This window comes from Eubalaena glacialis, chromosome X (assembly GCF_028564815.1).
Source record: "Eubalaena glacialis isolate mEubGla1 chromosome X, mEubGla1.1.hap2.+ XY, whole genome shotgun sequence".
NCBI classification, from domain to species: domain Eukaryota; kingdom Metazoa; phylum Chordata; class Mammalia; order Artiodactyla; family Balaenidae; genus Eubalaena; species Eubalaena glacialis.
In genome coordinates, this window is record NC_083736.1 from 138,518,726 (window position 1) to 138,662,904 (window position 144,179).

General features: G+C 39.4%; 1 protein-coding gene across 3 annotated transcripts; it reads left to right on the plus strand.

The window, feature by feature from the left end:
• The first annotated feature begins 25,092 nt into the window (after positions 1 to 25,092).
• Positions 25,093 to 90,189, plus strand: VAMP7 (vesicle associated membrane protein 7). Of its 3 annotated transcripts, none has more exons than XM_061178311.1 (8): positions 25,093 to 25,214; positions 40,375 to 40,529; positions 46,009 to 46,066; positions 48,057 to 48,194; positions 57,743 to 57,833; positions 78,280 to 78,347; positions 85,947 to 86,039; positions 89,961 to 90,189. In XM_061178311.1, exons 2-8 carry the CDS (start codon positions 40,384 to 40,386, stop codon positions 90,027 to 90,029), a joined length of 663 nt encoding a protein of 220 aa, XP_061034294.1. In that variant the 5' UTR covers positions 25,093 to 25,214; positions 40,375 to 40,383; the 3' UTR covers positions 90,030 to 90,189. The 3 variants fall into 3 exon arrangements, with proteins under 3 accessions (XP_061034294.1, XP_061034295.1, XP_061034293.1); XM_061178310.1 differs by lacking the exon at positions 89,961 to 90,189 and adding an exon at positions 88,320 to 88,397 and having other exon boundaries at positions 25,131 to 25,214; XM_061178312.1 differs by lacking the exons at positions 40,375 to 40,529; positions 46,009 to 46,066.
• The last annotated feature ends 53,990 nt before the right edge of the window (positions 90,190 to 144,179 follow it).

Consider the following 144,179-nt stretch of genomic DNA (forward strand, 5'->3'; position numbering starts at 1 on the left):
CAAAAATTAAATATAAAGAAAACATATTAAAAGCAGCAAGGGAAAAACAACAAATAACACACAAGGGCATCCCCATAAGGTTAACAGCTGATCTTTCAGCAGAAACTCTGCAAGCCAGAAGGGAGTGGCAGGATATACTTAAAGTGATGAAGGAGAAAAACCTACAACCAAGATTACTCTACCCAGCAAGGATCTCATTCAGATTTGATGGAGAAATTAAAACCTTTACAGACAAGCAAAAGCTGAGAGAGTTCAGCACCACCAAACCAGCTTTACAACAAATGCTAAAGGAACTTCTCTAGGCAAGAAACACAAGAGAAGGAAAACACCTACAATAACAAACCCAAAACATTTAAGAAAATGGGAATAGGAACATACATATCGATAATTACCTTAAATGTAAATGGATTAAATGCTCCCACCAAAAGACACAGACTGGCTGAATGGATACAAAAACAAGACCCATATATATGCTGTCTACAAGAGACCCACTTCAGACCTAGGGACACATACAGACTGAAAGTGAGGGGATGGAAAAAGATATTCCATGCAAATGGAAATCAAAAGAAAGCTGGAGTAGCAATTCTCATATCAGACAAAATAGACTTTAAAATAAAGACTATTACAAGAGACAAAGAAGGACACTATATAATGATCAAGGGATCGATCCAAGAGGAAGGTATAACAATTGTAAATATTTATGCAGCCAACATAGGAGCACCACAATACATAAGGCAAATGCTAACAGCCATAAAAGGGGAAATCGACAGCAACACAATCATAGTAGGGGACTTTAACACCCCACTTTCACCAATGGACAGATCATCCAAAATGAAAATAAATAAGGAAACACAAGCCTTAAATGATACGTTAAACAAGATGGACTTAATTGATATTTATAGGACATTCCACCCAAAAACAACAGAATACACATTTTTCTCAAGTGCTCATGGAACATTCTCCAGGATAGATCATATCTTGGGTCACAAATCAAGCCTTGGTAAATTTAAGAAAATTGAAATCGTATCAAGTATCTTTTCCGACCACAACGCTATGAGACTAGATATCAATTACAGGAAAAGATCTGTAAAAAATACAAACACATGGAGGCTACACAATACACTACTTAATAACAAAGTGATCACTGAAGAAATCAAAGGGGAAATCAAAAAATACCTAGAAACAAATGACAACGGAGACACGACGATCCAAAACCTATGGGACGCAGCAAAAGCAGTGCTAAGAGGGAAGTTTATAGCAATACAAGCCTACATCAAGAAACAGGAAACATCTCGAATAAACAACCTAACCTTGCACCTAAAGCAATTAGAGAAAGAAGAACAAAAACCCCCAAAGCTAGCAGAAGGAAAGAAATCATAAAGATCAGATCAGAAATAAATGAAAAAGAAATGAAGGAAACAATAGCAAAAATCAATGAAACTAAAAGCTGGTTCTTTGAGAAGATAAACAAAATTGATAAACCATTAGCCAGACTCATCAAAAGAAAAAGGGAGAAGACTCAAATTAATAGAATTAGAAATGAAAAAGGAGAAGTAACGACTGACACTGCAGAAATACAAACGATCATGAGAGATTACTACAAGCAACTCTATGCCAATAAAATGGACAACCTGGAAGAAATGGACAGATTCTTAGAAATGCACAACCTGCCAAGACTGAACCAGGAAGAAATAGAAAATATGAACAGACCAATCACAAGCACTGAAATTGAAACTGTGATTAAAAATCTTCCAACAAACAAAAGCCCAGGACCAGATGGCTTCACAGGCGAATTCTATCAAACATTTAGAGAAGAGCTAACACCTATCCTTCTCAAACTCTTCCAAAATATTACAGAGGGAGGAACACTCCCAAACTCATTCTACGAGGCCACCATCACCCTGATACCAAAACCAGACAAAGATGTCACAAAGAAAGAAAACTACAGGCCAATATCACTGATGAACATAGATGCAAAAATCCTCAACAAAATACTAGCAAACAGAATCCAACAGCACATTAAAAGGACTATACACCATGATCAAGTGGGGTTTATCCCAGGAATGCAAGGATTCTTCAATATACGCAAATCAATCAACGTGATATATCATATTAACAAATTGAAGGAGAAAAACCATATGATCATCTCAATAGATGCAGAGAAAGCTTTCGACAAAATTCAACACCCATTTATGATAAAAGTCCTGCAGAAAGTAGGCATAGAGGGAACTTTCCTCAACATAATAAAGGCCGTATATGACAAACCCACAGCCAACATTGTCCTCAATGGTGAAAAACTGAAACCATTTCCACTAAGATCAGGAACAAGACAAGGTTGCCCACTCTCACCACTATTATTCAACATAGTTTTGGAAGTGTTAGCCACAGCAATCAGAGAAGAAAAAGAAATTAAAGGAATCCAAATCGGAAAAGAAGAAGTAAAGCTGTCACTGTTTGCAGATGACATGATACTATACATAGAGAATCCAAAAGATGCTACCAGAAAACTACTAGAGCTAATCAATTAATTTGGTAAAGTAGCAGGATACAAAATTAATGCACAGAAATCTCTTGCATTCCTGTATACTAATGATGAAAAATCTGAAAGTGAAATTAAGAAAACACTCCCGTTTACCATTGCAACAAAAAGAATAAAATATCTAGGAATAAACCTACCTAAGGAGACAAAAGACCTGTATGCAGAAAATTATAGGACACTGATGAAAGAAATTAAAGATGATACAAATAGATGGACAGATATACCATGTTCTTGGATTGGAAGAATCAACATTGTGAAAATGACTCTGCTACCCAAAGCAATCTACAGATTCAATGCAATCCCTATCAAACTACCACTGGCATTTTTCACAGAACTAGAACAAAAAATTTCACAATTTGTATGGAAACACAAAAGACCCCGAATAGCCAAAGCAATCTTGAGAATGAAAAATGGAGCTGGAGGAATCAGGCTCCCTGACTTCAGACTATATTACAAAGCTACAGTAATCAAAACGGTTTGGTACTGGCACAAAAACAGAAATATAGATCAATGGAACAGGATAGAAAGCCCAGAGATAAGCCCACGCACATATGGTCACCTTATCTTTGATAAAGGAGGCAAGCATATACAGTGGAGAAAAGACAGCCTCTTCAATAAGTGGTGCTGGGAAAATTGGACAGGTACATGTAAAAGTATGAAATTAGAACACTCCCTGACACCATACACAAAAATAAACTCCAAATGGATTAAAGACCTAAGTGTAAGGCCAGACACTATCAAACTCTTAGAGGAAAACATAGGCAGAACACTCTATGACATAAATCACAGCAAGATCCTTTTTGACCCAGGTCCTAGAGAAATGGAAATAAAAACACAAATAAACAAATGGGACCTAATGAAACTTAAAAGCTTTTGCACAGCAAAGGAAACCATAAACAAGACCAAAAGACAACCCTCAGAATGGGAGAAAATATTTGCAAATGAAGCAACTGACAAAGGATTAATCTCCAAGATTTACAAGCAGCTCATGCAGCTCAATAACAAAAAAACGAACAACCCAATCCAAAAATGGGCAGAAGACCTAAATAGACATTTCTCCAAAGAAGATATACAGATTGCCAACAGACACATGAAAGAATGCTCAACATCATTAATCATTAGAGAAATGCAAATCAAAACTACAATTAGGTATCATCTCACACTGGTCAGAATGGCCATCATCAAAAAATCTAGAAACAATAAATGCTGGAGAGGGTGTGGAGAAAAGGGAACACTCTTGCACTGTTGGTGGGAATGTAAATTGATACAGCCACTATGGAGAACAGTATGGAGGTTCCTTAAAAAACTAAAAATAGAACTACCATACGACCCAGCAATCCCACTACTGGGCATATACCCTGAGAAAACCATAATTCAGAAAGAGTCATGTACCAAAATATTCATTGCAGCTCTGTTTACAATAGCCAGGACATGGAAGCAACCTAGGTGTCCATCATCGGATGAATGGATAAAGAAGATGTGGCACATATATACAATGGAATATTACTCAGCCATAAAAAGAAATGAAATGGAGGTATTTGTAATGAGGTGGATGGAGTTAGAGTCTGTCATACAGAGTGAAGTAAGTCAGAAAGAGAAAAAGAAATACAGTATGCTAACACATATATATGGAATCTAAGGGGAAAAAAAATTTTTTAAAAAGGTCATGAAGAACCTAGTGGCAAGATGGGAATAAAGACACAGACCTACTAGAGAATGGACTTGAGGATATGGGGAGGGGGAGGGGTGAGATGTGACAGGGTGAGAGAGTGGCATGGACATATATACACTACCAAATGTGAAATAGATAGCTAGTGGGAAGCAGCCGCATAGCACAGGGAGATCAGCTCGGTGCTTTGTGACCACCTAGAGGGGTGGGATAGGGAGGGTGGGAGGGAGGGAGATGCAAGAGGGATGAGATATGGGAACATATGTATATGTATAACTGATTCACTTTGTTATAAAGCAGAAGCTAACACACCATTGTAAAGCAATTATACTTCAATAAAGATGTTTAAAAAAAAAAATGTCCATACTTCCCAAAGCCATCTATAGATTAAATGCAATCCCTATCAAGATTCCAATGGAAAAATACCAGAAGTCAAAAACACAATCCTAAAATTTGTTTGGAACCACAAAAGACCCCAAATAGCCAAAGAAATCCTGAGAAAGAAGAACAAAGCTGGAGGAAGCATTGCACTTCTTGATTTCAAACAATATTATAAAGCTATTATAATAAAAAAACCTTGATTTATGTTTAAAACATAAATAAAAACAGACACATAGAAACAGATACATAGACCAATGGAACAGAACCAAGAGCCCAGAAATAAACCCATGCATATATGGCCAACTAATATTTGACAAGGGAACCAAGAATACTCAGTGGAGAAAATTCAGTCTTTTCAATAAATGGTGCTAGGAAAATCGGATATTCACATGCAAAAGAATGAAACTAGACTCCCATCTGACAACACTCACAAAACGTAATTCAAAATGGATTAAAGACAAATGCAAGACCTGAAAACATACAACTCTTCCAAGAAAACAAATGGAAAAAACTTTCTGACATTGGTCTTGGCAATGAGTTTTTAGATATAACACCTAAACCACAAGCAACAAAATTAAAAATAAGCAAGTAGGACTGCATCAAACTAAACAGCTTCTGCATAGCAAAAGGAATGATGAACAAAATGAAAAGGAAACCTACAGAATGGGGAAAATTATTTGCAAACCACATATCTGATAAGAGGTTAATATCCAAAATATATGAGGAACCCATTCAATTCAGTGTCAGAAAAACCCACAAATAATCCAAGTAAAAAATGGGCAAATTACCTGAATAGACATTTTCCCAAAGATTTTCAAATGGACATTCACATGAAAAGGTTCTCAACATCACTAATCATCAGAGAAAATGCAAATCAAAACCACAGTGGGGGTGGACCTTCAAGATGGTGGAGGAGTAAGACGTGGAGATCACCTTCCTCCCCACAAATACATCAAAAATACAACTACATGTGGAACAACTCCTACAGAACACCTACTGAACACTGGCAGAAGATTTCAGATTTCCCAAAAGGCAAGAAACTCCCCCACGTACCTGGGTAGGGCAAAAGAAAAAGGAAAAAACAGAGACAAAAGAATAAGGATGGGACCTGCACCACTGGGAGGGAGCTGTGAAGGAGGAAAAGTTTCCACACACTAGGAAGCCCCTTCACTGGTGGGAACACGCGTGGGGTGGGGGGAAGCTTCAGAGCTACAGAGGAAAGCGCAGCACCAGGGGTGCAGAGGGCAAAGCGGAGAGATTCCCACACAGAGGATCAGTGCCGACCGGCACTCACCAGCCTGAGATGCTTGTCTGCTCACCCGCTGGGGCAGGTGGGGGCTGAGAGCTGAGGCTCGGGCTTCAGAGGTCAGACCCCAGGGAGAGGACTGGGGTTGGCTGCATGAACACAGCCTGAAGGGGGCTAGTGTGAGCCACAGCTAGCTGGGAGGGAGTCCAGGAAAAACTCTGGACCTGCCGGAGAGGAAGGAGACCATTGTTTTGGGGTGCATGAGGAGAGGGGCTTCCTGCTCCATGTGCCCACAGATGGCAGAGCACCACCTGAGCTTCAGAGACAGGTGTGAGCCACAGCTATCATCTAGGACCCCAGAGGCAGGCATGGACCACTAATGCTGCTGCCACTGCCACCAAGAATCCTGTGTGCAAGTGCAGTTCACTACCCACCTCCCCCCAGGAGCCTGTACAGCCAGCCACTGCCAGAGTCCCATGATCCAGGGACAACTTCCCTGGGAGAACACACAGCACGCCTCAGGCTGTTGTAATGTCATGCCAGCCTCTGCTGCCACAGGCTCACCCCACATTCCAATTATGACTACCGTATCCCTCCCTTTCCCTGGCCTGAGTGAGCAAGAGAGCCCTAATCAGCCGCTGCTTTAACCCCCTCCTGTCTGGGTGGGGAACAGATGCCTGAGGGTGGCCTACATGCAGAGGTGGGGCCAAATCCAAAGCTGAACCCCAAGAGCTGTGCGAACAAAGAAGAGAAAGGGAAATCTCTCCCAGCAGCCTCAGGAGCAGCAGATTAAATCTCCACAGTCAACTTGATGTACCCTGCATCTGTGGAATACCTGAGTAGACAATGAATGTTCCCAAAATTGAAGTGGTGGACTTTGGGAACAACTGTAGACTTAGGGTTTGCTTTCTGCATCTGATTTGTTTTTGGTTTTATGTTTATCTTAGCTTAGTTTTTAGTGCTTGTTATCATTGGTGGATTTTTTTATTGCTTTGGTTGCTCTCTTCCTTTTTTTTCCCTCTCTTTTTGAGAGTGTATGTGTGTATGTTTCCTTGGGTGATTTTGTCTGTTTAGGTTTGCTTTTACCATTTGTCCTAGGGTTCTGTCTGTTCAGTTTTTTTGTTTGCTTCGTTTTGTTTTTTTTGTGGTTTTTTGTGGGGTTTTTTGTTTTTTATTTTTATGACTGTGTGTGTGTATAATTCTTCGTGTGATTTTGTCGGTTTAGTTTTGCTTTTACCATTTGTTTTGCGGTTCTATCTGTTCGGTTTCTCTTTCTTTCTTTACTTCTGAGCCATGTGTCTAGCAGGGTCTTGGTGCTCCAGCCAGGTGTTGGGTCTGAGCCTCCATGATGGGAGAGCCGAGTCGAGGAGATTGGACCACCAGAGACCTCCTGGCCCCATTTAATATCAATCAGCGAGAGCTCTCCCAGAGAACTCCCTCTCAACATTAAGACCCAGTTCCACCCAATGGCCAGCAAGCTCCAGTGATGAATGCCCTATGCCAAACAACTAGCAAGACAGGAACATAATCCCACCCATTAGCAGAGAGGCAGCCTAAAGTCATAATAAGTTCACAGACACCCCAAAACACACCACTGGATGTGGCCCTGCCCACCAGAAGGACAAGATCCACCCCACCACCAGAACACAGGCACCAGTCCCCCCCACCAGGAAGCTTACACAAGTCACTGAACAATCCTCACCCACTGGGGGCAGACACCAAAAACAATGGGAACTACAAACCTGCAACCTGCAAAAAGGAGGCTTACCCCAAACACAGTAAGTTAAGCAAAATGAGAAGACAGAGAAATATGCAGCAGATGAAGGAGCAAGGTAAAAACCCACCAGAGCAAACAAATGAAGAGGAAATAGGCAGTCTACCTCAAAAAGAATTCAGAGTAATTATAGTAAAGATGATCCAAAATCTCAGAAATAAAATGGAGACATTTCAAGAAACGTTTAACAAAGACTTAGAAAAACTAAAGACCAAACAAACAATGCTGAACAACACAATAAATGAAATTTAAAATACTCTAGAAGGAATCAATAGCAGAATAACGGAGGCAGAAGAACAGATAAGTGACCTGGAAGATAGAATGGTGGAAATAACTGCCTCAGAGCAGAAAAAAGAAAAAAGAAGGAAAAGAATTGAGGACAGTCTCAGAGACCTCTGGGACAACATTAAACGTACCAACACTTGAATTATAGAGGTCCCAGAAGAAGAAGAGAAAAAGAAAGGGTCTGAGAAAATATTTGAAGATATTATAGTTGAAAACTTCCCTAACATGGGAAAGGAAATAGTGAGTCAAGTTCAGAAAGCACAGAGAGTCCCATACAGGATAAATCCAAGGAGAAACACGCCAAGACACATATTAATCAAACTATCAAAAATTAAATACAAAGAAAAAATATTAAAAGCAGCAAGGCAAAAGCAACAAATAACATACAAAGGAATCCATGAGGTTAACAGCTGATTGTTCAGCAGAAACTCTGCAAGCCAGAAGGGAGTGGCAAGACATACTTAAAGTGATGAAAGGGAAGAACCTACAACCAAGATTACTCTACCCAGCAAGGATCTTATTCAGATTCAATGGAGAAATCAAAAGCTTTACAGACAAGCAAAAGTTAAGAGAATTCAGCACCACCAAACCAGCTTTACAACAAATGCTAAAGGAACTTCTCTAGGGAGGAAACACAAGAGAAGGAAAAGACCTACGAAAACAAACCCAAAACAATTAAGAAAATGGTAATAGGAATACACATATCGATAATTACCTTAAATATAAATGGATTAAATGCTCCAACCAAAAGACATAGACTGGCTGAATGGATACAAAAACAAGACCCCTATATATGCTGTCTATAAGAGACCCACTTCAGACCTAGGGACACATACAGACTGAAAGTGAGGGGATGGAAAAAGATATTCCATGCAAATGGAAATCAAAAGAAAGCTGGAGTAGCAATTCTCATATCAGACAAAATAGACTTTAAAATAAAGACTATTACAAGAGGCAAAGAAGGACACTACCGATCCTTGATAATGATCAAGGGATCGATCCAAGAAGATATAACAATTGTAAATATTTATGTACCCAACATAGGAGCACCTCAACACATAAGGCAAATGCAAACAGCCATAAAAGGGGAAATCGACAGTAACACAATAATAGTAGGGGACTTTAACACCCCACTTTCACCATTGGACAGATCATCCAAAATGAAAATAAATAAAGAAACACAAGCTTTAAATGACACATTAGACCAGATGAACTTAATTGATATGTATAGGACATTCCATCCCAAAACAACGGAATACACTTTTTTCTCAAGTGCTCATGGAACATTCTTCAGGATAGATCATATCTTGGGTCACAAATCAAGCCTTGGTAAATTTAAGAAAATTGAAATCGTATCAAGTATCTTTTCTGACCACAATGCTATGATACTGGATATCAATTACAGGAAAAAAACTGTAAAAAATACAAACACATGGAGGCTAAACAATACACTACTAAATAACCAAGAGATCACTGAAGAAATCAAAGAGGAAATAAAAAAATACCTAGAAACAAATGACAATGAAAACACGACGATCCAAAACCTATGGGATGCAGCAAAAGCAGCTCTAAGAGGGAAGTTTACAGCAATACAATCCTACTTCAATAAACTAGAAAAATCTCAAATAAACAGCCTAACTTTACACCTAAAGCAGCTAGAGAAAGAAGAACAAAAAAACCCCAAAGTTAGCAGAAGGAAAGAAATCATAAAGATTAGATCAGAAATAAATGAAAAAGAAATGAAGGAAACAATAGAAAAGATCAATAAAAATAAAAGCTGGTTCCTTGAGAAGATAAACAAAATTGAAAACATTTTGAAAATTGAAAGCAAAAACCATTAGCCAGACTCATCAAGAGAAAAAGGGAGAAGACACAAATGAACAGAATTAGAAATGAAAAAAGAGAAGAAACAACTGACCTTGCAGAAATACAAATGATCATGAGAGACTACTACGAGCAACTATATGCCAATAAAATGGACAACCTGGAAGAAATGGACAAATTCTTTAAAAAGTATGACCTTCCAAGACTGAACCAGTAAGAAATAGAAAATATGCACAGACCAGTCACAAGCACTGAAATTGAAACTGTGATTAAAAATCTTCCAACAAACAAAAGCCCAGGACCAGATGGCTTCACAGGCGAATTGTATCAAACATTTAGAGAAGAGCTAACACCTATCCTTCTCAAACTCTGCAAAAAATGCAGAGGGAGGAACATTCCCAAATCATTCTACGAGGCCACCATCACCCTGATACCAAAACCACACACAGATGTCACAAAAAAAGAAAACTACAGGCCAATATCACTGATGAACATAGATGCAAAAATTCTCAACAATATACTACCAAACAGAATCCAACAGCACATTGAAAGGATCATACACCACGATCAAGTGGGGCTTACTCCAGGAATGCAAGGATACTTCAATATACGCAAATCAATCAATGTGATACACCATATTAACAAACTGAAGGATAAAACCATATGATAATCTCAATAGATGCAGAAAAAGCTTTCAACAAAATTCAACACCCATTTATGATAAAAACTCTCCAGAAAGTGGGCATAGAGGGAACCTACATCAACATAATAAAGGCCATATATGACAAGCCCACAGCCATCATCGTTCTCAATGGTGAAAAACTGAAACCATTTCCTGTAAGATCAGGAACATGACAAGGGTGCCCACTCTCACCACTATTATTCAACATAGTTTTGGAATGACAAGGGTGCCCACTCTCACCACTATTATTCAACATAGTTTTGGAAGTTTTATCCACGACAATCAGAGAAGAAAAAGAAATAAATGGAATTCAAATTGGAAAAGAAAAGTAAAACTGTCACTGTTTGCAGATGACATGATACTATACATAGAGAATCCTAAAGATGCCACCAGAAAACTACTAGAGCTAATCAATGAATTTGGTAAAGTAGCAGGATACAAAATTAATGCACAGAAATCTCTTGCATTCCTATATACTAACGATGAAAAATCTGAAAGGGAAATTAAAGAAACACTCCCATTTACCACTGCAACAAAAAGAATAAAATATCTAGGAATAAACCTACCTAAGGAGACAAAAGTCCTGTATGCAGAAAAGTATAAGACACTGATGAAAGAAATTAAAGATGATACGAACAGGTGGAGAGATATACCATGTTCTTGGATTGGAAGAATCAACATTGTGAAAATGACTATACTATGCAAAGCAATCTACAAATTCAATGCAATCCCTATCAAACTACCAGTGGCATTTTCACAGAATTTGAACAAAAAATTAAAAAATCTGTATGGAAACACAAAAGACCCCGAATAGCCAAAGCAACCTTGAGAAAGAAAAACAGAGCTGGAGGAATCAGGCTCCCTGACTTCAGACTATACTACATAGCTACAGTAATCAAGACAGTATGGTAATGGCAGAAAAACAGAAATATAGATCAATGGAATAGGATAGAAAGCCCAGACATAAACCCATGCACATATGGTCACGTTATCTTTGATAAAAGAGGCAAGAATATATAGTGGAGAAAAGACAGCCTCTTCAATAAGTGGTGCTGGGAAAACTGGACAGCTACATGTAAAAGACTGAAATTAGAACACTTCCTAACACCATACACAAAATAAACTCAAAATGGATTAAAGACCTAAATGTAAGGCCAGACACTATCAAACTCTTAGAGGAAAACATAGGCAGAACACTCTATGACATAAATCACAGCAAGATCCTTTTTGACCCACCTCCTAGAGAAATGGAAATAAAAACAAATAAAAAACAAATGGGACCTAATGAAACTCAAAAGCTTTTGCACAGCAAAGGAAACCATAAACAAGACAAAAAGACAACCCTCAGAATGGGAGAAAATAGTTGCAAATGAAGCAACTGACAAAGGATTAATCTCCAAACTATACAAGCAGCTCATGCAGCTCAATATCAAAAAAAACAAACAACCCAATCCAAAAATGGGCAGAAGACCTAAATAGACATTTCTCCAAAGAAGATATACAGATTGCCAACAAACACATGAACGGATGCTCAACGTCACTAATCATTAGAGAAATGCAAATCAAAACCACAATGAGGTATCACCTCACACTGGTCAGCATGGCCATCATCAAAAAATCTACAAACAATAAATGCTGGAGAGGGTGTGGAGAAAATGGAACCCTCTTGCACTGTTGGTGGGAATGTAAATTGATACAGCCACTATGGAGAACAGTATGGAAGTTCCTTAAAAAACTAAAAATAGAACTACCATATGCCCTAGCAATCCCACTGCTGGGCATATACCCTGAGAAAACCATAATTCAAAAAGAGACATGTACCACAATGTTCATTGCAGCACTATTTACAATAGCCAGGACATGGAAGCAACCTAAATGTCCATCGACAGATGAAGGGATAAAGAAGATGTGGCACATATATACAACGGAATATTACTAAGCCATAAAAAGAAGCAAAATTGAGTTTTGTAGTGAAGTGGTTGGACCTAGAGTCTGTCATACAGAGTGAAGTAAGTCAGAAAGAGAGAAACAAATACCGTATGCTAACACATTTATATAGACTCTATAAAAAAATGGTTCTGGTGAACCTAGTGGCAGGAGAGGAATAAAGGTGCAGACGTAGAGAATGGACTTGAGGATACAGGACGGGGGGAAGGGTAAGCTGGGACAAAGTGGGAGAGTGGCATGGACATATATACACTACCAAATGTAAAATAGATAGCTAGTGAGAAGCAGCCGCATAGCACAGGGAGATCAGCTCGGTGCTTTTTTTGTTTGTTTGTTTTGTTTTGTTTTTCAAAGTATCTTTTTTTTAAAATTAATTAATTAATTAATTTATGGCTGCGTTGGGTCTTCGTTTCTGTGCAAGGGCTTTCTCCAGTTGTGGCAAGCGGGGGCCACTCTTCATCGCGGTGTGTGGGCCTCTCACTATCGCGGCCTCTCTTGTTGCCGAGCACAGGCTCCAGACGCGCAGGCTCAGTAATTGTGGCTCACGGGCCCAGCTGCTCCGCGGCATGTGGGATCTTCCCAGACCAGGGCTCGAACCCGTGTCCCCTGCATTGGCAGGCGGATTCTTAACCACTGCGCCACCAGGGAAGCCCTCGGTGCTTTTTGACCACTTAGATGGGTGGGATAGGGAGGGTGGGAGGGAGACACAAGAGGGAGGGGATATGGGGATATATGTATACATATAGCTGATTCACTTTGTGATACAGTAGAAACTAACACAACATTGTAAAGCAATTGTACTCTCATAAAATGTAAAAAAAAGTACATGAAAGAAAAAAAACCACAATGAGATTTCACCTCACACCTGTTAGAATGGCTATTTTCAAAAGACAAGAAATAACAAGTGTTGGCAAGGATGAGGAGAAAAGGAAACTCTTGTGAACTCTTGGTGGGAATGTAAATTGGTGCAGCCACTGTGGAAAACAACATGGAGGTTCCTCAAAAAATAAAAGTAGAACTACCATATGATCTAGCAATTCCTTTTCCAGGTATTTATCCAAAGGAAACAAAATCACTAACTCAAAAAGATATATCCACCCCCATGTTCATTGCCGTATTATTTACAATAGCCAAGACATGGAAGCAAGCTGTTTCTATCAATGGGTGAATGGAAAAGAAAATGTTTTACACACACACACACACACACACACACACACACACACAAAACGGGATAGTATTCATTCATAAAAAGGAAGAAAATCTTACCATGTGCAATAACATGGATAGACCTTGAGGGCTTTATTCTAAATGAAATGAGTCAGACAGAGAAAGACAAATACTGTATGATCTCATATGTGGAATCTTGGAAAAAAAACTGAATTCAAAAATACAGAGAATAGAATGGTGGTTGCCAGAGGTGGGGGATTCGGGAGGGTGGGCAAAATAGGTGAAGGTGGTCAAAAAGTATAAACTTCCAGCTATAAAACAAATAAATCCTGGGGATATAATATACAACCCAGTGGCTATAGTTAATAATGCTGCATTATATAATTGAAAGTTGCTAAGAGACTAGATCTTCAAAGTTCTCATCACAAGAAAAAAAGGTGTAACTATGTGTGGTGATGGATGTTAACTAGACTTATTGTGGTAATCATTTCACAATATATACAAATATTGGACCATTAGGTTCCACCTAAAACTAGTATAATGTTATATGTCAATTATATCTCAATTAAGATAAAAACAAGAACAATGTCATGCACACACATAGAAAGTCCTCATTATCCAAGGACAACTGCTACTTAAAATGCTACCTGAAGGGAATCAACCTAAAAGGAGAAAAAAATTTCATCACAAATGATGGATAAAAGGTTTGTTTGGGACTTCATCTGGAAAAATAAAACCTAAGATTATGAAAATAAGCTTGCTTAATCTCATATTTAAAAGAATTTAGGTTTTAAATTGCAGCTATGCACTAATTTTTAGATTGGACAAAGAATGAAATAAGAATTGTTTGGGGGATTTGGGGCATTTTTCCAATAAAAGTATCGCATGATACAGTGTCCTTCACCCCATTTATTGTTCTCCTAGCATAAAATGGTGATTTTTGCCCAAACATTTGAACAATTCATTGTTTCTTCTAAAGACTCCTCATTAATTTGGTATCAAAATATCTATCAATCATCCTCCATGTAGATTTTCTTCACTTCAGTTGTTAACTGATCTAATTCATGTGTCAGTGGCTTTGGTGTATTGAAGCAATTATCCAACACCACTTTCAACTTTATGAAATCCTGTACCTTTTGCATGATTTATAATTTTACCTTGCGATTAATTTGTAATATTTTTTTTTTTTTGGCCATGCCACGCAGCATGCGGGATCTTAGTTCCCCAACCAGGGATTGAACCTGCACCCCCTGCAGTGGAAGAGCAGAGTCTTGACCACTGGACCGCCAGGGAATTCCCATTAATTTGTAATTTTTGCATTGTTAGCATTCAGTAGTCAACAAAGGACTGATGATATGATGAAGAGTATAGATGCTATTGTTTAGGTTTTTGAGGCGGACTAATTTTATGTGATCAATTTATCGGTGACCTTTTCCATGGTATAATGAATTTTGCTTTCCTATACAATGTCATAAATCATACACACTCAGAAAAAAATTAAAGTAATTTTTTACACACACATACACACGTCTATATGTACATGTAAAGTCTCGTGAGATATATACCCTAAATGGTAGGATTAAGGTTGATTTTTATATTTTCCTTATTACCTACTTGCATTTTCAGATTTTTCTATTACTGATCATGCATTACTTGTGTAACTTAAAAAACTTTTATGACTTATCAAATGAAAGTAGGTTTTGAATAAGGTTGGAAAATAATGAGGCTTATAGTCTGTCTAGTGACAGATTTCGTTTGCATTTGTTTTACAAAGTGGCAACTGAAATTAGGCCTCGGTAGCAGTGTATCCTAGAGGCTATGGACAGTAAATGGACTTGAAACTACAGAATGATAGATTTTGGTTATATCTACTAAACGACATTCTGTTTGTGTTGTTAACTCTGGTAGGCACTACTGCAAATTGAAAAATCTGATCCCAGTTTAGGATTAAATCTGATCCTATTTTGGAATTGGGGAATTAAATAGGTTTCCATAGTCTCTGCTTTTGCAGTATTTTCTAAGCTTATCAGCATCACTTGTGTTCCTTGCTACAAATACAGATACTCATCTTACACCCTCAAAAATGTGACTTTGTAGGCCAGGAATCTATGTTAACAGCTAACACCCCGGGTGATTCTTGTGTAGCCTAGCCATACACTGGTGTTAAAGGATCAATGTTTTAGTCCAATGGCTCTAGGAAGAAACCACCAAACTCTTGGTGAATGGACATTTACACTCACTTCTTCATGGTCATATAATGAGAGTTTCTTAGGGTCCTCCTTGGGCAATAAAAATGTGATACAACTTCTATATGCATCAACTGCCAGCACCTGCCAACCAAGATAAAGTGAAAGATTATTATGTTATTCCTCAGTATCAAGTACCAGACCATAGAATGCAGCAAAATTTGAAAGAGAAAAGTAACCACTTAAAGAAAACTTTTTGCCAGATTCTAATACAGCTAGATTATAAAAATTTTTCTTAATGACCAGCTAATACAACCTCATAATTTATAGAGGAGAGTCAGAAAGATGAAGTCATATGAATTGTATTGAAATCAGAATTGTAACAAAATCCAGGACAAAAATGTCTCAATTGCATATATTATTTAAGTTTTTTCAGAGCATGTATCTCTAGTACTTAGCATACTTCTTGGCACATGATGCCTCAGTAAAGTTTGTTGAACTGAACTGCTCTGTTTAATTGCAGGTAGTCAAAGTCATGGCGATAACTTCTAAAAAAATTTCCTAGAATGTTGGCCTTCCTAATTTGGCAGGCTAAAATTGTATGAATAACTCAGTAAGTCTGGATAACTAAATCATGTTACCTTAATGACTGAAGAAAAGAAGTTCTTTCTGTGGGATTTATTACATAAGCAGTAACCTTTGTCTCTATTATGCTCCTGTCCCACTCATCCTTTAAGATGCAGTTTGACTGTGAAGTCAGATTGGGCTTGGCCCCACAGGAAGCTGCATTGTATAAAGGTATATGGGGACCGTGGAGTAAAAATAGACATTGGATTTGAATTTCTGCTTTGCTATTAACCTTTAACAAGATTTAAACCCAAGATTTCTCACCATTTTCACCATGTTCTTTTATATATCTACATAAGGAGATGTCTATGGATTGTTTGTAAAATTCTAGTTGTTACTGAAATTTTAAGATATGGACCTCAAGAAGACACTACCCAGGGTTGTTGGAATATTAACTGAGACCACATATATCTAAAAAAATGAATGTAAGAACGTGCCTGACACTTAGTAGGAACTCAACAACTGCAGTCTCCAAGAGAGCAGGAACTGTGTTTTGTGTACTGTTGCATTAGTATCTTGGACATAGCAGGGACTCATTAAATATATGTTCAATAAATAAAATGTTAATGTTTCCTTTCCTCTGCCTACTTTGTTCATAAAATCTCTCTCATATCAATTATTGTTCTACCCAGATTGTGAACGTATGGTTTTATCCTTGTTTGTAGTCTCCCAGTTCTTGGTCTTCAGCAGGCTCCAATAAATGTTTGCTAAATAGAAGCCATTGGCCTGTATGTTGATTCAGTCCTCTTAAATTTCTATATGACTTTCCATTATACTTAGAAACTTACTGTCTTCTTACAAAAAGTATTTCCATCTCTCAACAAAGCTAATTATCTGCACAGCTGTGTGAAGATACAATGCAGAGTTGAGCAAGAGTGTATCCTAGAGATCTTGTGAGCCACAGGATATGTGAATGAATTCCAGCCACTTTTTTTTTTACAGAGCTTCCAAAACACTCTGCAATTACTTCCCAGAAGGAAGTAAGATACACAAATTAAAAACATATATCCCTTGATTTCCATTGTGTTACATATGGACTCACAGCTTTCAGATACTCTTAAAACATAGCGTGAAAACCATTACCTTTACATGTAAGCTATCTGAAGCCTTTTAAAATTTCTTTTCCTTACAGGGAACTACCGCGGCCGCAGATTTGAAATAAAGTTGAAGGCTGTAGTGGGAAAGAAAAAAAAAAAGGCTTGTGATGCCTTGGGGAGACCAAAGGTGTGGGTGGCATAGTCCCAGCTCCACTGTCTCTAACCCTGGGATGATGTAGAGCAACCCCTGTGAGCCTTACTGTTTTAGACTCTAGGAGTGGACTCTATCAGTGGTCCCTACCCCGACCCCCACCCTGTCAGAGAAGTGCTCCAGGTAAACCCCGAGACGAGTGGGGAGGGAGATGAGATCCTGCTCACTGTGTTTTTGAGAAGCAGTAAAAGAGACAAAAGAAAACCAAAGCTAACCTGCTCTTCATGACTGTTCTGTTCCCTTGCCCCTTGAAGAAGGTCACAGGTTCGGTCGGTTTCCCGCTGCTTTCCCGAACCGGGGTCATGAGCTCGCATTCAGCGGCCATGTTCAGTATGGAAGGGTAGCGGCCCTCCTACCCTTCCACTCCTCACTGGGGCGCTGCACCCTTAGCAGAGAAGCTGCCACAGGCAGTGACACAACACCGGGCCTGCCTGGTCCCTGTCCCCTGACCTTGTTCCCGGCTCTGTTTCAAGCTCTGGGCCCCTTGGGCCCTTTCTGCCAAGGTCCCTGTGCTGTGTACTCTGAAATACTTCGCCCTTCAGTAGCACTTACGGACTGCCTTCCAACCATTTTGCTGAGAAATGTGAGATTTCTGCTCCCTCCCCCATCTCTGCGGCTTCTGTGTTGTAATCGTCCCTTTTCAAGGTGACAGGAAGGCCCAGGACACAGGAACAGAAATGGACGGGACAACCGGAAGCAAACAGGTGGATCTGGGACTGTTGGATTTAGTCAACCAACACTGATTGCCTATCCTTCCTTGCATTCCCTCTTAAGGAACTTCTGAAACTTACGAAAGAGGGGGTGGGTTAGGAAGCCAAGACCTCAGGAGGCAAACCTTGGCCCCTTCAGTTTCTGTGCAACTTGGAGCCACGGTTTTCTTATCTGGAAAACAAGGGTGATGACAATAATAATGACTTCCTACCATTACACCGATGATTAAATGCAGTAATATATATTTATCTTAGAATACTATTTGATACCAGAGAAAGACATGTGCACAGATATGGAGGTTCAGCATTCAGTGCTGAGTAAACAGCTGATGCAAAAACTCAAAGGTAGGAACATACCAGATCTGTTCCAAGGTAGAAATCATGGACTTGCAATATGATCACGCCTTAGAGATGTATTTCTAACCCTGTGCATGTGGGGATAACTTATATGGACATCTTCATCCCTACCAAGGAAGAGTTGGAGAATGGGGAAGATATTGCTATGTGTCCTGGATGTTCTCTCATTATGAAAGTGATTGATGACAAAGATCAGTTTATGTGTGGAGAAACAATCCCAGTCCCTTCCACCAGAAAATAATTGGTTAAAGGCTGAAGGCTTGAAGAGTCAAAAATTCTAAACAATTGGAAATGAGGCAAAGTGGAAAAAACAAATGTCAAGTTACAGGCCTCTCCCATAGGGACACCAGTTTTGTGGTTTGCTATTGCATTAGATTGTGGATTCTTTACATCAGATTAGAAGTAAGCCAACATATGGATTTTATGCTTAGAGCTTTGAACTCGAAGTGTTCTCAATTTTTCATCAGAATTGTAAAGGAGGATAATTTCAAGTCAGTACTTTCTTTCCCTCTGTTTCATCCTTTTGATGTCTTAAACCTAATTACTTGCTGTCTGATTGCGGCAGTATCTACCCCAAAGTCATTAGTGTTCCTTATTTTTGACTTGGTTATAAAAATAATTCAAAGTAGCCCATTTTACAGTTTGACATCACCTTTGCTTTGGAAACGTTGGAACTTAAGACACTTAGTTGCCTTGTCAGTGCTGCACTTTCATCTCCTGCACCAAGCCTCAGGCTTGCCCTTGATCTTGCCCTTTTGAGAACGTTCATGTTCTATGAAGCAGGCCTTTTCTGTTACGCTCCATGCGGTGTCTGTCATGCCATTAAAGTGAAAATATAGTGAGCTCCCAATTTCTCCAGGACTAAATGTTCGTGGATAAAAAAGAAAAGTCAAAAAGTTAAATGGTCACAAAATTTGGAATTTCCTCATGAATATTCTGTATTTTTTTTTGAAAACTGGAAAAAGTCAAGGAGCTGAGGGAGGTAAAATTCATAACAGAATGAGAGGAGCAAAATATGCCAACTTAGTAAGTGGAACACTTGAATAATTTTGCCAGACCAGGGCAGATATTTCTATATCTGGATGCTCACTTGTTTTTAGAAAAGGCTAATGAAATTGCTCTTCAGATGGGAGTTGATGTCAAGTCTTTATGACTGGCAACAATGCTTTCAGCATTATCACAGTATCATTTTACTTAACCTGAACAGTGAAGCACCTACAATAACTCTGTTTGCTGATGATTGTCTTGAAAATGAGTAGCCAAATCTGAATAGATGTGTCCTTGGGGGCATATCTAATGTGCCTCTATAATCTGTGACCAAACCAGAGGAACACTCTGACAGAAGAATGTTGTCCTGGAGAAAAATAAATATATAAAGAAAGCTGGGTCATCAGCTTTCCTCCATTAGAATGCTGAGAGGAGCAAGAAATTAGAATCAATATGGAAATTTGAAAACTCCCCTTTTATACACAACTTTCCTGTGTGTATATAAACTTAACAAAAATGCACTGACGTCTGGCAGGTTGTTTGGGAAATGGCTCCTGCAATTAGAAAATAAAATGGCTTACCAGAATGTGAACATTCTATTACTGTTAGCTGCACATGGACACCAGAGGTTTAAATTAAAACGTTTGTAGTCTTTTATTTTTGCCTGCCAGCATGGCTACGTGTAGCCATTTGACTGAGAAATAATAAATCATCAAAAGTTGGATGATGGAAATGCTTGGTATGTTATGAGAAGCACTGTTCTATTGCAGGTGTAAAGAAACGGCATGTCCTTCGTATGATGAGAAATGTCATTGCTATGTGGCATAGAAACCTCAGAAGTAATCCACAACTGCTTTGCCAAAGCTGGTGTTGGAACCATTGATGGCTCAGACCAACAGAGCAGGAAGTATGATGACACTAACTGGAATGAGCTACAAAGAGAAACAAACTGTCCCATACTCAAATGTCAATGATTTTGTAGATATTGATAATGTGTTAGCTCCCTCTACTGATTGTGAATTTCAAAGGAGAACAGGCATTCTCAAGGTAGGTCTATTTTGAGCACAGACGAACAGGAAGAAAATTTGCCCAAGTCCAAATATCCAGGAGAAAAGAAGCATAAATAGCACTGGTGATCAGTGATAAATTGCAATAATGTGAATGATGTTGATGCCAAAACAACAGTCACTAGATTTGTTTGTGAACTACACAATAACACATCACGATCCAATCCTGTTAAGCAGAATGTAAAACCAGGATCTCTCAGATATGACTAGAGTTCTGTATGATATATGTATCTTATTTTAGCGCAACAGACAGTTCTGGAGCATCTACTATAAGAAAGCTAGTTTGTAATCCAGGCTCCATCTCTTCTTAGCTTTGTAATCTTTGTCATGTGTACAATTGGGAGACTGGGTAAGGTTATCTAAACCATCAGTTCTATAATTCCAGGTTTGGTAGCTGCAGGAACTGAAATGGAAATTGAAACCTTTACTCCATAAGCTCAAATTATCTAAAATCATGTATTATAAAAAAGAGAATCAATTTTTCAGTAACCTGATGAAATGGTAACAGAACTTCTAAATTTGAAAATTATCAAATTATAAAGCCACCTATTTAAACGGTTCTGCATGAACTGTAGTATACACATCCAGAAGCACTCCTCTTGGAAACTACCCAACATATTTTGAAAACTGTACATATTAATTTATTACCAGGGTAGACAGTATATTGGTATGCTAAATAAAGCCAGATAATTTTTTTTAATGGTGAATTTTACTGTATGTAACTTATATATCCATAAACCTGACTTTTTTTTTTTTTAATTGAAACACCTGATCCTTGGGTCATTTGCATTCTTAATTAATTTATTTATTTATTTTTGGCTGTGCTGGGTCTTCGTTTCTGTGCGAGGGCTTTCTCTAGTTGCGGCAAGCGGGGGCCACTCTTCATCGCGGTGCACGGGCCTCTCACTATCGCGGCCTCTCTTGTTGCCGAGCACAGGCTCCAGACGCGCAGGCTCAGTAGTTGTGGCTCACGGGCCTAGTTGCTCCGCGGCATGTGGGATTTTCCCAGACCAGGGCTCGAACCCGTGTCCCCTGCATTGGCAGGCGAATTCTCAACCACTGCGCCACCAGGGAAGCCCAAGCCGGATAATTTTTTTAAACCCATACATCAGATCACTCCTTTGCTTGAACCTCTCTACTTCCCGCTACACTTAGAATAAAGTCCAAACTCCTTCTTCTAGCTTACGCAGCCTTGCAAGACCCTCTGGCCACAAAAAGATAAGAGGGAACAAAACTCCAAGCAGAGAGAGCTGGTGCAAAGATATAAAGTGAGGAGGAGCTTGACATATTTGAGGAGCAGAAAGGCCTGTGTGATCTCCTCTCCTACTACTCTTCCCTCACTTCCACTACCCTACAGTCACTATGGCTTTATTTCTGTTCCCTCTGATCTTCTTATGGCTGATTCCTTCTTGACATTTATATTTCAGCTTAAATATTACCCCCTCAGAGAGAACTTTCCCTGATTTCCCAGTATAAATGCTTGTGCTAGAGATACAAATTTTGAAGCACAGATGAGATTACTTTAGGAGAGAATATAGAGTAACAAGAGGGGCTTTGATAGAGCTCTAAAACCTCTAAATTGAGGCAACATTTAGAGTTCATACAGCTATTAACTCAGGACTGTCTGGCTCCAAAACTCCTTCTCTTTCTAAGATACTATGCTGTCTCTCAAATAATAGGTATTGAATAAAATTGAATTAATATTAAGATGAAAAGTAAACCTTTGCAGAGGATGAAAAAGCTTAAAAAAGCATATACTTTGCTGGAAAATTAAGAGGTGATATTTAAGATATGTCTTGAAGGGTAAATAAGATTTAGATAAGGGAGGCAGCCTGTGCAAAGTCACTGAGGCATGAAAGAGCATGGTATTGAAGTGTTAACTCCAGTTGGCAAGGACACTGTCTGTCTTGTTCACTGCTATATCACCAGAATCCAGAATAGGCCTGGCTCATAGTAGGCACTTAGTACATATTTGTTGGAGGAATAGATAGATGGATGAATTAGTGAATGACACCATACAAGAGTTGGCTTGAACACAGGATGTGTTGGTGAGAGAAGCAGAATATGAAGCAGGGAAGGTAGAGAGAGGTCAGGTCATGGAGGGCCTTGAATTCTCCGTTTAGAATCTTAGACTTTATCCTCTACATAATGGGGAGTGAATTAAGATTTTAAGTAGAATTTGGAAATGATCAGATTTTGTTTTAGACAGAACAATTTCAAGTGATGAGGAGTGGGTGGGAGGGAGATGGTGAAGGAGATACTGTAGGTACAGAGATATTACTTCTGGTTTCTAGTGCTCAGATCATTTGTCATGATTTTTTTAATGTCTATAGCACAGCCAGAGCTGATAACAATAAATAAGGTATGGTATATGCTGCACACATTAGAGTAGAACAGTTTGTATAGTGCCTCGTGACTACCGCTATATTTTTGTCATGATTGGAAAGATACTGAGGAATGGAGTGGATTGTAACTTACACAAAATATCTCACCATTTCTCATTTTCCTTTTCTTTCTCCCTAAATATAAAGTAAATGCTAGCTATCATTATGTAAGACCTAATAAAGAAGAACTAATGGCAAATATAATGCTTGTTCAATAAATGCTTATTGTCCTTGAGTGCTTACTCTTTGCCAGGCAGTATTGCTCATTTATCATTGCAGCAATCTTTGAAGACAGGTGCCGTTATTATCTTCATTTCAAAGATGAGAAAACTGAAGTTTGACAAGTGAGATATTTAGGGAATAGAATTAACATGGCTTGCTGATTATTTGGATGTGAGCTATGAGGGAGTGAAAGCATTCAAAATGATACCCAGCTTTCTGGTGTGGGCAACTGATTGCATGGTTGTGCCATTCACTGAGATGGGATTAGAGGAGAAGGAGGAGAAGCTTATGGGAGAGGGGAGAGTAGAAATGTATTAGGTCAACTAAAGACTACATTAAGTTTTAGGTGCCTGAAAGAGATGCCCAGCTTTCATTAGATATTTCAGTCTGGGTTACAGGAGTCTTGTCTGGGCTTCCTATATGTGAGAATCATCAGCATACAGATGATAATCAAAGCAGTGGGATTAGTTAAGATCACCCAAGAAAAGTTTGACAAGAAAAGAAGAGAGTGTAAGGAAGAGCCCTATGGAACATGAACATTTCAAAGGAAAATGAGGATCTGCCACAAAAGTGGGAGGGGAACCAGAAGAGTGCAGCATCTTAGAAAAAGCTAAGAGAATAGAGGGTGCTATAAAGTGAATGTTTGTGTTCTTCCCACCCCAATTTATATATTAGAGCCTGGATCCTCAATGTGATTGTATTTGGAGGTGGATCTTTGGGAGTTAATTAGATCATGAGGGTGGGGCCCTCATGAATGGGATTAGTGCCCTTATAAGAGATGTGAGAGAGATACTATCTCTCCACCACGTGAGGACACAACAAGAAGGCAGCAGTCTGAAAGCCAGGAAGCAGGTCCTCACCAGAACCCCACCATACTGTGGCACCCTGGTCTGAACCTTCCCAGCCTTCAGAACTGTGGGAAATTAATTTCTGTTTAAGCCATTCAGTCTGAGGTATTTTGTTAAAGCAGCCCAAACTAAGGGGGTTTCAAGAAGGAGGGAATAACCAATGTAAAATCCTGCAGAGTTGAGGTATGGTAATGGTTTAAAAGTGTCTATTTTAGCAACACGGTTGAGAATTTTGACTGGAAAGGAGAAGTTAAGTCTGTGTGTGGTGAGAGGTTTGGGGTGGTGTGAGGTTGAGAAAGGTGACTTTGGAATATTTTAGATGAGAGAAACTTTGACAATCTTTAAATGCTGATAATAAAGGGCAAATAAGCAGGGAGCCGTTGAGACACGAGACAGACTAGTTTATTAGTGGAGCTCGACTGAGTTAGTAAGAAGGAATAGGGATGTAAAGGGGATGAGGGAATTTACATCAAAGGAGAGTAGTTGATTTATTATTATTATTACCATTTTTATTATTGCAAAAGAATGGGAGAAAGGATTGCTGAGGGATCCAAGGAAGTTAAAAAAATTTCGTGGCGAAAGTAGAGGGAATTCCTGTCAGATGAACTCTATCTTGTCTGTGAAGTAACAGGCGACGTTGCCTGCTGAGACTAAGCAGAGAGACGGTGGGGAAAGCTCGGCTCTTCATTTATCCCGCCGGTGGACTTTTTGTGGCCGTGCATTCTCTCGCTTTCTCTAAGGAACAGCGCTTGATGTTGTTTATGACAAGAATTGTTGATGGAGCGGGTGACAGATTCGGCGATAGGCCAGCGGAAACTACCACTCCCAGAATGCAGTGCGGCTCCTGGGAAGTGCGGGGGCTGGGAACGCAGCAGGCCCCTCCCCGCCTCTCGCTCCCATTGGAGGAGCGCTCACATTCCCAGGAAGCCGCGCGCGGGCGGGGCGCTTTTGCGGAAGCCGGCGGCGTCCGGTCCAGCCTCCTCCGGGAGCAAGCAGTTGGCGACCCCGCGCTAACCCGCGCAACTCTTTCCCGATCCCCGAGTTCTCACACGGTGTCCGGACAGGTAAAAGCAGCGGGGAGCGCTGGGCCGAAGGCGGGGAGACGATGGCAGAGGGAGGGCAGAGGTGTCGACGGGAAGGTGGAATTAGGAGGCAATGCAAGGGTGACTAGGGCTTCTCTGGTGTCGACAGTTCGAATTGTCGGACAGGTCCAGTTTTGGTGAAGTGCGTTTTATGCCGCTAAAAGGGCCTCGAGTGAAAGAGTCAGAATGCGTCGCTTAAGTTGTTACAGAGGAAAAAGGAATGTTAACTTTCCCTCAGTTTGCATTCTGCAAGACCTCTTTGTAGCATTTGAATCTCTTGAGATTTCTTGAATCTTCTAAAAACTCTCTACGCCCTTGTTTCGATGACGTCACTTTCTGCTTTACCTCCTACTTCTGGGCTCCTAGCCGTCTGCGTGCCCTTCCTCCAAGGCCCAGTGTTGTAATTCTTCTTCCTCAGTTCGGATAGGAGCTCTATATCTCTGCCCCGACCTATTTCCTCAGCGTCAGACCTGTACAGTGTTGTTCTTCTTATTACTATTGGCCAATATTTAACAAACTGACCACGTACTAGACTCTTTAGTAAATGCTTTACACCTCCCTCTTCCATAATCCCCACAAACAATCAGTTATCAAGTCCTTTTCTTTCTGTCTTATTAATTGCTCTCAACTACCTGTACCGCCATTGTCCCACCCTTGATCCGGGAGTATACTGTCATGTTTTGGACATTTTTTCCCTTTGAATAGCTGTGACTGAGAGCAGAGCCACTCATATGTTTTGTTTAACAAACATTTATTGAACAGCTAATACGTGCTAGACAGTCTTCTAAGTGCAAGGGATATAGCTGGAAACAAGACATAGGAGATCGCTACTCTCAGTAGCTTACATATTTGTGAGTGTGTGTGGAAGGGGCAAACAAGAAGAATCACGGTGATGTTATATGGTGGTGGTGGTTAATGCAAAATAGAACAAATGTTTTACTTGACAGGGTAGTCTCCTATCCTGAGAAAGTTAGAAGGGTTGGGTTGGGTCTCAGAGCATCACCCCAAGAGAATATTTGTAATACCAACAAGAATAGTCTTGATCTGTGACCAGACTTCAGGATTTTCATAAACACCTCTTCTTTCTCTCTCTCATATCAATGTTTGTTCTTCATTCTTCTGTCTCCTCCAAGGTTATTACATCAGAATTGGTGGCTTTTCTGTCATTTGCTTAGTTCCTCCCTAAGAAGAGTTGAGGATTGGATTATTCTCAGCTCAACTCCTTTATCTTAGGGAGATAGTTTGGTAATCAAAATATTGTTCTTGCCAGGTCCTACTGAATATAAAGTTATCTGTCATTTATAGTATATTTAAAACCAAAACATGCTCAGTGTTTATTAATTTATTAAATATTTGAGGGAATATTATATGTCAGGCACTGTGCTGGGCATTGAGAACCTAGTAAGGATAAAACAGACACTTTGACCTCTCTTCCAAGAAGAAATAATTGTATACTGAGGAAATTCCCAATACATAGGCTGACACCTGCATTTTTTTTTCTTCATCCAAGATGAGATAATCACAAAACTTTAAGAAATCTTCTAAACAATTGTGTGCATTCTTAGATTATTCACCCTTAAAGATTATTGCATTTATTTGTTTATGTCTGTCTTCCATATTTTACTATGGTTTCCTTGAGTATAGACGTCCTTTCTTACTGGTCTTCATACCTCCAATGTTTACTATATTGGGTGCCATATAGTAAAGCCTTAGAACATGTGTTGAACTGAAATAGAAAAACTATTTGAGCAAATACAAGTTACTTAATTAATACAAGGCCTTCTTTTTACATATGGCCATTAGACTTATCCCTAAACCTTCTCATTTGCCAAATGTGGACCATTCCATCTCATCAGGCTAGTTTATTTACCTTCTCAAGCATGTTCTCACTTCTGTGCCTTCTCTTGTTCCATAGCTGTCTCCTAAAATGAGTTCCCATCTTTTTCCTGAGCACCTTCCATGCGCCCCGCATTTAATTTAATGGGACAATTTAATAGTATGCCCCATGATACAAGGGTGGAAAAAATTTAATTTCCATAATGTATTTCCTGTGAAACATTCTGCTAATGAACTGTTGCAAGGATTAAACATAATACATCTCCTTGCAGTAATACAGATAATGATACAGAATGCTTTCTTTTGATTTGGCATTGGCTATTGCCATGCACTATGTGACGAGTTAATTCTTCCATCTCTTTGTTCTGTTTGAATAGTTGCGCAACGTTTATTCATATAGCACATTGTAGTATCATTTGGGTTCTACTTGGTACAAACACCTTTGAGTATTATTTTTTGCTTAGCTTGAGATAATTTATGAGTTACTGTTATTCTTCCACATTGTCATTTTCAGAATGTCAGATAACTAAGTCTCAGTTCTTAAAAATAAAAGGCTTTTTCCATGCAGATATCTTTCAGATGTAAATCGTTACTGCAAAGTATAAATTTTGTCCTTATAACTGATTAAAAAACACAACAGGAATACAAGAGTGCTTGAGTCATGATTGTCATTATGATTTTAGGATGTGTCAACCTAGGAGCAGCCAGACATGCTTCCAATACATTAAAAATTAAGCACTGTTTTAGGGAATTTCTTGGCACCTATGCCTTCGTAATGCAAATGCAGCACTGAATTGTTTGCCATCACTCATTTATATGGTATACATGTAGATAATCCAGGTATTCGTATATATTTTTAATGTTATCAAAATAAAAATACAGAATTAAAAAATTTCTCAGAACACAAAGACTTGAGTGTGAGAAACACTGACTCGTCCTTTTACCCTTCTCAGTTCCCTGAAACCATCTTCAACTTCCATTTGAAGATGCCTCCACTGGGGAGGAACATTTATGTTGTTCCTGTGCTATTTTGTTAGCAATATTTTTTTTTAATGTATTTATTTATGGCCGTGTTGGGTCTTCGTTTCTGTGCGAGGGCTTTCTCTAGTTGTGGCAAGCGGGGGCCACTCTTCATCGTGATGCGTGGGCCTCTCACTATTGTGGCTTCTCTTGTTGTGGAGCACAGGCTCCAGACGCGCAGGCTCAGTAATTGTGGCTCACGGGCCCAGTTGCTCCACGGCATGTGGGATCTTCCCAGACCAGGGCTTGAACCCGTGTCCCCTGCATTGGCAGGCAGATTCTCAACCACTGCGCCACCAGGGAAGCCCGTTAGCAATATTTTTAATGCAGGCAATCCCTTACAAATAGATATATCCCAGAAGTTCCTTTGTAAGATTATTGTTTGAAACTCTGGGTGCATTTTTTCCTATAAATAATGCTACTTATGACATTTCGGTTGTTAAGCCAATGAATAGCATCATATATAACCTTTAATGGACTTAAAGACCTTCACCACAATTTCTAATAATTCCTCTATAAAAAACTACATTCAGAATTCTCACTCGGATTCCCCCGTAGCATATCTTTTTTTTGGAATCCCAGCAACTGAAACAAAAATGTTCTTTCCTTGGAACTTTCTGGGCAGTAGAAACTGGTCTTTCTAACTCCAAGCTGTTGAAGGTTGCTCTTCTGGCCCATCGTTCTAAGGACAGGCCTCTAATATGATTATGGAAGGATGTGAGACACAGGTTTTGGAGAAGAGAGGAAGGCAAGTTGGGGTGATATGAATATGTGGAGAGGGGAGAGTAGGAGTGATTTGGGAGGAATGGTGAGTTCCCAAGATGGGGTTTGTTGTGTCCTCAAAAAAGATGTTGAATCCTGACCCCTGCTATCTGTGAATGGGACCTTATTTGGAAATAAGGTCTTTGCAGATGTAATTAAGATGTAAGTTAAAATGAGGTCATACTGGAGTAGATGTCCTTATAAGAAGGGAAGAGACACAGAGACAACCATGTGAAGACATAGACACACGTGGAGAATGCCATGTGACTATGGAGGCACAGATTGAAGTGCTGCAGCTGCAAGCCAAGGAACGCCAAGGATTGCCAGCAAACCACCAGAAGCTAGGAAGAGATACTAGAAGAGATTCTCCCCTACAGATTTCAGAAGGAGCATGGACCTGCCAACATCTTGATTTCAAGCTTCTGGCCTCCAAAACTATGAGACAATAAATTTCTGTTATTTTAAGCCTTGCATCTTTTGGTACTTTGTCACGCAGCCACAGGAAACTCATACAGGATTCTTAGCAGGAATGTAGTAGAATTGGGATGATGGCTATGGGACCAAGCAAGGAGTGAGTAAGAGAACAGGGAGGAACAGTGTTAAGACAACTTTCCTTTATATTCCATTATCTTTTTTTTTCTTCTCTTTCTGGCTTATAGTTTAATTCTTTTTCTTCTTGAATCTGATCTTATATAGCACTTTATCATTTATTGGACATTCACATACTGCTAATAATTAGCAGAGCCATGTTTTCGGACTTCAAATGCAGTATTCTTTCGGGCACAGTTGTTTCTATTGTCCCAATATTCATTAAAACATTACAGATTCTATTGCAAGATAATATTAGTGGGCACATGTGAGACTTGATTACAGGTGTGATTTTTAGCAGTATAGGAGAGAGTAAGAAATGCTTACTTGTTTTTAACATCTTTATTGGAGTATAATTGCATTACAGTGTGTTAGTTTCTGCTGTATAACAAAGTGAATCAGCTATATGTATACATATATACCCATATCCCCTCCCTCTTGCGTCTCCCTCCCACCCTCCCTATCCCACCCCTCTAGGTAGTCACAAAGCACTGAGCTGATCTCCCCGTGCGATGTAGCTGCTTCCCACTAGCTATCTGTTTTACATTTGGGGGTGTATATATGTCAGTGCTACGCTCTCACTTCGTCCCAGCTTACCCTTCCCCCTCCCCGTGACTTCAAGTCCATTCTCTGTGTCTGTGTCTTTATTCCTGTCCTGCCTCTAGGTTCTTCAGAACCATTTTTCTTTTTTTTTTAGATTCTATATATATGTGTTAGCATACGGTATTTGTTTTTCTCTTTCTGACTTACTTCACTCTGTATGACAGACTCTAGGTCCATCCACCTCACTACAAATAACTCAATTTCGTTTCTTTTTATGGCTGAGTAATATTCCATTGTATATATGTGCCACATCTTCTTTATCCATTCATCTGTTGATGGGCACTTAGGTTGCTTCCATGTCCTGGCTATTGTAAATAGTGCTGCAGTGAACATTGTGGTACATGACTCTTTTTGAATTATGGTCTTCTCAGGGTATATGCCCAGTAGTGGGATTGCTAGGGCATATGGTAGTTCTATTTTTAGTTTTTTAAGGAACTTCCATACTGTTCTCCATAGTGGCTGTATCAATTTACATTCCCACCAACAGTGCAAGAGGGTTCCATTTTCTCCACACCCTCTCCAGCATTTATTGTTTGTAGATTTTTTGATGATGGCCATGCTGACCAGTGTGAGGTGATACCTCATTGTAGTTTTCATTTGCATTTCTCTAATGATTAGTGATGTTGATCATCCTTTCATGTGTTTGTTGGCAATCTGTATATCTTCTTTGGAGAAATGTCTATTTAGGTCTTCTGCCCATTTTTGGATTGGGTTGTTTGTTTTTTTTGATATTGAGCTGCATGAGCTGCTTGTATAGTTTGGAGATTAATCCTTTGTCAGTTGCTTCATTTGCAACTATTTTCTCCCATTCTGAGGGTTGTCTTTTTGTCTTGTTTATGGTTTCCTTTGCTGTGCAAAAGCTTTTGAGTTTCATTAGGTCCCATTTGTTTTTTATTTGTTTTTATTTCCATTTCTCTAGGAGGTGGGTCAAAGAGAATCTTGCTGTGATTTATGTCATACGGTATTCTGCCTATATTTCCCTGTAAGAGTTTTATAGTGTCTGGCCTTACGTTTAGGTTTTTAATCCATTTTGAGTTTATTTTTGTGTATGGTGTTAGGGAGTGTTCTAATTTCATTCTTTTACATGTAGCTGTCCAGTTTTCCCAGCACCACTTATTGAAGAGGCTTTCTTTTCTCCATTGTCTATTCTTGCCTCCTTTATCAAAGATAGGTGACCATATGTGCATGGGTTTATCTCTGGGCTTTCCATCCTGTTCCATTGATCTATATTTCTGTTTTTGTGCCATTACCATAGTGTCTTGATTACTGTAGCTTTGTAGTAAAGTCTGAAGTCAGGGAGCCTGATTCCTCCAGCTCTGTTTTTCTTTCTCAAGATTGCTTTGGCTATTCGGTATCTTTTGTGTTTCCATACAAATGGTGAAATTTTTTGTCCTAGTTCTGTGAAAAATGCCATTGGTAGTTTGATGGGGATTGCATTTAATCTGTAGATTGCTTTGCATAGTATAGTCATTTTCACAGTGTTGATTCTTCCAATCCAAGATCATGGTATATCTCTCCACCTGTTTGTATCATCTTTAATTTCTTTCATCAGTGGCTTATACTTTTCTGCATACAGGACTTTTGTCTCCTTAGGTAGGTTTATTCCTAGATATTTTATTCTTTTTGTTACAGTGGTAAATGGGAGTGTTTCTTTAATTTCCCTTTCAGATTTTTCATCGTTAGTATATAGGAATGCAAGAGATTTCTGTGCATTAATTTTGTATCCTGCTACTTTACCAAATTCATTGATTAGCTCTAGTAGTTTTCTGGTAGCATCTTTAGGATTCTCTATGTATAGTATCATGTCATCTGCAAACAGTGACAGTTTTACTTTTCTTTTCTGATTTGGATTCCATTTATTTCTTTTTCTTCTCTGATTGCCGTGGCTAACACTTCCAAAACTATGTTGAATAATAGTGGTGAGAGTGGGCACCCTTGTCATGTTCCTGATCTTACAGGAAATGGTTTCAGTTTTTCACCATTGAGAACGATGGTGGCTGTGGGCTTGTCATATATGGCCTTTTTATGTTGAGGGAGGTTCCCTCTATGCCCACTTTCTGGAGAGTTTTTATCATAAATGGGTGTTGAATTTTGTTGAAAGATTTTTCTACATCTATTGAGATTATCATATGGTTTTTATCCTTCAGTTTGTTAATATGGTGTATCACGTTGATTGATTTGCGTATATTGAAGAATCCTTGCATTCCTGGGATAAGCCCCACTTGATCATGGTGTATGATCCTTTTAATGTGCTGTTGCGTTCTGCTAGTATATTGTTGAGAATTTTTGTATCTATGTTCATCAGTGATATTGGCCTGTAGCTTTCTTTTTTTGTGACATCTTTGTCTGGTTTTGGTATCAGGGTAATGGTAGCCTTGTAGAATGGTTTGGGAGTGTTCCTCTCTCTGCATTTTTTGGAAGAGTTTGAGAAGGATAGGTGTTAGCTCTTCTCTAAATGTTTGATAGAATTTACCTGTGAAGCCATCTGGTCCTGGGCTTTTGTTTGTTAGTAGATTTTTAATCACAGTTTCAATTTCAGTGCTTGTGATTGGTCTGTTCATATTTTCTATTTCTTCCTGGTTCAGTCTTGGAAGGTTATACTTTTCTAAGAATTTGTCCATTTCTTTCAGGTTGTCCGTTTTATTGGCATACAGTTGCTCTTAGTTGTCTCTCATGATCATTTGTATTTCTGCAGGGTCAGTTGTTTCTTCTCTTTTTTCATTTCTAAATCTGTTGATTTGAGTCTTCTCCCTTTTTCTCTTGATGTGTCTGGTTAGTGGTTTATCAATTTTGTTTATCTTCTCAAAGAACCAGCTTTTCATTTCATTGGTCTTTGCTATTGTTTCCTTCATTTCTTTTTCATTTATTTCTGATCTGATCTTTATGATTTCTTTCCTTCTGCTAAATTTGGGGTTTTTTTGTTCTTTTTTCTCTAATGGCTTTAGGTGTAAGGTTAGGTTGTTTATTTGAGATTTTTCTTGTTTCTTGAGGTAGGATTGTATTGCTATATACTTCCCTCTTAGAGCTGCTTTTCCTGTGTTCCATAGGTTTTGGGTCATCGTATTTTCATTGTCATTTGTTTCTAGGTACTTTTTGATTTCCTCTTTGATTTCTTCAGTGATCTCTTGGTTATTTAGTAGTGTATTGTTTAGCCTCCATGTGTTTGTATCTTTTACAGTTTTTTCCTGTAATTGATATCTAGTCTCATAGAGTTGTGGTCGGAAAAGATACTTGGTATGATTTCAATTTTCTTAAATTTACTGAGGCTTGATTTGTGACCCAAGATATGATCTATCCTGGAGAATGTTCCATGAGCACTTGCGAAGAAAGTGTATTCTGTTGTTTTTGGATGGAATGTCCTATAAATATTAATTAAGTCCATCTTGTTTAATGTGTCATTTAAAGCTAGTGTTTCCTTATTTATTTTCATTTTGGATGATCTGTCCATTGGTGAGAGTGGGGTGTTAAAGTCCCCTACTAATAATAGTGTGTTACTGTCGATTTCCCCTTTTATGGCTGTTAGCATTTGCCTTATGTATTGAGGTGCTCCTATGTTGGGTGCATAAATATTTACAATTGTTATATTTTCTTCTTGGTTTGATCCTTTGATCATTATGTAGTGTCCTTTTTTTCTCCTGTATTAGTCTTTATTTTAAAGTCTATTTTGTCTGATATGAGAATTGCTACTCCAGCTTTCTTTTGATTTCCATTTGCATGGAATATCTTTTTCCATCCCCTCACTTTCAGTCTGTATGTGTCCCTAGGTCTGAAGTGGGTCTCTTGTAGACAGCATATATACGGGTCTTGTTTTTGTATGCATTCAGCCAGTGTGTGTCTTTTGGTTGAAGCATTTTATCCATTTATATTTAAGATAATTATCGATACGTATGTTCCTATTACCATTTTATGAATTGTTTTGGGTTTGTTTTTGTAGGTCTTTTCCTTCTCTTGTGTTTCCTCCCTAGAGAAGTTCCTTTAGCATGTGTTGTAAAGCTGGTTTGGTGGTACTGAATTCTCTTAACTTTTGCTTGTCTGTAAAGCTTTTGATTTCTCTGTCGAATCTGAATAAGATCCTTGCTGTGTAGAGTAATCTTGGTTGTAGGTTTTTCCCTTTCTTCACTTTAAATATGTCCTGCCACTCCCTCTGGCTTGCAGAGTTTCTTTTGAAAGATCAGCTGTTAACCTTATGGGGATTCCCTTGTGTGTTATTTGTAGCTTTTTCTTTGCAGCTTTTAATATTTTTTCTTTGTATTTAATTTTTAATAGTTTGATTAACATGTGTCTTGGTGTGTTTCTCCTCGGATTTATCCTGTATGGGACTCTCTGCGCTTCCTGGTCTTGATTGACTATTTCCTTTCCCATGTTAGGGAAGTTTTCAACTACAATCTATTCAAATATTTTCTCAGCCCCTTTCTTTTTCTCTTCTCCTTCTGGGGACCCTTATAATTTGAGTCTTGGTGTGGTTAATGTTGTCCCAGAGGTCTCTGAGACTGTCCTCAATTCTTTTCCTTCTTTTTTCTTTTTTCTGCTCTGCAATAGTTATTTCAACTATTTTATCTTCCAGGTCACTTATCCGTTCTTCTGCCTCTGTTATTCTTCTATTGATTCCTTCTAGAGAATTTTTAATTTCATTTATTGTGTTGTTCATCATTGTTTGTTTGCTGTTTAGTTCTTCTAGGCCCTTGTTAAATATCTTGTATTTTCTCCATTCTGTTTTCAAGATTTTGGATCTTTACTATCATACTCTGAATTCTTTTTCAGGTAGACTGCCTATTTCCTCTTCATTTGTTTGGGCTTGTGGGTTTTTACCTTGCTTCTTTATCTGCTGCATATTTCTCTGTCTTCTCATTTTGCTTAACGTACTGTGTTTGGGGTCTCCTTTTCGCAGGCTGCAGGTTTGTAGTTTCCGTTGTTTTTGGTGTCTGCCCCCAGTGGGTAAGGTTGGTTCAGTGGGTTGTGTAGGCTTCCTGGTAGAGGGGACAGGTGCCTGTGTTCTGGTGGGCGGGGCTGGATCTTGTCTTTCTGGTGGGCAGTACGCAACTGGTGATGTGTTTTGGGGTGTCTGTGAACTTAGTATGACTTTAGGCAGCCTCTCTGCTAATGGGTGGGGTTGTGTTCCTGTCTTGCTAGTTGTTTGGCATGGGGCATCCAGCACTGGAGCTTGTTGGCTGTTGAGTGGAGCTGGGTGTTAGAGTTGAGACGGAGATCCCTAGGAGAGCTTTCGCTGATTGATATTACATGGGGCCAGGAGGTCTCTGGTGGTCCAATGTCCTGAACTCAGCTCTCCCACCTCAGAGGCTCAGGCATGACACCAGGCCAGAGCACCAAGACCCTGTCAGCTACACGGCTCAGAAGAAAAAGGAGAAAAAAAGAAAAAAATCATAATAAAAAAAATTAAAAAATAATTAAAATAAAAAAAAATTTTAATTATTAAAATAATAAAGTAATAATGAAAAAAAGAAGAGAGCAACCAAACCAATAAACAAATCCACCAATGATAATAAGCGCTAAAAACTATACTAAGATAAACATAAAAATCTGAAATCAGTTCCAGACAGCAGACCCCAAGCCAGTTACTCCCAAAGTCCACCGCCTCAACTTTTGGATGATTCATTTTCTGTTCAGGTATTCCACAGATGCAGGGTACATCGAGTTGATAGTGGAGATTTAGTCAGCTGCTCCTGAGGCTGCTGGGAGAAATTTCCCTTGCTCTTCTTTGTTCGCACAGCTCCTGGGGTTCAGCTTTGGATTTGGCCCCGCCTCTGCATGTAGGTCACCCTCAGGCATCTGTTCCTGCCCAGACAGGATGGGGTTAAAGCAGCAGCTGATTAGGGGGCTGTGGCTCACTCAGGCCAGTGGGGGGAGGGAGGGGTACTGAATGTGGGGCAAGCCTGCAGTGGCAGAGGCCAGTATGACGTTGCAACAGCCTGAGGCATGCCGTGTGTTCTCCCAGGGAAGTTGTCCCTGGATCACGGGACCCTGGCAGTGGCGGGCTGCACAGGCTCCCGGGAGGGGAGGTGTGGATAGTGACCTGTGCTTGCACACAGGCTTCTTGGTGGCTGCAGCAGCAGCCTTAGCGTCTCATGCCCATCTCTGGTGTCCGAGCTGATAGCCATGGCTTGCGCCCATCTCTGGAGCTCGTTTAGGCGGTACTCTGAATCCCCTCTCCTTGCACACCCCAAAACAGTGGTCTCTTGCCTCTTAGGCAGGTCCAGTCAGCTCCCAGCCCCCACCCACCCCAATGGATGAGCAGACAAGCGTCTCAGGCTGGTGAAGCTGGTCGGCACCGATCCTCTGTGCAGGAATCTCTCTGCTTTGCCCTCTGCACCCCTGTTGCTGCGCTCTCCTCCGTGGCTCTGAAGCTTCCCCCGCCCTCCCCCTATTTCCACCAGTGAAGGGGCTTCCTAGGGTGTGGGAACTTTTCCTCTTTCACAGCTCCCTCCCAGAGGTGCAGGTTTCGTCCCTATTCTTTTGTCTTTGTTTTTTTTTTTTTCTTTTCCCCTACCCAGCTACGTAGGGATTTTCTTGCCTTTTGGGAAGTCTGAGGTCTTCTGCCAGTGTTCAGTAGGTGTTCTGTAGGAGTTGTTCCACATGTAGATGTATTTTTGATATATTTGTGGGGAGGAAGGTGATTTTCACATCTTACTCCTGTGCCATCTTGAAGGTCCCCTCAAGAAATGCTTATTAGTGACATCTGAGAGGAAAGTAAAGTTTCTGTTGCTATGTACCCAATGTTTAATAGGCATTTTTAAAATTGAGGACTGCTTTTATTGAATAAAACACTGCTATGCATAACTTACATAGCTGTCCTTATAACTTATTATTCACTGTTCCTAGTTATATTCCAAATAATGTCCTCCCTCTTCTAGGTGACTATACTTTATATAAACTTGAAGATTGCTGTCTTTTTCATGTGTAATATTTCTAGTTCCTCTAGCCGTTCTTCACGTGATACAATCTCCAGGTCTCTCACCATACTTTGCCCTTCTGTCCAGTCTTAGAATACTGTACCTAGAATTGAACTCAGTATTACACATGTGTTCTAAACAGCACAGAGTATAATGGCAATAGTACTTAAAGAGATGAAGACACCCTGTTTCTTAATGTAATTTAAGATTACATAAGCATTTTAAGCAATTACATCATAACACTTCATAACGAACTTATGGTCCGCTAGCACACTAGATCTTTTTGTATTGTTGCTAAACTCAGTTTTCTTTTTGAAGCTGCTAAACGGCTGAGGCTGCTACCTTTTCATCTCTTTGTCTCAGGGACCATATGATTTCTCATCTCTGTTTCTCTTCGTGTTTTTTTCCCACTCCACTGCACGTCTCTTTGACCCTTACCAATGACCTCCTTCCTTATAAAATTTCAGTGACTGTTTTACAGTCTTAATACTGTGTATCAGTGAACAGAGCTGGGAGGTGACACTTGTTCCTTCTTCAAGGTGTCTTTTCCTTTGGCTTCAAGACCACCACACTCTTCTGGCTTTCCTTTCGCTTTCCTGGTTGGTCCTCCTCCATCTTTGTGGGTCTCTATTCATCTACCTTTCCCTCAACTATTTGGTATGCCTTGTGTTTTGTTTTTGGTTTTTCCCTCAACTTTGGTTGTGCCTTTGGTTTTTTTCTGTATGCAATGTATCTTTGGCAAATAAAGCATGTTTAAAATGGCAGGTCTAGATGAGCTCATCTAGGATAAGAGAGTGGAGAACCAATCCCCGTGGAAAGTCAACATTTAGACGTCAGCTAGAGGAGAAGGATTCAGCAAGAAGACAGAAGGAGCAGCCAGACATGTAGGAGTGTTCCCAGAAGGAGGGTTATTCAGCTGTGTTGACTATTTCTGAGAGGTCAAGTAAGGTGAGAATAGAGAAATGACCACAGAAGTTTGCAATGTAGAGGCTGTTGGTGATCTTGACAAGCATGGTTTTGTGGAGTGTTGAGGGGAAAAGCCAGATTATAGAAGAGAAGAATTAAAAGAAGATAGAGAAGCAGAGATAGTGTGTAGATGGTGATTTTAAGAAATGGAGCAGTACCTGGAGCATGTTACAGGGTCAGTTGAGGCTTTTAGGATCAAGGGATATAATGTATGAGAAAGTCATTTGGAAATTATAACATGCTACTACATATGTGTTTGGAGAAATCCAGAAAGAAGATGGCTGAGGACACAACCCTGGGAAACACCTTCATTTAGAGAGTGCAATGAAGAGACCCCAAGAGGAGTTCAGCTCAAGAGACACATGAGCATTTCTGTTCTGTATGCTGTCCTTCATACCAAGGACATTCCAAGAGGGAATCAGCGGATTCCCTGACCTCAAGCATTTTATAGTTGCTGTGTTTCACAAAACATGGTCATGTGAATCACCTGCATCCAGACAGGCTTGGCTTAAGTATATATTCCAGGGCCCCACCTCAAGCCTACTGAATCAGAATTTCAGGGAATGATACCAAGGATTTGAATTTTTAATAAGTGACTCTCACTTTGCCACCCAAGATGACTCTGGCTTATTGGATGAAACTGAACATGTTAACATAACATGCCACTCTCATATACACTACCAAACGTCAAATAGATAGCTAGTGGGAAGCAACCATATAGCACAGGGAGATCAGCTCTGTGCTTTGTGACCACCTAGAGGGGTGGGATAGGGAGGGTGGGAGGGAGGGAGATGCAAGAGGGAAGAGATATGGGAACATATGTATATGTATAACTGATTCACTTTGTTATAAAGCAGAAACTAACACACCATTGTAAAGCAATTATACTCCAATAAAGATGTTAAAAAAAAACAAATAACATTAGGTTGAAGAGTTAGTTGAAGAATAGGAAGATATTTGTTCATCTCTTTTATAAGTTCATGCTATTAAATCAGAGAAACCAGGCTGTTCTGTGGGGAAAAAAATAGTACAGATTCATAAACACGAGGAAAATACAGGCATACCTCTTCTTATTGCACTTTGCTTTATTGTGGTTCACGGATATTGCTGGGTTTTTTTGTTGTTGTTTTTGTTTTTTTAACAAATCAAAGGTTTGTAGCAACCCTGCATTGAACAAGTCTGTCAGTGCCATTTTTCCAACAGTAATTTGGGTACTTCATGTCTCTGTGTCACATTTTAATAATTCTTGTAATATTTCAAACTTTTTCAGTATGTTTGTTATGGTGATCTGTGGTCAGTGCTCTGATGTTACTGCTATGACTCTCTGAAGGCTCAGATGATGGTTAGCATTTTTTAGCAATTAAGTTTTTTAAAATTAAGACATATACATTGTTGTTTTTTTTAGATATAATGCTATTGTACACTTAATAGACTACAGCATAGTGTAAACATAACTTTTATATGCACTGGGAAACCAAAAAATTCATGTTACTTGTTTTATTGTGATATTTGCTTTATTGTGGTCGTCTGGAACTGAACTTGCAATACCTCCAAGGTATTACTGTAATCTTAAACTCATTCTGTATTGTTTTAGAAATATTTTGTTTAAAAAGGATCTTACCATAATTTATAGAACCATTCCTCTCTTGCAGAAGATTCGGGTTATTTTCAGTTTATTTCTGTGATGGATAATGCCTTCATAGGAGAGGCAGAATATAGTATAGGGATAAAATTGTGGGTTCTAGAACCATACTGCTTGGGTTTAAATCCCATCTTTTACCACTTACTAGCTCTGTAATTCTGGACAAATTATTTAAGTCATTTATACTTCATTTTTCTCATTTTAATGTAAGTATCATGATAGTGTATTAATTTCATTGATGTAAGGATTAAATTAAGTGTTTAAAATGGTGCCTGGCGCATAGTAAGTGCTTAATAAATATGTGCTATTATTATTGTTAATAGGTATATTTGTGAATATAGAATCTAACTGCTGTTGAACTATTTCCCTAGGATAAATTTTCAGGATGGGATTACTTTATTAAAGGATGAAGACATTTTTATGTCCCTTTGCCGTCTATGGTCATTGCTTTTCAGAGGATGATAACAGTTTGTGCTGTGTAATTTGTAAATGCAACCTATCTATCAATGTAATGTACGTGTGTGTATGCATGTATCACATATACATTACATTGTATATACACACACACATAAAAATATATTATGTGTATGCATTTGGTTTGTCTCTAAATATGAATGCATATCAGTGTGGTTTAGATTATAAGCTTTTAGAAGACTGTGACTTTGTTAAGTTTGTTGTTAAGTCTGTTCTGTTTAATGTTACAGTGCCTTGGTCAGTACTGTCTCCAGATGGATGTTGGTAATGATAGTAAGTTACTTTTGAAAGATTATGTCAAAGAAATATTCTAAGTCTTATGTGTCTTTTTTCCTTTTGATAGATCGAGGCCATGGCCATTCTTTTTGCTGTTGTTGCCAGGGGAACCACTATCCTTGCCAAACATGCTTGGTGTGGAGGCAACTTCCTGGAGGTGACAGAGCAGATTCTGGCTAAGATACCTTCTGAAAATAACAAGCTAACGTACTCACACGGCAAGTGAGTTCTGCTCTGTGTGGGTAGCGGGTGAAAGAAGTGAATTATATTGTTATAATCAGAACAGTAGAAAACTAGAAAAGCAAGCTTCTCAGTAGATAATTTGAATAAACTGACAGAACAATAATCCTTACCAGCTTAGAAAATGTCTGGTTCTATTAATTTTAAATTTAACTAAAAATTATTTTATTCTGTCATCGAAGTGATATTAAAATATTTTAAAGAAAGATATGGAAATGTTAGATGTAAAAGTGACTCTGCTATAGAGCTCTAGTATATGTGAAACTTGATGTAGTTAAGATAAAGAATATTTTTTTCTTTCATTCTTTCTGTAAATATTTACTGAGCACTTGACTATCGCCAGACGCTTTGCTTGGTGCTGGGGATACAAGAAATCACTCAGTATTTGCCCTCATGGAGGTTATAGTTTAATGAAGGAGACAGTCATATCCATAGGTAATCACAGTAGAGAGTAGAAGCTAGTGGACAGGCGAATGGTATTCCAGGTAGAAGGAACAGCTGGTAGAGAAGTATGGAGGCATATTTAGCGAACTGCAGGTGGTTGTCTGTGACTGGTGCCCAACATGGTGAAAATAAAGCTAGAGAGACTGACAGAAGAGAAGTCCTGTAGGGCCTCATAGGCCATGTTAAGGGGTTGTACTTTACCGTATGGGCAATGGGAAGGCATTGAAAGTTTTCAGCTGGGGTGTGACGTGGTAAGCTTTTGCTTTAGAAAGATCACTGTTGTGGCTGGTTGGAGAATGAATTGGAGGGGGCATAGGTGGGAAATCTTAGTAATCATAAAAAGTGCCTCAACCTTCCTCCTCAGTACTTAACAATCTTTTGTTACCTAACTCATCCTAATTTCCTTAGACCCTATCTCAGAAGGAGGTCCTTATTGGTTTCCAGGGCCAACTCCTTGTATAATTTAGGATCTAGTCTAAGCTGCTGTAAGAGAGAGACCCCAAAATACAGTATTAATTTATGAGATAGCCCAGAGATGAATACTTCGGGACTGGTGGGGTGGCTCTGCCATTTTTAATTAGTGCCTTCCAACTCTGGCCAAGGTGCTTCTTCAGTTCTTGTTACTTCCCTGTGCTTGCCCAGTATTTTTAAAGGCAAAGCCCAGAAGTGGCCTGGCAGTTTATTGTTCACTGCATAGTTATGTAGCTAACCTAGCTGGAATGGAGACTAGAATTTGTCATCTCTAGCTGTGCAGCCATATGCTCAGCTAAAACTCTGTTACTCTGGAGGAAGTTATAGGACATCAGAAGACAGCTTGCAATCTTCCAGTCTACTCTTCTGGGCCACCAAAATATTAGGATGTACTCTTCTTCCCAAACATAGAGCATACCTCCTCTCTGCAGGAGGTGGCCCCAAAGACTCATCTGATCGCTGTGTCCAGCTCCAGGTCCAGACAGTCCGAGTGATACACAGTCCTCTCCATCACGCCCAGGAGTGGCTCCTGTGGCCCATTAACAACAAACTAAAAGACAAGTCATATGATCTCCCTGTTTCACCAGCCCAACCCAGTAGACATTGGTGGAATAAGAACAGCATCACCAAGTGGAAGTTGTAAACCTCGATTTAGAAAAGGGAAGAACAAGAAACACATAGATGCCACTGCTTCTTAGCAATATTCAAATAACTACTCCACAGCAATTTCAGAGACTCCTATTCTGACCTGGGTTCTGCTTTCTTGGAAGAAATTCTTCATCTTTTCTCCCTTTGTTCTCCAGGAGGCTCTTCCTGGTCCATTATCCTCTCTGGCCACATCCAGAATGGGTGTTAGTGTGTCATCTTTGGGAACTGTATAGGTTTTGTAGTCTGTTACTTCCTGGTGTAGTTTAGGGGCTAAGAAGTTACCTCTGGGTTAAATGACCTCGGTTTCTTGTGAGTATGGCTTTAGGGTTTCTTCCAAAATTTATTGGGCTCAACGATTGTGTTTCTAGTCAGTTCCCAGGAAAATGCTCAGGGAAAGCACATGTCATCTTTGTAGAGGCAAGGCTGGGAAGTAGGGCATGTTTCTTCCACTCATATTTTATCAGGCAGAACTTAGTCACTAGCCATATCTAGCTACAAGGGAAGCTAGACTATGTAATCCAACGAAAATGTGGTTATAGTGCAAGAAAGTGATGTTATCCATCTGCTGTGTCTTTCCACCTGCATCTGACCCAGTCCTACCCGGTATCCTTTGCAGTAAGTCTCTATTACTGAGTTGTCTTTTCCTTTTAACCTTCTGCCTTAGTTTCTTTCCTATAATCATGTTTCATCATCCCAATCAAAAATATCTTTTATTACTGTACACCAACAGAAAAAAGTACATTTTACTGTATGAAAATCATTTCTCCCTGAAATCTGACCTTTCTCTTGCTATTTCTTTCTTTCTTTAATAGCATCACCAGTCATTCAGTTGGCTAAGCCTAAAACTTCAGAATCATATTTGACTTCTTAACCAAATCCTTGCCATTCTCCTACAGGAGGTATTTCAGTCTCCTCTATCCTCACTTGTCACAGTGTTTGTTCAGGCATTCATTGTTTCTCATTTCTAATAACCTCCTCCTAGCTGGTTTTTCTGCTTCTAGTTGATCCCTCCTTAAATCTGTATTTCACATTCCTATGATTATACTTTCTTGCTTAAAACCCATTGCTTTTAGAATAAAGCCCAAACTCAGCCTTCACAATTTTGTCTATTCCTGACTTTTCTATCCTTATCTCTATAGAAATCTTTGTCATTCCCTGACCTATCTATGTTATTTCAAGCTTTGGTATATTTTTTTCATGATTTTGCGTCTTGGAATGTCCTTCCCTTCCTAGGCCCCCTGGTAAATTTTTGCTCATTTTACAGGTTCCAAATGAAATACTTTCTTAATTGTCACTTTAATCTTTCTAAAAGGGCAGTTCTGATCATGTCCCTTCCTTCAGCAGGTACTCAGGGTAAAGTTCCTTAACACTACTTGAAAGATTCTTCAAGATCTGCCCCTGCTCCCTTCTCTGGCCTTATCTCTCATTACTTGAGCCCTCAGTTTTGTTCTCCAGCCATACTCAGCTATGTGCATTTCAATGCTGGGTTCTTTCTCTCTTCCTAGCCTTTGCAATAGCTATTACTTTTAAAAAATCTGAGTTTGTCTTCCTGAGCTTATATGTTTCCTCTTCTGGAAACCCCTGAACTCCAAGACTGGGCCAGGTGCCCCCTTTTTGTGTGTCTCCATAGCATCCTGTGTTTATTCATATTGTAGCACTTATGATGCAGTGTTATAATTGCTATCTTTATTTTCTGTCTCTGTCCTCTGACTATAGGCTCCCTGATGGCAAGGACCATACCTCATTACCTTCTGTGGTCTTTGCACCAACGTACTTCCAAGTGTGGTTTAGGAGAAACAAATTTTGTGGGGAAAATGATGACTTTCATTTTTGCACCTATAGTGTTTAAGTTGTCTATGGTACTCCAGTTGGATATGTCTAGTAGACAGTAGCATATGCAGGCCTGGAGCTCAGGAGATAGGTCAGATTTAGATTTGGGAATCATTATAATTGTAGTAGCTGAAAACAGATATCGACAGCAAAACAAGAGAGTGGATGCCACCCTCCAGGGAGTGTGTGTGAGAAAAGCAGGGGGCTGAGGATGCTGCAAGACATCAACAGAGAGCGAAAGAGACTACCATATAAACCAGGCAAGCCTGGTGTCAAGAAATCTAGTGGAGAGAAAACACTTTCTGGAGGAAGGAAGTGATCAGCACTATCAAATGTGTCAGAGAGAGCCACTGGATATGCAGTGTGGAAATCATTGGTGGAGTTGATGTGAACAATTTCAGCGGTGGAGGAAGACATTTTGCCTGAGTTCCCATACCTCCTTGTAATTCATATCAAGCCTCTATGTGAACATTAATCATACAATTCAACAAGTATTCTTGTCTGTCTACTTGCCCAGGGTAGAAATCTGGGAAGCAAAATAGACTTATCCCTCTGCCTCACCCCCAGTAGCCAGTCATCAAGTTCTATTATTTCTTCTCAGTCCCTTCTTCTTCATTGCCCATAGTACTTTAGTTTGTTTCTCTCACTGTTCTACTTCAGTAGTCTTCTGTCTGGTCCTCCTTTCGGTCAGTTCTCCACACTTTAGCCAAAGCATCCTTTTATATGGCAAATCTGATCACACTCCCAAGCTAAAACCCTTTGATGCTTGTTCATTGTTCTTAGGATAATGCATAGTGAGGTTTGAATGTCTTATGCAGCATGGTATTTGCTTACTTACAACCTCATTTGTGCAAGCAGTTTATTTTTTCCTTACATTCTATACTCTAGTCCAGGGGTCCTCAAGCCCCAGGCTGCGGACCGGTGGTGGTCCAAGGCCTGTTAGGAACCGGGCCACACAGCAGGAGGTGAGTGGTGTGTGACCAAGCAAAGCGTCATCTGTTGCTCCCCATCACTCCCATCACTCGCATTACTGCTTGAACCATCGCTCGCTCACATTCATTGCCACCTGAACCATCCCCGCAATCGCTCGCATTACTGCCTGAACCATCACCCCTTCCCCACCCGTGGAAAAATTGTCTTCCACGAAACTGGTCCCTGGTGCCAAAAAGGTTGGGGACAACTGCTCTAGTCATATTAACTAATTTTACTTTTAAACCCAGTATTTGCTCTTTTATCTCAAAGCCCTTAAGCTTGTTGGTCTCTCACTCTGGAACACTCTTGCTTGTTCTTTTTGCCGTCTCTTACTTAGTCTTCAGGTCTCAGCTCAGACATCACTTGCTCCAGGATGTCTTCCTGTTACCCTCTGACAAACTCTGTTAGGTGTCTCCTCTATGTCCCCACAGCACCATGTACTGCCTTTAACTCCTTATCATCCTGCTTACTATGTTGTTCCACAATTGCCTGCACTTTCATCTCTGTAAAGGCAGGGACTGATGGTTTTGCTTATTTGTATCCTCAGCACCTAGCCCAGTAACTGGTTCAAAGTAGATGCCAAATAAATGTTACTGTTGAGCATTTGGTAGAAAAAGTGTTTGCTATGAGATCTTAGGAGAAGGCAAAGAAGACTGTATGGCCCATTTGGGGGTTATTCTTAATTACGTGTCCCTCAGATGTCATCTCTTGTTCAAACCTTAAGTATCTGGGAATTCCCTGGCGGTCCAGTGGCTAGCACTCGGTGCTTTCACTGCCAGGGCCCAGGTTCAATCCCTGGTTGGGGAACTAAGATCCTGCAAGGCACGTGGCACAGCCAAAAAAAAAAGTCCAATTATGCTTTTGTAGATATTATTTTAATGGGTAATGTGCATAACATTGCACTATGTAGCTTGTTTTAATTTCTTATTTATTTCTATCAGTTTGACTTCAGAGGAACATGTATACAGGGGAGAGGGAGAATAGACAGTATCTGTAAATAATATGGTCACGTTGGCAGTACTAAAATTTCTTAAACATAGAAGTGAAAGAGATATTACTCATAACCACAGTAAGTTTTATATCTTTTATTCTACAGTTATTTGTTTCATTACATCTGCCAAGACAGGATTGTATATCTTTGTATCACTGATGATGTAAGTAACTTGAAGACATGTTGCTATTTAAGTATGTGTAATGTTAATAGAGTCAGTTCTTAATTATCTGTATCTGTGGTAGGTAAAGGTGATGTGAATATAACTGTCTGTAGCTGGAAATTTTTTTTCTATACTTTGCATTTATCATATAGAGCAGCAAATCAAAAGAAAAGTTGATATCTGGGTATATGCAAATCAGCTTGGTTTTGTAGAGTTTTAGCTTAACCTCTTGTAATTTCTACATTTATTCTATTGTGTAGTGAGAATTGGTGTTCATAATTATGATTCTTTGGTATCAGACCCTCTCAAAATTTATTTATCTGAAATAGTAAATACATTATTTCACTCCTCCAATCAATAGTGAATTTTTTTTAATGTATGTGGACTTTGGGAAAACAAAATCACAATACATTATGATCAGCTTTGTAAACCTGTCATTCACATTGGTAGGTTGTTGAGTATTTGTAGCTTCTAGACGGAAAATGCTCAATAACTTAACGGTGGTCATCAAGGTCCTTTCTCCTCTCTGCAATCCTAGTGTCAGCTTCTTCCTGGACACATTCCCCTTATGGTTGCATGGAGCCACATGCTTATTTATTTGTGTCCAAAAAAGATGGACTATGTCTTCTCAAGTCTCTTACTGTAGGAATGAGGAAACTTCCCAGACGCACACCCTACCCTCCCCGTGCTTTCAAAGTGGACTTCTTTTCATGACTTACTGGCTAGGACTAGGTTACGTACTTATTTCTAAATTGATCACTGACAAGGGGCATGGAATTGGCATGATTGCCATAGGTCAGGGTTCTTAAGTTTATTGTGTCACAGACCCCTTTGGCACTCATGGGCCCCTCCCAGAATTTTTTTAAATGTGTGATTATAAACAAAACCAATTATATTGAAATACAGTATTCAAAATATTTTAAATATTGATATAGTAATATATATGCTTCTTTATGAATTCATTAAATAACAAGTTCTACTCATGGGTCTAATAAATAAAAATTATTCTGATGTGGTGATGAGTATAAATAATATTTTGAGAGATGTTTGTAACTGATGGTATATGAAAAAACGACTTCTCTTGGTGACAAAGTCACAGGTACTGTTTAATACTTATCTGGTTTGTTACTACATTCACAATTGAAATTTGAGTTAAAGATTGGTGAAAATGATGATGAGATTTTTTTTTTTCTATCCAAGTACATCAGCTCCTTGAATTTGGACCATTGACCCCACTTTAAGAACTCTTGGCTTAGACTAATCATCTTAGGTGAAATGGAGATGAATGTCAACCACAGTGATCATCACAATGATTTATATTCCCTGATTTCACAGTGTTTTCTAAAATTATTTTTAAAATACAGCTATATCTGAAATGAGTGATGTGAAAGTGCTTGGAGTAGGTGAGAAATATCACTAAATTTGGGATGGTCAGAGTTGAGTCTTACATTTCTTGAGCTATAATTATATTTTTGTATATATGTTATACACACACACACACACACACACTTTTTGACTGGGGCTAGATAAGAGTACGTCCCTTGATCTTTTCAAATGTACCACCACTATTGAAAAAAGTCAATTCAAACTTTATGTCAATAGTGTTATCTTTGTATGTGAAAGACTGTACTACTATTATGGATTTCTTAAGCATCTTCTTGTGCTGGGCTTTCTAATAGATCCTGTGAAAGATACAGATGGAGTAAAACCCAATTCCTGCTCTCAAGAAGCTAACCTAGGTACTGTTATCTCAGTTGGCAGTAATCAAACATATTTGGATTAGACTCTCACCTCTTTCATTTACTAGTTGTTTCACCTTTGGCAAGTTAGTTACCTTTTCAGAGCCTTTGTTTCTTTATCAGTAAAATGAGGTCAGTTCCTCCTCATAGAATCATTGCTTAGTAAATGTTAGCTGTTCTTATGGTTGTTGTTAATCATCCATATCATCTTTGTTTACTGTAATGTAAACTCTGTGTTGATCTCCTTTCAGGATTTTGAGCGTTCCCGAGCCTTTAATTTTCTGAATGAGATAAAAAAGAGGTTCCAGACTACGTATGGTTCAAGAGCACAAACAGCGCTCCCATATGCCATGAATAGTGAGTTCTCAAGTGTCTTGGCTGCACAGCTGGTAAGATCTTTCTCAGGATATAGTATTTGATTCATATCTTCTTTATTACCTTAAAGCACCATGAATATAGGGGACTCTGACCTGCAATGTATTTTTCTGATTGTGTTATTATATGCCAAGATAGTAAAACTTCCCTGATGAAAAAAATATATACAGGGGCCATTTTAGGATGGAAAGTGAATAATTGGTGATATTCTCTATAAATGGTGGTCAGAGTATCTCAGGGTTGGGAGAGATTAAAGATCATCTACTTCAACTACCCATTTAATGTGTAAATCCACTCAACATGCCAAATGGCCTCTTAACCTATACATTAACCTCTACCCTCCCACGAGGCAAATTTAATTTTTGAACAGCTCAGTCAGTCATTTGAAAGTCTGTTCATCTGTATGAATACTTAATTATCTGCTCAGTCAAGTTGTACATATGTATACACCCGTGAAATACCACCCTTTTCAAGATACAAAACATCTCCATGACCCTAAAGGATTCCTTATATCCCTTTGCAGTCAGTTCCCTCCCCGTCACTCTGCCTGAGGCAACCACTGCTCTATTTTCTGTCACCATAAATTAGTTTTATCTTTTCTAGAATTTCCTATAAATGGAATCATACATTATATACTCTTTTGTGTCTTCCTTGTTTTGTCAGTGTAAGCTTTTTGATATTCATCCATGTTGTATAAATCAGTAGTTTCCTTTTTTGCTGAGTAGTATTGTATGCATATACCACAATTTGTTTCTCCATTCATCTGTTGCTGGATATTTGAGGTACTTCCAGTTTTCAGCTATCACAAACAAAGCTGTTATGAACATCCATGTACAAATCTTTGTGCAGACATGTGTTTTTATTTCTCTTTGGTAAATACCTAGGAATGGAATTGCTGGGTCATATGGTGAATGATGTTTAATTTTATAATGAATTGTCAAACTTTTTTCCAAAGTGGTTGTACCATTTATATTCCCACTAGCACTTGCAGTGTTTCTGCATACTTGCCAACACTTGTTATGGTCTGTCTTTTTAATGTAATTCGTCCTTGTGGTGTGTAATGATATCTCATTGTGGTCTTAATTTGCATTTCCCTGATGACTAAGGATGTGGAGACCTTAAAAAAATGCTTGCCTTTTATCCATGAAACTATTTGAGTGCAAAGACATAAGTTTTATCTATGATGGTGTTGTGAATGAGAAAAAAAGACTTACTGTAATTGAATACGTTCCTTTTCACTTCTTTTTAATACCCTTTTTGAGGATTACACTTCTAAATATGCATCCTGTAGGGATGAAGTTCCTTTAAAAATCTTTATTATAAGTTATAATAAGTTAAAAGTTAAAGTTAAAGTTAAAAGTTATAAATCTTTATTATTCAATCAGTTGGTTTGTTTCATACTTCCACTAGGAAACATTCATATATGTGAAGCTATGTAAAACATCACCAGCAAAATATATACCAGTGCCCATTTGAAAGTAAATAGGGTCAGGTTGGTGGCCAAGATGGTGGAATAGGAAGACCCTGAGCTCACCTCCTTCCATGGGCACTCCAAAATTACAACTATTTACAGAGCAACTATTGATGAGAGAGATCAGAAGACTAGTAGAAAAGATCTTATACAACTGAAGATATAAAGAAGGAACCACAGTAAGACAGAGGGGCAGAGACACAGTATAATCAAGATCCATACCTCTGGGTGGGTGACCCACAAATGGATAATTACAATTGCAGAGGTTCTCCCCAAGGAGCGAGGTGTCCAAGCCCCACATGAGGCTCCCCAGCCCTGGGGTCCTCCATTGGGAAGGTGAGCCCCCAGAACATTTGGCTTCGAAGGCCAGCGGGACTTAATTTCAGGAGTGCCAGAGGGCTGTGGGAAATAGACTCCACTCTTAAAGGGCATGTATAAAATCTCACATGCTCTGGAAACGAGGGCAGAAGCAGTAATTTGAAAGGAGCCTGGATCAGACCCACCTGCTGATCTTGGAGAGTCTCCTGGAGAGGCAGGAGGCACCTGGAGCTCACTCTGGGGACATAGACACTGGTGGCAGCCTTTTTTGGGAGCTTGTTCTACCATCCTTTACTAATGGAGCTTGCAAGCACCATTTTAGAATCTTCCCTCTAGCATATTAATGCCAGGACCTGGCCCTGCCCACCAGCCTATCCGCACCAGCACTGGGACACCTCAAGCCAAGCAACTAGCCAGGCAGGGACACACCTCCACCCACCAGCAGGCTGGTTGCCTTAAGATCCCCTGAGCCTACAGCTACTCCAGGACCTGGCTCTGCCCAACAAAGGGCCCAGGACCTGGCCCTGAACACCAGTGTGCCTGCACTAGCCCTAGGACCCACTGGGCACTGGCCCTGCCCACCAGCAGACCAACGCCAACTTCGGGACACCCCACACTCCACAGCCAGCCATCTCAGAAACTAGCTCTGCCCACCAGCAGGCCAACACCAGCTCTGGGACCCCCAGGGCCCTGCAACCAGAGACCCCAGCATCCCCTGGACCTCTACAGCCAGCTGCCTTGTGACCTGGCTCTGCCCACCAGCGGCTGACAGCCTCCACACAAGGCAGGGTCTGGCAACCAACCAGACTGGGGGCCAGCCATGCCTACCAGATTATCCACAGTAGTCAGCCAGCCACAACAGAAGGACCCACACAGCCCATGTAGGAGGTATCCATATAACATACAGCTCTGGTGACCAGAGGGAAGTGCACTGCTGGGACTCGTAGGACGTCTCCTAGAAAAGGCCAACTTCTTCAAGGGCGGAAAATGTAATCAACTTACAAAATACATAGAAATAAAAAAGGAAATTAGGAAAAATGAAGGCACAGAGGAACATGTTCCAAATGAAGAAACAAGATAAAATCCCAGAAGAAGAGCTAAGTGAAGTGGAGATAAGCAATCTACCCAATAAAGAGCTCAAGGTAGTGATTGTAAAGATGATCAGAGAACCCAGGAGATGATTGGATTAACAGAGTGAGAAGTTAGAATTTTTTAACAAAGAGAAAGTGTAAACAATGACCAAAGATGAATACAATAACTGAAGTAAATACACTAGAAGGAATCAACAGTGGATTAGATGATACAGAGGAACGGATCAGTGAGTAGGAAGACAGAGTAGTTGAAATCACTGAGGCTGAACAGAAAAAAGAATAAAAAGAAATGAGGACTGTTTAAGAAACCTCTGAAACAACATCAAATGTACTAACATTTGCATAATAGGGGTCCCAGAAGGAGAAGAGAGAGAAAAAGGGGCAGAGAACATATTTGAAAACATAGTAGCTGAAAACTTCCTTAACCTGGGGAAAGAAACAGATATCTAGGTCCAGGAAGCACAGAGAGTCCCAAACAGGATCAATCCAAAGAGGACCACACCAAGACATTGTAATTAAAATGGCAAAAATTAAAGAAAGAATATTAAAAGCAGCTAGGGAAAAGCAAAATGTCACATACAAGGGAATTCCCATAAGGCTATCAACTGACTTTGCAGCAGAAACCCTGCAGGTTAGAAGGGAGTGGCATGATATATTTAAAGTGGTAAAAGGGAAAAACCTACAACCAAGAATGCTCAGCAAGGCTTTCATTCAGTTTTGATGGAGAAATCAAAAGTTTTACAGATAAGCAAAAGCTAAGAGTTCAGTACCATCAAACCAGCTTTACAGGAAATGTTAAAGGGGCTTCTCCAAGCAAAAAAGAAAAGGCCACAAGAAGAAATATGAAAATTATGAAAGGAAAAATCTCATTGGTAAAGGCAAATATACAGTAAAGGTAGTAAACCAACCACATATAAAGCTAGGAGGAAGATTACAAGAAAAAGGAGTAAAATCACCTATAACCACAATAAAGGATACACAAAACAAAAAAGATGTAAAATATGTCAAAACAGTAAATGTGGTGGGAGGGGGCATAAAAATGCAGGGTTGTTAAAATGCATTTGAACTTAAGAGATGAGCAACTTATAATAATCACGTATGTATATATAGATTGCTACATATAAACGTTATGGTAACCACAAACCAAAAATCTATACTAGATACACACACAAAAAAGGGAAAGGAATCCGAACATAACACTAAGATACTCATCAAATCACAAGGGAAGAGAGCAAAAGAAGAACAAAAAAGAAGTATAAAAACAACTGAAAAGCAGTTAACAAAATGACAGTAAGTACATACCTATCAATAATTAAATGTAAATGGATTAAATGCTCCAATCAAAAGACATAGAGTGGCTGAATGGATACAAAAACAAGACCCATATATATACTGCCTACAGGAGACTCAGTTCAGATCTGAAGACGAAAACAGAAAGTGAAGGGATGGAAAAAGGTATTCCATGCAAATGGAAATGAAAGGGAAGCTGGGATAGCAATATTTATATCAGAGAAAATAGGCTTTAAAACAAAGTCTGTAACAAGAGACAGAGAAGGACTACTTAATGATAAAGGAATCAATCCAAGAAGATACAACAATTGTAAATATATATGCACCCAACATAGGAGCACCTAAATACACAAAGCAAATATTAACAGACATAAAGTGAGAAATTGACAGCAACACAATAATAGTAGGAGACTCTTTTTTAAATTTATTTATTTATTTACTTTTGGCTGCATTGGGTCTTCATTGGGTTGCGCGGGCTTCTCATTGTAGTGGCTTCTCTTGTTGTGGAGCACGGGCTCTAGGCTCGAGGGCTTTAGTAGTTGTGGCTCTCGGGCTCTAGAGCACAGGCTTGGTTGTAGCACACGGGCTTAGTTGCTCCCCGGCATGTGGGATCTTCCCGGACCAGGGCTCGAACCCATGTCCCCCACACTGGAAGGCAGATTCTTAACCACTGTGCCACCTGGGAAGCCCAGTAGGAGACTTTAACACCACACTTACCTCAATGGACAGATCATCCAGACAGAAAATCAATGAGGAAACACTGGCCTTAACACATTAGACCTAAATGGGCTTAATTGACATATATACAACATTCCATCCAAAATCAGCAGAATACACATTCTTTTCAAGTGCACATGGCACAGTCTCCAAGATAGATCACATGCTAGGCCACAAAACAAGCCTCAGCAAATTTAAGAAAATTGAAATCATATCAAGCATTTTTTCTGACCACAATGCTATGAGGCTAGAAATCAACTATAAGAAAAAAAAACTGCAAAAGACACAAACACATGGAGGCTAAACAATATGCTACTAAACAACCAATGGATCACTGAAGAAATCAAAGAGGAAATAAAAAAATACCTGGAGACAAATGAAAATGAAAACACAATGGTTCAATATCTGTGGGATCCAGCAAAAGCAGTTTCTAAGAGGGACATTTATAGCAATGCAAGCTTACCTCAGGAAACAAGAAAAATCTCAACCTAACATTACACCTAAAGGAGCCAGAAGAAGAAGAACAAGCAAAACCCAAAGTTAGTAGAAGGAAAGAAATCATAAAGATCAGAGCAGAAATACATGAAACTGAGACTAAGAAAACAATAGAAAGGATCAATGAAACTAAGAGCTAGTTCTTTGATAAGATAAACAAAACTGATAAACCTTTAGCCAGACTCATCAAGAAAAAAAAGAGAGGTCTCAAATCAATAAAATCAGAAATGAAAAAGGAGAAGTTACAACAGATACCACCAAAATACAAAGGATCATAATAGACTACTATGAACAATTATATGCCAATAAAATGGACAACCTAGGAGAAATGGACAAATTCCTAGAAATGTACAATCTCCCAAGACTGAACCAGGAAGAAATAGAAAACATGAACAGAACAATTACCAATAATGAAATTGAGTCAGTAGTTTTAAAACTTCCAACAAACAAAAGTCTATGACCAGATGGCTTCCACAGGTGAATTCTACCAAACATTTAAAGAAGAGTTAACACCTGTCCTTCATAAACTATTCCAAAAAATTGCAGAGCAAGGAACACTTCCAAACTCATTCTACAGGTCAGCATCACCCTGACACCAAAACCAGACAAAGATATCACAAATAAAGAAAATTACAGGCCAGTATCACTAATGAACATAGATTCAGAAATCCTCAACAAAATATTAACAAACCGAATTCACCAATACATGAAAAGGATCATACACCATGATCAAGTGGGATTTATTCCAGAGATGCAAGGATGGTTCAGTATCTGGAAATCAATGTGATATACCACAGTAACAAATTGAAGAATAAAAACCATATGATCATCTAAATAGATGCAGAAAAAGCTTGACAGAATTCAACATCCATTTATGATAAAACCTCTGAACAAAGGGGGAACATACCCCCAAATAATAAAGGCTATATATGACAAGCCCACAGTTAACATCATACTCAGTGGTGAAAAGCTGAAACCCTCTAAGATCAGGAACAAGACAAGGGTGCCCACTCTTGCCACTTTTATTCAACATAGTATTGGAAGTCCTAACCGTAGTAATCAGACATGAAAAAGAAAGAAAAGGAATCCAAATTCGAAAGTAAAACTGTCACTCTTTGTAGATGATGTGATACTATATATAGAAAATCCTAAAGATACTGCCAAAAAAACTGTTAGAAATAATAAATTCAGTAAAATTGCAGGATACAAAATTAATATATAGAAATCTGTTGCATTTCTATACACTAACAACAAACTATCAGAAAGAGAAACTAAAAAACAATCCCACTTACCATCACATCAAAAAGAATAAAATACTTAGGAATACATCTAACTAAGGAGGTAAAAGACCTGTACTCTGAAAACTATAAGACCCTGATGAAAGATATTGAAGAAGACACAGATGAAAAGATATACTGTGCTCATGGATTTGAAGAATTTATATTGTTAAAAATGACCATACTACCCAAGGCAATCTACAGATTCAATGCAATACCTATCAAAATACCAATGACATTTTTTACAGAACTGTAACAAATAATTCTGAAGTTTGTATGGTGACGCAAAAGTTGCAGAATAGCCAAAACAATCTTGAGAAAGAAGAACAAAGCTTGAGGTATTACACGCCCAGATTTCAAACTATACTACAAAGCTACAATAGTCAAAACAGCATGGTACTGTCACAAAAACACACATAGATCCATGGAACAGAACAGAGAGGCCAGAAATGAATCCATGCTTATATGGTCAATTAATCTACAATAAAGGAGGTAAGAATATAGTGGGAAAAAGCTGTCTTTTTCCCTCTTCACCAAATGGTGTGGGAAATCTGGACAGCTACATGCAAAAGAATCAAACTGGACTACTTTCTCACACCATGCACAAAAATAAATTCAAAATTGATTAAAGACTTAAATATAAAACCTGAAACCATAAAACTTCTAGAAGAAAACATAGGCAGTATGCTCTTTGACATTGGTACTAATAATATTTTTTTGGATATGTCTCAGGCAAGGGAAACAAAAACAAAAATAAACAAATGGGACTTTATCAAATTGAAAAGCTTTTGCACAGTGAAGGAAACTACCAACAAAATGAAAAGACTGCCTACTGAATGGGAGAAGATATTTGCAAACAGTATATCCAATAAGGGCTTAATATCTACAATGTGCAAAGAACTGATAGAACTTCAACATCTAAAAAACAAACCAACTATAAAGTGGGCAGAGGAGCTGAATAGCTGTCTTTCCAAAGAAGACATACAGATGGCCAACAGGCACATGAAAAGATGCTCAACATCACTAATTGTCAGGGAAATGCAAATCAAAACCACAATGAGATATTACCTCACACTTGTCAGAATGGCTGTTTTCAAAAAAGGCAACAAATAACAAGTGTTGGTGAGGATGTGGAGAAAAGGGAACCCTCCTGCACTGTTGATGAGATTGCAAATTTGTGCAGCCACTATGGAAAACAATATGGAGATTCCTCCAAAAGTTAAAAATAGAACTATTGTATTATCCAGCAATTCCACTCCTGGGTATTTATCCGAAGAAAACAAAAACAGTAATTAGAAAAGGTACATACACCCCTATGTTCATCACAGCATTATTTACAACAGCCAAGATATAGAAGCAACCTAAATGCCCATCAAGAGATAAATGTATAAAGACGATGTGGCATACACACACACACACACACACACACACACACAGGAATATTTCTCAGCCATGTAAAAGAACGAAATCTTGTCATTTGCAACAACATGGATGGATCTAGAGGCTATCATGCTAAGTGAAATAAGTCAGAGAAAGACAAACACTGTATGATTTCACTTATATGTGGAATCTAAAAAACAAAACAAATGAACAAACTTAACAAAACATTAACAGAGTTATAGATACAGAGAACAAATACATGGTTGCCCGAGGGGAGAATGTTGGGGGTAGGAAAGAATAGGTGAAGGAGATTAAGAGTTACGGACTTCCAGTTGCAGTATAAATGAGTCACAGGTATGAAATGTGCCATGTTGGGAATATAGTCATAACTATGTAATATCTTTGAATTTTGACATATCGTAACTAAACTTATTGTTGTGATCGTTTTGAAATGTGCAGAAATATCAAATCACTATGTTGTGTAACAGGAACTAACATAGTGTTGTAGGTCAATTATACTTTAAAAACAAACTCATAGAAAGAGAGATCAGAGAGGCGGGGTTGTGGGGAGGGGAATTGGATGAAGGCAGTCAAAAAGTACAAACTTCCAGTTATAAGATAAATAAATACTAGGGATATAGTGGACAACATGATAAATATAATTAATAATGCTTTATGTTATATATGAAAATTGTTAAGAGAGTAAATCCTAAGAGTTCTCATCACAAGGAGGAAAAAAGGTAAATAGGGTTAGCTGGCAGCAAAACTTTCAATTTAGCTGGTTTGTCTTTAGCTCCAGATGTGTGTGTGAACCTCTAAACAAATCTGTGCCAGGATCCTTGACTATAAATGGAGATAATAATAATGGCATCTTTGTCATAGAGTTTTTGCATGGATTAAATAATATCCCCTATTTGAAGCACTTAGCACAGTGAAGTGACTGGAATATTGTGTATTAAGCAGTCCACAACTGTTTGCTATAGATAATAATTTCAAAATATATACTGTCTTCAGTGTCTTACATTTCTAGATCCTATAAGAAGCCAATGAAAATAGGATGCATACTCTGATCCCAACAGATACAAGAACAGATGCTCAGAAGCTGGGCCAGTCCCTACCTCATCATACCCAAGAAACGGGGAAAAATTTAGAGTACCCTTTCCCTGTCCTGTTCCCCCTGTCCCCACTACAGTCTTTTCTCCTTTCTTCCTTGTCTGAGCACAGATTATATAACACCCTACTTCTGCCCCAGGAGTCTCAGATGTATATTTGATATAATACGTTTAGCTTTATTTCATTTAAAATAAGGTGTTTTTTTATACTATAACACTTATATTTCATATGGTAGCAAGTTTTATGCTTGCCTATATTTTTGGTAACAATTTTTGAATGAAGTGACATCTATCTTTTGTGCCAAAGATAAAGACAATTTTATAGCATTCTTCAATGTCATTCCTCTTCTTTTTGTTTTCGTATTGTAAATAATGTCTGGGTATCATGAGTTAAATCATATTTTTTTATAGAAGCATCACTCCGAGAATAAAGGCCTAGATAAAGTGATGGAGACTCAAGCCCAAGTGGATGAACTTAAAGGAATCATGGTCAGAAACATAGGTATGTTTCATGGCATACTCTGCATGCATGAGGGCAAAAATGATAATAGATTACTTGATTGGGGTCAAATCATTCTAGAGAGGCTGAAACAGCACTTCCTTATTAATATTGGAAGCTAATTGTCAGCTGAGATACGGATATTACTTACCTATGATACTGCCTGCTGTATGATGGTTTCTTTTTAGCACTTATGACTATTCATTCTAAATTTGTTAGCTTGCTTAGCAAGACTAATTTCTAAGACCCTTAAACAGTTCAGCAACTTAGAATAATTTAGTCAGTTTTGGCTGGAAATACCCAGATAGTTGATATCATCAGTATAGACACTTAAAGTATAACTATTTGATCTCCTTAGAAAGTTTGTAGCTCTTGACTGAGAAAGAATTGGACCAAAAAACTGTTGTATTCTTCAAGAGAATGAACTATGGCATGAATTCCATTGGCCTGTGTTTTGTCAAGAACCTATTTACCACATTAAAATAATCCAGAGAAATGCACTGTTTATTTTTTAATTGATTATAACAGTGGTATTTAGATTTAGGATGATGTTAATTTTTTAATAGCACCAGTTCTCACGATGTAGTCCCTGGGCCAGCAGCATCAACATCCCCTGGGAATCTGTTACAAATGCAAATTTTCAGGCTCCACCCCAAGCCTACTGAATCAGAAACTCTTGGAGTGGGAAATCTGTGTTTTCACAAGCCCTCCAGAGGATTCCAGTGCATACTCAAGTTATAGAACCACTCTTAAATATATCTTCTAAGAGGAATGTCTTGCAGAGAATAAATTCTTAATATAAAATTGAAGAAAAATTAGTATATAAATGCTTTACAAGATATTTAACTGAGACGTCATTTTGTAAATGTCCATTTAGTTATAATTTTGAATTTACTATTTGAATTACTTTTACATTTATTATTAGAACACTTAAAAGTTATGAAAAGACATTCTAAAAAATTTACTTTGTCTCACCATCCTAAAGTTTTATTTACATTTTCTTTCCTTTAAATTTTTATTCACATGTATACATAGTTAATCATAGTTTATATTCAGTTTTGTGGAGGCAGTATAATAGAGTAATCAAGATTTGGAGTCATACATGCCTGAGTTTGAGTCCTGATTTCACTTCCTACCTGCTGTTAGGCCTTGATCAGTCCTCTAACCTCTCTGACCTTTATTCCTTAATCTGCAAAAAGGAGGTAATAGAACCTGAGGTTACCAGGATAAAAGAGGTAATGTATGTAAAACACTGTGTACAGTGCCTGGCACATAGTAAGAGCTGAATGATTGTTAGCTGTTAGTCTACTTTATGCTCGTACAGTGTTTCTTTGAGTTATATCACAGGTTACCAGTTATGTCCTTATGTTGGACACTTTGGGTCTTTAGAGCATTATTACTCAGAGTGCTGTTTTACAACCAGATAAGGAGCTTGCTCCAGAATAGAAGTCAGTGCTGTGCTTCCTTCATTGAGAACATCTTGCTATGAAAATGTCAATTTGACTGAACAGTATACTTGGAGACTTAGTTGAGCAGTAGCAAACACTCTTAGGTAGCACTGATTTAGAGTTTGTGTTATAGTAACAGTACTGTTATAAATGTTTCTGTGCCTATTATATTTTTCTTATTTTGTTGAGATTAGTTCCCAGGAATGGGATTAGTAATCAAAAGGCAGAAACATTTTTATATTTCTTAATATGTATGTCTCTTGGTTATTTGAAGTGATTTCCTTTCATTGATTTTAGTTTTAAATATAGGTCTAGATGCAGACTAGGGAATTCTTAAATATATCTTTCAATATACCTATTGAAAAACTACTAATATTTTTCTCTTTTTTTGGTCACCAAATGTATTTATTTTGCCTAAAAGTGGAAGCAGCCAACTGCTACAGTAGTATTTATTGCAGATGCATAATGTTTCCAGAAAATGAACCATTTTAATCAACTCCTCTTAAATGACATTTATGTTTAGAATTACAGAAATAGCAAATTAAAAATGTAGCAAAAACCTTTCTAATCATCTCCCTTTGATTTTTTAACAGCTTTATTGACATGTAATTCACATACCATACAATTTACCCATTTAAAGTATACAATCCAGTGGTTTTTACTATGTCCACAGAGTTGTGTGACTATCACCACAATCAATTTTAGAACATTTTCATTACCCCCAAAAGAAATTCTGTACCCATTTACAGTCACTCCTCTTTTCCCCTCAACCTGCAGACCTAAGCAACAATTAATCTCCTTTCTGTCTGTATAGGTTTGCTTGTTCTGGACATTTCATATAAATAGAGTTATATAAAATGTGGCCTTAGCAATTTTGAAGTATATAATACAGTATTGTTGACTACAATTAGTGTGCTGTACACTAGATGTTCAGAACTTAGTAATCTTCTAGTTGCAAGTCTGTACCCTTTTACAACATCTCCCCAATTCCTGTACCCCCCAGCCCCTGGTAACCACCATTCTACTCTGGTTCTATAAGGTTCACATTTTGAGATTCCACATATGAGTAATATCATACAATATTTGTCTTTCTTTGACTAGCTTATCTCACTAAGCATGGTGCCCTCAAGATCCATCCCTGTTGCAAATGGCAGGATTTTCATTTTTCTCATGGCTCAATAATATTCCATTATATATATACACCACATCTTCTTTATCCATTCATCCATTGGCAGACACTTAGCTTATTTCCATATCTTGGCTGTTGTGAAATAATGCTGCAATAAACATGGGAGTACAGATATCCTTTCAATATCCTGCTTTCGTTTCCTTCAGATAGATACCCAGAAATGGAATTGCTAGATATATATGGTAGTTGTATTTTTAATTTTTTTAAGGAAACTCCATACTGTTTTTCATAGTGATTGAACCGATTTACATTCCCACCAGCAGTGCATAAGGGTTCCCTTTTCTCCATATGCTCACCAACACTTATCTCTTTCTTCTTGATGATAGCCATTCTAACTGGTATGAGGTTGATATTTCATTGTGGTTTTTATTTGCATGTTCCTGATGACTTGTGATGTTGAGCATCTTTTAATGTACCTGTTGGCCATTTGTATATCTTCTTTGGAAAAATTCTATTCAGTTCCTCTGCCCATTTTTAAATCCGATTGTTTGTTTTTTTGTTATTGAGTTGTATTAATTCTTTATATATTTTGGATGATAACCCCTTATCCAATATATGGTTTGTAAATATTTTCTCCTTTTCTATAAGTTGCCTTTTCATTTTGTTGATTGTTTCTTTTCCTGTCCAGAAGCTCTGTAGTTTGATGTAGTCCAACTTGTTGATTTTGCTTTTGTTGCTTGTGCTTTTGGTATGCTAAATATCATTGCAAAGACCAATGTCAAGAACTTTCTTCCCTATATTTTCTTCTAGGTGTTTTATTGGTTTCAGGTCTTACATTTGAGTCTTTAATCCATTTCAAGTTAATTTTTTGAGTGATGTATATAGGGGTCCAATTTCAATTTTCTGCATGTGGCTATCCATGTGGTTTTCCCAACACCATTTGCTGAAGAGACCATCCTTTCCTCATTGAGTGTTCTTGACTCCCTTGTCAAATCTTAGTTGACTCTATACGTGGGGGTTTATTTCTGGTCTCTCTATTTTGTTCCATTGGTCCATGTATCTATTTTTGCCAGCAATACTGTTTTAATTACTATAGCTTTATAGTATAGTTTGAAATCAGGAAGTGTAATGCCTCTGGCCTTGTTCTTCTTTCTCAGGATTACTATGGCTATTTGGGATCTTTTGTGATTTCATATACATTTTAGGATTGTTTTTTCTATTTCCGTCAGAAATGCCATTGGAATTTTGATAGAGATTGTATTGAATCTGTAGATGACTTTGGGTACTATGAATATTTTAACAATATTAATTTTTCTGATCCATGAACATGGGATATATTTCCATTTGTTTGTATCTTCTTTAATTTCTTTCATCAAAGTCTTGTAGTTTTTATCACACAGATCTTCACTTCCTTGGTTATGTTTATTCCTAAATATTTTATTATTTTTTATGGTATTGTGATTGGTATAGTTTTATTACTTTTGTTGATATTTTGTTATTATATAGAAACAACTGATTTCTGTATGTTGATTTTATATCCTGCAACTTGGTTGAATTCATTGATTAGTTTAACAGTTTTTTTTGGTTGAATCTTTAAGATTTTCTATGTATAATATCATATCATCTTAAATAATGGCAATTTTACTTCTTCCTTTCCAATTTGGATGCCTTTTATTTCTTTGTCTTGCCTGATTGCTCTAGCTAGGATTTCTAGTATTTTATGAATAATAGTGATGAGAGTGGGCACCCTTGTCTTGTTCCTGATCTTAGAGGAAAAGCTTTCCATCTTTCATCATTGAGTATGATGTTAAGCTATGGGTCTGACATAATGGCCTTTATTATGTTGAAGTAAACTCCTTCAATATTCAGTTTGTTGAGAGTTTTTGTCATGAAATTATGCTGACTTTTGTCAAATGTCTTTTCCCCATTTATTGAGATGATCATAAATATTTATCTTTCATTCTATTTACGTGGTATATCACATGTATTGATTTGTGTATATCAAACTATCCTTGCATCCCAGGGATAAGTCCCACCTAGTTGGTGTATGATTGTTTTGATGTGTTGTTGAATTCAATTTGCTAATATTTTTCTGAGAATTTTTGCACCTATATTCATCAGGAATATTGGTCTAGTTTTGTTTTCTCATAGTGTCCTTATCTGGCTTTGGTATCAGGGTAATGCTGGCCTTGTAGAATGCGTTTGGAAGTATTTCCTCCTCTTCAGTTTTTTTCAAAGAGTTTGAGATGAATTGGCATTAACTTCCCTTTAAATGTTTGGTAGAATTCACCAGTGAAGCCATTTGGTACTGGGCTTTTCTCTGTTGGGAGGCTTTTGATTACTGATTCAATCTCTTTGTTCATTACTAGAATCTTCAGAGTTTCTATTACTTTCTGATTTAGTCTTGGTAGGTTGTATGTTTCTAGGAATATATTCATTTCTTCTAGGTTATCCAGTTTGTTGGCATATAACTTTTCATAGTAGTCTCTTATGGTCCTTTGTATTTCTGAGCTATCATATGAGCTATCAGTTGTGGTATCTTCTCTTTCATTTCTGATTTTATTTATTTGGGTCCTCTTTTTTTCTTAGTCTAGCCAAAGCTTTGTCAATTTTGTTTATCTTTTCAGAAAACCAGCTCTTAGTTTTGCTGATATTTTCTATTGTTTTTCTGGTCTCTATTTCAGTTATTTCCACCATGATTTTTGTTATTTCCTTTCTTTTACTAACTTTGGGCTTACTTTATTCTTTTTCTAGTTCCTTGAAGTGTAAAGTTAGGTTGTTTATTTGAGATCTTTCTATTTTCTTAATATATGCATTTATCACTATAAATTTCCCTTTGAGACTGCTTTTGCAGCATCCTATAGGTTTTAGTGTGTTGTCTTTCCATTTTTACTTGTTTCAAGATATTTTTTATTTCCATTTTGATTTATTCTTTGACCCATTGCTTGTTCAGGAGTGTGTTATTTAATTTCCACATATTTGTAGATTTTCTAGCTTTCCTTTTATTGTTGATATCTAGTTTCATACCATTGTGGACAAAAAAGATAGTATGATTTCAATCTTCTTGAGTTAGTTAAGACTTGTTTTGTGTCCTATCAGATGATCTATCCTGGAGAATGTTCTGTGTGCACTTGAGAAGACTGTGTATTCTGCTGCTGTTGGATGAATTGTTTTGTACATGTCTGTTAGGTTCACTTGGTCTAATGTGTGTTTTGAGTCCAATGTTTCTTTTTTGATTTTCTGTCTGGATGATCTATCCATTGCTGAAAGTGGGGTATTGAAGTCCCCTAATATTATTGTATTGTCTATTTCTCCCTTCAGATCTTTTAGTATTTGCCTAAGATAATTAGGTGCTCTGATATTGTGTGAGCATATCATTGATTGTTATATCTTCTTAATGAATTGACCACTTTATTATTTTATAATGACCTTACGTGTCTCTTGTTACCATTTTTGGTATACAGTCTTATTTTGTGTGATATAAGTATAGTTATACCCACTTTCTTTTGGTTTCTACTTGCATTGAATATCTTTTTCTATCCCTTCACTTTGAGCCTGTGTGTGGACTTAAATCTGGAAGTGAGTCTCTTGTAGGCAGCATATAGTTGACTCTTGTTTTTCTATCTGTCCAACCACTCTGTGCCTTTTGATTGGTAAATTCAATCCATTTACAGTTTGAGTAATTATTGATATGAAAGGACTTACTAATTACATTTCATTCATTGCTTTCTGCCTGTTTTATAGTTACATTGTTCCTATTTCCCTCTACTTCTGCATACCTTTTTAAATTGGTGATTTTCTGTGGTTGTGTCCTCTGTTTCCCCTTTCTTTGTCTTTTGTGAAGCTAATATAGATTTTTGTTTTGTGGTTTCCACTGGGCTTACATAAAGGCTCTTATAGATAAAATAGTCCATTTTAAGCTGATAGCAACTTAACTTTGCATACAAAGCTCCACCCATTTACTATCCCTATTTTATCTTTTTGACATCACACTTTACCTCTTTTTATATTGTGCATTCATTAACAAATTATAGTAGCTGTAGTTATTTTTTTAATTAGTTTTTATTGGAGTATAGTTGCTTTACAATGTTGTATTAGTTTCTCCTGTACAGCAAAATTAATCAGTTATACATACACATATATTGCCTCTTTTTTGGATTTCCTTCCCATTTAGGTCACCAGAGTGCATTAAGTAGAGTTCCCTGTGCTATACAGTATGTTCTCATTTGTTGTCTATTTTATACATAGTATCAATAATGTGTATGTGTCAATTTCAATTTCCTCACCCCCGCCCCACTTTCCCCCTTGGTATCCATACATTTGTTCTCTATGTCTGTGTCTCTATTTCTGCTTTGCAAATAAGATCATCTATACCATTTTTCTAGATTCCACATATGTGTGTTAATATACGATATTTGTTTTTCTCTTTCTGACTTACTTCACTCTGTATGACACTCTCTAGGTCCATCCACATCTCTGCAAATGACCCAATTTCATTCCTTTTAATGGCTGAGTAATATTCCATTGTATATATGTACCACATCTTCTTTATCTGTCATTGGACATTTAGGTTGTTTCCATGTGCTGGCTATTGTAAATAGTGCTGCAGTGAACACTGGGGTGCATGTCTCTTTTTGAATTATGGTTTTCTCAGGGTATATGCCCAGTAGTGGGATTGCTGGGTCATATGGTAGTTCTATTTTTAGTTTTCTAAGGAACCTCCATACTGTTTTCCATAGTGGCTGTATCAATTTACATTCCCACCAACAGTGCATGAGGATTCCCTTTTCCCCACACCCCCTCCAGCATTTATTGTTTGTAGATTTTTTGGGATGGCCATTCTAACTGGTGTGAGGTGATACCTCATTGTAGTTTTGATTTGCATTTCTCTAATGATTAGTGATGTTGATCATCCTTTCATGTGCCTCTTGGCCATCTGTATGTCTTCTTTGGAGAACTATCTATTTAGGTCATCCACCCATTTTTTGATTGGCTTGTTTGTTTTTTTTGATATTGAGCTGCATGAGCTGCTTGTATATGTTGGAGATTAATCCTTTGTCAGTTGCTTTGTTTGCAAATATTTCCTCCCGTTCTGAGGGCTGGCTTTTCGTCTTGTTTATGGTTTCCTTTGCTGTGCAAAAACTTTTAAGTTTCATTAGGTCCCATTTGTTTATTTTTGTTTTTATTCTCATTACTCTAGGAGATGGGTCAAAATGGATCTTGCTGTGATTTATGTCAAAGAGTGTTCTGCCTGTGTTTTCCTCTAAGAGTTTTATAGTGTCTGGCCTTACATTTAGGTCTTTAATCCATTTTGAGTTTATTTTTGTGTATGGTGTTAGGGAATGTTCTAATTTCATTCTTTTACATGTAGCTATCCAGTTTTCCCAGCACCACTTATTGAAGAGGCTGTCTTTTCTCCATTGTATATTTTTGCCTCCTTTGTCATAGATTAGGTGACCATAGGTATGTCAGTTTATCTCTGGGCTTTCTATCCTGTTCCATTGATCTATATTTCTATTTTTGTGCCATTGCCATACTGTCTTGATTACGGTAGCTTTGTAGTATAGTCTGAAGTCAGGGAGCCTGATTCCTCCAGCTCCGTTTTTCTTTCTCAAGATTGCTTTGGTTATTTGGGGTCTTTTGTGTTTCCATACAAATGGTGAACTTTTTTGTTCCACTTCTGTGAAAAATGCCATTGGTAATTTGATAGGGATTGCATTGAATCTGTAGATTGCTTTGCATAGTATAGTCATTTTCAAAATATTGATTCTTCCAATCTAAGAACACAGTATATCTCTCCAGCTGTTTTTGTCATCTTTGATTTCTTTCATCAGTATCTTATAGTTTTCTGCATACAGGTCTTTTGCCTCCTTGGGTAGGTTTATCCTAGGTATTTTATTCTTTTTGTTGCAATGGTAAATGGGATTGTTTCCTTGATTTCTCCTTCTGATCTTTTGTTGTTAGTGTATAGGAATGCAAGTGATTTTTGCGTATAAATTTTGTATCCTGCTACTTTACCAAATTCATAGATTAGCTCTAGTGGTTTTCTGGTGGCATCTTTAGGATTTTCTATGTACAGTATCATGTCATCTGCAAACAGTGACAGTTTTACTTCTTCTTTTCCAATTTGGATTCCTTGTATTTCTTTTTATTCTCTGATTGCCGTGGCTAGGACTTCCAAAACTATGCTGAATAATAGTGGCGAGAGTGGACAGCCTAGTCTTGTTCCTGATCTTAGAGGAAATGCTTTTGGTTTTTCACCATCGAGAATGATATTTGCTGTGGGTTTGTTGTATATGGCCTTTATTATATTGAGGTAGGTTCTCCCTATGCCCGCTTTCTGGAGAGTTTTTATCGTAAATTGGTGTTGAATTTTGTCAAAAGCTTTTTCTGCATCTATTGAGATGATCATATGGTTTTTATTCTTCAATTAGTTAATATGGTGTATCACATTGATTTTCGTATGTTGAAGAATCCTTGCTTCCCTGGTATAAATCCCAGTTGGTCATGGTGTATGATCCTTTCAATGTGTTGTTGGATTCTGTTTGCTAGTATTTTGTTCAGGATTTTTGAGTCTGTGTTCATCAGTGATATTGGCCTGTAAGTTTCTTTTTTGTGGTATCTTTATCTGGTTTTGGTGTCAGGGTGATGGTGGCCTCGTAGAATGAGTTTGGGAGTGTTCCAGCCTCTGCAGTTTTTTGGAAGAGTTTGAGAAGTATCGGTGTTAACTCCTCTCTAAATGTTTGATAGAATTCGCCTGTCAAGCCATCTGGTCCTGGACTTCTGTTTGTTGGACGATTTTTAATCACAGCTTCAATTTCATTATTTGTGATTTGTCTGGTCATATTTTCTATTTCTTCCTGGTTCAGTCCTGGATGGTTGTACTTTTCTAAGAATTTGTCCATTTCTTCCAGGTTGTCCATTTTATTGGCATAGAGTTGCTTGTAGTAGTCTCTTATGATCCTCTGTATTTCTGTGGTGTCAGTTGTATCTTCTCATTTTTCATTTCTAATTTTATTGCTTTGGATCCTCTCCCTTTTTTACTTGATGAGTCTGGCTAAAGGTTTATCAATTTTGTTTATCTTCTCAACCAGCTTTTAGTTTCATTGATCTTTGCTATTGTTTTCTTCATTTCTATGTCATTTATTTCTGCTCTGATCTTTATGATTTCTTTCCTTCTACTAACTTTGGGTTTTGTTCGTTTTTTCTCTAGTTGCTTTAGGTGTAAGGTTAGCTTGTTTATTTGAGATTTTTCTTGTTTCTTGAGGTAGGATTGTATTGCTGTAAACTTCCTTCTTAGAACTGCTTTTGCTGCATCCCATAGGTTTTGGGTCATTGTGTTTTCATTGTCATTTGTCTCTAGATATTTTTTGATTTCCTCTTTGATTTCTTCAGTGATCTCTTTGTTATTTAGTAACATATTGTTTAGCCTCCATGTGTTTGTATTTTTTACAATTTTTTTTCCTGTAATTGATTTCTAATCTCATAGCGTTGTGGTCAGAAAAGATGCTTGATATGATTTCAATTTTCTTAAATTTACTGAGGCTTGATAGTGACCTAAGATGTGATCTATCCTGGAGAATGTTCCGTGAGCACTTGAGAAGAAAGTGTATTCTGCCACTTTTGGGTAGAATGTCCTATAAGTGTCAATTAAGTCTATGTGGTCTATTGTATCATTTAAAGCTTGTGTTTCCTTATTTATTTTCTGTCTGGATGATCTGTCCATTGGTGTAAGTGGGGTGTTAAAGTCCCCCACTATTATTGTGTTACTGTCAATTTCCCCTTTATGGCTGTTAGCATTTGCCTTATGTACTGAGATGTGCCTATGTTGGGTGTATAAATATTTACAATTGTTATATTTTCCTGGATCGATCCCTTGATCATTATGTAGTGTCCTTCTTTATCTCTTATAATAGTCTTTATTTTAAAATCTATGTTTTCTGATATGAGTATTGCTACTCCAGCTTTTTTTGATTCCCATTTGTATGGAATATCTTTTTCCATCCCCTCACTTTCAGTGTGTATGTGTTTCTATGTCTGAAGTGGGTCTCTTGTAGACAGCATATATACGGGTCTTGTTTTTGAATACATTCATCTAGTCTGTATCTTTTGGTTGGAGCATTTAATCCATTTGCACTTAAGGTAATTATAGATATATGTGTTCCTATTACCATCTTCTTAATTGTTTTGGGTTTGTTCTTGTGGGTCCTTTCCTTTTCTGTTTCCCACCTAGAGAAGTTCCTTTAGCATTTGCTGTAAAGCTGGTTTGGTGGTGCTGAATTCTTTTAGCTTTTGCTTGTCTGTAAAGCTTTTGATTTCTCCATCGAATCTGAATGTGATCCTCGCTGAGTAGAGTAATCTTGGTTGTAGGTTTTTCCCTTTCATCACTTGAGATATGTCCTGCCACTCCCTTCTGGCCTGCAGAGTTTCTGCTGAAAAATAAGCTGATAACCTTATGGGGATTCCCTTGTAGGTTATTTGTTGATTTTCCCTTGCTGCATTTAATATTTTTTCTTTGTATTTAATTTTTGTTAGTTTGATTAATATGTGTCTCGGTGTTTTTCTCCTTGGGTTTATCCTGTATGGGACTCTCTGCACTTCCTGGACTTGATTGACTATTTCCTTTCCCACGTTAGGGAAGTTTTCAACTACAATCTCTTCACATATTTTCTCAGGACCTTTCCCTTTCTCTTCTTCTTGGACCCCTGTAATTCAAATGTTGGCGTGTTTAATGTTCCAGAGGTCTCTTAGGCTGTCTTCATTTCTTTTCATTCTTTTTTCTTTATTCTTCTCCATGGCAGTTATTTCCACCATTCTATCTTCCAGCTCACTTCTCTGTTCTTCTGCCTCAGTTATTCTGCCGTTAATTCCTTCTAGTATATTTTTCATTTCAGTTATTGTGTTGTTCATCACTGATTGTTTGTTCTTTAGTTCTTCTAGGTGCTTGTTAAACATTTCTTGTATCTTCTCTATCCTTGCCTCCATTCTCTTTTCAAGATCTTGGATCATCTTTACTATCATTACTCTGAATTATTTTTCAGGTAGATTTCCTATCTCCTCTTCATTTATTTGGTCTTGTGGGTTTTTACCTTGCTCCTTCATCTGCAACATATTTCTTTGTCGTCTTATTTTGTCTAACCTACTGTGTTTATGGTCTCCTTTCCACAGGCTGCAGGGTTGTAATTCCTCTTGCTTCTGTTGTCTGCCCCCTAGTGAGTGAAGTTGGTCTAGGGGCTTGTGTAGGCTTCCTGGTGGAAGGGACTGGTGCCTGTGCTCTGGTGGGTGGAACTGAGTCTTTTCCCTCTTAGGGCAGGGCCGCATCAGGTGGTGTGTTTTGGGGTTTCTGTGAGCTTAGTACAACTTTAGGCAGTCTGCTGATGGGTGGGGCTGTGTTCCTGTCTTGTTGGTTGTTTGGCGTGAGGTGTCCAGCACTGGAGCCTGCAGGCAGTTGTGTGGGGCTGGGTCCTGGTGTTGATGTGGATACCTCCAGGAGCATACGCACCGATTAATATTCCCTGGGCCCGGGGATTCTCTGGCGGTCCAGTGTCCTGGAGTTGGCGCTCCCACCCCGGAGGCCCAGGCCCGACCCCTGGCCAGGGAGCCAAGAGCCCGCAAGCTTCACAGAGCGACCAGAGAAAAAAAGGACAAATAGAAAAGAAAACAAACAGACAAACAAAACCCAAGACAAATAGCAAAAACAACAGCAAACAGACAGCAGCAGCAACACAACAAACACACACACAGAAAAAAGAAAAGAAAATAAAAACAAAACAAGAGCACAAACAAACAAAGGAATTCAAAGATGAGAATAGTCCATAAGGACTAAACTAACAAAAACAAAAAAATGAAAAATAAAACTAAAACAGAAAGCAAGCAGCAAAAAAAGTGAAGGAAACAAAATAGAGACATACAAAACAATAAAAAATAAAAGGGAAAGAACAAAAACAAGAAAAAACCCACAAAACAACAAAAAAGTAAAGTAAAAATTTAAAAATATATATATTAAAAAATTCTTGGGCTTCCCTGGTGGCGCAGTGGTTGAGAATCCTCCTGCCAATGCAGGGGACACGGGTTCGAGCCCTGGTCTGGGAGGATCCCACATGCCGCGGAGCGGCTGGGCCCGTGAGCCACAATTGCTGAGCCTGCGCGTCTGGAGCCTGTGCTCCGCAACAGGAGAGACCGCGATGGTGAGAGGCCCACGCACCGCGATGAAGAGTGGCCCCCACTTGCCGCAACTGGAGAAAGTCCTCACACAGCAATGAAGACCCAACACAGCCAAAAATAAATAAATAAATTTATTTTTTAAAAAAAGTTCTTTTTAAATAAAAATAAAGAATAAAAAGGTAAAAAATAATAAAAGCAACAACACCAACAACTGAACAAAATGAAACAAACAAAAAAAGAATAATAGTATTAAGAATATTTTCCTGGGGCCTCCTCTGTCAGTGTCCTTGCCCCCACAGTGAGCCAGAGCCAATCCCTGCCTCCCCAGGAGGCCTTCCAATACCTCTAGTTAGGCCTTGGGACCTGCTGTGGGTACTGTGGGGCCAGCTCAGACTCTGACCTGGCCAGACTCCTTGCCCCCAGAGTCCACTGCTGCAAAGGCTAGACTGGTCTCAGTTGTGGAACACTCGTTGTCTACTGAGGTATTCCACAGACGCAAGATTTAGCAAGCCAATCTCAGGGATTTAATCCGCAGCTTGCGCAGCTGCACAGAAAGATTTCCTTTCCTCTTCCTTAGTCGCATTGCCCCTGGGCCTCAGCTTTGGTTTTGACCCCACCTCTGCGTGTGCACCACCCTCAGGCATCTGTTCCTTGCCCAGGCGAGAGGGAGCGAAAGCAGTGGCTGCTTGTGGCACACTTACTCAGGCCAGGGAGGGGTACAGCGGCCACAGTTGGGCTGTGTGCAAATTGCCTGCGGTGGCAGAACCAGCAGGCAGTTGCAACAGTCTAGCACGCTCGCTCTGGTGAGAGTCCCTCCCAGTGCCCGCGGAGGCAGAAGCTGGAATGTGGGGGCCCTGCCCCCCACGTGTCTCTCAACAATGGTGCCTCGCTTTCCAGGCAGACCACACTTCCTCTAGGGGCATTCCCAGCCGTGCATCCCCTCACTCCTGTCCCCTCTGCTGTATCCACACAGCCAACAGCACTCCTCTCCCCAGACCCATTCTCCCAACCCCACACTTTAGTTCTCAGCCCCCGCCAGCATCGGCAGACTTTGGTCCCAGGCAAGGGTGCCCAGAGCTGATTCCCAAGGAGGCTTTGGGATGTGCAGTGCTCAGTCCCACAGAGCCCACGGGCAGAGACCCCAGCTTGAGGGGCAAGTGGGCCTGCTCAGATGGGAGCCCCTCTCAGTGCCTGTAGAGGCTGAAGAAGCCGGCGGGTGGGGAAAGGGGTTGTAATGGTGGCTCCACCCCTCACGCACCACTGAACGACACCTTGCTTCTCTGGTATCCTGGGCTTTTCCCACAGACTTTCCTGGTTGTGGAGCTCCTTACTCCTGTCCCTTCAGGCTGTCTTTTCACAGCCAACAGCTGTCCCCTCCCTGGGTCTGCACTCCAAACCCCACTTTCCAACACCCAGCCCCCCTCCGCAACAGGCAACTCACGACTCAGGCCGGAATGTGCAGAGCTGCAGTGTAGACCATGCATGCAGTTCTTTGTCCTGCCTTCCACAGAGTGTCCACTGCATTCTCCTTTGATCCCCCAAAGGTCCGTTTCTGTCCCAGCTGATATCCCCACTGTGAGGGAGCTTTTCTGAGTGTGGGGACCTCCCCTCACCTTCAGCTTCCCACCAGATTGCTGGTCCCTGTTTTGATTCCTCTTTTCTTTTTTTCTTCTTTCTTTCATCCTACCTGGTTGTGAGGGGATTTTTCTTGTCCTTTTAGGTTGTCTGAAGTCCTCTGCTAATGTTCAGCAGGTGCTGTATGAGAATTGTTCCATTTGTAAATGTATTCTTGATGTATTTGTGAGGAGCGACAAATTCCACGTCCTCCTATTCCACCACCGTGACTCCTCTCCAGTAGCTGTAGTTATTTTTACTACTCTTTTGCTTTAACCTTTATACTATAGTTGTGTTTAAGACACCATCCTATTACAGAATTAGAGTGTTCTAAATCTGCATACTTAACCTTTACCAGTGTATTATATACTTTCATGTGTTTTCATTTCACTAATTAGCATCTTTTCCATTCAGCATTTCTTGCATTGCGGGTCTGGTGGTGATGAAATCCCTCAGCTTATGTTTGTCTGGGAACATCTTTATTTCTCCTTCATATCAGAAGGATAACTTTTCCATATAGAGTATTCTTGGCTGACAGTTTTTTTCTTTCAACATTTTGAATATGTCATTCCACTCTCTCCTGGCATGTAGGGTTTCAGCTGAGAAAACTGCTGATAACCTAATGGGGGTTCTTTTGTAGGTCACAGTCTTTTTACTCTGGCTGCTTTTAGGAATTTCTCTTTATCTTTGATTTTTGACAGTTTCATCGTAATTTATCTTAAGAAGGTCTTTTTGCATTGAGATAATAGGGTGATTAGCGTCATGAATTTGGATGTCCCAGTCTTTCCTTGAGTTTGGGAAGTTCTCAGCTATTATATCTTTAATAACTTTTCTGCCTTTTATCCCTCTCTTTTCCTTCTGGAACCCCAGTTATTATAATGTTTGTATGTTTGATGGAGTCCTATAGATCACATAGGCTTTCTAAATCACTCTTTTTCATTATTTTTTCTTTGTTATCCTCTGATTTCAGATTTCCTATCCTTTAGCTCATTTAATCTATCTTCCACTCAGTCTACTCTGAGATAGATGCTCTCTATTGCATTTTTCATTTTACTCATTGAATTCTTCAGCTCCAGAATTTCTGTTTGTTTTCCATGATTTCTATCTCTTTGTTAAATTTCAGATTTTGTTCATGTACTGTTTTCCTGATTTCATTGAATTCTCTTTCTGTGTTCTCTTGCTGCTCTTTTGGTTTCCTCAAAACTGCTATTTTGAATTCTTTATCATCTAGATCCTAAAATTTCATGTCTTTGATTTTGGTTATTGGTGAATGATTATTACCTTTTGGTGATATCATGTTTCCTTGATTCTTCATGTTCCTTGGAGTTTTGTGTCACTGCTTTCACATATGAAGTAGCAGACACCTCCTCAAAACTTTGCTAATTGCCTTCAGGTGGGAAATACTGTTCATACGTCCTGTTATATCTGGGGTTTTCTCTGACCTTGCATGGATATACCTGCTCCATGCTTCTTGCTCCCTCTTGTGGCATAATTATTAAGCTTTTATGTCTTGTCTGGTCTTACAGCTCACCAGAATGTCTGCTAGAAACCTCTCTTTTGTTTTTCAGAAGGTAGCACTACAGTTCAATTTTATGGTTTCTCCCTTTCACATAGACCCTGGTCAGATATTTTGAGAGCACTCCTTTTATTGGAGCTTGCTCTTGCCACTGAACTCAGGAGCACATATAAGGAGCTGGCCGGAGAGTGGGGGGAAGTGTTAGTCTTGCACTCTAGGCATTGGGGGTGACTGTGGGACTGGTGAGGGGATCATCGGGTGAGGGTTTCCCAGAAGCTCACGGATGGACTTTCCACTGAAGTCCTGAACACAGTCATCAGGAGCTATATCCCTTTAATATTGATATTCTTACCTGCTTCTTTCCTGATTTCTTCCCTTCCCCCTTCCCCCTTCCCCCTTCCCCCAGTCATGGCGGTCCCAGCCTCAAATTTGTTTTGCTCCAGTAGCATGCTGGAATCTCCCCTCAGCAAGGCTGGAGTTCTACAAATTTTCTTTTGTCCTTGGGTGCCTGCTCAAGTCAGTACTCTTCAGGTTTTCCCCAACCCAACCATGGCCAAAAGGGATTGGGGCAGGTTCACCGGTCCTGCTGATTCCACAGCTCATACAGTGGTCTTTCTGCCTATTACTGATGCACAGGTGGATGAGACTCCTCCCAGGTCCCTTGGCATATCTGGATCCCAGAACTCTAACAGAGGGACTTTTGTTCATGGATGGATGCCTAACTAGTTGTTTAAAAGGGGGGACAAAAAGGAATATCTTATGCCACTATGATGCTGACATCACTTGTCCTTGTTATATTCAGAGTTGAGCTCAGTCTCTCTCCCCTATTCTCCCCTATAATCTTGACCCCTATTGCAATAGTCTTGAATAAAGTCTTTCTTACCATTTTTGACAAGTGCCAGAATAATTTCTTTTTAATAGTATCTCTCTTCCAACATCTTTCTTGCCTTGTTCCCATTTTTTTTATGCTATTGTGAATGGAATTTTTCTCTTTTGTTCTTGGATTTTTCATTGCTCATGTATAGAAATACAGTCGGTTTTTGTATTTTGATCTTGTACAATCTTGTTGAACTCATTTAATAGTTCCTTATGATTTTATGTATATAGGATCATACCATCTGAAAGTAGAGTTTTAATTCTTCCTTTCCAATCTGGATAACTTTCATTTCTTTCTCCTGCCTAATTGCCCTGGCTAGAACCTCCGGTACAGTGTTGAATAAAAGTAGCAAGAGTGGACATCCTTGTCTTATTCCTGATCTTAGGAAGACTTTCACAGTTACGTATGATGTTAGCTGTGGTTCTTTCATAGGTGCTATTTGTCAGGTTCAGGAAGTTCCCTTCTATTTCTTGTTTGTTGAGTTATCATGTAAAGGTGTTGGTTTTTGTCAAGTCCTCTTTTGTATCTATTGAAATGATCATATTGTTTTTTGTCCTTTATTTATTTTATTAAAACATTACAATAATTGATTTTTGAATACTAAATCAACCTTGCATTTCTGAAACAAATGCCACTTAATCGTGGTGTATAATCCTTTTTATATATTGCTGGATTCATTTTGCCAGTACTTTACTGAGGACTTCTTGTGTCTTTATTCATAAGAGATATTGATCTATTATTTTCTTGTGATATCTTTATCTGGTTTTGATATCAGAGTAATACTGATCTTATAGGATAAGTTGCAAGTGTTCCCTCTTCTATTTTTAAAAGAATTTGTGAAAAATTGGTATTAATTCTTCTTGAAATGTTTGGTAGAATTCACCCTTGAAGCCATCTGTGCTTGTGCTTTTCTTTCTGCAAAGTTTAAAAATTACTGATTCAATCTCTTTATTTGTTGTAGCTCTATTCAGATATTCTGTTTCTTCTTGAGTCTGTTTTGGTGGTTTGTGTCTTTCTAGGAATTTATCCATTTCATTTATCTAATATGTTGATATACTCTTGTTCATAGTATTCTCTTAGGATCCCTTTCATTTCTATGAATTTGATAGTTATTATTTTAGTAATTTGAGTATTCTCTTTTTTTTTTGTCTGTTTATGCAAATATTGGTCAATTTTGTTGATCTTTTCAAACCTACTTTTGGTTTCATTGATTTTCTCTATTTTTCTTTTATGATCTATATATTTTTCCTGCTCTAATGTTTATTATCTACTTCCCTCTGTTAGCTTTGGATTTAGTTTGCTCTTCTTTTTCCAGTTCGTTAAGATAGAACGATAGGTTATTAATTTGGGATCTTTTGTCTTAGTCAACTTAGAGTACTATAAAAAATTACTATAGACTGGGTGGCTTAAACAACAGAAATTGATTTTCCTACAGTTCTGGAGGCTGGAATTCTAAGATCAGGGTGCCTGCATGGTTGGGCTCTGATGGGAACTCTCTTCGCAGCTTGCAGATGATGCCTTATCACTGTGTCCTCACATGGCTGGAAGTAAGACAGGGAGCAAGCTCTCTGGTGTCTCTTCTTATAAGGCCACTAATCCCATCATAAGCCTTCATGGCCTCATCTAAATCTAATGATCTCTCAAAGGCCCCATCTCCAAATACTATCACATTAGGGGTTAGGGCTTCAATATATGAATTTGTGGGGACTCAATTCAGTCTATAACATTTTTCTTCTCTGTAATGTAGGTGTTTGCTGCTATAAATTTCCTTCTATTCACTGCTTTTACTTCATCCCATAAGTTTTCCTTGTTATTGATTTCTAATTTCATTTCATTGTTGAGTGAAACAGCTGAGCTCCCCCTCCCCCAAGTAAGTTTCTAATTTCTGCTCTTTTTCCTGTGTATGGATCACACTTTCCTGTTTCTTTTCATATCATAACTTTTTTTGAAAATTGGACATTTTCGGTAATGTATTGTAGCAACTCTGGGTACTGATTCCCAACCCCTAGGGTGTATTGTTTGCTGGTTTATTTGTTTAGTGACTTGGCTGCACTTTTTCTTTGAAGTCTATTTCTCCCACAGTGTGCGGCCTCTAATGTCACCTCTCAGAGGGAACAGCCTTGGGCATGCACACAGTCACCCTGGAATGACACAGCTCTCTTGTTTCTTTTCCTAATCTCCCTATTAAGCCTGCCTCTGTGGTACCTCACCCAGCTGTTAGCCTCCACTAATTGCAGGCTAATTGCTCCATTTTTATTTTTCTGACAGTTTCCCATACATAAAGTCCTCCAGTGATCTAATTTGATTTGGGCTCCCTTGTGTTTGAGGCCAGTCTTAGGTATTTGTTCTGACCTCAGGAGGGTTCTTCTTAGCTGACTCTTCCCCCAGGTACTCTCTGTTAAACTTCTAGCTGTCACATGGTTTAGCTTGTTATTCTCATGACGCTCCCAGCTTCACTGTAACTGCTTATCTCCCAAATCTCCATTGTTTTTGACAGCACCCTTAGGCTTGAACTTCCCCATACTCTGTTCCAAATAGAGTCTATTCTCTTAGGAAAGCTCTCTGTTCTTAAGTCCTGCCTTTCCCCCTGGGAACAATCTATGAACCACTGTTCTGGAGCTATGGATAGGGATAGTGGACTGCTTCTCTTGGAGTGACACCCTTGCCCTACAAGTGGAGTGCTGGGTAACCCTGGTTTTCTTGGCTTGCCTCTCCCAGTGTGGAACCTCTACTCTATGAGTTACGTCAGGGCAGGGGCACTCAGAGCCCACTATTCTTGGCCTGCCACCTGTGGTAGAGCTTCTGCCCTGTGCATGGGGGCTAGGTAGATGGAGGAAGCCTCACACCTACTGGTCACGCCATGCTGGAATAGAGCTTCTGCCTTATGGACCTGGGGATGGGGTGAGGTAGGAGGAGAAATGCTGATGAGTTGCCCCTCCTGGGGGGAAAGCATAGCCTTCGAATGGGACCTGAGGGGAAAGAGTGCTCCCAGGCTTTATTTGCCAGGAGTAGAGCCTCCATCTCACTGAACTGAAGCATGGAGTAGATCATGTAGATCTCAAATGCCATAGACTCTCACTTTTCTTACTAAGAATTCATTGATTTTCTTGTGTAAATGTTTCTCCATTTGCTGTATGCCCTTAGGGCATTCACAGTTTTCAGAGACTTTAAATTGTTTTTGTTTGTTTTTATAATTTTTACCAGTTATGGTGGTTTTATTGGAGAGAGGCTCTGTGGAGCTCCTCACACTGCAATTCTGGAAATGTCCAACTCTCATTTATTTTGAAGGTTCTTTTTTTGTTTTTACTCTCAGATCATACCCTTAATTCAGGTGTTTGCAAACTACAGCCCTTGGATCAAATCTGGCCTCTTTTTCTAAATAAAGTTTCATTGGAACACAGTCATGCCCATTCGTTTATGTATTGTTTATGTCTGACAGAGTTCAGTAATTGCAATTGAGACCATTTGGCCCACAAAGTCTAAAATATTTAGTGTCTGGCCCTTTACAAAAAAACTGACAACACCTACTTTAGTTGATAAGCTTTACTAAAGTCTTTCATTACTTAAAGATATAAGTGCTTCCGTAGTAAATATGAGTTGTCAAGAATACCAACAATAATTAAAATCAGATTTGGCTTAAAGGCAAAATTAGTAGATTTGTAATATAAACATGATATTTTTTGTTTTTCCAACATTTTCAGATCTGGTAGCTCAGCGAGGCGAAAGATTGGAATTATTGATAGATAAAACAGAAAATCTCGTGGATTCGGTAAGTATGGGATATGGTAATATTTTTCCAGGATGTAAACTAGAGAAACTGTGGTTGATGGCTAATATAATAGGGAAATGTCTTAAATTCAATACTTCAGTGGGGGTTTTTTTTCCGTTCTAACCCCCATTACGTGACTACGTGTGATCATGAGGATAACAATGAGGCATAGAAAAAAGCCACAACCCATTAATAGCCATTAAGGAAGCTTTCGTTTGGAAAACATACTCAATATAAAGAAACAATTTTTTTAAAGCTTTGGATTGATGCCTACATAATTTAGCACCTTAGCTACATATACCAGTCTGTTCTCTGTATATTTGTAAAACACAAAACAAAAGTGCAGGCCAGTTGTGACCCATTATGGATCCTAAAAATCAGACAATTCAGTCACTTTCTTGCTTACCATGACAGCTTGAGCTTTTTTTGTATTAAGCAAGAGGCAGAGATTGATAGGGAAGGATGTGTCCCTGTAACCTACTTATGCTACAATTACGTGTGTCTCCGCATTTTCCATCTGGTTGGTGGATGAAAGTTTTCAGGAAAGATGATACATATACAGTGAATAGAAGGAGGGCAGAGATCAGTTACAGTTTGGGTCTACACAATTACAAATTTACACGAAGAGTAGAAATTTACCCCTTGAAACAGATATCAGTGAGTGATCTTGTTCATTCTTACTGACAGGTAGATTGTAGTGGTTAAGAGCACAAGCTCTAGAGTCTGGTTGCCTGGGATTGAATCCCAGCTCTGTCACTCACTAGTTGTGTGACCTTAGGCAAGTTACTTAAACTCTCTATGCCTCAGTCATCATCATCTGTAAAATGAAGATGAATCTTTTTCATAGTGTTTTGAGGGTTAAAGCACACAATGCATGCAAAGTCCCTAACACAGTGTCTGATACATAGTAAGAGCTATTTAAAGGTTTATTGTTATTGTTAGTTTTACAGAGACATCTATTAACAGTAGGTCTTAGGAGGATAATAGTTTTTTCACCAAAGTACATGGAAATTGGAGGAAGGGTGGCACCATACAGGAAGTTAAGACACCAGGGTTCTATAATGGCTCACTTTGTAAACCGTTGCTTGGGGACAAAGAGAGAAAACAGGTGTCTGATTGTAGATCTGATGAGAAGTTTTTTGGTACTTCCAGTCTATCTCTTAGGTATCCTTAGTCCCTGAAGATGACCCTATTTAGCTGGAGTGGCCTGTGTTTGACCAGTACTAGTATAGTCTGCACTTTCCAAAAAAAGTTTTCTTAATTTTGTTGACTACATCACCCAGATTAACAAAAGGTACTCATTAACTGCTGCCTCTTTTTATGGAGGAATAACAAATACAATAAAGTGCAGCAAGTGTGCTACTTTTAATAAGTGTGCAGCTCAGTTATTTTTTTACATATGTTTATACCCATGTAACCACCACCTAGGTCAAGATATAAAACACTATCAACACCTCAGAAGGCAGCCTCAAGCCCCTTCCAGTTAATAATCCCCAACAGAAGTAATTTTTCTGACTTATATCACCCTAGATAATGTTTTTCCCGTTCTTAAAATGTATAGAAAAATGGAAACGTATGTTATGTATTTGCGTCTGTCCCCTTTCACTCACCAGTATGCCTATGAGATTCATCCATGTTGTTGAATGTAGTAATAATTTATTATTTTTTATTGTTTTGTACTACATATTCCATTGTATAAGTCTACCTACCACAATTTATTTATCCATTCTCCTCTGTGGGGCTTTAATTCTGGATTCTCTGTTTTGTTCCATTGTTCTCTTTGTCTATCTTTATGCCGGTACCACACTGTATTGCTAACTGTAGCTTTATAGAATTCCCTAAGTCCTTCACTATGTTCTTCTCCAGGACTGTCTTCACCATTTTAGGTCCTTTGCATTTCCGTTTGTGTTTCAGAATAAGCTCGTTATTTTCCATCCTTAAAAAAATTTGTATCTTTGATTGTGATTGCATTTAACTGATAGGTCAATTTAAGGAGAATTGGTAATCTTGACAGCATTGAGTCTTCCTATCCATAAACCTGGCATATGTCTGCTTTTGCATAGGATTTCTTTAATTTTTCTCACCAGTGTTTTTTAGTTTTTGGTGTACAAGTCTTGCACATATTTTGTGAAATATACCTTTGAGAATTTCATGCTTTTGCATTCTATTGTAAATTTTAAATTTTGTTTTCCAATATTTATTGCTAATTATATAGAAATGAAATTGATTTTTGTATATTGACCTGGTTTGTATCCTTCAACTTTGCAAAATTCACTTATTAGTTTTACGAGCTTTTTTGTAGGTGCTTACATTTTATTTCTTTTCCTTGTATTATTGCACTGGCTAGAAACTTCTACACAATAGTGAAGACAAGTCGTGACTGGACATTCTTGAATGAAGCACATCTTATGGGGAAAAATTCAGTATTTTCACAATTATGTTGTTAGCTGTAGATTTTTTAATAGGTACCCTTTATCAGGTGAAAGAATTTCCTTCAATTCCTCATTTCAGAGTCTTATTCATGAATTTTATCAAATATTTTTTCTCTATTTATTGAGAAGATTATATGTTTTTTCTCCTTTAATCAGTTAATATGACTGAACCTAACTTACTAAACTAATATTTATTTCTGAATGTTAAACTAACCTTGCATTCCTGCAAGATCATGATACATTATCCTTTTTATATAATACCTTATTGGATTTGCTATTGATTTATTCAGGAATTTTGTATCTGTGTTCATGAGGGATGTTAGTCTATAATTTATTTTTCTTTTTGGGCTTTGGTATCAGGGATATACTGGCCCCATCAAACAGGTTGGGAAGTGTTACCTCTCCTTCTCTATCCTCCAAAAGAGTTTAGGTAGTATTGGCATTATTTGCTCCTTTGCTGTTTGGAAGGATTCACCAGTGAAGCAGTCTCAGCCTGGAGTTTTCTTTGTGGGAAGGTTTTAAATCTACCGTTTTGCTATTTGTTTCCTTTTTTTTTACCATCTGTTCTTTGTTCCCTTCACTCTTTTTTTCTGCCTTCTGGTCCATTAATGAGTACGTCTTAAATTCCATTTTTATTCTGTTTTGTTATTTTGTGATTGCTTTAAGGTTTATAGTATAAGTCTTTAACTTATCATAGTCTACCTCCAAGTGGTATTATCCCACTTCACAAATAGTATGAGAACCTTATAATAGTATACCTCCAATTTTTACCTGGCCTTGGTGCTATTTTTGTCATACTTTTATTTACACATATAACCTTCAAAAGAGATTTAAATAATAATAAAAACATCTTTTCTATTTATCCATGTAGTTAATATTTCTCGTAACTCTCTTCATTCTTTTGTGTAGATCTAGATTTCCATCTGGTGACATTTTCTTTCTGCCTGTAGGATGTCTTTTAACATTTCTTGTAGTGTAGGTCTGCTAGTAATGAATTCTTTCAGTATTTGTATATCTGAAAAGTCTTTATTTCACTTCCTTTTTTTAAAGATATTTTCACAGAATAGAATTCTGTATTATTTTTTTTCTTTCAATATTTGAAAGATGTTTCATCACTGTCTTTTATATTGTTTCTGGCAAAAATTCCACTGTTGTTTTTACATATATAATGTGTCTTTTTTTTCTCTGGGTGCTTATAAGATTTTTCTATCATTGGTTTTAAGAAATTTGATTATAATATACTTTGGTATAGTTTTCTTCATGTTTCTTCGGCTCTGGGTTTGTTGAGCTGTGGGTTTGTAGTTTTTATCAAATTATGAAAACAGCCAGCTGTTATTTCTTCAAATATTTTTCTGTCCTTTCCTTCTAGGACTCCAATTATGTGTACATTAAAGCACTTGAAGTTGTACCACAACTCACTGATGCTCTGTTCGTTTTTTTCAGTCTTTTTTCTTTCTGTGTTTCATTTAGGATAGTTTCTATTACAGTGTCTTCAAGTTTACTTATCTTTTTATTCTGCAGTTTGTAATCTGTTACTGCCATTTTGTATATTTTTCATGTCTACAAGTTTGATTTTGATCTTTTTTATGTCTTTCGTCTGTCTCCTTAACATTTGCATGCTTTCCTCTACATTGCTTAATATATAAAGTATATTTATAATTGAAATGTTTATTCCACTTACATGTAATATAAATATTGATAGAGTTGAGTTTAAGTAAGCTATGTTGCTCTTTGGTTTTTATTTGCTCTGTCCTCTTTGTTCCTCTTTTTTATTTTGTTTATTCAAATATTTTAAAAATTGTTTCATTTTATCACCTCTTGGTTTTTCTAACAGCCTTATTTAATTATTTATTTATTGATCAATAAATCACAGACCATACAGTTAACCCATTTAAAGTGCACAGTTCAATGGGTTTTGGCATATTACATTATAATTTTTAATTGTGGTGAAATATATACATATAATAAATTTGCCATTTTAACCATTTTAGTGTATAATTCAGTGACATTAATTACATTCACAGTGTTGTGCAGCCATCATCACTATCTATGTCCAAAACTTTGTCATTATGCCAAACAAATTCTGTAACTGTTAACCAATAAGTTCCCATTTCCACTCCCCCCAGCCCCTGGTAACCTCTTATCTACTTTTTGTCTCTATGAATTTGCCTATTCTAGAGACCTGTAATTGGAATCCTACAATTATTTGTCCTTTTGTGTCTGGCTTATTTCACTTAGCATCATATTTTCAAGTTTCATCCATGTTGTAGCATGTGTCAGGACTTCATTTCTTTTTATGGCTGAATAATATTCCATTATATGGATATACCACATTTTATTTATCCATTCATCTGTTGATGGACCGCTGAGTTATTTCCATCTTTGAGCGCTTGTGAATAATGCTGCTATGAACATTGGCATACAAGTATCCATTCAAGTCCCTGCTTTTAGTTCCTTTGGGTATTTACCTAGGAGTGCAATTGCTGGGTCATATGGTAATCCTATGTTTAGCTTTTTGAGGGACTACCAAACATTTTTTCATAACTGCCACACCATTTTACATTCCCAACATGTGCAAGGATACCAGTTTTTCCACATCTTCACCAGCACTTGTTATTTTCCATATTTTTCTTATAGCCATCCTGGTGGGTATGAAGTGGTATGTCATTGTGGTTTTGATTTTCATTTCCCTAAGGACTAATGATGTTGATCATCTTTCCATTTGCTTATTGACAATTGGTGTATCTTCTTGGGAGACATTATTCAAGTCCTTTGCCCATTTTTAGTGCATCATCAGCTGCTAGTGAAACCATCTACATGGAGTGGAGAGGCCATCAGGCTGGTCAGCTTGCCCTTGTCATTCTCACAGGGGTTTTTATATCTTTTTGTTCTTTTCTACTTACACCCACCCCCACCCATCCCCAAGGGAAGCTTTAGTAAGGTGTAACAATTGTTCTTTATAGTTCAACTGGTTTTAAACAGGTGATATATCAGTGTTCAAATACTGACCTGAGGATTGTGGAGAAATCTTCACCCCAACCTGTTGAATCACATAACTGTATTTAGGTTTATTAGTTTCATTGCTCACTGCTTTTTCTTATTCATATTATCTTCCTCCTTCTTGGAGTCTTTATTGTGACTTAGTTTGTGAGTAATTGAAAAGAGTTTGGGCAACTGAGAAGTTCACCAACTGTGTACAGTTTAGAGGGCACAGTCCCCAAGCCTCCCTCAATTCTGACACCAGCTGCAAGTTGGTTCGTTCCCCAAACCATCCTCAGGTTTGATAACTCACTAGAGGGACTCACAGAACTCTATGAAAGCTATTATAGTTATGGTTTTTTACAGGCAAAGTTTACAGATTAAGCTCAGCCAAAAGAAGCAGCATATTGGGTGGAGTTGGGGAGGTAACAAACCCCCAGTTTCTGTTGTTCTCTCCCCATGGACTCATTACTCTCCCAGCATAGATGTGTGATGACATTGTCAACAAAGAATTAATCAGTCCATCTAAGAAAGAAATGGAAAATTTTATTTGAGCCAAATTTGAGAATTATAACCAGGGAAGAGCATCTCGGAAAGCTCAGAGAACTGTTCCGCCCGTTAGAAGTCAAGTCACAGTTCTATAAGGCTTTTGAGACAGAGGGCTGGACATTAAATGACATATTATTGACACTTACACAATCCAGATCTAAGTGTCACTGTGACCCCTTACAAGATTAAGAAGGAATGTTATCTTTAAGTTGTCTTGTTGGTGCTGGGAGAATGTTGGTCTTTATGGTTGAGCAGGAGTTTTTGCTGATGGGGAAGGTTTGGTCAATGCATAATGCAGATACACAGTGCACATTGTGGGAAGAGAGGAGGCCAAAGGGCAGAGAAAAATTTTTATGTTTAAATTTTTCTTGTCTTGCCATGAAATATGAATTTTATTTCACAAAATACACAGAGCATTGTACAACAAGGAAGCTTGCCCAAGCTTCATTGTTCAGTTTTGTTGTTGTTGTTGTTTTTATTGAAGTATAGTTGATTTACAATGTTGCATTAGTTTCTGGTGTACAGTAAAGTGATTTAGTTATATATATATATGTATTCTTTTTCACATTCTTTTCCTTTATGGCTTATTATAGGATACTGAACATAGTTCCCTGTGCTATACAGTAGGACCTTGTTATTTCATTTTTCAGTTTTTATTGTGGTTTCATTACATAAGCATGATTGACTGATTGCCTACTTGCTTAATCTCAGTCTCCAGTCTCTAGCTCCTCTAGAGACCCAGAGCCCCTATCCTAAATCATATAGTTGGGCTTTCTAGAGTGACTAGTCCCTGCACTAAATCACATTGTTACTATTTGGCTAGCCCATGGTCCCCAGGCAAGAAAAGGTTACCTCCCAGGAGCTGAGAGCAAAGGTCAGATCCTTTTTTGGGCAAGGTTAAATTCTTTAGGATACAGTACACTTAGTAGGCATTTGGGTTGTTTCCAGTCTTGAGATTAGACAAATAGTGCAGTTAGAAACATTTTTGTATATGTCTTTAGATGAACTTATGCATATATCCCTGTTGGGTATATACCTAGGAGTGGAATTGCTGGGCTATTAGGGATTTTTGTTTGTTTGTTTGTTTGTTTTAAACTGCTTGTGTCCTGGTGGGAATGGTTCAGTAGATATTGAGAAATTGATGCTGCAACAGAAAATGGATAACTGAAGGAGTGAAGTTCTTTGGGTTTGGGCCCTCATACAAGTAAATACATATCTTCCTATGGAAATTGAACAGGTTCTTATGGTTCACAATGCCAGGATTATACTGGGCAGAATAGGCAAATGTGTTTGCAGCCAACTAGCTCATGCTTTCTTATTGGAAGCATGAAGACAAAAAGGCTTTTCTGCTATCACGAAGAACTACTTCTAGTGCTCAACATCACATGCATTGCTGTGGTGGAGAAGAAAAAGGAGGGAATCCTTTCCAGTGGGCTCATACTGCTTACCATATATGTGGCAGAGTCCTGCTTTGCAGAACTAGTGATTATGAATGGCCAGTCTCTACCTGTGAAGAGAGGGAAGGGGTAAAAAACATTGAAACAGAATTTAATGAAAGTAAAAGTTTTGCAGGTATTATTGCAAATCAATCATGTAGTCAATGCCAGGGATCAAACAATTCATGCTTTTTTTTTTCTAGTCTGTCACCTTCAAAACAACCAGCAGAAATCTTGCCCGAGCCATGTGTATGAAGAATCTCAAGCTCACAATCATCATCATCATCATATCAGTCGTAAGTTTTTGTCCTTTTAATATATGATTTTATTTTTCAATCTCTAAGAAATTAGGTGCTGGAATTCTTTCTCAGTGATTAGCACTCTGAAAAAAAAATGATTAGCACTCTGAAATGAGCTACATATAACTTTTAATGGTGAAACACATGACCAGGGATTAGCTTTCCTATGAAGTTACTGTGACATAGCATCTCTACTTAAACCCCATTTCCCTACTGAGAATTCTTATATGTAAGTAGTCGTTTAAGGCATTCCAGATATTCCTGATTATTTAATGGTTTTCTCACTGCTGAAATGGGATTCTTTTAAACTTACATTTTCTAATTGAGTGAATATTTTCTAATTATATTTCTGTTTTCTAGTTAATTCTGTTTTCTATTTCTTTGTTTCTGTTTTCTCTTTTCTAATTCATCTGTTTTGTTTCTGGCAACATAAATTTTGCATAATTGCATAATTTTTATTAGTTGTAATAGTTTGTCAGTTGATTCTTCTGTGTGCTGTAGATCAGGAGTCAGCAAACTTTCTGTGAGGTCCAAATAGTAAATATTTTAGGCCTTGCAGGTCACATACAGTCTTTGTCACATATTCTTTTTTTAAACAACTTGAAAAATATAAAAACCATTCTTAGCTCACAGGCAATGGCTGTAGTTTGTTGACTCCTGCTATAGGTAAATTATGATACTGTCTGTTAATAATCTTAACCTCATCATTTATTTATACACACACACACACATATTTCATTTACAAGCAGTGCTGAATAATTGTGGTATCAGTAGGAATCTTTATTTAGTTCCTGGTTTTAATTGGAATGCTTCTAATATTTATGAGTGATATTTACTATGAATTCTTGTTACTTTTATTGTGAAGTTAAAGAACCTTTTATTTCTAGAGTGCTAAAAGTTTTTTTATCAGGAATAGGCATTTCACTTTAAGAAATGATATTTCTCTCTACCCAATGAATTGATAATATAACTACATTTAATATTAATATATTGAATGACATTAATTAAAGCACTAATAATTATTCTTTCATTTCTGGGATAAGTACTAAGAGGTCATTATGTAGTATTCTTTTAATGCATGGTGAATTCAGTTTCCTAATACTTACTTACTTACCCTTGTCTATAAATATAAAGTAGTCTAGGGACTTCCCTGGCAGTCCAGTGGTTAAGACTTCGCCTTCCAATGCAGCGGGTGCAGGTTCGATCCCTGGTTGGGGAGCTAAGATCCCACATGCCTGGTGGCCAAAAAACCAAAACACAAAACGGAAGCAATACTGTAACAAATTCAATAAAGACTTTAAAAATAGTCCACATCAAAAAAACTTAAAAAAAAAAGTAGTCTATATGCTGTCCTCCTTTTGGAACCCCAATATAAAAAGATATTGGACCTCTTTGAACTATCCTGCATGTCTGGTAACCTTTTTAATATGTTTAAACTCCTTTTTTGCATCACATTCTGGGTGAATCATTCAGCTAACTCTTCCAGCTCTGTTCATTCTGCTATCCAGTTCTTCTTTTTAAAAATTAATTTTTAAATGTTTATTTTTTTAAAGCCATGCTTTGAATTTCTAAGAACTCTTATTATTCTTATTTTAACATTTTTTTTTCATGGAACTTGTACTTGTTAACAAATATACTCTCTGCTTGAATTTGTCTGGATATATATTCAGAGATATATCACAGGGAATTAGTTTATGCAATGGCAAGAGCTGGCTAGGCAAGTCCAAAATCCACAGAGCAGGCTGTCAGGAAGGGCTGGCTGGACCTGAGGGGCAGGAGCAAAGCTGTATATACAGGCAGAATATCTTCTTCAAGGAAACCTTGGCTCCACTCTTAAGGCCTTTTAACTGATTGGATCAGGCTCATTCAGATTATGTAGGATAATCTGCCTTACTTAAAGTCAAATGATTTATGAGCTTTAATCACATCTACAAAATACAGCAACACCTAGATTAGTGTTTGATTGGATACCAGTGCACTGTAGCCTCCCCAAGTTGACACACAAAACTGACCTCACAGAAATGTAGTTAGTTATGTTTATATATAATGGGTATATTTTTAAAATTTTATTTCTAATATGGTAAGTGTTGATAGTTATAACCCACCTCTAAACAAGAGGTCTTTGGAGTCCTCACTAATTTTTAAGAGTGTAAAGAAGTCCTGAACCAAAAGCTCGAGAGCTGCTGCTCTAAGGAGTGGGGGAGGGATGCTTTGCTTTGGGGGTAGTTTGTGTCTGGGCAAAGCAGCATTTCCTCCTCATCCTCTTTTCATTTACAGATGCCCAAAGTTAACTCCTAGCAGATATCTCTGACTCAGCTCCACTTCTCATTGACCCCTATTGAAGGTCTTCCACCTTAGACAGCTGGACCTGCCTAACAAAGAAGGGCAGCTATAGCTTTATTAATGTTATACTGGAAATTGTGCCTTGATTGTCCCCTTGTTCAGGATCCTCAGGTGGCACATTCTTGGCTTCTCAGCTTAGCTTCTTCCTCCTTCTTTGGTCTAGGAATTTAGATTGATTTATAAAGGTAGATTATTATTAAATTCAGATTATATTTATTGATTACTTATTACATGCAGAGTACTTTGCCAACTTGCCAACTCTTTACCAAAAGGTGTTGTCACCTAACATATTGTACTTCAGCTTTAAAAATCCTTATATTTTAGCTGTGGCAAATAGTCAACTTTCTATCAAATTGGAATATCTGTGTTTATGTGAATATGATGAGTAGTTTAGCCTATTTATTAATAACCAGAATTTTCTATAACCCCTACCCCCAACATTTGTAGAGAAGTAAGGAAAAACACCTTGCTGACTTTAGGTAGGGAGCATGTAATTCATAATGTATTTTTTTCTAAGTGTGTGAGTAATGAAATCAGTCACTTAAAGATTTTAGAAAGTTGTAATTTAAATCAGAACAAAATGACTGATTTAATGCAGTGAACCTAAATTTTACAATGAATCTATTTTTGGAATGTAGTAATCTGAGCAAGCATATGCCATGCAGAATATCATAATTTAAAATTATAATACCATAATTAAAAAGCTAATACCTCTTTTTTGTTTGTTTTTTTCAATTTTTAAAGCTTTTTAAAATGGAGATACTTACAGGAAAATGCACATATCTTAAGCATACAGTTCAATGACAGATTCACACATTTGTGTAACCCATACTTTCACCAAGATACAGAGTGTTTTCATCCCCAGAAAGACGGTTCATGTCCTTTCCCAGTCAACCCCCACCCCCAGCTGAGGGGCTACCATTGTTCTGATTTCTTTTGCTGTGGACTAGTTTTGCCTCTTCTAGGACTTCACGTAACAGAATCATACAGTGTATCCTGTTTTTGAGTCCTAAAACGCTAGTACATCTTTATTAGGACTAGTATTTTTGCTGTGTTACTTATAATTGGGTAATTATAATTATCACTGTTATCCACTGAAAGGTTCATGGCAACATTTTTGCTCATAGGTGATATAGATGTAGAGTCTACTCATGCTTTTTAATATTTTTAATCATCCTAATAATGAAAAATTAATCCATGTGCAAAACCTAAAAATGTACTTAATTATAAAATCATACTTAAGGGAATCATGCTAATTTGTGATCTTTATGACAATGATGTTATCAGTAGAGTTGCTTATATAGTTCCATTCTGCGTACTTCCCAGTGAAGAGAAACGACCCCACTGCTTTCCTTAACAGAAAAGAAAACAGTGGAATTCAAGTGGATGTGAATTATATCAAAAAAGATCATTTTAATTCCACTTCTGTCTTTGAAAATACTTGATTAGTGTATTGTATTATTACACAACTCCTACTCTAATGGAACCAATATTTGTTCATCAGTCTTTATATATTATTTAGGAGCCTATGATAGATTCAAGAAAATAAAATTGCCTTCTCTGCCCCCCCCCCAGGTATTCATCTATATTATTGTGTCACCACTCTGTGGTGGATTTACATGGCCAAGCTGTGTGAAGAAATAAAAAAGTTATCATTAACCAAGGATACGAGAGAACAAGGAGTTAAAAGCAATCCGTGTGATTCAAGCCTTTTAATACTGACAGATGGTGTCTGCCAGTCTCTTCAACCCCCTTCTTTCTCTCTTTTTTTAAAATATTCTTCTATGCCTCCAGATTTATCTTTGTCCTATCAACCAATTTATTCCAGTGCACTTCAGACTGAACCATTTATTGCAGCAGTAGCCTTAAAAAGGCATTTTGTTTCTTTGGTTTGTTAACTAGTGTCATCTACTTATAGATACATTTTTGTTTATAACTGCACAAAGCTATCACCAAGGTAGAAACCACCTGTCTTATGAGCTGTCTACTGAAATTATGGATGACCTTTGTGCACACAAAAGTTCAAGAGACAGATAGTATTGCTAACATCTTGTCTTAATGTCTTTTGATTTTGAAGGGTTTTAAGTGCTTGAAAATAAAATACATGGAAAATTGTTGTTATTTGGGGAATTGTAATTAATTGTTGGTATTTCTAGGAGCCCAAGCAGGTAAAGTATTAAACATTTTATCTCAGTCAGATGGGGAACGTTTTGCTAGCCTGTTAGAAGCAACAGAATTATCCTTGTCTGCCTATTATTAACTTTTAGGAAGAAAGTTTTGATCATTCACAAAACTCGCAGAGCTTGATATCCTCTGTTTCCCCATTGCAGTTGATTTGAGAAGACGGTGGTTTAAATATTGTTGAAGGTTGTGGTTTTTTACATATTCCTTTTTCTTTGGTGGATATTTAGGGCAATTGTATAGATAATAGAATGGGTAGTGGAGGGAGTGGGGAGACACATTCCTCTGGCTCACCAAAGAAAAAGAAGAGAACCACAGTGGAAAAGCCCAAACTGAATATAGTCAGCAATCAACTCCAGGGTTTGGGTTTGACTGGTGTTGAATAGTAGTTTGAGCATCCTTTGTGGTTAATAAGTTCTTTAATCTGCCTAGTTTTGAAGAATTCTTTTGGGAAACTTGAGAGTAGACAGTATGATACATAGAAACAGTACAAGACATTTTAGCTAACATCCATGTAACTGCAGTGTGAAAAAAACTGGAGTGTAATCATACTGCTTTGGCTACTCTGGCATCTGTTAGCTAGTGTGTACTTTTGGTGTGTATCTGAAAGGACAGCATTTGCTGCCCTAGATCTAATTGCATTTATTTATCAATAAATGCCAGTAAATGGAAATTATATTACATTTGACTATTTTCCCAATGAAAGAACAAATTGGTCTGTAAAACCTAGTCACCTGTTTAGCCTAATCATGTGCCTTGAATATTTGTGTGTCACATAATCTGGCACCTGCTACCTGTTCTTCCATCTATACCTTTCAATTCATGCTGATTCGTTTATTTGACATATTTTCAACCCCCTGGAACTCTTTTCCTGGTGATCATGTATAGTGCAAATGTTTTTTCAGTCCTCTTTATCAACACTAATGCCTTTTAATTACATCAGCATTTCCTATTGGAAAACACATTTGTTCCATGAAAACATTTGGCATTCCTTAATAATAATTTCCAAATGTCTTTAATCCAAAGAAAAAGACTTAAAGCTTATTTCCCTTTCTTATACACACCTGAATAAAAATGATGTGCATGTTTTAGGGATAAATTACTTAACCATCCCTTGATCTATTTATGTATAAGAATGCTTTTTAAAGCACATACCTTGTTTTAAATGATGCACAAACTGAAGGCATTAATAAAATTTAAGAGTAATACAATGAGTTACTTGTTTTAGAATTTCTTCCTGTAATCTAATTTCTTCCGATGTCATTTTTTTTTGAGCTTTCTTTTTTCTTTAAATTTTATTTTTATTTATTTATTTATGGCTGTGTTGGGTCTTCGTTTCTGTGCGAGGGCTTTCTCCAATTGCGGCAAGCGGGGGCCACTCTTCATCGCGGTGCACGGGCCTCTCACTATCGCGGCCTCTCCCCTTGCGGAGCACAGGCTCCAGACGTGCAAGCTCAGTAATTGTGGCTCACGGGCCTAGTTGCTCCGCGGCATGTGGGATCTTCCCAGACCAGGGCCCGAACCCGTGTCCCCTGCACTGGCAGGCAGACTCCCAACCACTGCGCCACCAGGGAAGCCCCTTCTGATGACATTTTGCCATAGTTTACAGAACAAAAGTACTTTACTTACGCTGAAAATACATTTAAAAGTGTGACCTGAAGCCTTACAGTAAAGAGCTATAGCACTGTCTCAGGTGTATAAAATTTCTTCAAAACCAAAAGACACAAAAGAAGTTAAAAAAGTATGTAGGTCATACCAAAACCAATGAAAGATCATGAAATGACCACACAGCTTCTACAGCCATCATCCTGAGACCATGGTTGAGACAGAACAGGAAAAGAACCCCAGGGATTGTAATCCAATTCAACACAACTCTGACTGGTTCTGAAATAGATGGCTCAAAGGAAGGCATTTGAGGGTGAGAGAGAATAATTTGTTGGAGCAAAACAGATTTAGGTAAAGAAAAAAAGAAATAGAGTGGCAAAGATCAAATGTACAAAAACTGGGCCACAACGAAACAATAATCTGTCACTTTGGGCCTTTGAACCTAGGTAACTGAAGTCAAGAATGGTAGAATTTGTTTTTGTACATGCTAGAGCAACTCAAAAACAGCCCATTTAACTCTCCCCAGGCCTCCTCCAGGTTTCAACTGAAGTGTGCATTCCCTAACCAGACAGTTAGAGGGGGGAAAAAAAGGCTATTTGGTTGTTATGAACAAAGAAAGAAGTGGTACAAGCTAATTATTTCTCTTTACTTCGAACCCTTGGCCACAAGGTCAAATAGTGTCACAGTCCCTAAGTTTCCTTCAGAATAGATGGACATGGCTTCCATCAGATAATGATTTTTCCTTGCTTAACTCTGCTTTCCCGGTCTCAAGATAGACAAAGAAATTGGGTTGCTTCCCTGGATATCTTAATGAAATTGATATAACAACAGAAATAGCAGCCCTAGACCCTCCTACAGTGTTTTACATTAGAAGCAGATCTGTTTCTGACTACTCCATCTTTTAAAAAATAATAAATGGGGTAGAGTGGTGGTGGTGGTGGTGAACCTATGATTCAGTTTGAATTCAATGAGTAAAACAGAGCCAAGACAAGTATTACAGAAACAAGGGGTTTAATACTGTCTTCAAGCTTATACAGGTGTATGACAAAGTAGGAAGAGAAAGTCTGGAAGGGAGGTGCCAGGGGATCAGAGGAACAGTCCTAAGCATTTCCACTTAAAGTGCTAGTGCTGTTGAACAGGTTGGAGCTTGTTGGAAAACCTGAGAATCTCTACATGTCTGTTTGCCAAAATAGGTGTGTGACAAGAGTTCTGTGGAAAAGAAGCCACAGGCTCAGTAAACCTGATGCCAAGTACCCAATTGTGTCCCCAGTTGGTCAGCAGGGCCAGTAGTCAAGAGGATGAGCTGGATGCAGAGTGGAGGAGATTGAGAAAAAGCTGGGGTATGTCAGGCACCTTAGCATCTTCATGTCTGACTGCCCTGACCTTCTAAGAGTATTGGCCTCCACTTTCCTTCTGCTTTCCAAGTCTTAACGTGAGTTCATTTCACTGGCAAAACAATTCTAAAAGCATATAGGGAAAGGAGTTTTAATGAAATTCCCAGCTTCTAGCAAGAACAGTGGTGCCAGTCTAGCACAGTCAAGTTCTTCCTATATTCATTTTTAAGATCAACTGCTTCATCTTATGGAGAAAGACCATTTGGGAAGTTAAAGCATTCTTTTGGTCAAGGTACATTGTACAAAATTATTTTGGATTCATGTTGTTTATTAAAACAAAACGTCTAAATTCAAAATATATTGTGACTTGTTACATCTCTTCCAAAAAGAATAACTGTGAAAGAAAATTCATATGCACAGGTTGACACCCTGATTTACTTGTTTTTTATTTGCATTCCAATTTGGACCAGCATAAAGGAAAGTTTAAAAGTCTCATGAACAGAGAGAGAACATTAAATTCAGTAATACCCCTTACAGACTTCAATTCTGGCCAAGATGGAGTAACAGTGACTGTATTTACCCTCCCACCTGAAATAACCCAGTAAAGGACAAAATATTTGAAACAACTGTTTTTAAGACACTGGACTCCAGGCAATGAAGGGCAGTGATATTTCAAAGAGGTGAACCCAATTATTGCCCCAGCTTATTATGTTGAGAGAGTATCCAGGCTACAATGGAGTGAGAAGGAACCCAGGAAGAGCCTGGAAGATTCCCTGAGTTGACACATGACAGATATCCAGAGATGTTTGCAGGGCAGGGCATGGTACTAAAAATGAGACAGTTGCAGAGAGAGGACTCTAGAGATCTGAGGAAACTACCCAATGGCAGGGAAAGAACCACCCAAAGACTAGAAGGAAGACTATCCTACACCCACACAGGGCTAGGAATAACCCTACAGACAGGAGATAGACAGGAAAACCTCATGAGTCACAGGGTATTGGGTAGAGTACTCAGAAGGGTCTTGCATAGACCAGGGTTTCTCAATCTTGGCACTGTTGGCCTTTGGGGCCAGATGTTCTTTGAGACTGTCCTGTGCATTGTGGGATGTTTAGCAGCATCCCTGACCTCAACCCACTGGATGCCAGGAGCACCCTCTCTCCAACTGTGACAACTAAGAATGTCCCAAATGTTCCTGCAAAGTTGGGGTGGGGAGCAAAATCAACCTTGGTTAAGAACCACTGGCGTAGACTTAACAGTCTCACCCAGGATAATAAATCTTAAAATCCAGACCTTAGAAGCTGTTTCCAAGTAACTGTCCTAGAACAAAGCTTAAGGATATATTTGTGGGAATATAAACAAGGTAAAAGAGTGTTGGGCAGGGCAGCAAATAAAAAATTACCAGTCACACAAAGAAGCAGGAAAATATGACCAATAATAAGGGAAAAACCATTCAATTAAAATAAATGTGGAACTGATACAGATGTTAGAATTACCAAAGACATAAGAAGTTGTTAATATTATATTTCATATGTTCCAAAAGGTAAGTAAAGATATGGAATTTGAAAAGGCCCATTGAATTTTTAGAGATGAAGACTAGGTTTTCTGAGATAAAAAATACACTGGATAGAATTAGTGACAGCATAGACGTTTCAGAAGAAAAGATTATTGACCTTGAAGACATAGCAATACAAACTATCCAAATGAAGCATACCAGCTAAATACATTGTTAAATGTCAAAATGAATTTTAAAAAAGGAAGAGTCAACTCTAAATGCCTATAAGAAACTCACTTTAAATATTAATGGGTTAAAGTAAAAACATGGAACAATATACATGCTGACACCAATCAAGAAAATTGGAATGGCTATTGTAATATCAGATGAAGTAGATTTCAGAGCAAAGAGTATGCAGGGATAAAGGAGATTATGTGTCAATTCATCAGGGGTCAGGGTATAGGGATTAATGTTGGGGGATAGGTTTCGGGCTACCTCTGACTGCAGCCCCATAATATGGGGGACAAAAATAAATACTAGAGGTTGGTTTGTACTTCAGATTTTTGCTTAGAAACTAACCCTAGTAAAGAATTGTAACTGGAGATACAGTGAGACATGAGAAATCAAAAGTATACCTTTATCAATTATATATTACTGCATAACTACAATCCTAAAAATGTGTGCCATTAGAAAATTACAAGTATTTTCCAGTGTTCATGTTTATGATCAGGTTAAGGACTCCATAGGGGTCAGGGTAAGGGTCAGAATCAGGGGTCAGGGGTAGTTGTCAGGAGTAGGGGTAGGGGTCAGGGTGAGGGTCAGAATCAGGGGTCAGGGTTAGGGGCAGTTCAGATGTTCATCATTGTGCATAAATAGATAAAACACAGATAAATGCATGTTAAAGGTTACAATGTAGAGGCATTAATTTTAATTTTATTATTTGCTTTATGGTCTGCAAATATTTGCTACAGGTAAAACATACACAACAATCCTGAGGAAAATGAACACTGGGTTTCTGATTAGCGATAACATTTCTGAAAGCCACGGTTTCTCTGATGGCTCCATGTGGCTTTTGAAGTAAATAAACTGAGCACACAAAGATCAACTTTGACCCACACACCAGTAAAACAAGCAAAGCTGGTGAAAACTATAAAGAAAAAAAAACAACCATTGCAGTCCTGGAAATTGACTTAAGGGCAGTCAGCACATGAAAAAAAATCAGGAAAGTCTGCTACATCTTGGTAAGAACAGTGAGATTCTGTGGCACTTTAACCCTGACCCACTCCCTCTCTTCCCTCCAAACTCAGCTTGATGCAGTGAGGCTAGAAGATAGGTATCCCTCCTCTTCCAGCTCCAGTCAAGAGATATGGAATCTCCCCAGGAGTGTCAGGCTGCCAGCCCTTCTTATGTCCCCAGCTCCACATTACAGAGGCTCAATCCTAGGTCAGTGCAGCCAAGAATCAATGCTCCCTTCCTCCACCTAGTACCCCTTCATAGGGCAGAGGCTCCACCTCAGGTGCAGCATGATGAAAATACTGGGGCCCCAATCTCCCTCACCACAGGTCAATTGTAGAGTACAGATTCTGTGCCAAGGCAAACAGGCTGCCACTCCAGCTCAGCACCCTGTCAGAAAGCACAGGTATCACTTTGAGGGAAGTGGGTTCCTGTCCCTAGCTCCAGAGAAGTGCCTTAGATATTCCACCCAGGGAGAGAGGCAAGAGATAGAAGGCTTTAAAGCTATCCCTAAAGGGATAGTCTATATATAGAACAGAGTGGGTGGGACGAAGCCTACAATGTAGATAATGGAGCAAAGCAATTGAGAGCAGACAGGAGATCAAGATGGAATAGAAGGACATGGAGGTCACCTCCTCCCACAAATGTATAAAAAATACATTTACATGTGGAATAATTCTCACAGAATACCTACGGAACACTGGCAGATGATATCATACAACCAGAGCTGCAAGATCACCACATAACTGGATAGGACGAAAGGGAAAAAAAAAAAAAAGGAATCAGGACAGAACCTATGCCCCAGGGAGGGAACTCTGAAAGGGGAAAGGTGCCCTCATCCTGGGAACCCCCTTCACTGGCTGGGAGATCAGCTGGGACAGATAGAGAGCTTCAGAGGCTCAGAGGAGAGTGCAGCAGCCTGCTTGCAGCAGGCAGGACAGAGAGAGACCTGCACAGAAGGCCACCTGGCCACCTCACTGCACACCCCAGCCTGAGACGTGTACCTGCCAGTGTATGCATTGGCTGGGTGCTGAAATCCAGGCTTCAGTGGAGAGACCCAGGGCCAGGACTCAGTTTGGCTCTGCAGAGACAGCCCAAAGGACCTGGAGTGTGGTCTGAGCCACAACTGGTGGTGTGAGCAGGATGGAGTCCAGGTCCACAATAAGAGCCCCATTATCAATGCCCGCCTGAAGGGAGGGGTGTGGCCCCGTCATAGCAGCCTCATTCTTAGCTTGCTCACAATGGCCTAGCTCCACTGCTATGAGTTCTGGGAGCATGCAAGCACTGGGGGCAAGAGGGCTGAACTCTGAGCTGACTCCCAGTGGGTGTGCAACTTTGGCGGATTCATTCTGGCAGTTTTGTGAGCGCAGCACCTGGGGGACATCCAAGGTGATTACCGGTGCTCCCGTAGCTAAGGTGGGTCCAGCACCACCAGCAGCAGGCTTTATGGGTGCACACACACAGAGGCAGGGCTGAAATCTGAGCTGATTCCCAAGTGCTCCCACAGCAGAGGTGGACCCAAGGGTAGTGCCAACAACAGTGTACTTTGTGAGCACACACAATGGGTGACAGGCAACATCACAGAGTACAAGTCTTGGAGGACAGCTCTTGGAGAGGAACACACAGTGGCTCCTTTCCCAGCAGGAGCACTCCAATTCCACCTACCTCACACCTCAGCTTAAAACTGGATCTGGGGACTTCTACTCCAAAAACTAGAGAGCAGACCCTGCCCCCAAAAGGGCTGTGACAACCATGGAGCAAACAGGAGACCCTGTCTAACATCCAGTGCAGACTCTGGTCACCACAACACTTACCATGCCCCCTATCAAGGGGATAATGACCAACACATCCTGAGGAAAGACATGGCAGGCATCCATACCAAAAACAGCCCTTGCACCAAAAATATTAGACTCGTGCAGGCTACACAGGGATACTCCCACATAAAAACAGGCCTTCAAGACAACAGTAGATAACTGTTTCTCCTAAATTCATAGAGTCAGAGAAATATAAGTAAAATGAAGAAGCAGAGGAACCACTGCCAATTAAAAGAACAAGAGAAATCCCCTGAAAGAACAAACAATGAAACAGACCTCTCCAGTCTACCAGACCCTGAGTGCAAAAAGTAGGTAATAAAAATGCTGAAGGAATTAAGAAAGGCTATCAATAGAAATACAGATCACTGTAACAAGGAACTAAAAACTTAAGAGAAGTCAATCAAAACTAGACAACTCAATTGCCAAGATGAAAACTGAGCTAAAGGCAATAAATAGCAAGGTAAATAATACAGAACAAATAAGTGATCTGAAAGATAGAATAATGGAAATCATCTGATCAGAACAGCAGACAGAAAGACAAATGAAAAAAAAACAAAAGCAACATATGAGACTTATAGGATAATATAAAGCATGCCAATAGGGATCCCCAAAGGAGAAGAAAGAGAAAAGGGGATCAAAAATGTACTTGAATAAATTATGGCTAAAAAGTTCCCAAACCTAAAGAAGGAAACATATCCAGGTACAGGAAACACAGAGGGTCCCAAACAAGATGAACCCAAACAGACCTAAACCAAGGCATATCAGGATTCTAAAGGCAGCAAGAGAAAAACAAAGTGTTAGTTACAAGGGAACCCCCATAAAGCTATCACCTGATTCCTCTACAGAAACTTTGCAGGCCAGAAGGGAGTGGCAAGATGAATTCAAAGTCCTGAAGGGGAAAAACCTGCAACCTAGGATACTTTACCCACCAAGATTATCATTTAGAATAGAAGAGAAAGAATTTCTCAGACAAGCAAAAACTAAAAGAATACAGCAATACTAAACCTATCCTAAAAGAAATATTGAAATATTTATTTTCATCTCTAAATAGAAATGAAGCAAGAATCTGTAGGAAAGGGAAAATCACAGTAGAAAAAGCAAATGTATAAAAGGATTGTAGATCACTTATATAAGCAGGTATATAGATTTTTTAAAAAATGAAAAAAATTTTGTGAAAGCAGTTTTAACTACAGTGAATAGCAAAAGGATAAACATGAAGATGTAAAATAGGACATCAAAATGATAAAATGTGGGGGAGGGGAGTGAGAAAATGTAGATTTTTTTTTAATAGTGTGAGCTTATATGACTACCAGTCTCAAGTAAGTAGATATAGTAATGGGCTAACATACTTGAAAACCAGGGTAACCACAAATCAAAAACATACAATAGATTCACAAAAAACAAAAAGAAGGGAACTCAAGCATAATACAAAAGTAAACTAATCAAACCACAAAAGGAAAAACAAAAATAAAAAGAAAGGAACAAAGAAGAAATATGGAATCAACAGGAAACAAGGTTTAAAATGGCAGTAAATACATATCTATCAATAATTACCTTAAATGTCAATGGACTAAGTGCTCTGATCAAAAGACATAGAGTGGTAGACTGGATAATAAAACAAGAACCTACAATATGCTGCCTACAAGAGACCCATTTTAGAGTGAAGGACACATATAGATTGAAAGTGAGGGGATGGAAAAAGATATTTCATGCAAATAGAAATGACAAGAAAGCAGGGGTAGCAACACTCATATCAGACAAATAGACTTTAAAACAAAGGCCATAAAGGAAGATAAAGAAGGACACTACATAATTATAAAAGGATCAATACAAAACAGGGTATTACACTCATTAACATATATGCACCCAATATAGGAGCACCTAAATACATAAAACAAATATCAACAAACATAAAGGGAGAAATTGATGGGAATACAATAATAGTAGGAGACTTTAACACCCCACTGACATCGATGGACAGATCTTCCAGACAGAAAATCAATAAGGCAACAGAGATCCTAATGACAAACTAGAACAGTTAGACTTAATTTATATCTTCAGGGCATTACATCCAAAAAACCAGAATACACATTCTTTAAAAGCACACTTGGGACGCAAGAGGGAAGAGATATGGGAACATATGTATATGTATAACTGATTCACTTTGTTATAAAGCAGAAACTAACACACCATTGTAAAGCAATTATACTCCAATAAAGATGTTAAAAAAAAAAAGCACACATGGAACATTCTTTAGGATAGACCACATACGAGGACACAAAACAAGCCTCAACAAATATAAGAGGGTAGAAATTATTTCAAGCATCTTTTCTGACCAAAACAGCATGAAACTAGAAATCAGCCACAAAAAAAATGAGGAAAAAAAAAAAAAAGATTACGTGGAGGCTAAATAACATGCTACTAAAAAACCAATGGGTCAATGATGGAATCAAGGCAGAAATTTAAAAATACTTACTCTGAGACAAATGACAATGAAAACACGACTGTACAAAAATCTATGGGATGCAGGAAAAGCAATCCTAAGAGGGAAGTTCATAGCAATACAGGCCTTCCTCAAAAAAACAAGAAAAATATCAAATAAACAACTTAACCTACCACCAAAAAGAATTAGAAAAAGAAGAACAAACAAAACTATTATTTCCTTCCATCAGAGGAAGGAAATAAAGATCAGAGAGGAAATAAATAGAAATAAAAAATAGAAAAAAAATCAATAAAACCAAGATTTCATATTTTGGAAGGATAAAAAAAATCAACAAACCTCTAGCCAGGCTCACCAAGAAGAAAAGAGAGAGGGCCCAAATAAACAAAATAAGAAATGAAAGAGGAGAAATAACAGCCAATACTGCAGAAATACAAAAAATTATAACAATACTATGAACAATTATATGCCAACAAATTGAACAACCTAGAAGAAATGGACAAGCTTCTAGAAACATACAGCTCACCAAAACTGAATCAAGAAGAAATAGATAATTTGAACAGACTGATCACTAGAAGTAAAAGAGAATCTGTAATTTTAAAGCTCCCTGCAAACAAAAGTCCAGGACTGGATAGCTTCACTGGGGAATTCTATCAAGCATACATAGAAGAACTTATGCCCATCCTTCTCAAACTCTTCCAAAAGATTGAAGAGGAGGGAACATTTCCAAAGTTATTCTATGAAGCCACCATCACCCTGATAGCAAAACCAGACAAAGACACTACCAAGGAATAAAATTACAGGCAAACATCTTTGGTGAATATAGATGCAAAAATCCTCAACAAAATAGCAAACTGAATCCAGCAACACATAAAAAGGATCATACACCATGATCAAGTTGGATTCATCCCAGGGTCACAAGGATGGTTCAACATATGCAAATCAATTAATGTGATACACAACATCAACAAAAGGAAAGACAAAAAGATGATCATCAAAGACACATGATCATCTCAATAGATGCAGAAAAAGCATTCGATAAAATTCAACATTTTTTCATGATAAAAAAAAAAAACCTCTCACCAAAGTGGGTATAGAGGGAACATATCTCAGCATAATAAAAGCTATTTATGACAAACCCACAGCCAACATAATACTCAACAATGAAAAGCTGAAAGCCTTCCTGCTAAAATCTGGAACAAGACAAGGAAGCCCACTGTCACCAATTCTATTCAACATAGTATTGGAAGTCCTAGCCACAGCAATCAGACAAGAAAAAGAAGTAAAAGATATCTAAATTGGGAGGGAAGAGGTAAAATTGTCATTATATGCAGATGACATGATACTTTATATAGAAAACACTAAAGATGCCACACAAAAACTATTACTACTGATAAACGAATTCAACAAGGTAGCAGGATACAAGATAAACATACAGAAATCTGTTCCATTTCTCTACACTAACAGTGAAATATCAGAAAGAGAAAGTAAAAACAACAATCTCTTTTAAAAATCGCATTTAAAAAATACATAGGAATAAACCTGACCAAGGAGGTGAAAGACTTATACACCAAGAGCTATAAAACATTGATAAAGGAAGTTGAAGGTGATTCAAAGAAATGGAAACATATCCCATGCTCTTGGATTGGAAGGGTTAATACTGTTAAAATGGTCATACTACCCAAAGCAATCTACAGATTTAATGTGATCCCTATCAAATTACCCCTGACATTTTTCACAGAACTAGAACAAATAATCTTAAAATTTATATGGAACCACAAAAGACCTAGAATTGCCAGAGCAATCCTGAGGAAAAAGAACAAAACAAGAGGCATAACTCTCGCAGACTTCAGACAATACTACAATGCTACAGTAATCAAAAGAGTGTGGTATTGGCACAAAAACAGATATATGGATCAATGGAACAGAATAGAGAGCCCAGAAATAAACCCACACACCTGTGGTCAATTAATCTTTGACAGAGGAGACAAGAATATACAATGGAGAAGAGACAGTCTCTTCAGCAAGTGGTGCTGGGAAAGCTGGACAGCTGCATGTAAATCAATGAAGTTAGAACACTCCCTCACACCACACACAAAAATAAACTCAAGGTGGCTTAAAGACTTAAATATAAGACATGACACCATAAAACTCCTAGAAGAGAACATAGGAAAAACATTCTCTGACATAAATTGTAGCAATATTTTCTTAGGTCAGTCTCCCAAGGCAAAAGAAATAAAAGCAAAAATAAACAAATGGGACCTAATCAAACTTATAAGTTTTGTACAGCAAAGGAAACCATAAACAAAACAAAAAGACAATCTGTGGAATGGGAGAAAATATTTGCAAACAATTCGACCAACAAGGGCTTAATTTCCAAAATATACAAACAGCTCATACAGATCAATATCAAAAAACAACCCAATCAAAAAATGGGCCTAAATAGAAGACCTAAATAGACATTTCACCAAAGAAGACATACAGATGGGCAATAAGCACATGAAAAGATGCTCAACATCACTAATTATTAGAGAAATGCAAGTCAAAACCACAATGAGATATTACCTCACACCAGTCAGAATGGGCTTCATCAAAAAGTCTACAATAATAAATGCTGGAGAGGGTGTGGAGAAAGGAGAACCTTCCTACACTGTTGGTGGGAATGTAAATTTGTACAGCCACTATGGAGAACAGCATGGAGGTTCCTTAAAAAACTAAAAATAGAACTACCATATGATCCAGCAATCCCATTCCTGGGCATATAGCTGGAAAAGATGAAAAGTCTAATTCAAAAAGATACATGCACCCCAGTCTTCATAGCACTACTATTTACAATAGCCAAGACATGGAAACAACCTAAGTGTCCATCAGCAGATGAATGGATAAAGAAGATGTGGTATATACATATATATATATATATACACAATGGAATACTACTCAACCATAAAAAAGAATGAAATAATGTCATTTGCAGCAATATGAATGGACTTAGAGATTACCATACTAAGTGAAGTAAGTCAGAGAAAGACAAATATCATATGATATCACTTATATTCGGAATCTAAAAAAATGATACAATGAACTTATTTACAAAACAGACTTACAGACTTAGAGAACGAACTTATGGTTACCAGGGGGAAGGGATAGTTAGGCAGTTTGGGATCGACATGTACCCACTGCCATATTTTAAATGGATAACCAACAAGGACCTACTGTGTAGCACAGGACCTCTGCTCAATGTTATGTGGCAGCCTGGATGGGAGGGGAGTTTGGGGGAGAATGGATACATGTATATGTATGGCTGAGTCACTTTGCTGTGCACCTGAAACTATCACAACACTGTTAATTGGCTATACTCCAATATAAAAAAAAATCCCCAAAATCCACTAATTTGAAAAGATACATACACCCCAGTTCATTCTTGATTTGACTATTGAGAGCTCTTTCCATTGGCTCCTGTTTTCCTTTGACATAATTCCATCTTGTGGGTTTTTTATTTTTTATTTTTGGAACCTCCTTACTTTCAAGATTATCCTGGCTTATATATTTACTGTCTCAGTCCTAGCATCAGCCATTTCTTCAAAGAGCCCTGGTTCCTTTTATTAGAGAATGGTATTAAAAATGTACACGTGAGAGCTAAATGTGCCCCAATGACAATGCAAGAAAATATATCCAACCTATGTGTACTGTTGAAACTCAGCTTGGCCCACTCCAAAATATGCCACAATGGCATAGTGATTATTTTGAATTAAAGTTATTTAAGAAATGGCTGACCTTCCTCTCTATCCCCCTGAGAGCAGAAAATACATCTCCCTTATGAAAGGTGCACTCCCGTAAGGGTGGTAAAGAGACACCCTTATCCCCTGAGATAAGGAATTCGGGGCCAAGAAGCCTATATGAAGTGTGGACCAAAAAACAATGCAGAAGGCTGCAAATAAGAAGAGTTTATTCGAGGTCTTAAGAATTGCAATTCAGGGATTTCCCTGGTGGTCCAGTGGTTAAGACTCCACGCTCCCAGTGCAGGGGCCCCAGGGTCGATCCCTGGCCAGAGAACTAGATCCCGCATGCATGCCGCAACTAAAGATCCTGCATGTCTCAATGAAGATCCCACACTCGGCAATGAAGATCCCACATGCCACAACTAAGACCCAGTGCAGACAAATAAATAAATAAATAAATATTTTTTTAAAAAAAAAGAAGAATTGCAACTCAGGTGAAAATGAAAGAGTGTTCCAGGGAAGAGAAAGAGTCGGGAGTTTATAAATATCCTCAGCATCCATCTCCAGTACTTTTTCATTTTTACGAAGTGAAATTGCATCCATTAAACACAAACGCTTCTCAACCTCTGACAACCACATTCTACTTTCTGTCTCTGAATTTCACTTCTCTGAATACGTCTTATAAGTGGAATCATATAACGTTTACCTTTTATGACAAGGTTATTTCACTTGGCATAATGACTTCAAGGCTCATCCATGTTGTAGCATGTGTCAGAATTTCTTTCATTTATAAGGCCGAATAATATTCCTTTGTGTATATACCACATTCTTTTTATGGATTCATCCATCCGTGGACATTTGGGTTACTTCCACATTTTGGCCATTGTGAATAATGTTGCTATGAATATGGGTGTATAAATATCTGTTTCAGATCCTGCTTTCAAACATTTTTGGTATATACCCTGAAGTGGAATTGACAGATCATTTGTTAATTCTATGTTTAAGATTTTGAGAAACTGCCATAATGTCTTCCACAGTGGCTACACCATTTTACTTTATTTCTTATATGGCAGAATAATATGGAAGTTTATGGATCTACCCTGTTTTGCTTATCCATTCATCCACTGATGGGCATTTGAATTGTTTTTACCTTTGGGCTATTGTGAACACTGTTGCTATGAATATTCGTGTACCACTTTTTGTTTGAACACCTGTTTTCAATTCTTTGGAGGCCTGTATCTAGGAGTGGAGTTGTTGAATCAAATGGTAATTGTATTTTTATCTCTTTGAGGAAATGCCAAACATATGGTCTGAACTTTTACATTTCCATAAGCAATGTGTAAGGGTTCCAGTTTTGCTACATTGTTGCCAACACGTTTATTTGTTTGTTCTTGATTATAACCATTTAGTGTATACGAATATATATCGCATTGTGTTCTAATTTGCGTTTCCATCATAACATGAAAAATGTACCTAAGACGGCTTTATTAGACACTCAAATCTCAGGATACTGCTCAGTAGCCATAGCTGTTGTATAACCCCAAACTATTAACGCTTACCCTAAATACATGTTTAAAACCATTAGGCCCAAAAATGAGCCACCAAAATTCATTACAATACCACAACCAGTTCTAACACTCACAATTAACACAAGCTCACAATAAATTTGTGAAGGTTTTAAAGAAAAGCCCATACAAGTAACTAGAAAAATAGTAGTTAAATACAGTGTATGTCATCATTATTCTTACATGGAATGTAACCATGGCCAATGACGTGAAAAATCCTCACTGTATTTCAACTATAAGAACACTAATGATCAACATTCAAAAATCCCTCGCATTAATCAAAATTGCTAACGACAAGTTTATTGATCTACCAGTCCTATGAAATATCTCATCATAGTGAAGTTTCTATTCCCTGCTTGGTATTTGTTTAATTTTACAAATATTAACAGATTTATTCCTAGCAATACATTATACATCAGATACAATAACCATTTTCTCACCTGTAATGCATATCTACCAAGATGTAAACTACAGATGAATTATCCAATACCTACATGCAAGTGGAGCTTCCATATTCTTAATTTGCTTATTTGTTCATGTAGGGTGAAGGCCTGTATTATGGATCTTGCACCCTTCTTAGAAACATGAGACATTGGAATCATCCTACTATTTACAGTGATAGCCACAGCATAGGTTATTACATCTTATCATGAGGCTAAATACCTTTTGAGGACCAACAGTCATTTCGGCAATTCCTTACATTGGCCCTAGCCTAGTCAAATGAATCTGAAAAGGATTCTCAGTTGATAAATCCACCCTTACCTGATTCTTCACTTTCCACTTTATCCTCCCATTTTTTATTGCAACTTTAACAGCTGTTCACCTATTAGTCCTTCATGAAACAGGCTCTAATAATCCAACAGGGATCTCATCCAATATGGACAAAATCATATTTCATCCATACTGCAAAATTAAAGATATCTTGGGTGCCTTGTTCCTATTTCTAATCTTACTAATACTAGTAGTATTTTCACCTGAACTTCTAGCGGACCCAGAGAATTATACTCCAGCTAACCCCTCCAACACTCCCCCCACATCAAACCAGAATAATATTTCTTATTTGCATACACAATTCTATGATCCATTCACAAAAAAATAGGTGTACTAGCCTTAATCTTCTCAATTCTAATTTTAGCAATTGTCCAAATACTTCATACATCAAAACAACAGAGTATAACATTCTGACCTCTTAGCCAATATTTATTCTGAGTACTAGTAGCAGACTTATTAACACTAACATAAATTGGAGGACAACCCATTAATGATTCATTTATTATCATTGGACAACCAGCATCTATTCTATACTTTCTTCTAATACCACTAACAAGCATTATTGAAAACAACCTCCTAAAATGAAGTCTTTGTAGTATATTTATTACTCTGGTTTTGTAAACCGGAAAAGGAGAACATATTTCACTAAGACTCAAGGAAGAAGCTCCAGCTCCACCATCAGGACCCAAAGCTGAAGTTTTACTTAAACTATGCCCTGAACAATTTGCTTATGGGACATAAACACTATCTTTAAGTAATATATAAGTATTTAAAAATGACATCATAAAAACTAACATTACTATGTATTTGTGCATTATGTGCCCTCCCACATATATAAACACATAATATGCTTTATCATACATGGTACATATATGTATAATTGTGAATTAATTATCTACCCCATGCATATAAGCATGTACCTCAGTCTATTAATATTACATAACACATTAAAACAGTTAAATCCATATTAGATTCCAGCCCCTAAGGGTATTCATAGGGATAATTGAAGTGATTAATATTACATGGGACATACATTTATTAATCATATATACCACATAAAGTCAAATCATTTCCAGTCAACATGTTTATCATAACTGATAATGAGAGCTTAATCAGTAAGCCATAATAAATCATCAACCCGCCCACAAACATGACTCTCTCTTTGTTCTGGGCCCATGAACCATGGGGATTTTTGTAAATGAACTATATCTGGCATCTGCATCTTACTTAAGGGCCATCTCACCTAAAATTGCCTACTCGTTCTACTTCAGTAAGACATCTTGATGGACTAATGACTAACCACCCCATGTTAACACATAACAGGTTTCATGCATTTGGTATTTTTAAATTTTGGGGGGTGCTGTGACTCAGCTATGGCCATCAGAGGCCTTAACACAGTCAAGCAACTTGTAACTGAGCTTAAATTGAATATTATTTACCAACATAAGCAACTATAATGTGTTATTGAGTCAATGGTCACAGTACATAGAGCAATTACACATATATGTACATATGCACATGCGTTTCAGGTAAATAGCTTCCTTAATTAAACCCTCCTACTTCCCACTAAATCTCATATTTTGTATGCCATTATTGCCCTGCCAAACCTCCCAAACAAGGCAAAGCATATAACTACACAGGAGTCAACTAACTCATCTAACAAACATATTGCCCTTACCTCACCAACCCAAAGTTAGTATAACTACAAACTAGCCTCCTCATAATACCAATTACCTATAGAAGTCTTATATAGAAAGACATCCCCCTAGATCTGCCATTTACTTCAAACAAAATAAATAATAAAGTACATTTTAATACTCTGCATAAGAAAAAATATTAAATATTTCAATACTAATTTCAACACAACCCAAACTACTAAACCAAATACCAATATATCACTTAAATACAGAAATCTTATATGTACAAAGTCCTGCTTAACCTGTAATGTAGCTTAATAATTAAAGTGAAGCACTGTAAATGCCTAGATGAACTTATTAACTCCATAAACACATAGGTGTGGTCCCAGCCTATTAATTTCTTATAAAATTACACATGCAAGTATCTGCGTCCCATTGACAATGCCCTGTAAATCATAAAAGATTAAAAGGAGCAGGCATCAAGCACACTAAAAAGTAGCTCACAATGCCTTGCTTAATTTCGCCCCCATGGAAAATAGCAGTGATAAAAATTAAGACATAAAAGAAAGTTTGAGTAAGTTATATTAACTAATTAGGGTTGGCAAATTTCATATCAGCCACCTTGGTCATAAGATTAACCCATATTAATAGAAATACAGCGTAAAGCATGTTAAAGATTACCCCAAAATAAAGTCCTAGCTAAGCTAAAAAGCCCTAGCTAAAATAAAAATAAGCTACAAAAGTGACTTAACATTTTTGATTATATGACAGCTAAGATCCAAACTGAGATTAGCTATCCCACTATGCTTAGCCCTAAATTCAAATAATTATAACAACAAAATTATTCACTAGAGTACTTACTAGCATCAACCTAAACCTTAAAGGACCTGGTAGTACTTCATACCCTGCTAGAGTAGCCTGTTCTATAATCGATAAACCCCAATAAACCTCACCAAACATATACACCACCATCCTCAAGAAACCCTAGAAAGGAAGAGTAGTAAGCATAATTATCAGACATAAAAATGTTAGGTCAAGTTGTAACTTATGGAATGGGAAGAAATGGGCTACATTTTCTACTTCAAGAATATAAATAATTTATATGAAAGTTTTTATGAAATAAAACCAAAGGAGGATTTAGTAGTAAATTAAGAATAGAGTGCTTAACTGAATCAGGCCATGAAGCACACACACACACTGACTGTCACTCTCCCTCCAATACTGATAACTTCATATGCCAGCAATAAGTTCCAGACATACAAGGGGAGATAAGTTGTAAGGAGGTGAGCATACTGGAAAGTGTGCTTGGATGAACCAAAGTGTAGCTTAAAGAAAAGCACCTAGGGACTTCCCTGGTGGCACTGTGGTTAAGAGTCCGCCTGCCAATGCAGGGGACACGGGTTCGATCCCTGGCCTGGGAAGATCCCACATGCCATGGAGCAACTAAGCCTGTGCGCCACAACTACTGAGCCTGCGCTCTAGAGCCTGCGAGCCACAAGTACTGAGCCCGAGTGCCACAACTACCGAAGCCCGCACACCACAACTACTGAAGTCCGTGCACAGCAACGAAGACCCAACACAGCCAAAATAAAAAAAATAAATAAGAAAAGAAAAGTACCTAGTTCACACCCAAGAGAGTTCATACTGCATGAACACTTTGTACTACAAGTAGCCCAAACTTCCCACCAAGTTCAACTATCATTAAGTAAATTAAATAAAACATTCATTCAACATCTAAAGTATAGGATATAGAAATTTAAGTCTGGTGCTATAGATAAAGTACCATAAAGGAATGATAGAAGAAGTATTAAAAGTAGCAAAAACTTACCCCTTTTACCTTTTGCATAATGATTTAACTAGAAAACTTTAACAAAGAGAACTTAAGTTAAATACCCTGAAACCAGACAAGCTACTTATGAGCAGTTTACAAGAACAAACTCATCTTTATGGCAAAATAGTGAAAACGATTTATGAGTAGAGGTGACAAGCCTAACAAGCCTGGTGACAGCTGGTGGTCCAGAAAAGAATTTTAGTTTAACTTTAAATATTACTTTAAAAACATAACTTTTAACATAATTTTAAATGTTATTATAAAAAGGTAGAGCTTCTTAGATATAAGATACAACCTTCCCTAGAGAGTATGCATAAATATCACCATAGTTGACTTAAAAGCAGCCACCAGTTAAGAAAGCATTCAAGGTCAACAACACATTCATCTTAATACCAATAGTAAATAAACCAACTTCTAATTTAAGACTGGACTAATCTATTAATTAATAGAAGCAATACTGTTAATATGAGTAACAAGAAATATTTCTCCATGCATAAGTTTATATCAGAACAGATAGCCCACTGATAGTTAACAATAAACCTAAACTAATACTTAATCTATTCAAACACTGTTAACCCAACACAAGTATGCATTTAAGGAAAGATTTTAGAAAGTAGAAGGAACTTGGCAATCACAAACCCTGCCTGTTTACCAAAAACATTACCTCTAGCACTGCTGGTATTAGAGGCACTGCCTGCCCAGTGACATCTCTTTAATGGCTGTGGTATCCCAACTGTGGAAACACAGCCTAATCATTTGTTCTCTAAAGAAGGACTTGTATGACTGGTCACACAAGGGATTTACTGTCTCTTTTAATCAGTGTAATGGACCTTCCTGTGAAGAAGTGGAAATAAGATGAGGAGACCCTATGAAGCTTTAATTAATTAATCCAAAAAATAAACAATAAACTTTAAGGGCTAACATCACTTTTTTTTTTTTTTTTTTTTTGCCAACATCACTTTTAATGGATTAACAATTTTGGCTGGGTGACCTCAAAGAATAAAACAACCTCCGAGTGATTAAAATTTAGACCAACTAGTCAAAATGCTTTACCACTTATTGATTCAAAATATTGATCAATGGAACGAGTTACCCTAGGGATAACAGCTCAGTCCTCTTCTAAAGTTCATATCAACAATAGGGTTTATGACCTCAATGTTGGATCAGGACATCCCAATGGTGTGACTGCTATTAATGGTCTGTTTGTACAATGATTAAAGTCCTATGTGATCTGAGTTCAGACTGGAGTAATCCCAGTCGGTTTCTATCTATTATATATTTGTCTCAGTATGAAAGGATGAGAGAAATAAGGCCCACTTTACAAAAGCGCCTTCAAACTAAATGATGATAAAATCTACATTCAATTAATTTATACATACCCTACTGTAGACAGGGTTTGTTAGGATTTGCAGAGCCCAGCAATTGCATAAAACTTAAACCTTTATTCCCAGAGGTTCATGTCCTCTTCCTAAGAATATGTTTATAATTAACATTCTTTCACTAATTACCCAATTTTACTCACCATAGCATTCCTTACATTAACTGAATGGAAAATCCTAGGCTATATTCAAATCCAGAAAGGGCCAAACATCATCAGCCCCTATGGATTATTATAGCCCACTGCTGATGCAGTCAAATTATTTATTAAGGGACCACTATGACCATCAACATCATCAATTTATATGTTTATTATTGTGCCAATGCTAGCCTTAACCCTGGCTCTCACAATATGAATTCCTCTTCCTATACCTTATCCACTAATTAATATAAACTAGGCATACTACTTATTTTAGCCATATCAAGCCTAGCCATTTATTCCATCCTCTGACCTGGATGAACTTCAGATTCAAAATATGCAGTAATTGGAGCTCTATGGGCAGTAGCACAGGAAACTTCATATGAAGTAACAGTAGCAGTTATTCTCATCAGTCCTACTGATAAATGGATCATTTACACTTTCAACAGCAATTATTACACATGTCGACTGAAAAAAAAAAGCACAACGTGAGAGTTGTGAGTTAAGTTTTATTTGGAGCAAAATGAGGACTATAGCCCAGGAGACAGCATTACAAACAACTCTGAAAAACTGCTCCAAAGAGGTAGGGAGGAAGGTCAGTACATACGTGATTTTGCAGAAGGCTGCTGCTAGTCTCATGAAGCAGACGTCACCATGACAGATTTTAGTGCTTTTCTAGATATGAGGAGATGCAAGAATTGGGCTCATAAAATCTTCTCCTGAAAATATCTAACTATCTGAAGGCCTGTTCTGCCAGTTTTCCCCAGAGCACAGAGGGCCTCATTCCTGATCTCTGCCCTGAACTCCTTTCAGGGGTTGTTGAAAGTCAGTGGTCTCAGCAGCTTGTGAGTTAATCCTTGTAGAGATAGGCGGCAAGTGCCAACCTTTATTTGGCACACAAGAACACCTGTAACTAATTTTCCTCCTGACCCCATCCGTAAATCGATTATCTCTATCTCTAGCAGAAATCCAATGGAGCCCCATTTGATTTAACAGAAGGAGAAACCTGTATTTGTCTTCAATGTAGAAAATGTAGCAGGGCCATTTGCCCTGTTCTTCCTATCAGAATATGTCAATATCATTATAAGAAACATTTTCATAACAATCTTATTTTTAGGAGCATTTCGCATTTCCTACATACCAGAATTATATACAGCTAATGTCATCATTAAAACACTCCTAACAATCTCCTTTCTATGAATTCGAGCATCGTATGCACAATTTTGATAGGATCAACTTATACATCTCTTATTTTTTTAAATTTTATTTTATATTGACATATAGTTGATTCACAATGCTGTGCCAATCTCTGCTGTACAGCAAAGTGACTCAGTTATACACATATAGACTTTTTTTATATTCTTTTCCATTATGGTTTATCACAGGATATTGAATATACTTCCCTGTGCTATACAGTAGGACCTTGTTGTTTATCCATTCTATATATAATAGTTTACATCTGCTGATCTCAAACTCCCAGTACTTCCCTCCCCTATACTGCTCCCCCTTGGCAGCCAGAAGTCTGTTGCCTATGTCTGTGAGTCTGTTTCTGTTTTGTAGATAGGTTCATTTGTACCATATTTAGATTCCACATATAAGTGATATGATATGGTATTTGTCTTTCTCTTTCTGACTTACATCTCTTATAAAATATTTTTACCACTAACATTAGCCCTATGTATTATATATGAGAGGTTTCATCACCTGTCATCACATCAGGCATCTCACCACAAACATAAGTAATATGTGTGAGAAAAGAGTCACTATGATAGAGTAAATAATAGAGGTTTAAATGCTCTTATTCCTAGAATCATAGGAATTGAAACTACCCTTAAGAATTTTACATTCTCCATGCTACCACATAACACCACATGCAATAGTAAGGTCTGCTAAATAAGCTATCGGGCTCATACCCCCCAAAATGTTGTTGTATATCCTTCCTGTACTAAGAAACCCTATTTTTACTATCATTCTACTGACCATCATCTCAGGAACCATAATTGTAGTAACAAGCTCACACTGGTTACTATTATCCCCTTTCTAATAAAAAAATTTAACTCATGAGCTATAGAAACATTCAACAAATGTTTTCTAAAACAATCCACCACATCGATACTACTTATAATGGCTATTATCATTAATCTAATATACTCTGGTCAAGGAACACAATGAATAACAAAAATCTTTAATGCAGCAGCATCCACCATCTTGACAATTGCCCTTGTCACAAAGGTAGGACTTTCCCCATTTCACTTCTGAGTGCCTGAAGTAACACAAGGCGTTCCGTGAACAGCAGGCCTGATGCTATTAACATGACAAACTTGCACCCCTATCAGCTTTATACCACATGTCACCATCCATCAACCTAAACATACTATTAATCATAGTGATATTATGAATCATAATTGGAAGCTGAGGCCGACTTAGCCATACTCACCTAGAAAAAATTAGCCTCCTCATCAATTGCCCATATAGGATGCATAACAGCTATTATAATGTATATTCCAAATATAACAATCCTAAACATACTAATTTATATCATAACAACACTACCTTCTTATTTATGCCCAGATCATGTACTACAAGAGTATCATTATCACACACATGAGATAAAACACCTCCCATCACAATCCTTTTCCTCACCATTATAGTATCATTAGGACATCGCCCATCGCTATCAGGGTTTTTGCCCAAATGAATAATTATCCAAGAGATAACAAAAATGACAACATCATTCTACCAACACTAATAGCCATCAAAGCAATCCTCAGCATATATTTCTACTTGCAGCTAACACACTCCACATCACTAACTATATTCCCTTCATTAAACAACACAGAAACAAAACAATTTGAACATACAAAGAAATAACCTTCCTATCATTACCAATCATAATACCCACACAATTACTACACATAACACCCATTCTATCGGTGCTGGACTAGGAATTTAGGTTTAGTTTAGTTTAGACCAATTTAATTTAGTTTAGACTAAGAGCTTGCAAAGCCCTGAGCAAGTATAATTTACTTAATTCCTGAAAATAAGGATTGCAAGACTCTATCCTACATCAATTGAGTGCCAATCAAAGACTTTAATTAAGCTAAATCCTTACTAGATTGATGTTCTTCCACCCCAAGAAATTTTCATTAATAGGTATGTACTCTAGTCAACTGGCTTCAATCTAATTTTGCCATCAAGGAAAAAAAGGTGGGAAAAGCACCAGCAGAACTGAAGCTGCTTCTTTGAAGTTACAATTCAATTTGTTGATTCACCACAGTGTTTGGCAAAAAGAGGGCTCAATCTCTGTCTTTAGATTTACAGTCTAATGCTAGCTCTGTCATTTTACCTCTGTTCATACACTGCTATGTAAAGTTAAAATAAGGAAGGAATCGAATTCTTTTCAACTGCTGTCAAGCCAACACCATAATCATTATTTCTTTCTCAATAAATGAGATAATAGTAAAAAATTACATAACTTTGTCAAAGTTAAATCATAGGCAAAAATCCTGTGTATCACTAAGGCATATCCATTTCATCTAGGCTCTCAAGATGCAGCATCATCTATTATGGAAGAACTTTTACATTTTCATAATCACACATTAATAATCATTTTTAAAATAAGTTTTCTAGTCCTCTATATTATTTCACTAATATTGACAACTAAACTGACTCATATGCGTAAAACAGATGCACAGGTAAAGAGAAGTTGAACAATTTGCCAGCCATCATTGTAATCTTAATTGCCCTATCATCATTGTGAATCCTTTGCATGATACATGAATTCAATAACTTTTCCCAAACCATAAAAACTATGGGTCAGTAATGATGCTGAAGCTACGAATACACAGATTATGAAGATTTAAATGTTGACTCCTCTATAATCCCCACATCAGATCTAAAACCAGGAGAATTATAACTAATAGAAGCCAATAAGGGACTTCTCTGGTGGTCCAGTGGTAAAGAATCCACCTTCCAGTGCAGGGGACGTGGGTTCGATCCCTGGTCAGGGAACTGGATCCCACATGCTGTGGGGCAACTAAGCCTGCGTGCCACAACTACTGAGCTCGCACGCCTCAACTAGAGAATAGCCTGCGCCATGCAACGAAGAGCCTGCACGCTGCAATGAAACATCGCGCATGCCTCAATGAAGATCCCACGTGCCGCAACTAAGACCTGACGCAGCCAAAAAAATAAACAAATAAAATAAATAATAAATATATAAAAAGAAATCAATGGAATTTAAAAAAAAGTCAATAAGGGAGTAGCATAGAGATAATCATCAAATGTTAATTTCATCTGAAAATGTTTTCCACTCATGAGCTGTTCCTTCTTAGGCCTAAAAAACAGCTGCTATCCCAGGACACCTAAATTAAAGAATCCTAATATTGACAGGACCTGGCGGTATGTTGTGGACAATGATCAGTAGAGGTTGTTTTCCTGCATTCAAAGACAGAACAGGAGGAGATGGCTGAGATGCAGGGGTGAATTTGGAGCCCATGGGCGACGTGCTCTCTGAGCTCCACGACAGAAACAGGGCCTCTGGGGTCCCAGACCACCCGTCACGCCCTCCTGAGCGGAGTCTTGGGAACATTATGTGTTGGTGATGAAGTGGCCTGAGCTCTTGTCACAGCCCTGAGGCTGTGTCCAACATGGGCCCCATGCTCTTGGGACCACACCCCGCAGTCTATGGGTCCACCCTGCAGGGTCCTTCCTGCCACAGGAGTAGAGACCACACAGCAAGCAGTTCCCTCCCCAGCCAGCAGGAGGAGGGGAGGAGAGCAGGGGCACCAGGGGAGTCTCACTCAGACAACAACACCCCAGGAGTGCCAGCGGGGAGAGTGATGATGCAGATGAGGCACAGACCAAGAGATGGGACCAGAGGACCCAAAAGGCAGTTGGTCAGGTCCTGGCTCATCTGCACCCCGGACACCCTGTCCTTCATACACCCCCCTCCTCATACACCCTCTCCCTAAATGCAGATTCTTCAGATGTAAACAGGCAGAGCTTCAGACTGAAAGTCAGCTCTTCCAAAATGATCCCTCAGCAAACACTGCAGGATTCCACTCAAATGGGGGCCCTGGAGTCGACAACTCATGGACCGAGGTGGACGGCAGTGCCAGGACAGTGGGAGGGAATGGGAGTGAGATTTTCGTGGTTGTGGAATTTTGGTTTTACAAGATGAAAAGTTCTAGGGATGGTGTGATGGCTCCACGAGAAGGTGACTATATCTGATGCCTCAGAAACGTGCACTTAAAATGGTGATGATTGTAAAGTGTATGCAATGTATGTTTTATTTCACTTAAAATAAAATAAAAATTTTAAATGATGTCTTATTAATTGGGATTCCAATTAGACTCCCCTTTATCACAAATGTGTGAGGCCCAAGCACCATCCCTCACCTTGGGGGCCATAATGGTACCATCCCATGGCACGTGAGGGACCATTCTTAGGGGGGCTAGTCTGTGATACCTGAGCTCTGTCCAGGGGAACCCAGGTAGTGGTGACCCCCCTCCCAGATTAGATATACAATATGCTATGATATTAATATGATACCACCAAGGGTTATTTGTCACTCAGCAGAACACAGAACAGCAACTCGCTCAAATGTGCCTGTCCTCAAATGAATGTGACAAGATTAAGACAAGAAAAGGGAACACAGGTTAATCAGGGCAACAGCCTGAATTCAGATGTTGGAAATCTCAGAGGGCACAAGACACACTGCAGCCAAAAAGCAGATGTACACGTGATCCTGACCCGTGCAGGTGGCGTGAGACCCACACAATCCCCACACTCCCCACCTGGGGTCACCTGTCCATACTCCCTAGGGTGACCCCACCTCCCCAGACACTGCACCTGGGATCACACGTACACACTCACCAGGGTGATCCCCACCTCCTCAAACTCCCCACCTCGGGTCACACGTCCAGTCTCCAGGGTGACCCTCAGCTCCCCAGACCCTGAACCTGGGGTTACCTGTCACACTCACCAGGTGACCCCCACCTCCCCAGACTCCACACCTGGGGTCACATATCTACCTTAGGACACCATGGCTATGCTAAGTGGGACCATATGTGTGAACAAGGCAGGTTCCTGGACCTCCTGGGACTCTAGAAAGACGTGTAGGGTCCGTCTTCTCTCCCCACACTTGGCCCAGAGAAGTCAGTCCCCTCCTGTTTCCACTTTGGTTCTATGTTATTTTAATTGTTTTTAACGCTTTCATGCTAAAGTTGAACACACAACCTTGGTTCTGGCAGGCTTAGCCCTTTCCTTTCTCACTGAGGTGATGAGAAAACTCATGGGACAGGGGGGCTGAAAAAGGAGGACAGGCCCAGAGAGTGGGGATGGATGGTCGACCGGAAGGACAGTGCAGAAACAACCTCACCTGCTGCCCATCAGCCTTAAGCCCAGGTCCAAGTGCCCTGCAATCAATTCACCAGGTAAACCTGCCTCCCTACTCGCCCTGTGCGTGCTGGTGAATTGGAATAATTACCAGGTAGCACACCTGAGGAATCTCCATGAGACCTAGGGAAGGTGAACCTCACAGGGATGAGAACTGAGGTCTCTACCACAGCACTGACCCTCAGCATGCATCCCCTGGAAGGGCCAGGTAACCACACTCAGAGCAGAGGCTGTTACCCAGACAAGCACACCTCAGCTCCAGACCCCAGACATCTGAGCACTGACATTTGGATGCAAGCACAGATCTTCCCAGTGCTGAGACCAGGCCAGGTCTCTACCCAGGTCTCCACATCCACCCTGAAGCTCCCAGGACTGAGGCAAGGCTGGGTCTCTACCTAGGTCTCACATCTTAGTGTATGCAGAACACTGTCAGGTCTAAATGTACTTGGTGTAAAAAAGATGGTAAGGTCTAAATTTCCCAGCATAGACAGAAAATATTCTGGTCTAAATGTTCCAGTATAGACAGAACAAGCTCAGGTCTAAATGTCCTCAGTGTAGACAGTACTTCATCAAGTATCAATGTGCTCAGAGTGAAAGAATACTGTTAGGTCTAAATATACTCAGTGTAGGGCTTCTCTGGTGGCACAGTGTTTAAGAATCTGCCTGCCAATGTAGGGGACACAGGTTCGAGCCTGGTCCGGGAAGATCCCATATGTTGCGGAGCAACTAAGCCCATGCACCACAACTACTGAGCCTGCACTCTAGAAGCCCATGAGCCACAACTACTGAGCCCACGTGCTGCAACTACTGAAGCCCATGCACCTAGAGCCCGTGCTCCGCAACAAGAGAAGCCACCACAATGAGAAGCCCATGCACTGCAACAAAGAGTAGCCCCCATTCACTGCAACTAGAGAAAGCCTGCACGCAGCAATGAAGACCCAATACAGCCAAAAATAAATGAATAAAATAAATAAATTTAAAAAATAAAATAGTTAGATAGCCTCATCCGCCAGAGGGCAGACAGCAGAAGCAAGAAGAACTACAATCCTGCAGCCTGTGGAACAAAAACCACATTCACAGAAAGATAGACAAGATGAAAAGGCAGAGGGCTATGTACCAGATGAAGGAACAAGATAAAACCCCAGAAAAACAACTCAATGAAGTGGAGATAGGCAACCCTCCAGAAAAAGAATTCAGAATAATGATAGTGAAGATGATCCAGGACCTTGGAAAAAGAATGGAGGCAAAGATCGAGAAGATGCAAGAAATGTCTAACAAAACCCTGGAAGAATTAAAGAACAAACAGAGATGAACAATACAATAACTGAAATGAAAACTACACTAGAAGGAATCAATAGCAGAATAACTGAGGCAGAAGAACGGATAAGTGACCTGGAAGACAGAATGGTGGAATTCACTGCTGCAGAACAGAATAAAGAAAAAAGAATGAAAAGAAATGAAAACAGCCTAAGAGACCTCTGGGACAACATTAAATGCAACAACATTCGCATTACAGGGGTCCCAGAAGGAGAAGAGAGAGAGAAAGGACCAGAGAAAATATTTGAAGAGATTATAGTCGAAAACTTCCCTAACATGGGAAAGGAAATAGCCACCCAAGTCCAGGAAGTGCAGCGAGTCCCATACAGGATAAACCCAAGGAGAAACACGCCAAGACACATAGTAATCAAATTGGCAAAAATTAAAGACAAAGAAAAATTATTGAAAGCAGCAAGGGAAAAATGACAAATAACATACAAGGGAACTCCCATAAGGTTAACAGCTGATTTCTCAGCAGAAACTCTACAAGCCAGAAGGGAGTGGCATGATATACTTAAAATGATGAAAGGGAAGAACCTACAATCAAGATTACTCTACCCAGCAAGGATCTCATTCAGATTCGATGGAGAAGTCAAAAGCTTTACAGACAAGCAAAAGCTAAGAGAATTCAGCACCACCAAACCAGCTCTACAACAAATGCTAAAGGAACTTCTCTAAGTGGGAAACACAAGAGAAGAAAAGGACCTACAAAAACAAACCCAAAACAATTAAGAAAATGGTCATAGGAACATACATATCGATAATTACCTTAAACGTGAATGGATTAAATGCTTCAACCAAAAGACACAGGCTTGCTGAATGGATACAAAAACAAGACCCATATATATGCTGTCTACAAGAGACCCGCTTCAAACTTAGGGACACATACAGACTGAAAGTGAGGGGATGGAAAAAGATATTCCATGCAAATGGAAATCAAAAGAAAGCTGGAGTAGCAATACTCATATCAGATAAAGTAGACTTTAAAATAAAGAATGTTACAAGAGACAAGGAAGGACACAACATAATGATCAAGGGATCAATCCAAGAAGAAGATATAACAATTATAAATATATATGCACCCAACATAGGAGCACCTCAATACATAAGGCAACTGCTAACAGCTATAAAAGAGGAAATTGACAGTAACACAAAAATAGTGGGGGACATTAACACCTCACTTACACCAATGGACAGATCATCCAAAATGAAAATAAATAAGGAAACAGAAGCTTTAAATGACACAATAGACCAGATAGATTTAGTTGATATTTATAGGACATTCCATCCAAAAACAGCAGATTACACTTTCTTCTCAAGTGCGCACGGAACATTCTCCAGGATAGATCACATCTTGGGTCACAAATCAAGCCTCAGTAAATTTAAGAAAATTGAAATCATATCAAGCATCTTTTCTGACCACAATGCTATGAGATTAGAAATGAATTACAGGGAAAACAACGTAAAAAACACAAACACATGGAGGCTAAACAATACGTTACTAAATAACCAAGAGATCACTGAAGAAATCAAAGGGGAAATCAGAAAATACCTGGAGACAAATGACAATGAAAACACAACGATCCAAAACCTATGGGACGCAGCAAAAGCAGTTCTAAGAGGGAAGTTTATAGCTATAAAAGCCTACCTCAAGAAACAAAAAAAATCTCAAATAAACAATCAAACGTTACACCTAAAGGAACTAGAGAAAGAAGAATAAACAAAACCCAAAGTTAGCAGAAGGAAAGAAATCATAAAGATCAGAGCAGAAATAAATGAAATAGAAACAAAGAAAACAATAGCAAAGATCAATAAAACTAAAAGCTGGTTCTTTGAGAAGATAAACAAAATTGATAAACCATTAGCCAGACTCATCAAGAAAAAGAGGGAGAGAACTCAAATCAATAAAATTAGAAATGAAAAAGGAGAAGTTACAACAGACACCGCAGAAATACAAAGCATCCTAAGAGACTACTACAAGCAACTTTATGCCAATAAAATGGACAACCTGGAAGAAATGGACAAATTCTTGGAAAGGTATAACCTTCCAAGACTGAACCAGGAAGAAATAGAAAATATGAACACACAAATCACAAGTAATGAAATTGAAACTGTGATTAGAAATCTTCCAACAAACAAAAGTCCAGGACCAGATGGCTTCACAGGTGAATTCTATCAGACATTTAGAGAAGAGCTAACACCCATCCTTCTCAAGCTCTTCCAAAAAATTGCAGAGGAAGGAACACTCCCAAACTCATTCTATGAGGGCAACATCACCCTGAACCCAAAACCAGACAAAGATACTACAAAAAAGGAAAATTACAGACCAATATCACTGATGAATATAGATGCAAAAATCCTCAACAAAATACTAGCAAACAGAATCCAACAACACATTAAAAGGATCATACACCATGATCAAGTGGGATTTATCCCAGGGATGCAAGGATTCTTCAATATACGGAAATCAATCAATGTTAACACCATATTAACAAATTGAAGGATAAAAACCATATGATCATCTCAATAGATGCAGAAAAGCTTTTGACAAAATTCAACACCCATTTATGATAAAAACTCTCCAGAAAGTGGGCATAGAGGGAACCTACCTCAACATAATAAAGGCCATATACAACAAACCCACAGCAAACATCATTCTCAATGGTGAAAAACTGAAAGCATTTGCTCTAAGATCAGGAACAAGACAAGGATGTCCACTCTCACTGCTATTATTCAACATAGTTTTGGAAGTCCTAGCCACGGCAATCAGAGAAGAAAAAGAAATAAAAGGAATCCAAATTGGAAAAGAAGAAGTAAAACTGTCACTGCTTGCAGATGACATGATACTATACATACAGAATCCTAAAAATACCAGCAGAAAACTACTAGAGCGAATCAATGAATTTGGTAAAGTTGCAGGATACAAAATTAATGCACAGAAATCTCTTGCATTCCTATACACTAATGATGAAAAATCTGAAAGAGAAATTAAGGAAACACTCCCATTTACCATTGCAACAAAAAGAATAAAATACCTAGGAATAAACCTACCTAGGGAGACAAAAGACCTGTATGCAGAAAACTATAAGACACTGATGAAAGAAATTAAAGATGATACCAACAGATGGAAAGATATGCCATGTTCTTGGATTGGAAGAATCAACATTGTGAAAATGACTCTACTACCCAAAGCAATCTACAGATTCAATGCAATCCCTATCAAATTACCAATGGCATTTTTTACGGAACTAGAACAAAAAATCTTAAAATTTGTATGGAGACACAAAAGACCCCGAATAGCCAAAGCAGTCTTGAGGGAAAAAAATGGAGCTGGAGGAATCAGACTCCTTGACTTCAGACTATACTACAAAGCTACAGTAATCAAGACAATATGGTACTGGCACAAAAACAGAAACATAGAACTATGGAACAAGATAGAAAGCCCAGAGATAAACCCACACACCTATGGTCAACTAATCTATGACAAAGGAGGCAACAATATAAAATGGAGAAAAGACAGTCTCTTCAATAAGTGGTGCTGGGAAAACTGGACAGCTACAAGTAAAAGAATGAAATTAGAACAGTCCTTAACACCATACACAAAAATAAACTCAAAATTGATTCAAGACCTAAATGTAAGACTGAACACTATAAAACTCTTAGAGGAAAACATAGGAAGAACACTCTTTGACATAAATCACAGCAAGATTTTTTTGATGCACCTCCTAGAGTAATGGAAATAAAAACAAAAATGAACAAATGAGACCTAAGGAAACTTCAAAGCTTTTGCACAGCAAAGGAAACCATAAACAAGACGAAAAGACAACCCTCAGAATGGGAGAAAATATTTGCAAACGAATCAACGGGCAAAGGATTAATCTCCAAAATATATAAACAGCTCATGCAGCTCAATATTAAAGAAACAAACAACCCAATCCAAAAATGAGCAAAAGACCTAAATAGACATTTCTCCAAAGAAGACATACAGATGGCCAAGAAAGCACATGAAAAGCTGCTCAACATCACTAATTGTTAGAGAAATGCAAATCAAAACTACAGTGAGGTATCACCTCACACCAGTTAGAATGGGCATCATCAGAAAAGCTACAATCGACAAATGCTGGAGAGGGTGTGGAGAAAAGGGTACCCTCTTGCACTTTTGGTGGGAATGTAAATTGATACAGCCACTATGGAGAACAGTATGGAGGTTCCTTTAAAAACCAAAAATAGAATTACCATATGATCCAGCAATCCCACTACTGGGCATATACCCAGAGAAAACCATAATTCAAAAAGATACATGCACCCGAATGTTCATTGCAGCACTATTTACAATAGCCAGGTCATGGAAGCAACCTAAATGCCCATCGACAGACGAATGGATAAAGAAGATGTGGTACATATATACAATGGAATATTACTCAGCCATAAAAAGGAACAAAATTGAGTCATTTGTTGTGACGTGGATGGCTCTAGAGACTGTCATACAGAGTGAAGTAAGTCAGAAAGAGAAAAACAAATATCGTATATTAACACATGTATGTGGAACCTAGAAAAATGGTACAGATGAGCCGGTTTGCAGGGCAGAAGTTGAGACACAGATGTAGAGAACAAACATATGGACACCAAGGGGGGAAAACTGCGGTGGGGTGGGGATGGTGGTGTGCTGAATTGGACGATTGGGATTGACATGTATACACTGATGTGTATAAAATTGATGACTAATAAGAACATGCTGTATAAAAAAATAAATAAAATAAAATTCAAAACTTAAAAAAAAAATTACCAAAGAGGACAAAGCAGGGAAGTAAAAGCATCTCTTCTTACCAAAAAATAAAATAAATAAATAAAATAAAATTAAATAAATAAATAAATAAATAAATAAATATACTCAGTGTAGACAGGACACCTTCAGAGTAAATGTTCCAATGTTCCAGTGCAGACAGAACTTAGCCAGGTATAAATGTACTTAGTGTAGACAGATCACTCTTGGGTCTAAATATCCCAGTGTAGACAGGATATGGTCAGGTCTAAACATACTCGGTGTAGACAGAATATGGGAGATCTAAATCTACTGTGTAGACAGAACTTGGTCAGGTTTAAACTAGCTTAGGGCTGCTCTCCTAGGAGGACAGGTTATACAAGTGGGGTCTCTCATCTCTGGACAGGGGGCTCACTCTCATGTGGGAACTAGGACATACATTGCTTGGAGACTAAATCAACATCGGGCTCCACACTTCACCCACATCAGGAAACGGAACAAAATCTCTCTGTCATTAAACATTTTGGCATGCAAAACAAAAATGTTACCAATTTCTCTGGCCACATTATGGTTGGGATCCAGGGAAGAGTAAAGTATGACTCCATGTTGGATCTGCTTCTTTTACTTTAACCTTTGCTCTCCGTTGCTTTTTGTTACTATAATCACTAAAAGGATGTTGACTATAGCTATTGGCATACATAATGGCCTACCTTGGGTAATCCTGCCTCTCTGCCTGAATGTTACTAAAGTGCCTTTGTTCCACTCACAGGGAGACATTCTGACCCTACCCACTTGTGAATAGCTGCAGAAAAGAAGAAATTAAGACATCCCCTCCCCGAGGCTGACCAAAACCAGGAGATATTTTGCAAGACTTATGGCCTTTTTACTTTACTTCCACATATCCTCCCCCTCTCTGTTCTATAAAATAAACTGGCATCCAGACCCCAGTAAGATGGTACTCTAGGACATTAGTCCACCATCTTCTCAGACGCCTGGCTTTCCAAATAAGTCACTGTTCCTTGCCTCAACACCTCATCTCCTGATTTATTGGCCTGTTGTGTGGTGAGCAGAGTGAGCTTGGACTCGGTAACAAATTTGGCTTAGCCAGCCAGGAGCCTTCCTGCTCGTGGCTAGCCGGTCCTGGTCAGGGAATTTTAGGGTAAGGCCCTAGCAGCTGCTGGGACCATTTGTCCTGAAGATCTTCCCTTCAAAACTCCCTGAAGCAGCACCTGCTGCCCCAGCGCTTGGCAGTTGAAGCAAGAAAACTACAAACTTCTGCTAGTTGATGGACTCGATTTTGGAGGGTAAGTCACTCTGGTGTGCACCCCAGGAACATATTCCCCCCTCAATTTTGGCTTTTCCTTTATGGGACAAGCCAATTTGTTTGGTCGGGGTACCTATTGGAGAGGGGAATTGTTGTTGGACTCTACCTGATTTGGGAACCGGTTCGTTGGTTTTGGTTTTGGTTTTGTGTGCATCGATGCTGGAATTTATTTGGGCTTTTGTGTTGGAATTTGTTTGGGTCTTTTGTGTTTTGGTGTTATCAAACTTATAAAAATGGGAAATACTCCATCTATCCTGAAGGAGAGCCCTTTGGGGCGTATATTAGATAAATGGGCAAAACATAGCTGTGATGGTGGACTAAGAAAGACATGATGTACTATTGTAATAGGGTGTGGACTCAATATATGTTAGGATCAGAAGAGCGATGGCTCCTGAATGGCTCACTCAATTGTTATATGATCTTGCAATTAGAAGTGTTTTGCAAAAGAGCAGGGAAAAGAGATGAGATTCCATGTGTAGAAGCTTTTATGCTATTGCATCAGGAGGAAAAGGAATCAGAGGGCTGCCGCCTTATGGTGCAGTGGTCTGAAAGAAAATCCAAGAGGGGACCTAGACAAAAGAGCTTAAACAAAATTCAGGAGATAAAACAAAAACCAAATGAGGATCCATCCTCATTTGGATTTCTACAGTTTCTAGAAAGGATTTACCAAGATAGAGTTTCTAGAAAGGATTTATCAAGCTTATAGGCGGTACACAGATACAGACCCTGAAGCCCCTGAGAACATAAAGATGGTAAATATGACCTTCATCCGGCAAAGCACTGCAGATATAAGAAGAAAATTATAGAATTTAGATGGTGCATTTGGAATGAACCCTTCTCAATTAGTAGATGTTGCTTTTAAAGTATTCAACAACAGGAAACAATGACGGAAGCAAGAAGATGCAAAATGGAATGCAGCCTTTCTGGCAGTAGCATTGAATTCCCAGAAGGGGAGTAACCTAAAGGAAGGTAAGCCAACACTGGGGAAGGAACAATGTGCTTACTGCAAGGAGGAAGGGCACTGGAAAAAAGATTGTCCTAGACTAAAGAAGAATAGAAGGAGGACAGGACCCTCTCATATGTTAAAAAGAGAGGAACACTCTGTTAATGAATGAAGAGGCTAGGGGAGTCCCTTGGGCTTGAGGCGTCTGATTCTAATTTCCCCACAGGAGTCCTGGGTAACTTTGACAGTGAGGAACAAGTTGATTGACTTTCTAATAGATACGGGTGTCACATATTCTGTGGTAAACACCAAGGTGGCACAGAAAACATCTCAGTCTATCCTGGTCAAGGAAGTTTCTGGAGAAGTATAAAACCGTTCGTTCTTACAATCTCTAGAATGCCAACTAGGGGACCTCACCCTGAAACATCCAGAGTGTCCAATCCCCCTTTTGGGATGAGATCTCCTTTGTAAAAGGAATGCTGGGACACCTAATCTAAAACAATATCCTCTGAGACAAGAGTCCCAAAAGGGAATTCAGCCAATTTTGGAAAAGTTTTTGAAATCAGGACTGATTAAACTTTGAAGGTCCCCATATAACACCCCTATCCTACTGGTCAAAAGGCCAAACTCAGCAGAGTATCGCTTTGTCCAAGATTTGAGGGCTATAAATCAAGTAGTCCAAGACTTAAACCCTGTGGTGCCTAATCAATACACTCTGCTCACAACTGTTCTGGGAGAATACGGCTGGTTCTCAGTCCTGGACTTAAAAGATGCCTTTTTTCTGCATTCCTATTGCAGAAGAATCACAGCAGCTAAAAGTAAAACGTTCCAACGTAGGTAAATGGGTATGTCAGTCCTTCAATATCACTGAGGTAGCCACCCAATTCTTTGAAAAAAAGAGAAAAAACTGTCCTTGTTTTACAAATCTAGTCTTTACAGGGCCAGAGGTGTGGCTCCAAAAGTAATCCGAAACCCACTAATCCTTTTACCACTCCTCAAACCTTCCCTATTTATCTTAAGAGGCTTGTAAGTATTAAACAAAGGGGAAACAAAGTCATCCTAGGGGAAACTTGCCTATATCTTTAAGATGCAAATGTCCTACCTGGTCTTCTCAGGAACCCTTTACCTCTGCCATCTTTTTAAAATGCAAATTTTGAAAAGAGGGTAAAGTAATTTAGAAATTGACTTGTCAAGGATAAATAGAAATCCTGTGTCTTTTCCGTAAACATTAGTAAAAAGATTTAGCCATCTAGACAAGTGAGCTTGATTTGTTCCATTGCCAGAAACCCAATTTTAATACAACCGCTTTTGTAAACTGATGGGTTTTACATGCTGTACCTGACTCAGGGCTGAAATTTTGAAATGAGAAGTATGAGGTCTCTCTGTTTGTGTGTTTGTATGTGTCTATGTGTGTTGTAGATGTATAGTATTACCAAAATTAATTCGTAAAAGAGCTCTACCTAATTGACTTAAAAAAAAAATTAAGTGCTTATATAAATACTCAGGAATATAAAACTGGACAGAATGAATTTTAGGTTCACGTGATCTAGAAAATATTCAACATTAAACTGATATCTGGTATTGAAGGTGGCTTAAGCTTGTTGATCTAATTAATATAGACATGTCTTCAGAGTCATTAATATTAAGCATAATACTTTTTTGTGCATAGGAATCAAATAAGACCTTATTACATCTGTTGCAAGGAAAATAACTTGATATGATGAAACTTTAAAGTAAATGTAAACGAGATAAGAGCTTTTAGGTAAACTCTATACGAATAATTATGTTCTGAAAATTATCTGAAGTAGTCTCTCCAGATTTTGGTAACTATTACTTGCCTCTTGGTTTTCACTAGAAATTAAGGTTTTTAAGAGTTGGAGATTCTAATTTAAATATGTAATTAAAACTACTAAAAATAATGAAACATTTCACTATATAATAGGAAAGTAGGATATATGTTTTGAGTAAAAAGGAGTTTTATGCATGGTCAGGCTGAGATTGGATTAAACTTAATTGGGTAAATAGATTTTGTTATTAAAAGTAGACTGGTGCAGGACCAGATTTTGTTCCTCTTTGCTAAGAGAACAAGTTTACTTAGAACGCTGCTTTTGATAACAGATTGTGTGAACTATCTTGCCTTTAACTAAGCTGTATTTGTTCTTAAATTTTCTATCTGACCAAATGTTTAAAAAATATTTTTTTGATATTTTTGATGATTTTCCTATCAAATTCCAATTAAAGTTCTTTTGACTTCAGCTAGCTTTGGGATGCTTCAGAGGGCTCCTGAGAGCCTTCCCTATTGTGTAGGTTTTGCCTGTGGCAGAGTGTTGGTTGGGATTTTCCCTTTTGAACTAGCCTTGGTCATTCATTCAGCTTCATCTCCAATGGGGCATTGGTTGGGGTTCTTCCCTTTTGTACTGATGGGGCACTGGTTGGGAATCTTCCTTTTTTGGGGCTAGGGAACTGTGACCCTGAGGCACCTCCGGTGGGGGGCGGGGGGAGGAATATATATATATTAAACTGACTAGAATTGGTTGGTATGCTAAATTACATGGAAAGCATTGTCAAATGAATGATAAGCCTCCTCAGATTGTACAGTATGAATAAATGTTATTGATATAGACATTCTAAAAATTATATAAAGTTTCTGAAATTTGCATATATCCTGGTATAATTTTATAGTTTTAATTGTTATCTTAAAGTGTTGTATGTCACAACAACTTGGATAAGCTTCTTTGCCAAGAAGAATTGTAATCAGATCTTTAATCTTGCCTTTTTAAGACCTTTATCATTCATAGGCAGCTAAAGTGATGCTTTGCAAAACTGCCACATCTTCAAGAAGGCTCATAGGGACTTCCCCGGTGGTGCAGCGGTTAAGAATCTGCCTGCCAATGCAGGGGACACAGATTTGAGCCCTGGTCTGGGAAGATTCCACATGCCGCGGAGCAACTAAGCCTGTGTGCCACAGCTAGTGAGCCTGCACTCTAGAGCCTGCGGGCCACAACTACTGGGCCCGCATGCCACAACTACTGAAGCCCACACACCTAGAGCCCATGCTCTGCAACAAGAGAAGCCACTGCACTGAGAAGCCCGCACACTGCAATGAAGAGTAGCCCCCGCTCGCAGCAACTAGAAAAAGCCCGCTCGCAGCAACGAAGACCCAACGCAGCCAAAAATTAACTAATTAATTAATTTTAAAAAAAGAAGGCTCATAAAAAGAATTTTTTAAACAAATATAAGTTTCTGATAGCCTTTAGATAATACCATTAGACTGGGTAACAAATGACAAAACTAATGGGAAAACTGATTACTTCATCCAGATCAACAGGAATTAATTACATGGGACTGAGTGAACTGATGAATACGATTTATAACTTTATGACTTTGGGAAATATACTAGCCTTAATCTTTGTTTTCCAGAAAAACCTTTTCTCTTATGCTATGACTTACAACAAGTTGATAAAGTATACCCTTGTAAACAAAGGTGAAACATTTATCTTTTTCTCTCTACCTGATCCTGCCAGAATTTGGCTTCTCCAGCTAGCTCTCCTGTGGACTTGATGGTTTACTGTAACTGGATTACAACTAGTTATACTAAGTATTGTTTTAATTTGTTCTTTGTTTCCAAATTGTTTATGTTTTGTGTCTCCCTACTGCACTATGACTTTGTCAATGTTACTAGCTGCATTACTTATATACTGTGTATTTTATAAGATTGTTGTCTCTTAGAGTACCCAGCATGTAACCAGGCCTCCAACACAATTGATGATAGCTCAACATCTTGAGGAAATAGGTCACATTTATGACTCTTACAGAATAATTGTAATAGGGTGATTCTAAGTATGGGAGGAAGCAATAAGGGAAAACATTTCCTGGATCATAATAGACTAGAAAGACAGAGGATACTGAGAATCTTTAATTATCATCAGGGCCTAATCTGGAAATTAGCACCTGGAGTGGCATATCAACAAGAATTTTCACCTGATCTTGGATGAGCCTCCCAGTGCTGTGGGACAAAATTTGGTCATGAAATGTCTCCCAAATATTGGTTGAATTCCAGACCAAGAGGAGGATCTGAGAAATGGAATATTTCCTGCCACAGTCATCGGTGATTGTAGCCCTCCAACATGAGCTGGTGAGCCCTGTGGAAGGAAGAATGCCTGCCATCTAGCAGCCATCAGACTGCAGCCACTCCCTATGGTGAGCCTTGAGGAAACTCAGGATGTGAAAATACAGGATACAGGCCCCAGATAGCTGAGGTGCATATCAAAGGAATGATTTCAGTGAGCCCAGACTCTTGCATTTTCCCATACAAAGAAAAATGCTAAACTCCTTAACCTGAGATTGCAATTTCCTTACAGTTGGACAAGGGTGGGTTAATCTACTTGTTTAATCCTATTCAACTGAACAACACAGCATCAGGTTCAAAGAGTTGAGAGTTTCACTATTTACTAAAAATTCTAAGAATTATTCCCTGCACAAGGCTGATCAATTCTATTCCATGATCACTCCTCTTCAACCCTACACCGCAGGAAGCAGTTAGAGTGGTCATTGCCCCTTTCCCCACAAGATTGTGGAATGGACATTGAGTGTGGGGAATTGTAACAGGGAAGAGCAAAATCTGACTCCATGTTGGATCTGTGTCTTTTACTTTAACATTTGCTTTTAGTTGCTTTTGTTATTATAATCATTAAAAGGATGCTGTCTATAGCTGTAAGCATACATAATGGCCTGCCTCGGGGAACCCTGCCCCTCTGCCTGAATGTTAAACTGAAATGCCTTTGTTCTGGTCACAAGGAGACGTTCTGACCCTGCCCACCTGTGAATGGCTGCAGAAAAGAAGAAGTTATCACATCCCCTCCCTGTTGCTGGCCAAACCGGGAGATATTTTGCAAGACTAATGGCCTTTTTACTTTACTTCCTTAACTCCTCCCCCTCTCTGTTCTATAAAAGAAACTGGCATCCAGACCCTGATAAGATGGTACTCTAGGACATTAGTCTGCCACCTTCTCGGATGCCTGGCTTTCCAAATAAAGTCACTATTCCTTGCCTCGACATCTCGTCTCCCAATTTATTGGCCTGTTGTGTGGTGAGCAGAGTGAGGTTGGACTTGGTAACAGGGTGAGCAGGGAGCTTCATGTAGTGCAGCCCAGGCTCCTGCAAGGACAGACCAGAAGTGGCCTGACTCCAGCGTCCCAGGCTTCCAGCAGGAGGCAGCTGCACTGGAAGCCTGGGCAGAACAGTCCATCCCATGGGCTGACTCTGGGCGTAGTGCATTCAGGGTCACCAAGAGCCCCACACTCAGGTCCTGCTTCCCAGCAACATGTGTGTGTGTGGGGGCCTGATGGCTCCTATGGCTCCTGGTCAAGCGACTTCCTGCACTAGTATGATGCCCAGAATGGACACCGCACTGTCTTCTTCAAGGGAAGCCACCCAAGTGGAGAACCCATAGGCTGAGCTCCTTGCGCACTGCCCCATCTGTACCCAGTGACCCACCTGTCCACCAGGGGCCCACATCCCATGCCCACCACCCCTGTGTGCATGGTGCCCGTTCTTTCAAAAGCACTCACATGAAGGAGACCCAGTGGGGGCTGTCAAACCCCCACTCTTGATGCTGAGTTTGAGGAGAATGAACCCCCTTCACTGAATAGTAGGACCCTCTGAGGAACGAGGTGCTGACCCCATCAGAGTCGGGGCTGTGCTGAGCAAGTTACTCTCTGAATATTATAAGACATGAGAAATTAACGTAGACACTACCTGTGTCCATTGATGGGTGAACAGAAAACCAAAACATGGTCCATCCACACAAAGGAATGTTATTCAGCCTAAAAAGGAAGGGAATTGTCACACAGGCTACAGTGTGGATGACCCTTGAGGGCTTTATGTTCAGTGATATAAGCCAGACACAAAAGGACAAATACTGTGTGATTCCACTCACACGAGTCCCCTGGAGCAGTCAGATCCACAGAGATGGATAAGAAATTCACCTTCCGTCATTCTTGAGGCGTAACCTGCACTTTTAAGCAACACCCAGGGGTCCTGTGCAGAGGCTGAAAGCCCAGCCCCACATGGTGCACAGTCCCCCTGTGTGACTAGAGCCCAGGAGGAAGGGTGAGAAGGGCCTGCATGTTTACAGGACCAGCGTCCTATGGTCTCATGTGAAACCAACTTGCTGGTCCACATCCTGTGACAGCCATTCCCCAGGGCGCCATGCGGGCAAGACAGAATGGTCAGGGCCATGGTGCTGCCTTCAGTTCAGGCCCACTCATGGTAACTGTCTAGTTGGAAAGTGCTGAGGCTCCAGGGGAGGGTCCTTCCTGCCTCGTCCAGCTTCTGGGAGCTCCAGGCATCCCTGGGCTTGTGGCTGCATCCCTCCCATCTCTGCCTTCATCTTCACATGGCTTCCCCTCCGTGTCTGTGTCTCCACTCATCTTATAAGGACACAGTTACATGGGATTGGGGCCACCCTAATGCCCTTGTCTTACCTACTTACATGACCAGGCCCTACTTCCAAACGAGGTCACGTCCTGAGGCCCTGGGGTCAGGACATTGATGTCTTTTTCCCTGGGGGGTACACGATCCCCCTTCACTCTGAGATAACAGATAATGTTGCCCAGAAAACAAGCAAGCCCCTTACCTAAGCCAGCCCCTGGAAGAGATCTGAGCCCTCCTGGTTTTGGAAACTGACCTGGGCAGGAGAGTGCAACTCATGACCCGAGTGTGAAGGATGCCAGGAAGCACCCGCGTGAGGCTCCAGTTCACAGCTGCAGCAGTGGACCAGCTGATGAAGTCCAGCTGGGCAACTCTGTCCTCCTTATAGGACTCAACCTATGTGGTCTGGGGGTGACAGGCAGCAGTGAGATGGTGTATGATTAAGTGTATGTGATGGGTTTGCAGTGAGCAGGTGAGCATACGTGTGCCTGACATCAGGCACATGTGGGGTCAGCAGTGAGCACACATGTGTGAGAGATCAGGTGCATGTGATGCGCCAGTGGTGCAAACACACGTGATCAGGCTCACCTGGCATCTTGGCGGGCAGGGCACCACAGGGCTGCAGAGGTGCCACAGGCTCGAGCCACCAACCCTGCCTGGTGTGGAGCATCCCTCCCCCACTACATGCCCCAGTAGCTCCCATGTCCCCAGCTGTGCCCCCCTCAGCGGCTGCACCTGCGCAGAGTACGTCCCCTGGGCAAGTACTTCTTGAAGAGGGTCATCTCCATGGTGACGGTGACCTTCCTCTTCAGCTGCTTCAGCGGGGGCCACCCCCACCAGCGGCTGCTCTGTGCCAAGGCATCTGGCCCACAGAGAGGTGGTCCCTGCACCTGAGACCAAAGAGAAGGACTTGAGGGGCTGCGTTTTCCCCCACCAGGAGCCCCATATCCGGGGGGCCAGTGGAGGCATGTCAGACACACAGGGCCAGACATTCTGGTTCGACTTCACCCAACACGGTGGGTGAAAGGAGAGCCATGTGGGATCTCAGACCACGTAGGACAAGGCACGTGTTGAGGACCTTCTCACCGCTGTCGACTGGCCCATTCAGTTTGCTCTCCTGTGAAATGCTGTTTATGACTGGCCCAGTCTTCTACTGGGCTATGTATTATTGGGACATATGTATGGCTATTGATTATTGAGTTATTTTACACATGTATGTGTGTATACATCACCATATATATATATATATATATACACACACACACACACACACACACACATATATATATATATACACAAATGCATAATGTCATGTATCCACAATTATAGTATCATACAGAGTATTTCTCTGCCCTAAAAATCCTCTGTGCTCTGCCCATTTGATGCCCCCAGCCCCTGGCAACACCATCCTCTTACTGTCTCTGTAATCTGCCCTCCCCAATATGTCATTTGGTTGGAATCACACAGGATGTAACGTCTCAGACCAACTTCCTGTTCTTTTTTTATTTGAAATTGTCTTTTCATTCCACATCACTCAGAGACTGTTATTCCAGAGCAATGGACTTTGATGCCTAGAAGTCTCACTGACTACCCAGCATATCCATGTTTATAAATAGATAATTAAATTTTTGTTTTATTTACTATGACCATAGAGTTCTAAGGGTTACATTTTTTTCTTAATTGTTATTACAAGTAGTTCCAACTCATTAAAACAGTATATATATTATTACACATTTTTTATAATTATTAAAGATAAATGCTTTTTGGAAACATATCTTTTAATAGAATGAATGTGACTTTTCCCTTTTATTTTTTATATGTATTCAAGGATGACCATGACTATTTGCTAGGAAGAGAAAAGATTCAATAATTGGATCTATTCCTAGTTTGTATTTTTTACATATTAGCACTGAGACACCTTGTTCAGATAAGAGTGGGAGTTTTGTTTTAAAAATGTCACTTACTCTTTCAATTATTTCCCAATTACCTACCTAAATATTACACAAAAGATTTGGTAATCTATCAGCTGACGATGTCATTAGCTTTTATTTCAATCTTGTTGAAAGCAAACCATGAGAAACTTTCAAGAGAATTTATGAGAATCCCTTCTTAGTGTCTAGGAAGCAGGACAAAGCCTTCATCAGGCTCAGCAATTGAGCAACTGTCAATTTGACCAGCTACTCTTTCACTGAGAAAGTCTTGCTTAACCTGATGGCCCAGGAAAGTTGCAACAATGTCCACCTTATTCCGCCTTTGTACATGTAGTATTTCATTTTAATAAAGGGCTCTTACTTCAGGATGTGCTTTAAATGCATTTTCTTCAAATCTGCATATTTAGCTTATTCTGCTTGTGGAAGATGATTGGCATGTCCATCCTCCCTGCTTGGCCCACCAGCCTGGTTGGATTCTCTGATAGTCAATACTCATTTCAATGTGCACTGCAAGAAGTGTGTGCTTGTGTTGAGAGGAGGCTCACCAAACCGGTGAGAGGCAAACTGCAGGCAAACAGCAGCCCCACCGAGATCAGAATAAGATGGAGCTGGGGTGAACTTGGTTCCTATTTAAGTCACAAAAACAGGAGAGATCAAAATGTCACTTCTCATTAAGCCGCTGAACATGCAATGATGCATTATTACCTAAAACTCTGGGATACTTTAACAGCTTTATCGAGGTGTAATCGACATACGACAAATGCACATGTTTAAAGTGTACAATTTGATAGGTTTTGAAACACATGTACCCCATCAAGATAATGATTATACTGTCAATGAAAAATTAATCAATGGTCAATCTAAGAAAGAAATGGAAATTTTTATTCGAGCCAACCTGAGGATTATAACCCAGGAGACAGTTTTTCAGAAAGGTCTGAGGACTGTCCTGAAGAGGTAAGGGGGGAAGCCAGTTTATATGTGATTTTGATGAAGGGGTATGTGCAGCGAAGCACACAGCTTGGTAGGAGGTTACTGCTATTCACGAGGAACAGATACCTTAATGGTTTTAGTGCTTTTCTAAGTGTGGGAGGAGGCAAGAATCCAGGTTCAGAAAAATTTTCTCCTGAAAATATAGAACTCTCTGAGGGCCAGTTCTGCCAGTTTTCCCAGGGCACAAAGTGCCTCATCCTGATTGTTGTCTGAATTCCTTTCAGGGTGTCCTGTAAGTCAGCAACTGTGGTGGTTGATGACAATTCTTGTAGAACTGGCTAGTGGGCAACATTCTTTATGTTACAACCCCTCCCTTTTGGTCTTAATTTTGACCAAGGTTTGGGAGGCATTTAGTGACCAATTTATCCCACAGCGCTAGGAATACTCATTCCCAGGTCAGGCGAGGATTTCCTTGATAGGCCACTCAATGTGCTGTTACTGGACTGGGCCCTGTTAACAGTAGCCCGAAGCCTCTGGGCCGCCTGTCCTACTAGTCTGTTTTGGTCCAGGAAATGGTTCCCTCTTGTGGCTTCTTCCCATATCTAGAGTTACACTATTACAATCACTGATCTTATAGAACTATGTATTTGACAATTGTTTTAGGTCACATAGTCATCATTATTTTTATCGGAGGCTCAGTCACACATTTGGTAATGCAAGAAAGAAAAATCTTGTAAAATAGGCAGAATACAAGTAATATAGCTAGTGACTTTAATAAAGTCATAAGTAAGTATTTAAGCTAAGAGCTTCTTTTAGGTGCAGCCCAGTATCTCCCCAGGTTGTCTGACCAGTCTGTTCTGCACCAATCATTATCTTTAAGGGAAATGATATAGTGACCTTATCCATCCAAAGACGTCTGCACGTACAAGGTGAGTGGTGGGCTATCGTGACCCCTTACAGGATAAGGAAAGGAATGCTACCTTATAAGGAGTTACATGGCTGTTGCCAGAAGGAGAAAAATTAATTTTTGTGGGTGAGCAGATATTTCTGTCATTGGGGAGGTCAGGTGAACACATAATGCAAATGCACATGCATACTAGTGGGGAGGGAGGAGGCCAAAGGGCAGAGAAAAAGCTTATGTTTTTAATTTGTCTTGTCTTGCCTTAAAATATGAATTTTTATTTCATCCATACCTTCATCCCCAGAACTTTCCTCCTGCTCTCCCCAATCCAGGCAAAGTTGGATCTGCTTTCCGTCACTACAGATTACTTTGCATTTTCTGGAAATGTACATGAGAGTGTGGGGAGTGGCTGTATCAAACTTTGGTTTTTAGCTTCAGAATAAGTAACTAAGAAGACATAAAGATTAAAAATGCCTTCAGTGACTTTATCACGGTCAAACTTCAAGGCAGTAGAAAGGTATTTACTGGGGGTGGGGCAGGGCAGGTCAGGTCAGCAGGTAGAACACACTGTATTAATAGAAAAGTGTACAGATAGATACTCTATTAATAGAAAGTTATAGACATTTTCTAAGGTTTGATGAGGACCAGCTACACATGAAACTAAACAAAAGAAGCTCTGGCTGCTCCAGGAAAGCACGCCCACCGGGAAGAAGTCACAGAGCGCTTGCTCCAGGGAACAGCCGCAGCCCCGGACAGCATGATGGTTGACCACCCATCCTGTCCTGACCTTCCTGGGATCTTTCCTTTCATGTAGAGAAAAGCTGAAAGAACTGCTTGTATTAAAAAAGTGACACATTTTTGTGTTCACCCCTCTCACCAGCGCTGCGGACACGTTGTCCAAGTGGGCTCCCACTCGGGGGCAGTGGTTCTCATGTGGTTGGAGGATAGACGAGGCACGAGTGGCAGAACTGTCCTGGCTCCACCCACAGCTGATTTCCTGCGTTCCCTTGAGGCCACCTGCCCCATCTCCTGTCCTCGCCCTTAACACAAACATCCCTGGGCCAGGAAAGGCAGGCAGTCTTGTGTTCCAGGCATGTGCCTGCTGTGGGCTGAATCGTGTCCTCAAAATTCACATGTTAAGTCCTGACCCCCAGGATCTCAGGATGGGACTGTGTTTAGAGAACAAGGTCTTTAAAGAGGTGATTAAGGTAAAATGAAGTCACTAGTGTGGGCTATACTCCAACATGACTGTGCCCTTATAGGAAGAGGTGATTAGGACACACACACACACAGAGGGATGACAATATGCGGACACAGGGAGAAGACGGCCGTGTACACACCAAGGAGAGAGGTCTCAGCAGGAACCAGCCCCACTGACACCTTGCTCTGGAACTTCCAGCCTCCAGGACTGTGAGAAATAAATGTCTGTTGTTTAAGTAGCCCTGTGTGTTGTATTTGTTATGGTAACCAAGTTACGACGTCTTGCATTTATGGGGCCTTAAGGATTTAATGTCCTAGGAAGAGGAGACTGCACCAGGGTCCCTCTGCACGTGAGCTGCTCTGCACGCAGGGGCTCCAGGCTGGCCAGTTTCAGGGGCAGCTGCAAAGTGACTCCCTTCCAAACCATGCACTCTCCTGCACCCTGGACGGGGGGCACATGTCCCTGTTTGGGAACCTCTGGTCTCAGCTGGGTTCTCCCAGGTGCACGTGGAATGGTGCATTTGTGCCCGACACAAAGGTTGGGGTTCTAGGGCACATTGTGGCGGTGCCCTGAGCTGCCAGGCCTCCTGCAGGAAGGGCTGCCCTGTGTCCCCTGCCCTTCCTGGGAAGGACCTGCTCGTGATTTTCTGAGCCGAGAATCTGCCTCTGTTCTACTTTACACACAAGTTATTTCTGTATGCCTTTAAGATACGCTAAATTATGCAGGAATATAACAATGATGTGATTCTAGGAAAGCTTGTTCTCATAGTTATTCAGAACTTTAACAAGAATTCTCCAACATTTTAGAAAGTCGTATCTCCTGGCTCAGAGTTTCTGAATTGCCAGTAAATGCACCAGGATTGCTGTCACAACAGTAATTCAAATTATATACAAAGATGCTTATTTGTCCTCATTTAAAAACATTAAATATAAAGGTTGAATTCAGTTGAATGTTATCTACCTTTTCTTCATCTAAATTGAAGAAAAATTGAAGCAAACATCTGATTACTTAGTGTAGTTGAAGCCAAGCACTCACCTATTAAATTATGTATTATTTCATTAAAATATATTTCCCTTTAATGCTCCTCTGTATTGTAACTATAACTGCATAGATACACACATAAATATAATTATATTTAAATTATATGTGTATAGAGATTATGTTACCTCTGCATTTGATTTCAGAAAGTGAGGGGATGTCACAAAATACTTGATACAAAAGGAGTGAGGGTCTGATGGGCTGACAGAACCCCTATGACATAGCATTTCATTCCTGCTAAGGTGCTAGAATCAAAAAGACAGTCAATAACAAGGGTAGAAATTGGAACCTTCAAACACCGCTGGTGGGAATATGAAATGGTGCCACTGTTTTGGAAAACAGTCTGATAGTTTCTCAAAATGTCAAATATGGAGTCACCACATGACCCAGCAATTCCACTCCTACGTATAAACCCAAGAGAAAGGAAAATACATGTCCACACAAACACTTGTACATGCATGTTCATAGCAGCATGATTCACAACAGCCAAAAGGTGGAAACCACCCAAGTGACCATCAACAGGTGAACAGAGAACAGATACACACAATGTGGTCCATCTACACAATGGAACATTACTTAGCCATGAAAAGGAGTGAAGCTCTGACACAGGCTACAACTTGGATGAACGTTGAAAACGTGATGCTCAGTGAGAGAAGCCAGGCACAGAAGGACACTGTCTTATTCTGCTTGGGCTGCCATAGCAAAATACCAGGCTGGGGGCTTAAACAACAGAAATGTATTTTCTACAGTTCTGGAGGCCGGAAGTCTGAGATCAGGGTGTCAGGATGGTCAGGTTCTGGTGAAGCTCTGTTCTTGGTTGCAGATGGTGTCTTCTCACTGTGTCCTCAAATGGAAGAAGGGGCCAGGGGGCTCTCTGGGGCCTCTTTTATAAGGACACTGATTCCATTCATGGGGGCTCCACTCTCATGACCTCATCACCTCCTCAAGGCCCCATCTCCTAATACCATCACCTTGGGGGTTAGGATTTCAACATGTGAATTTTGGGGGGGACACAAATATCCAGCCCAGAATGACCACAAACTGTATGATTCCATTTATAGGAAACATCTAGAACAGGCAAAAACCACAGAGACGGGAAGTGGGTTAGTGGTGCCGGGTGCTGGGGGAGGAGAAGAGAAATGGGAAGTGACTGCTCATGGGGATGGGGATGGGGTCTCCTTTGGGGGGCTGAGAATGCTTTGGAACCAGACAGAGGTGGTGCTTGCACAACGTTTGAATGTGATAAATGCCACCGAGTTGTCCACTTTCATGGTAAATGGTGAGTTTTATGTTACATATCTCTTACCACAATTAAAAAACAAACCATCGTTCATCACATCAACAACTTGACACCACAGGGAACTCGCATTTCTGCTGAAAGACCCCGTCTGCTTGCCCACGTGGTTCCCGGGTGACCATGTGGGGACCGTGGAGTGTAAAGGAGGGCGTGAACGACCCCACACCGGGACGGTCCAGAGGCGGACCCAGGGCTCAGCCCACGTGTAGACGCGGCCCCAGCAGCGCAGGACAGAATCCACTGGGAGGGCTGGCCGGCTTTATCATCGAGTGTGAACAGCCTCGTGGGGCCGGTGGCCGTGCACTGGTGACTGACTGACCGCAGCCCTGGACGCCAGGACCTGTGGCCCGACTCCTCTCAGCCCGAGGCTGGGGCCTACCAGGTGAAGTGGACGGCGCTGCCGTCAGTCCATGGTCGCTGCTGGAACACAGGCACGGCTGCAGAGTAAGACTGGAGCACCTCCAGTTATTTGAGAACCTCATGGTAGAAACATGATTTTTACATAACGCACAGGAGCCCTGAAAGGTTATTTTCTTAGGTGAGCTGATAACACCGCCCCGTCCACATGGGACACCCGCTGGCCTGCTCACTTTCCCCACGGTGGTTGGAGTTGAGCCCTTCCGCCCCCTCCCCCAACAGAATTGGCCTCCAAGGCCTCCTGGGGGTCCTCCCTGAACCCTGAGGATGTGTCCTGCCTGAGGCTCCTGACACAATATGCTCCCGCTGAGGTCGGCCTGTGGAGGTCACGCAGAGGTCTGAGCAGTCAGGTCCCAAAGCAGCAGGACGTGACCCTGGACACAGGCGTGTCCACCCTGCACAGCGGGGTCCCTACGAGCAAGCGTGAGGTCACTTCTTAGGGCCACGACCGCTGTGCCTTCGAGGTGCAAGGCCCACCCCACTGTCCTGCCCGCGTCCCTTTCTCTGCAGCCCCTGCGGGACTCAAGCCTGCACCTTCCCCAGCCCTGCGTCCGCCGTGTAAGGCTGTCAGCATGACTGATGCCGTCCTGGGTCCGTATAGCTCCTCCTGTCCTTCGCTGACCCTACCCAGGACTGTACCGTGTGGTCCGTTACTTCTCTGTCCTGAAGGCCTTTCTAGTTAATAGAGACTGTTTAATAATCATTAGGACCAGGTGGCCTCTATGCTCTGTCAGTCCCCAAACAAGGACGACCTTCGCTGATGTGTTCCCGGCGCCCATGAGGCCAGTTACCCATTCATAAACCTTGACTTAGGAATGCACGTCCTGTTTCCAAGCAACCCCCCGCGTTAACTATAAATTGTCCCAATGACCCCGCGGCCATGCAGAGCGCAGCTGCACATGCTTCCGATTGTCCCCCAATCCCGATCCCACCCTGTAAGTTACCTGATAATAAACTGATCCATTGATTACCTGGAGCTGACTGCCTCTGTGTTTACAGACCCAGCCTTGGAGGGAGGGCATCGGCCCGAGGGCGGAGCCGGGTCCCGGGCGCTGGGGGCGAGGCCGGGTTCAGCCGCTGGGGGCGGGCCCGGGCTCGCGGCGCTGGGGGTGGGGCCGGGTTCAGGCCAGCAAAGAGCAGCCCGGATATTCACGCCTGTGGTTGAGCCTGCTGGTCTCTCCGTCCTCCCGTGGGGCACAGTGTTCACGTCCTCGTGCTGTCCCGGCTGGCCTATCTCCTGTCGGGTGGTAAGCTCTTTGTCACAACCGCCATCACCCCCAGCTCCACAGCCTCTGTCCAGCCTCAGGGCTGACGCAGGACCATCCCCTGGGCTTCCATGCCTGCCCATCCTTGGTTGGTGTCCTCGGACCACTTGTGCTGACAGGTGCCGGCTCCCTCCAGACGCTCCCAAACGCTCCACCCCCGCAGGACCCTTCCCCAGGACGCAGGAAAGGAAGCCCTACCGCGGGATGTGGGAAGGCATGACTGACCACAGGGTGACGTCAAGCTCACCAGCCAAGAGCAACAGTGTTCGGGCTCCTCGGACCCTTTCTCACCTGACCGTGACCCAGCTTTGACCCCATGTCTCCATTGTCCCTCCATTGGCCTCGCTCTTGTGAGCAGAGCAGGATAGTGTGGTCAGTGGTCACAGGCTGAGACACACAGACACTGGCTGACCCGTGTGCACCCATGCTGACCACACGGAACGGGCACTGCACCAGGGACTGTGTGGTGTGGGTTCACCTGCCCACAGAGGGGTCGAGCCTCTGCTCCTGGCTCCAGAGGTCACCTTGAGTCTGACGGGAGTGTCCGTGCTCCGTGGGCTTTGCTCCAGGCTGGTCTGTGCTGACGGCGTGAGGCCTGGTGGGGCTTGCTGAGTCCCCCCCGGGGGCTGAAAGCCAAGGTCAGGCACATGGTGGTCCCCACATTGACGTGACAGACCCCAATAAACCCTGCACTTCAGGACTCAGGTGGGCTTCCCTAGGTGGCCACACCCGAAGGACCCCCGACCCTGCTCCTCACCTCTGCTCTCGGCTGATTTTAATCTGCATCCTAAGCAACTCTGTGCCAGCTGCAAAGCGAGGGAGCTTGTTCATACACCCCTCCCAATGCACGGGGCTCTCGTGGACAGGCCCCTCCCAGGATATGGAGCTCACCTGAGCAGGTACCTAGCAGCCCCCAGGGCTCTCGTGGGCAGGCCCCTCCCCGGGTATGGAGCTCACCTGGGCAGGCACCCCAGCAGGGCTCGGCACATAGGAAACGTGCATGTACCCCTCGTTGCAGACCACCGCCAGCCTACCTGTTGGTCAGAGCTGACCCTGAGTACCTCAGAGCAGGACCTGAACTAACAAACAGCAGTTCCTGGACAGGTCTGTGACCCTGGGCTTTACTCTGTGCGGGCTCCCTCCACTGGGTCTTCCAGAGGCTTCTACTGCATCTGGGGCACCAGGTGCCTGTCTCCACCCACCACACCTCCTCTCCCTGACTCCTGGATTCCTCTTGTGAGGAGAGGGTCTTTTTGAAATTGTCTGCCACTTATGGGCCAGTTAAAATGATTAGAAAAGAAGCCAGAGCTGCAGCCCCGTGTCTAATCTGATCCTCAGGACCACACAGCTGTTCCTTGGACCTGGCCAGCACAAGGCCCATTTTCTGCAACTCTGAGCCCCTGATGGGTGAGGATTGGCCGACTTGGGCAGCCTGAGCTGGCCAGCCAGGCCTCCCCAGGTGTGCCTGAGTTGAGGTCTGTATAAACACCCCCTCCAGGCAGCAAGAGTACTTGCAGCTTACCTGACGCCATACTTCCTGCCCTGTCAGTGGCTGTGGGGCTGGGCTGGTGGGAGGGAGTGAGGGGCCATAGCCTTGCGGGTGAGCCGCTCTGAGTGGGGCTCTGCTGGACCTTCCGCAGGAGTTGCCGGGCTGCTACCTGCTAAGGAAGAGGATGTGTTGCCTGTAGCTGCCACTGGAAGTCCTCCCCAGGCAGAGGTGAGGAAGCAAGAAAAAGGTAGTGGGGGCCTGGACAGGAGGGGTAACTCAGGTAAATGGAAAGCTTTCAGAAAAGCATCCAGGCCAGGACCATCCTGCATGGCCTGCAGGAGCTAACTCAGCAAGCGTGCTGTCACTGGCGTGGATGCAAGCCCTTTCATCCAGCCTGTAAGGTGTTTGCACATATTTAGGTGTTTTACCTGGGAAGGGTGGATAAGGTTCAGGAGCAGCTGGCTTGGGGGTCAGTTAATGTTTACTCAGAGATGCCTCTGCATGGTCCAGCAGCTTTGCAATAACACTCCTTGTCAGGGGGCTGCTGGCTGCATGTGAGGCAATTCCCCACCTCTGACCAACTTCAGAATTGTTTACCACTGGAGCAAGTGTCCTGATAGGGTTTTCATCTGTGTAGCTAGTGGGTTCTTAATTAGCAACGTGAAGGGTGACATCAGAGGTCCTGAATCAGGATGGAAATACTTATCCCCAACATGTACAGGCGTAAAAACCTCAGGAGGCCGTGTGCAGCCAGCACCCTTAAGGATGGGCTTCCGACTTGACCCCTCAACATTCTGGTGTCCAGCCACTGATTTAGGATTTCTGAGGGCCCAATGCTGACTCTAAGGGTTCTGTAATCCAGTCTCTGTCTGCATGTAGTGACATCCACACTTCCAGGATCCTACAGAGCAGGGTCTGTGTGACTGTTCTGTGTCTTCTGTAACAAATGACCACAAGCTGGGTGGTTTAAAACAACGGGAATTCATCCTCTCCCAGTCCTGGAGACCAGA

Coding starts and splice junctions, on each gene's coding strand:
- VAMP7 (XM_061178311.1), top strand. CDS start 40,384: ATGGCCATTCTTTTTGCTGTTGTTGCCAGGGGAACCACTATCCTTGCC. Junction 57,834..78,279: donor AATCATGGTCAGAAACATAG/GTATGTTTCATG, acceptor CAACATTTTCAG/ATCTGGTAGCTCAGCGAGGC. Junction 86,040..89,960: donor TCATCATCATCATATCAGTC/GTAAGTTTTTGT, acceptor CCCCCCCCCCAG/GTATTCATCTATATTATTGT.